The sequence below is a fragment of the Melopsittacus undulatus genome, chromosome 1 (genome assembly GCF_012275295.1).
Source record: "Melopsittacus undulatus isolate bMelUnd1 chromosome 1, bMelUnd1.mat.Z, whole genome shotgun sequence".
In the NCBI taxonomy this organism is placed as follows: domain Eukaryota; kingdom Metazoa; phylum Chordata; class Aves; order Psittaciformes; family Psittaculidae; genus Melopsittacus; species Melopsittacus undulatus.
Window position 1 is genome coordinate 24,583,648 of NC_047527.1, and position 144,179 is coordinate 24,727,826.

At 39.8% G+C, this 144,179-nt stretch overlaps 4 protein-coding genes across 9 annotated transcripts; 1 reads left to right on the plus strand and 3 right to left on the minus strand.

The window, feature by feature from the left end:
• Nucleotides 1-5,817: 5,817 nt before the first annotated feature.
• PDP1 (pyruvate dehydrogenase phosphatase catalytic subunit 1) lies at nucleotides 5,818-13,751 on the minus strand. Of its 4 annotated transcripts, none has more exons than XM_031050570.2 (2): nucleotides 13,713-13,751; nucleotides 5,818-9,718 (listed from the first exon to the last, which is right to left on the minus strand). In XM_031050570.2, the coding sequence occupies exon 2, from the start codon at nucleotides 9,672-9,674 to the stop codon at nucleotides 8,067-8,069; it is 1,608 nt and encodes a 535-aa protein (XP_030906430.1). In that variant the 5' UTR covers nucleotides 9,675-9,718; nucleotides 13,713-13,751; the 3' UTR covers nucleotides 5,818-8,066. The 4 variants fall into 4 exon arrangements, with proteins under 4 accessions (XP_030906430.1, XP_005150919.1, XP_030906431.1 ...); XM_005150862.4 differs by lacking the exon at nucleotides 13,713-13,751 and adding an exon at nucleotides 13,300-13,421; XM_031050571.2 differs by lacking the exon at nucleotides 13,713-13,751 and adding an exon at nucleotides 12,972-13,039.
• Nucleotides 13,752-37,546: 23,795 nt separating this feature from the next.
• Nucleotides 37,547-70,102, minus strand: TMEM67 (transmembrane protein 67). Of its 2 annotated transcripts, XM_005150860.3 has the most exons (28): nucleotides 69,916-70,102; nucleotides 68,624-68,712; nucleotides 67,114-67,207; nucleotides 65,561-65,660; nucleotides 65,092-65,161; nucleotides 64,922-64,996; nucleotides 63,666-63,728; nucleotides 61,203-61,357; nucleotides 60,974-61,082; nucleotides 59,717-59,803; nucleotides 57,675-57,740; nucleotides 55,962-56,118; nucleotides 55,468-55,591; nucleotides 54,224-54,329; nucleotides 53,580-53,636; nucleotides 53,386-53,484; nucleotides 52,388-52,486; nucleotides 51,948-52,034; nucleotides 51,262-51,361; nucleotides 51,021-51,160; nucleotides 47,715-47,855; nucleotides 47,077-47,157; nucleotides 45,841-45,957; nucleotides 44,614-44,730; nucleotides 44,427-44,531; nucleotides 44,000-44,102; nucleotides 41,020-41,162; nucleotides 37,547-40,579 (listed from the first exon to the last, which is right to left on the minus strand). In XM_005150860.3, exons 1-28 carry the CDS (start codon nucleotides 70,100-70,102, stop codon nucleotides 40,499-40,501), a joined length of 2,952 nt encoding a protein of 983 aa, XP_005150917.2. In that variant the 3' UTR covers nucleotides 37,547-40,498. The 2 variants fall into 2 exon arrangements, with proteins under 2 accessions (XP_005150917.2, XP_030906447.2); XM_031050587.2 differs by lacking the exon at nucleotides 44,427-44,531.
• Nucleotides 70,103-71,888: 1,786 nt separating this feature from the next.
• On the plus strand, nucleotides 71,889-78,479 carry RBM12B (RNA binding motif protein 12B). 2 transcript variants are annotated; one of them, XM_005150859.3, is made up of 3 exons: nucleotides 71,889-71,995; nucleotides 74,987-75,032; nucleotides 75,756-78,479. In XM_005150859.3, exon 3 carries the CDS (start codon nucleotides 75,784-75,786, stop codon nucleotides 77,860-77,862), a length of 2,079 nt encoding a protein of 692 aa, XP_005150916.1. In that variant the 5' UTR covers nucleotides 71,889-71,995; nucleotides 74,987-75,032; nucleotides 75,756-75,783; the 3' UTR covers nucleotides 77,863-78,479. The 2 variants fall into 2 exon arrangements, with proteins under 2 accessions (XP_005150916.1, XP_033916482.1); XM_034060591.1 differs by lacking the exon at nucleotides 71,889-71,995 and adding an exon at nucleotides 72,013-72,483 and having other exon boundaries at nucleotides 75,756-78,467.
• A 3,323-nt stretch (nucleotides 78,480-81,802) lies between these two features.
• Nucleotides 81,803-100,924, minus strand: CIBAR1 (CBY1 interacting BAR domain containing 1). The gene is made up of 10 exons (XM_005150858.3): nucleotides 100,798-100,924; nucleotides 98,565-98,799; nucleotides 96,005-96,073; nucleotides 91,919-92,020; nucleotides 90,054-90,059; nucleotides 88,295-88,399; nucleotides 86,958-87,071; nucleotides 85,266-85,385; nucleotides 82,840-82,941; nucleotides 81,803-82,244 (listed from the first exon to the last, which is right to left on the minus strand). The coding sequence occupies exons 1-10, from the start codon at nucleotides 100,827-100,829 to the stop codon at nucleotides 82,218-82,220; spliced, it is 912 nt and encodes a 303-aa protein (XP_005150915.2). The 5' UTR covers nucleotides 100,830-100,924; the 3' UTR covers nucleotides 81,803-82,217.
• Between the last annotated feature and the right edge of the window lie 43,255 nt (nucleotides 100,925-144,179).

Here is a 144,179-nt window from a genome sequence, read left to right on the forward strand (position 1 = left end):
ATTCAGAAAATGCTACTTGCTACAGTGGCTTTACACAGTAAAATCATAGAATAGTTAGGGTTGGAAAGGACCTTAAGATCATCTAGTTCCAACCCCCCTGCCATGGGCAGGGACACCTCACACTAAAGCATGACACACAAGGCTTCATCCAGCCTGGCCTTGAACACTGCCAGGGATGGAGCATTCACAACCTCCCTGGGCAATCCCTTCCAGTGCCTCAGCACCCTAAAAGTAAAGAGCTCCCTCCTTATATCTAATCTAAACCTCCCCTAAGTTTTAACCCGCTACCCCTTGTCCTGTCACTACAGTAGTACCAGCTTGAATAGCAGCTACCAACCCGGAGGGTGTTTGTTATTATCTTGTATGACTTTCTCTCCTCCTTGTACTTTTCTGTTAGATTTTCACAATAGTTCCTTACATATTTTTGACAAAGTACCAGGCATAGTCAGAAGCCTTCTGTGGTAGATTGTATAGAATACTTTCACCTCCTTGAAGGTGATTTCCTATGAAGTCATATAAATGTGACCCAAATATATTATAATAAACAAACAAAACACCACCACCAAAAAAATCCCAAACAACAACAAAAAAAATCCAAAGCCTGTCAAGTGTCTGTTAAACACCTACAGATTTTATTTTACGCTTATTTATCTTTCTGACATTGATCTAGACAGTGTCTCACTCTTCCTTGTCAGCGTTTGCTAAGCAGTGAATGGCACCTCCGTATGCATTTCTAGATCAAATTCACTGACAGTTTGGCAGAGGTCTGACTTCCAATGCCATATTACAGTGCTCCAAGCTGCCTACTAGAAAACAACTCATCCTCCCTGTTGTACTATCAATTACCAGGTAGGCTAGGGTTGATTTTTTCCCTTTATTAGTATTTCAGCCTTTTACAAGCTGGACTGTTTTGATAAAAAGGATTTGCCTCCCAATTTAGGAATTTTTTATAAAGACCTGGATCACCTTTTCTATAGACCTATTCTTACGATTGAGCTTGGCAGTTAATAAAGATCAGTTCCTCTGATTAGCTGTTTTGTGAGCTTAGGATTCCTACTCACTTAGGCTAGAAGGAATCCTGAACAGTATTGCAGGTGCAGATCTCAGAGGTTATGCCAAGGAAACCACACATTGCTCAGTTAACAACACTGGCAGGGCTCTGTAACAGGCAAAATAAAGAGAGTTTTGGGGGCATTAGCACCATTTCATAGCTCATGACAGCCATATCCTACACACTACCTGTGTAGGACAACACAAAAGACTACACTGAACTGTGAGATGCACTTCCACATACCTAAAGGGCTAAAGGGCAAGGACAGGCCCTTAGGATAAGGCTATTTACAGCTACATGTGGGGCAATGCTGAATTTAAACACCCTAGAAGTAGTAATCATGCAGAAGTGGCAGATGAGAACTGTGGGACTACTGTATCCTTGAAGACATTGGAAAGGATAGTTAGGATTTGCCTCCAGACAACACCTAAATGGAGCTGCCTGCATGTGGACAAGGTGACTAAGCTTCCGTTACACTCAGTGGAGTTTAATGTAGGTGTGGAGTAGGCTGAATAGTTATTGAGACTCCACAACATGCACTGAATACAGCTTTACCACCTGTTCTAGAAGCTTCAACACTCAGTATATGCAGGCACATTTGCAGAAATTGCCAAGTTTAGGTGTCTTTGAGATAAAGCTGGTAAGATATTTGCCCACAACAGACAATGACTATGTACAGAGAGGAAAAACTGAATTTTGCAAGGGCATTAGAACTAATTCCAGAGTAGCAGAGTGGTAGAGCTGTACTAACATAGCATGCTGTGCAGATTAATGAACCTTGGTTCTTAGCAGGAGTAATAAACCCCTACCAGGCACCCCTGAGTTATAGCTAGGTCTCTTGTACAGCAGCCAGTTTCCATTAAGAGATGAATAAAGATTTACCTTTTCCCCCTCTAAAATAGACTATTAGGGAAGCATCATTCACCACTCTCCCAGCTGCCTAGAACTGGGAACACCATTACTATTAGCCATTTTAATCAACTTACATGTAATCTGTAAAATCCTGGAGAACAGTACTCTTACATTAGCCCAGCTGTTGAGCCACCACAGTGGGCAATGAAGTATTACCAAAGGACTACAGGCAAGACCTACAAAATTATCATAGGCTTGCAACAATTCTGACAAAGTCACAGGCAGCTGACTCATTTCATTAATATACAGAGCCCTTGAATGAAACTGGGCTTAATCCATGGTTGTGTCCCAGCTCATGTGTTGCCTTCCTGTTAACATCAATGATTTCCCTGTTTCTCATTAGGCATTTTTTCTGTCTTCCAGCATCACGTGACATGACAGACCTAACTGGATTAATTTTGCAATTAAGATGCAAGTAAATACATGCTACCCTCAGGTACAGATACAGAATACTAAAACTAAACAGTTTGTTCATGATGCTCTATAAAGATAGTTTGGCATTGGTAAGGTTTTTTAAATACGATTTCCTAGCTATGAAATCTAATAAAAGCTCTATAAACCAAGGATCATTTTTCTGTTCAAAGACCCACCATGATGACAGCAAACAGCTTGCTGCATGAAACATTCCCTGCAACCTGTAAAACAGATTACTTATTCAGAGTAGGAAACCTAAGGATGGATGAACACTTGGTTGTTTTCTTCACCTTCCCCCTCCACATCAGCACAGAATGAAAGCACATAAAGAGAACCATTCCAAAATAATCTGAAATCTACCCTGCATATTTGAACTGTGTAGTCCCAATTTTTTTCAGGGGAGTAGCTTTTTATTTGTTGAAGTCCAAAAAAAAAAAAAAAAAAAAAAATTCCAACTCATTTCCCGTAAATTGCCACAAGCTAATAAAGCATCTGGCTATCATGGTTTACTGAACAGAGCCTGCCTTTTCTTTTGTTTTATGGAATCCTGGAAGGCTTCATGACTGACTAGGTAAGTCATCTGCAATTAAATGCAGTTTCAGAAGACTTGCACACTGATCAATACATGAGACAAGTTTTGAGGCATCTTTACCCTCATACCTTGCAAGACAGATGAGAACAGACCATTTCTCCACCTCAGACTGCTTTTGTTTTCACATGGTAATCCTGCCAATTTATATTCTATTTGTGATCCAATTATGAAAGTCAGGTTTTCCTTTCCAACTATGCAGCGATATATTAAAATACATATAAGCAGCAAATAAAACAGAAAACATAACCTGCCTAATAAGCCAAGAACATAATCTGACCTATTGCATTGCCAGTATGACCCTGAACTTATCACCATGTCAACGGAGTAGGCAATTTACCTCAACTGAAGCCTGTCAAGGCTGTAGAGTTCAGTTCTGGTACTTAAGTTTCTTCTGTTCAAACAACACACTACAATTGACATGAGTTATGCTTCAGCATTTGCATGATGAAATGTCAGACAGAAGGACCAAAATCCAAGTTGGTTTGCCTATTTAAAGGATTAATCACAATATTTAGCCTATTTTTCCTTTCCCTGAGAACCTACTTCCCATGGTAAGAGCAACTCAGGAACTAGTTCTAAGTTTCAGCTTTTATAAGACAGCAGTTAGAAAACAAATCAGCTATTAGTAATATTTGATATCTAAGTGGTTGTGATAGGAGAAAAGTGAAACTAAGTGCTCCTTCACTGCACAAGTATTTGAAGAAAGAACCTTTCTATGTTTAGCTTTAAACTACCAATTAAATTAACATCATATTTAAAAGGAGTAAGCCACAAAAATAGCCACCTAATCAAGGCTTGGTAAATCAGGTTAATACTAAATTTGAAGTTATTCTACCAATGAGTTTGCATATATTGTATGTGAAAATACACTTCTGACAAAGTGAAAAACAAAATGAAAAACTCACAAAAGGACAACCATTAACCTAGCATAAGAAACCATAAATGCATTCTAAAACCCACTTCATGTAAAGTACATTTATTTTAACATAGGCCCAAATACACAACAATTAATTACCTCCTTAACTTCCCCTGAAACAGGACATGCACACACAAAAAAGCATCAGCCAAACCTTTAGATTGTTTATAAAGTGTTTTACTGCTCTGCATAGGGGTATACTCCACAACCTAATGGTTTCAAGCTACAGTTTTAGCTGCAGCTTGAATCATCGCTCAGCACAGATACGGATCTCTGGAGACAGACAGTTTGAACTTTCTCATTTTCTTAAGTTAAACCGAACTTCCTTGTTGTACATCATGTTGTAGTTTGCCATTTGGCAGGCTGGAAGAAAGCTCCTTGTCCTACCCACGGGATCTGCTTTGTCCTGAGCTTTTTGAAATTAAAGACAAGGCATTTCAGCCAGATCTTCCAAGTCCACAGCTGTTGTTTCTACTTGTAACGTACTGAACAACGATCAGGAGCTACACAAGTTTCTGACATAATGATCAAACAAATCAACTAAAAGATGCCAACTTCCCTGGCATCCCAAAAAGCTTCGTGACAGCATTGTTCTCAACTGCTGTGCAGCAGCACTGACAGCATTCAATAGTGTAGGCTCACAATGGTCACTGGTGCAAATCCAATGGCACATATTTATTAGTCATGAAACCAAACGGACTGTCTGCATCAGAGAGCAGACACACCACAGATGATTAGAACTAGAAACCTGAATTATCCACCTATGCCAGGTAACCTCATTACAAACATGCCTCCCTCTTGAGAAGGAAAAGAGCAGGCAAGCCATTCTGCAGAGCACTTATCAAAATAGTTATTTAGACATCCTCTCACTCCAGAATTATTCTAAGTACAGGGACCAAAGTTTAAGAGTCTAATTACAAACAACATTTCTTGATGAGACTATGCTCCTTGCTGTCATGTCTTATGTGTCATGTTTTACCCATTTGCCATATGCAAAACTCTGCCCTGCAATGAGAAGTGAGGGGAAAGGGAAAATAATTTAAGTTCTGTACTCACCAAGCCACACACATAGAAGGCAAGCGGAGAATACAGAAGTTATCACAATAGTGGTTGTAAAATACTGTCAAAAGCAAATAGAATGCACATACCACTTGGAACACAAGGGAACAGAGTTAACAAAGCCTTAAGTTAGAAGCATAGACTAAGCTAAGATTCCTCACTCCTCTTTTACCTAGTATTACCGTTAAACAATTCTGCTGACACATTTATTCAGACCAATTTTGAAGATTTAAAGGTTGTGTTGACAGCTTGTGTTGATTCGCAGGATTCAGCCATCCTGGGTTGAGCCATGTACTTGCAGTTGTGAAATCCTTATTTGGACAAGTAATCACATGTACATGCATGTAAATCCATCCTTTCTGCAATGCAGTCTCACAGACAACACAAAAGGAACACATCCTCTACCTGCAGCACAAGAGCTGTTTCTATTTAGTTTACCATTAATTCATTCTCAGGCATTTTAATCTTCACATTTTGGATTGTTTAGCAAATGCTGCACTGCTTTACATAGGGTAGGGTTCATAGCCAAAAATGTCAAGCTATACTGTTTTATCTGCAGCACTTGCCCCTGAAGGTAATCATGAGATGATGGGACCCAAGACATGCAGGGATACTGATGAAACAATGTGAACACTGCTGCCAGGAGCAGCAGCACCAGCAGGCCTGATGCAGGGGTTCAAGCCTCACAATAGAATTTGAGAGCGCTGAAGTAAAATTCTTAGTCTGTTTTCATTTATACTTTGCTTGATTTGGCCATCTGCTCTGTTCGTAAGAGGGACTTGAAAACAATACATTCTTGAAATACAAGTAATTCATAAGCTTCAGCCCTAGCAGAACTGCTATCATACTCTAGATCAATCCAATACACATGGATTTCTGCATAATTGATCATTTTATTGAAATCTGGTAAAAGGTGTTTGTTCAGATCACCTGTTGATCAGGCAGTTATGCTGCTTCTGTTCACTGCAAAACTGAGCAAGTCTCCAAGCAGTACATAAATATTTTTTATGACTCCATACATATATGCATCTTTACCACAAAAAGCAGCTTTTCCTTAATAAAAGTTGTATCCATGGGACCAATGTTCATTTCTTCTACCAATGACTTGTACCAAATCTGTATTAACAATCATAGGTTAAATACACTAATACATGTAACAGAGCTTTAACAGTAAAAAAGTAAGAAAGTTAAATACTGCAATAGTTTAGATACATACTGCATTTGAATGATAGAACAGGGTCTATGACATAGCTAATGATACAGTCACCAAAACACAACATACAGAAGCAATGTCAACAGCCAGTACTTGTCTAGCATTTCAGAACTCCCCTTTTCCCTTCAAATAAAGAAGGGCTGTGCACATCTTGAATGTGAGCTTAGATATTAACCTTACAGCAACTTTGATACTGATGTCTGAGGCAGACTGAAGAAACAGACAAGATAAAGCTGCAGGCCACTAAGTACATATAACATTTGAGCATCTTGAGGAGCCAATGTTTACTATAACACAGGTTGATTGCTCAGAGTGTGCCCTATGTAACAGTAGTATTAATTGGCAATATCTGTATGCAGCAGAAAATGCCACATTACTCAACTAAACAGAGCAAGCTAGAGCTCAGAGGTGTCAATTAGCTGTGATGAAAGCTAGGCAGGTATTTTAACAGAAACACCTTCATGAACTGAAATAAGCTGATCTACCGTTCTCCAGACCACAGGAATTGCATTACATGTGTTCTGCCAGTCACCAAGGGCTGGTAGTTCTGCCAGCATTTTAGATTTAAACCTTAGGGCAGGTTATAATCTGTATACAATGCAACCAACCTAGAATAGATGTAATTGTAACTGATAAATTAGTTGCCAGTCCCTACTTTTTACAGTTACAAGCCCAAAAACTTTAGGCATATAAGCCATAGCCAGTCTTTTAAGTTCAAATTTAACCATTACAAGCCAGGGAGACCCATTTCAGAGACTGCTCTTGTGACAGAATTCTAGACTTAAGAACATGCATACACCAGCTGCCCAGAAACAGAGCTCCTAATAAGGAAGCTGCTAGGAGAAGCCACTAAACATGCACACATTTTTTAACCTCACTTACAAATATTAGTTCAAGTGCAAGACATTAAATCTGAGAATTTGATATAGCCAAAGGGAAAATGAATGCAAGCTACAAAGCCACAGAGTTTAGCAATGATTTCCTGATCTTTTCAGGTGAAAACTCAATTACTAGGTAAGTAACACCAGACAGCATGGAGCCCATGGAAGGACATGAACTGTAGGAAAGCCAACATAGTCTTGACCAACAACACTGACTTTCTGAGAGGCTTGAAAAATTCCTTCATACTGCAGACTGAGACTTCCACAGAATTATCTGGTATCTTACTGCATGTTGTAATGTATTATTGCCCTACAGCTTGTGCAGAAGCCCAAAGCCAACTAACTATTAATGCACAAGTTTAAAAGCTACCATGCATAAGATACAATTCAGCTCTAACAGAATCTCAGGTATTGATTATGGCTTAGACCTGCACTGAAAGTCAACACTTAGACAATTATCCTTAAGTGAATGACATTGTGAGACAACTTTGTTACACTGAAGACTTACTTGGTTAAAGTGATCTGCTTAGAAGAAACAGCAGACAGTATATTCACAAATAACCATATCTACATTGGAAGAATTAGCCCCGTAAGAATTCCCTCACATTCTCACTCATCTCTTTTTTAAGATAATGTGTAGATACTTGCAGATATTTATAACCAGACTTTTTTTCCTTGAACGGCCAGATCTTTGATAGTTAAATCTTTATCCTCCTTCCCTCCCTCATCCAAGCCTAGCAAATTCAAGACATTGTTCTAGCAGCATTCATGAAATCAATAGTGCAAAGTTACTACAAAAACTTTTTTACAAGCAGTGACATCCTCTTCAAGTTTTTTTTGGGTCAATAGCACTTCCCATGTATTTAGAGCTCTGGGGGAAAGCAGGAACAAAAGATTTGCTGAATCTAGTGAGCAACAAATTTGTCTGCTGAGGGTTTTGGGAGGGTTTTATTGTTTGGTGGTTGTTTTTATTAGCTGCTCATACTGGCCATTGTTACAACTTTGGTAACTAGTTCACTAGGTTAAACTCACAGTTCCTCATCTTGACATGCACCTGTAACATGCGAGTTGAACTGCACCACAATAATAGTAATGTCATCTCTATACATTCGAGCCAGCTCTTCTGGCAGACTCAGCATCTTGGACAGTCGCTCATGATCCACAGTGCCAAACTCATTGTGACCCACTGCATGACGTATCAGGTGAGTCGCTGCATTCTGATCTTCAAACTCTGAAGAGATTCTCGCTCTCCTTTCTGTTAAGAGACCATGCATTTGTCCCAAAGTTACCTTGTAGCCACCAACAGCTATTGGCTGTTGATGGTGAACACCAGTGAGGTACTCCCCAACAATTCTTGCCACATCTTGCCTGTGCATTGTCTCCCACAGGCCATCTGTGGCCAAAACCAGGAACTTATCCTGGGGCCGTAATCTGTGATATATGACTTCTGGCTCAGCCGTAAGGTATGGGGGTGTGTGAAAGTTTGGAGGAATAAATTTTGTATATTCATTTTCATTCAGCTGATCTGGGCCCGATTCTATTACTCTCTTCTGTAGTTCAATACTCCATTTAAACTTCACGTCACCAAAAGCTCTGAAAGGCATCAGGAGACCTAAGAGACGATCTTGTTTCACAAGATTTTTCTCTTCAGACTTTGGATGCTCGGTTTTCACACGCTCTACTTCATTTTTGTTTTGTGCATTGTGGTCATAGGACAAATTAACTGCAGACCAAGATCCATCTTCTTCCTGAACCCCAAGCATTGCTCTGCTGTCACCTGTGTTTGCAATATGCAAGTCAACACCATCCACATGGGCCACGCAGGCAGTTGCACCAGAAAATGCTACTCGCAGTACTAGGTAGTTGAGAAAAGAATTTGAATCTCCTACTTGAGCTTCCAAAGAAATATCATTATCAAGCCTCTTAAAAGCATTAATTAAAGCTTCTTTCACATCAGTAGTCTCTCCACTGTTGAGATCAATCAGCTCCTGCCAGTAAGTTCTTAGACTATTGAAGTAAAGTTTGGAAGCTTCTTTGCTAAAGTAATCGTTGGGATGCTTGTGCCACTGTAAAATGGGCAACAGAGCTCTGCCACTTTCCACAGCATCTTCTATTTCAAGTAAAGTCTCATGAGGTAACAAAGAGACCGCAATGTAATAAAACAGTCTTTCACTGACAGCTTGAGCACAGGCACACCCTGCATGGCCATCAAATACGCCCAGAAGCATCCCTCTTGTCTGTAAGCAAGTGGCAGCACTCCTCCTGTCTTCTATTGGAGCATTAGCAGGCAACTGGTTGCTATCAAAGCCAAGAACAGAACTTACATTTTTACCATCAAATTCTGGGACTTTGAAACTGTACTCATTTGCCTTTAGAATGCTGTTGACCTGTGGAGGAGTGAGGTAAAATCTCTGTGGCGTGGAAGCATAATCCCTTGCGTGAATAAAGTGATTAAAGTTCTCCTTTGGCCTATAAAGTGCTGCAAATTTCTTCTGAGGTGCATATCTGAAGTGACTGTGAGCAAAATGAGATGATAAGCAACACAGATGTTTATGGTGGCAGTAACACACAGTACTGCCTATTCTGCTCATCTCACAGTTACGGATCAATGGAAACAGATGAGCTGGTGCTGGCATGGCATCAGACAACAATGGTAGCCTGGAGCTTCGGACTGGAATTGCTGAAAGACAAAAGAACAGCTAAGCTTAGGGGGACAGCCAACAATTTTTTTCCCAAAGTCCTGTGTTAAAAGACATTTACAGTCTTTAATAAAGTTGCTTATTATATGGAGTTCAGTTTCATGGGTCTTGAGAATGAGAAGGTATTAAGAGGTGTTTGTTTATAGACACTGCATTGCGCTGTAACAAAAACACTATACCATACATAGAAGCATACATACTTTAATGCTTATACCCACTCAGCTGGCAGGAAGTGAAAACATCATCCAGACAGACAAAGCGGCTTCAAACAGAACTTAAGACACCAGTTAGCATGGAACACTCCACAGTTTTGCCACCTTTTACAAGAATTTTATGGAGATTTGTTTTCTGGTGATTTCCCAGCTGACAGAGTCAGACCTGGAACATAGGGAGGAAAACTCTATACGGCTGAAGAGATAAAGTATCTAACAGCAAGATTCAAGAAAGAAATTTGAGATGACATACAACTGTTTAAGACGACTGTTTAGACTACAAAAAGCAAGCAGTAGGGTGATAGACAGCAGATATTCTTTAAGCAACCACAAGTCAGTAGCAGGTTTTGTTTCCTTCTCCCCTTTCCACATGTAAAACTTCAAGTTTGTGTGGCACCATGGTGTACGTATACCCAACAGCCACAGCAGTCTATGCAGCAATTTTGTTCTCAGATAAAACCACAGGAAGTAGATTCATCTATCCTACCAATAGCTCATCTACTCAGTAAATTTTAGGATTATAAACTGCTTTAAAAAGTTATTCAAGTGCAGGACTATGTGCAAGCTGTGCTTGCTTCCATGACTAGAATAGAGCCCTGCACAATAAAGCTAGTTCACCCTTAAATTATTAAATTTACTATCCAAGAAAAGGAGTCTGCTACTTTTTTTTTTGCCACATCTGAAACTCTTCCTTATAGTTTTTCATTCCTCTGAATAAAGATTATTCTAGCATACTCTTTCTTGTCCCCCTTTACATACCCAATCACACCATTAGTGTGAGTGCCTCTGAAATCTTTTATTCACTATACATCATCTCAGCAAGCCTTTTATAGTGTTTACTTAAGAAATCCACAGCAGAAAAAGTTGAACTGTGCCTCGTGTGAAGTACACACAGTTAAGGAAATTCAATTTTCTTCCTATCTTTTTGTTACACCATAAAAGCTTCTCAGAAAAGATCATTACAAATTATCTTATACAAGGCTTGCTGCTGTCATAAGTATTTATCTACCAGAAGCACTGTATGTCAGATTTAATTGTTCAGCTAAAAAAAAAAATAGATATTCCTGTGTTGTGCCAGGTGCTTCAGTCACTAAATTGATTTTTTTTTTGCCAAGCAAACATAGGAGTATTTCATGAGGCACAAGTCTGATAAAATATGCAGTAATCCCCAATACTCAATCTGAAGGAGGAACTGCAGTCTGTAAACTACCCATAGCTTCCAATACAGGATTCTGATTATCTGGACCAGCTGAGAAATATCTGGAAAGATATGAAGCTTTAATCCATTCTCTGTGTTGCAAGAAAAAGAGGCAAGTCACAATCCTTCCTTCCAAGCTTGCTTGCTCTCCTTAGATAATCAACAGTGGAGTCTATTTCCCTGTTACAATATGCAAGTGCTGAAAGTAGAGAGGAATTCATGCCTCTACCCCATCTACTGGGTTCCTAGTATTAAAGACAGCCTGTCAATTTTTAGTTAGCATTTAAATTATTAGGCATTGACCTCTACCAGGTCTTGCACTGACAGCTATGAAGAATGAACTAACCAGTTTTCTGCTCTTCAGCCACCAGGAAGAGCTCTGGTTGTAGTCCTGTGGACCACAGCCAATGCCCAGACACTCTGCAGCAGTGTATTGGCTTGAACCTCCAGATACATACTGAATTTGCTAGCCATTTGGTTCCCAGGAAGTCTGTTTCTGCAGCCCAGGCTTCATACACATACTCAGTAACAGAAAAAAAACCCTGCAACTCCAAATACAGATTTTTTTTAATTTACCCCACTGCTTTTCAGTTATAAAGGGAGCTATTTTGGTAGCTGTTCTGTGTATTTCTTCTCAGGACTTCCAAGAGCAGCAATTTTGCTTATGGAACCTCAAAGTTCTATGGATGTGCCCACACTTCAGATTCAGCATTAGTCTCCTATTAGTCTCCAACTGAATCGATACATGGTGCCACAACAACTGTTCTGACAGTTATGTTGTTGATCCATGATGAAGCAAAAATACAAATGCACTGCTCTGAAACTGGCTCTGCAGTGCCACCTGAGGATGTTTTGCTGATTTTTAACCATTAGTTTATCAATTTCATGAAATCGAACAAGCAGCAAGAAGTTGGCCTCAAATTTTCCACAGCCTGTATCATTTACAGTAGGTCCATGTCATCTTAAGGTATCAGCCTGTCTCATGTATCAGATTTAATAAATCCTAGTTGATGAGGAAGTTCAAAATTCGGCAGCCTGAAATTATTGAAGTCTCTCCCACTTACACAACATAGATATTTCAAATATAACTAAGACACTCCAGATAGCTCTTAAATTATTACATTAATATCCCCAATTTCTTACTAAAAGAGATTAAGCAGATAATTTTACAATCAAACCATCATTTAAAGAATTTGAAACCAAGCCAGCATTAGAATACTTCTCCAAGACCGGAACAGGGTACAAATACTACTTTTCAGGCTACAAATTTAATATGGCCAATACTGAGTCAATGGTCAATTTATGGGGTTTGTAGTATTTATTACCCTTTTTTCTAATAAAGGCTTGTTATAAATGTACTATTAAGGCCAGCCAATGCTGCGCTAAAAGGTATTCCCAAACACCAGCCTAACTGTGCCAGAAGACACCCACGGCTCCAGGTCAAAACACTTATCCCGGGTGCCTTTCACACACTTGACAGACCTGAGTGAACTAAACTGTGGGGGAGAAGCAAGAAACATTCAACACAAGCAGAACCGTTAAACCCTCCCTCCAGCGAGCTCTAAACCCTCGGACACAGCCCGGCCGGGTAGTCCCTTCCCCAGGTCCCATCCGACCCCAGCGCTCCTGCGAGTACCGGTGGAGATACATACCGATCCGCCTGGGCCCAGGACACACACACATTCTCCTGTCACAACAAGAAGCCGCCAACATCCACAAAGCAGAAGCCCGGGGGGGGGCGGGGAAGAAGCAAGGCAGAGAGTTTGTTAGAGGAGACGAAGAGCTCCGACACGGAGGGAGAACGACAAGAGAGGAGACACGCACACAACGCAAGCCGCCCTTCTGCGGGCCACCGGAGCTGCCGCTGCACGATAGGAGCGACCCAGCTTCGCAGCTGCACGCCCGGAACAGCGCACGCAGAGCCCCGCAGGCAGCGCCCGCTCCCGCAGCTCCACGGATCACCAAGCCCCCAGCCCTTCTGGCAGGAGCCTGGGGCCGCTCCCGCTGCCGGGGCCCGGAGTCGCCGCGATGGGCACCGCTACTGCCTCAGGCGCCGCGCGTCCCCGACATGGCCGCCCCTTCCCAGCCGCCTGCCCGCCTCCGGCACGACCCCCTCCTCCCTTCCTCCGCCCCAGGCCGCGCAGGCACAGACCTGGCCCCTTCCCGGATGGCTTAGCCCGGGAACCCGGGCGGAATAGGGAAGCGTCTCGAGGGACCGAGCAGCCTCCAGACTCCCTTACGCAACCGCCTTCCCCCCACTACCGCCACAACCACCTCACGCCCACAGCTGCCAGGCTGCGCGGAGCCTTATAAAGGCCCTGCGGCCCGCGGAGCACCGCCCATTGGCTGCCAGGGAGAGCAAGGAGAGCACGTGACAGGGAGGCTCGGCGGCGGTTGAGGGATGTGGGGGGGAGGGGGGGCGCAGGGGACAGAAGAGGGTGTTGCGTGCGCGAGCATTGCGCAGGGGTGGGAAGGCGCGAGGGTGGCGGTGGTGCCGCAAGCGGTGTCTGTGAGGGGGATGGCCGCCGCCCGTCAGGCCCCGGGAGCAGGCAGAAGCCAACCCACCGTGAGGAAACCGCCTCCAGGAGAGTGGGCGAGGCGCGGCGGGCAAGGCTTCCCTGCGGCAGCCGCCTGCCTCACGGAGCGCTGCGGGAATGGGACAGGTGGCGATGCGCAAATAAAAACCGGAGGAGCGCAGTCCCTCTGGCGCCGAGCCGAGGAACCGAAGGGGAAGCCCATCCCGTGTGGGAAGGCTCGAAGGGGGGGGGCACATCCCGTGGTGCTGCATAGCCAGCCTGGCAGCAGCCTGTCCCCCGCTCCTCTGACCGCAGTAGGAGTCATTTAACTTGTACCTGTTGCTAAGACTAAAAATGGAAACGTGTCTGAAAACTTATGTAGGATGTATTATCGACTTGGAATTCATTTTAAAGAACGGGAAACGTGTTGGGTTTTTTCCCCTTTAAATGCTCAGAAGTGCCTTTAACAGCCACGAAGCACGTCAACTGTGCAAGACAGCTCTGAAGCCTGTCCTGCAGCATTTAGTTTGTTCTAGATTTGCTCCCCGGTGTTTAGTCCACCAAGATCCGTGGCGGCGAACAGGCTGCATGGAGTGCAGGCAGACAGGGACCTCTGTGCCTTGTGCTGCTGAGAAAACTGCATTTGCTGCCGCCGCTGCCAGGCAGAAATGGTTTGAGGGAAGTGGTTACCAAGAAGGGACAGTCCTTCCCCAGAAGAGCAGCACCTGTCGTTCTGCCAGTGCTTCAGGAACAGCAGCCTCCTCTCCCTCCTTTCTGTTACAAATCCTGTCCTTGTTACACATCTCTAGGGCAACATTGATTTTGCATACACTTTTGAGATACTTTGATTCAACCTTATTCTTCATGTATTTTTTTAATATGGACAGTATTTAAATTTGACAACGTTTCGACTTCCTTCTTTCTCTATTTGTAGATGCATGTACTCTCATGCCTTTATATTTTCAGGGTGGCTGAGATGCCCATTTTGCTGTGTGCTGTTGACAGCAGATGTTCTGCTGGCCTGTGAAGTGTTGCAATTAGCATTCCTTTAGAAGCTGTAACAAATCATAGATAATTTATTATACTTGCATCTTTATCCAGTTGGTAGGATGTTTATAGCTGTATACTGAAACCAGTATTGTAAACAAAGGAGAAACTGCACTTAAGTGTCCGAAAGACTCAAGAGGTCTACTTGGGATATCATAGAATCATGTAATAGTTTGCTGTTGGAAGTGACCTTCAAAGCTTATCTAGTCCAAGCCCCCTGCAATGAGCAGGGATATCTTCAACTAGATCAGCTTGCCCAGAACCACATCCAGCCTGATCTTAAGAGAGTAGAACATATTGCACTGTGACCCCATCTGTGAAAACCAGCTAGAAAGATAAAACTATGTTAACCTTAAAAGTGCAAGTCTTCCACAGTAGTAGTTGAAAGCACAGAGTATTAAAATGATCATTTACTGGTGTTCTGGGTGACTTTTGTGACATTTATTTGTTTATCCAGAACAGGACACCATCATCTTCTCTTTGAGGTTTATTTTAGAATTAAAAAGGGAAAAAGAAGGCATCTGACAGACACTGTTGTACATTAAAGACTTCATTAAACAGCACAGAAGGTGAATAATTTACATTCACTTTTAACAGTAGCACATGGTTAGAAATGGATTGGCAGAGAGTGCTGTAACAAAAACCATTTACATAATTTTCTACTAGCAGGAAGAGTGTAAAGCACCCAAGTTTAGAAATGTTTTTAAAAACTATGTAAGATGGCACAATTAAGACATCCATCTTACCATCAGAAGGTAAAGGGCTGTGGGAAGCCAGACCTGTGCCTGGGTGTACTTGAGTGGTAGCTGGATGAATAGATACACAGAAATGTATTGGGATGAAGTCACTGCCAATCATATTTCCTATTGGAAGTAAGGGTTGACTATCCAGAGAGAATGTTGCTGTCTAGAGTTGCCTATGGAGAAAAAAAAAATCAACAAAATAATTAGCATTTAGCCCTTTTGATCTTCGAAACACCCTGTGACCATTAGTTCTATTCCCCATAATGTGCTGTGAATTTGAAAAGTTATTGTTATACCTCCCAGTTTATTTCTTCTATTCAGCCCTTTCTCTTCCTGATTTAAGGGCAGGAGAGGAGTTACTTCCAGAGCTGATATTAGAAGCTGCACCTCTAGTCTCTAGTCTGTAGTCTCACAGTGTCCTGTTGATGCCACCTATCTCTGAACAAAAGACAGACTTTGAATTTTAAAAGCCTGGGTGAGAAAAGAATTTGGCCTCAGCAGCCACATATAAATCCCACAAATGCAAGACAAAGTACTAAAAATTGGCTGACATTTTGCTCTTCAAGCTGGTGTGAGTTTGCTGGTGTGCCAGAGGTTGAATGTTGCAATCAAACTGGAAAGTTAGGTTTTCCTTTTCTTCGTCTTGCTGCTTCCAAGACTTTTCTGTGCACTTTGAGCAGCAGTCCAGTGTTGCTGATTGTAAAGAGTAAGAATTCTTCTAGTGAATAAAAACATGAGGTTCCATGTTTAACATCTTACAACAAGGACTGATGGAAAAGCAATTACTTGTAACCTCTTCAAGGAATGGGAAGTCTCTCTGCTTGCCTGGACAGCAGCATTACCATCTGAGTGTAACAGAAGACATCAATTCTTGACTGCTGTGCCTGTTGCTGACTGTGGGTGATTCTGCACTGCAGAACTGATAGGCAGCTGTGTATTACCACTGCAGCGAAAGTGCTGCCATAGTTACCCTGAAGCTGGCTACACACATTTCCATTACAGGTCATTAAAATCCATTTTTATTTTAAATCAAGTGTTTGTAATAACCTTCTCAATTAAATAAGATCTTGTGTCTAAGATATAAATATGTTACTGATTCAGTTTTACTGAAAGCAGGTTCAGGATCACAGGGTAATACTTCAAATTATGTTTGTTGTGGTTTAAACCCAGCCATGCAGCTCATTCACTCACTCCCTCCCTTCCTCCCCTAAGTCCTGGAGAGTTGGGGAGGAGAATCAAAAGAATGTAGCTCCCATGGGTTGAGATAAGAACAGTTTAATAACTAAGGTATAGCACAAATCACTACTGCTACTACCAATAATAATGATGATAAAGGAAGTAACAAGTGAAGAGAATACAACACCTCACCACCCACTGACCAATAACTCACCCCATCCTGCCCAACCGAGCACCGACCAATACCTCATCCAACCCCATGATCCCTAGCCCTTCCGGGTAACTCTCCGTTACATCCTGGGCATGATGTGCTGTGGTATGGAATACCTCTTTGGCTAGTTTGGGTCATGTGTCATGTCTCTGCTTCCTCCTGGCTTCCCCTCCTCCCTGGCAGAGCATGAGACTCACAAAGTCCTTGTTCAGTCTAAACATTTGAGCAGTAACTAAAAACATTGGTGTAATCAGTGCTGTTCCCAGGCCGAAAGTCAAAAAGACAGCACTGCACCAGCTACTAAGAAAAGAAAAAATGACTGCTACTGCTGAACCCAAGACAATGTTATATCCCCCTGACTCCTTAGCATTCTTTACAGTGCCTTTGCATACAGTGTTTGAGAAATGCCATTTTGCTCAGTCACTCATAAAACCTGTCTCAGAACTGTGTGCACAGATCAAACACTTCCACCTGGCATGCTGCCATACTAACCTGGAGCAGGAAGAAAAGAAACAGAAGAGTCCTAAAAGTTTTGAAAGAGGAAAGAAAAGCCTAACAAAGGGGAAAATAAGGGGGCAAACCATGCCATGTACTGAATAAACAGGAGGAACAAGACAAGATTAAGCTATCTTTCCTCTCCCAAAAGCATTACAGGAGCAGTGACAGCAATGTAAAAAGCAGTAATTTATTTTTAGCAGAAGTCAGGAACATCTCATGGTGAAAATAAACGTGTCAGCAGAGCTCAAAGCAGACAGCACCTGCAAAAAGGAATGGCCTGTGATCTTCAGTCTGCTTCAAAAGAAGGTTTTGGTTGTATGTTCAGGCATTCTGCTGCCCTCTCGGGGAGTGCTTGCTGTGGGTGATGTGTATGTCCTCCTCTAACACAGCCAGGTTGCCAGGCACACTGAATGTTTCTGAGGCTTCACAATGAGCCCTGCAAAAGGTGATTTTTTTTAAAACATCTCTTAAGAGTATCAACCTTAAAGTAAACCAGCAGTACTGAGGCACATGGCTCGGCTCTCCCCTGCCCTTTCTAAATGGGAGGCTAGCAGGGAATCACAGAGACAATTGCTTTCAGTGGGTATTTTGCTGACACTGTGGGATCTAGGGATAGTTGGATTTATTTTGACCCCCCTGGAGGCCCATTGTATTGTCACTCTCAGTTCCCTTCTGAAGTGCAGCAGTGAGTGGGTCTGGCTTCATCCACCAGCTGGGATCCAGCTTCCTAGAATCGTAGAGTACTTAAGTTTGGATGGGACCTCTGAAGGTCAAGTAGCCCCACTCCTTGCCTAAAGCAGGGCTAGCTTCAAAGGTATGTGAGGCTGTTCAGGAACTCGGCCAGCCTGTTCTGGCCAGCTCTGAGGACTGAGTGCCCCAACCTGCATGGGCCCCAGTTCCAGTGCTTCAACACTTTCTTTGTGAAGATTTTTTGTTTGTAGTTAATCAGAATTTTCTTTGCTCAGCTTCTACCTATTGCATCTTGTCCCTCAGGACCATCCTATTATATTCCTCAATCTCATTAGCAGAGAACTAAATGATTTTTTTTTGCATTTGGTAGAATTGTGCACTAACTTGCATCCTTCACCTGGGTTGGTCTTTCAGGGTTTGGTACCTAGTTTGAGGAACACAGCATTCAGACAACTTGAAGAAAAAATGGGAATTCTGTAGGAAAATGTTACTGGAAAATAATTTTTTTGCAAGCCTCAAGAATGCTACTTTATGCTGTCATCAGTGTCTGTGCTATGAGGAGGCTGTTTTAGGATATCGGGAGGTTGGCTCCAACACTTATCTTGGCTCTGAAGGGGTTGATCCCTTTTCCAGCCCTAGTTCATAGTGTGCATTTTTCAGCTTTATTTGTTACAGTCATTTAAAAAAGCAACTACATTTGCAGTCACAGTGGCTGTTGTACAAACAGTTCAAGAGATTCCAGGGGAGCTAGAGGAGATTAAAGCTGGGAGGGAAGGGGAATCTGCCTGTATTTTTCCAGACAGAGAATAGCTTACAACAGACAGTGTATTATTTACCTAACATTGCTGAAACAATGATATCGGTTTCATTTTATGGTATATGATACTTCTGAAATGAAGGATTGTTCAGAGACTGGTGACTGGATACAGCCTTTTGTCTTTACTTGAGATCACCAGAGTCAGGAGATGGAAAGTCAGTGAATGGTCTGTACACGCTGCTGGCTGGTGTGACCAGTGATCTTGCTAGGCAAATGGCAGTGTCAAAGAATAATGATTTCTTCAGCAGTGAGGAAAAGCAACCAGCGCCAGTGAGTAGAAGTACTGGTGTTATCTTCCTAGCATGAGGGTGTACTTTGGAGTGGAAAGTAGTTAGAGAAGATAAAATCAGAAATTTAGATTTAGAACCAAGAGCAGACTCTGAACCAGTCAATTGAACATCTTGAGGCCAGGGGTTAGATCAGGTCCCATTTCCTTGTAACAATGAAGTTAAGAAAGAATACCGGAGGTGACCTCCTTCTCACTCCTGTTTACTTTCCTGCAGTTCACTAATGCCTAAATTCTGGGAAAATAAGACCTGGATGGTTTGAAATTTGTATTTGATGAAAAAATATAAGCATTAGTTATTTTGTTGTGTAGAAGACAGATGAATTAAGTCACTGTTTTCCTTGGTTAATAAATAGAGTTATTAGCCCAAGTGAACCCACCTACATAAATATTTACTATTTCCTTTATACTGTATCTTTAGTTTATATTTTTAAAAAACTAAACAAAAATGTATTTGTTTTCTCTCACCTTCAGTCTGGTTTGTCTGCCTATCCCTAGACAGTGTGCTTCTCAAAACAAGGAAAATACTTTCTCAGTGGCTTGGAAAGGAGATAGCTTGGGTTTAGCCACAAATAGGTGAGAGTGTCATCTAGCTAATAAGTAACTAATAAACTTAAGAAGATCTGAAGTCTTTGGGCTAAATTATTCTGTTCTTGCAGGTAGGCACCCCGAGCAGAAGGTTAGAGTGCCAGTTGCTGTCTCTAAGAGAAGGAGCAGTGGTTTACTGCATGAGTCAGGGACCAGCCTTCACTGCAGGGCAGCAGGTTGCCCTCACCTCAGCTGACTTGCAGCTTGACACTGACCATACTTGCCTGGAAAAACAGACAGTGGGGGCTGAAGGTGAAAATTACAATTACAGGGACTAAGTTTTACCCACTAGGCTATTACACAGTAAGGTAGGAACCAGCAGAAGAAGCAACACTATGTCTTACAAGAGAAGTTGGATCTTTGTTTATGGCATTGAAGAACCAGAAATAGACACTTCCTTGTGAGAGATCCTGTTGTCTCAGCAGAACAAAGCTGTGCTCCTGTGCCAGACGTTCAATCAAAAGAGAAGGCCAGACTATGACCATTTCCAGCAGGCCTGCCTTAAGGGTGCCCTTCTTGCCCCATGGAGTTTTTTAAAAGGTCGCTTAGGGATCCCCAGTCTAATTTTGCCCTGGACTGGCCCCTAGCTGCCTTCACTGGCTCTGGATCCCATCCCAGGGCTGGATATAGCTTGCAGTTCTGAATAACACATATATTCAGTTGCACAGATCAATGATATCCTGATGGACAGGCCAGGGAGGGGGTAGAATTTCACAGGTTTCTCCACAGATGGGCTGTGCATCTGAAGAATCTCCAGAAAGACCTGGGATCATCAGGAAGCCATTCAGTAAGTGTAAGGAGACTGCTTCTCTGCTTGTTGTAGGGAGCTCACAGCATGTATTTCCTGTGGATGATTTTGGGTTTGCAGGTTAGCAGTCCAGGCACCTTACACCTTCCTCACAATCATTTTATTCAGCATATTTCAAATATCCTGGACTACATCCGCACTGCAAGCTCAGCGTTTTAGAGCAGTATTTTGAGAGAAAGGATTATTTTTTTCTATGGGCATTAATGCTAAACACTGGGATGAAACACCAGCCATATCAGGCTGTTTCTTTAAAACTTTTTTGAACTTCAGATGTGTCTCTGCAGCCCACAGTTTTGTATAACTGTAGAGGTTTGATCAATTTGGCTGGGTGTTATATAATCAGTCTTTTTATTTTCCTTTTGCTAGTGATCATGTTATGTAGGCTGCTTTCTTCAATTTCACCAACCCCAAGGCAGCCTGAGTCATGTGTATGAGGCTCTTTTTTGCACTGTTGTGTAAGGTAGTGAATTGCAAAGGTCATGGGAATGAGTTATTTAAAAACTGAAACATGCTGGGCTCTATCCAACTTAGAATAGATAAGCTCAGAAAGACATTTACGTTTTAAATTACAGCTTTGGTTATTAAAGACTGGTTGACTTCCAAGTCACTATTTCAGTTTCCTTTGCAAACGGCAGTAGCACACAATATTCCTGTTTCATTTGTGTATGACGCTGATATAATTATGCATTCACATGAGACAATGAATAAATTATTTATTTTCAGTCCTCAAAAAAACAAATGTATTCACAAATACTGTCATCAAAAGTGCAATCTTCATGCTCATTTCTTTTCAGTGCTCACAGCAATTAATCTCCCTTACCATTTGTTCCCAATGGAAAACATTAGATTCACAGTTGAAGTGCATACTTGAGTGCTTTGATCCACCCAGTGGACAACCCAGTTGTAATGTGTCATTACACTCTTGTGTAATCAGGCTCAATCATACAATGCCATTCAGGTAAAAGGCACAAGAACAGATAACTGTGGTGGTCCCTAGGGCAGGTCCATATGTTTCTGTTCACTTCGTTGCCTGTCTGGTTTAAGCCATCCAGCTGTACCCTCATTTACAGGAAGTTCTTTCTTGCTTCTTTTTTCCTTTCTTCAGTTGAGGGCATGGCTCTACACAGCACCCAGAGCCATTTGCAAAATCCTGCATGTGTGGTTGTAATTCACTTCCATTTCCACGCAGCAAAATGTGATCAGCCTGTGATCCCATCAACGCTGTCTGGAAATAGTAAGAGAAAGTTACAGGATGAGAAAAAAAACCACATAAAATTGGTTCGGCATGAGGAAGCCGCTAAATGGCCGATTACTGAAAACCAAACCAGCACAATCCACCTCCCAGAATATTGCACCAGAATCACAAAATAAAGTAATAGCATGTCCAGGTATTACAGGCTGGTAATACAGTGTATTAGTAAGTAATATAGACAGAAAGTGGTTAAACACCAAGTTTTGGATTCACACAAGTGCATGTAAGAGAAGAAAAAAATCCATAAAAAATTAAGAGTAGGAATGCAAAGGGCACAGCAAAATGATTTCAGGGACATGACACTGAAGGGAAGGAGAACACTGCGGCAAAGAGCTTCATAGAGAAGGCTTGAACGTGAGTACAGGTGGGCTCTTGCTGTTTGCCTGCCTGCTTTTTGCTCTGTTCAGAAAAAGCAAGAACTTTGTACATGTCTTTTTAAACAAAGGAATTGTGTTAGGAATAATGCTCACATCTACTGCAGTAAACCAAGTACCAGCATCACAACTTGAGCTGATTGTTGGGGTCAAAAAGGAATGGCTATAAAAAAGAGCTGGAATAAGGAGAGTGGGGCCTATGAAGCTGTAAGGGTTTAAAGATGTGAGATTTGTGGTTTTGTATTTGTGGATAAAATATATAAGATTCAACAGTTTATGTGTTTCTTGCATGCTAATAATGAAAGGATGCTTTACCCAGAGTCAAAAAGCAGTGTCTTGGGTTAATCTGGAAACCACCAATTGAATCTGCCATCACCTGGAACTGGCAAGCTTCCTTTGCTCCAGAGGATTGCTGTAAAGCCAGGCAAGAGGAATCTGCAAGGAGAAAGTCTGGTTGCTTCTGTAGCACTGCTCTCATCCTCATGAGCTACCTCAGGTCAAGCAACTGGAAGACAGCGTGTTCTGTAGGCAAATGTCTCCTGGCAGGCAGTCAGTACAGCTGCAAATACTACGCTCTGTGCCAAATATGAGTCTGTAATTTCTACTACTCTCCAGTTGTCAAGTTTTTGGGGACACCATTTAGTCGTTTCCTGGGAAAGCAAAAGGTGCCCACTGGAACTAATGATGCTTTACTTGCACACATTTCCATGTGGGAAGTGGCTATAACACACACTTGGAAAATGAGCAGGACTTATTCAAAATGCCAGTGATGGTGGTGATGCAGGAATGTGCTGCCAGGCAGTTCTCTGAGTCCCTTTGTCAAAGAGGAACTTTCTTCTGACTTGCTTTTCTCAGACATCCAAATGAGAGAGCAAATGTGCCTCAGGAGAAATGAGAAGTGTGTTAGTTTTCATTAACTTTTAATTTGAGGCCTGCATAACTGAATGAAACCACTGTAGTAATCTGGAAAGTGTATCTGAAAGATCTGTTGAATCAGAGATAATTCCTCCCCTCTCTCAGAAAAGCACATATAAAAAAGGTGCTTTGTTCAGAGGCACGGTATCCCCACCGCCAGTGGTGGCAAAGAGTCTTCTCCTGCCTGAGCAGGGAGAGCAGCTCTGCAAAGTCATTTTAGGCTGCTAGAGCATTCCCAGGGCTGTAGTAAAGGTCATTGTGTTGTGTCCTTCACTTCATCTGTGAGAAGTTCTGATTAGCAAATCCGCATCATTGACGACTCTGAACTGCTTCCAGACTGTGATATATTAAGGCTCCCATGTGCACAAGAAGTGCATGCCCCGTGCCCAGCTTGTGCTCAAAGGCACAGGACCTGCTGCGCAGTGCCTAGGCTGTAATGCTAACTGCAGCAAGGCTCCCTCCCAAACATGCCAGTCGTGTCAGGAAAGTTTAAAATATTGCTTTGCTGCCGGGTCTTCCTCAAAAGAAAAAAAAGTGGGGGCTGGTTTCAAATACAGATGACCTATGAGAACAGACAGACCTCTGGGTCTCAAATGCCCCTCTGCATGCCTGCAACCAGTAATGTTCCCTCTTGTGGACAGGGACTGTGTATGTGAAACAAGGAATATTTAACTAAGGGAAAAGGGACTACAGTGTGACTGAGTCTCTTCCATGCTGTACCATTTACAGGATCATTCCTTCAGGCAATCTTTAGAGCACTCACATGCCAGATCCTCATGTTTTCAGGGTTTTAGTATGCCTGCCAGGCACCTAGCCACCTCTACCTGCTGTTTTGTAAGCATGTCCAAGCCTGTTCAGCCCTACAAGCAAGGCCAAACTGTCAGGTGTGGTATGGTGTTGTGAAGCCATATGCCCCTGACCCCATTACAGCTTCAGTGGTAAGAGTCCTGACAGAAATCTGCCCATCCCTGTGAACTACAAATTCCTTCATTCTTGTGTCCAAGCCACTAACCGGTCTTGTGTGGCTGAGGATTAGGTTAAAAGCTTGTCAAGTGTGGTTGCTTCCATATAGTGCATTGGTATAGTGAATGTTGAAATAAATACAGTAGCTGGAGTATTCTACTTCTTTTGGTCAGTAATAAAAGCTCATTCACTACCTGCCTCACATCAGGCAGCTACATCAAATATATAAAGAGGAAAGGTTTGGTGTTGGTGCTTAAATTATTTTTCTCTTCCTTTTGCTTTATCCTTTGTCAGCTACAGTCTACAGCACCAGAAGAACAGACAAAATGCTGTATGAAGCAGAATGGAATGACAGGCTTGTGCCACATGCCAGGGAGCAGCCAGTGACTGAAGCACCTCCCTGACAGCCCAGAATATCAGAGGAGCTGGATGTGGAGAGGAAATGTCACTATACTGATCCATTCCTTCTGTTTTGTGTTCTGTTAATACCACAGTACTCCTTATTCGAGCTTACGTATGGGGAGCACTGGGGACTGTGACAACGCAACTGAGGCTGCTGACGCCAGCGAAGGTGGGAGGGAAGAACATACATTGAAGTGAGAGAAGAATCTGTGGCAGTGCCACCTTCTGATTTTGTGCAATCAAGGAAAACTAAGATACTCTTGCTGACGGTGACAGCTTTTAGCAGTTAACTGCACAATTACAGAACACTGTATTAGAATTTATGTTAAAACTTATTTTTGGATTTCACCTCTTACTTTTTCCTTTGCCTGTTATCTTGAAATTATTTATTTCCCTTAACACCAGAGCACTCTGGAAAAACTTGTCCCTGTCGTCCACATGACCAGGGAATGCAGAGGTAATGTCAAATGATTCCTGCAAACAGGAAATTCTTAACAAGTCTAATTTTTGAAAAAGTCTTTGAAACATTTGTGAGCCAGTGACATAGGTAATGTTTTCAGGCTTGCTGAGTGCACTCTTTTCCTATAGTCTCAGTTAAATACTGTGAATGAAGGTTGCCATAGTTACAGCTGAGTTCAGAATTTAGCTCTATTGTATTGTAATTCTGGTTTCTTATCTCACTGTTCTTGCTCTGGCACAATGAAAGACACGTTACCGTCTCTGTAATTAACCATGATGCAAAAGATTTTGCTCATTCATTTAAAAATGCTTGAGCAAATGTGGGAGAAGAGTAGTTTTCCATTCTCTCATTTTCACCCAAAGCAGTGAGCAATATGTCACTTCCTGCACCCACTGAGCATACCTTCTGTGCATAACTTCAGCTTAGTCCTTGAAATCTAGTTTGATATTTTAATTAATTGCAAAAATGTACACCACAAAGTAAACAGGTACACCCATGTCTTTGTTTTATAAAGGATATATTACATGTAAAGACCTGCATTAAATTGGTGTTTATAAAAGGTCCCAGTATGCCTGGAGTCAGCAGGTCTCAACACTGACATCTAGGTGGTTTGGATCAGATCTCAAGATGGTGGGAGATAAGCAGGAATTGTCAGAGACTACATGTAATATCTCCTGAAAAGTGAATGCTTTCTCCTCCAGATGAGGAATGACAAGGTATCTGTCTGACTGTCAGAACAACTTGTCTCCATGAGCTGCTCGCTACCACATCAGAAATGACACATGAATAATCGGTGATGATTCAGAAATGTTTTCAGGGTCCTGGGTCACTACAAAGTAGATTGGGAGCCAAGTCATGTTGCCCCACAGCTAGGACTTGGCACATCTAGATCTGTTCCATACTCACTGGTGAGAGCAATGCCCACTCTGGGCTGCTGCTGCTTATGTATGGATCTGAGTGGGGAACAGAGCAGTAACTTAGCAATGGAGCTGCAGTGATATATCCTCACCATGCTCCTGCCTTCTGCCACTGCATCTGTCACCCACAGCCACTCCTTCATTGAGCAGACTGTTATGCTCCGTGGAGCCTTTGCCAGGACAGTGTGACTCCCACAGCTGGAAACAGAACTGTTCAGATTTTTTTCTCATTGACTTCAGTAGTGCTGGTTCAGTGAGTTGAATCTGCCCGGAGAGGAGGCAAAGGGCTGCTGGGTTGGCATGAAGGGAGCCATTGACTCCTGGGGAGAAGCAAGGGGAAGTAAGGGAAGCAGGTCTGCCTCTACTCTTGGCTCCATTTTATAATCAAGCTGTGCCTTTTGAGCTTAAAGGTGTGTATTGCCATGGGATTTGTTAAGTAATCAGCATCTCTTCCTTAACACAGTAGGGAGAATAAATACACTTTATTCTCTTGAGATGGTGGGTGGGAGAGCACATCCACAGCGTGAGAGGAAGCAGAGCCTCCTGTGAACATTTTCCTGGGATTTTTTTCCAGACAGGAAAAAGGCACTTGCGTACCTTACAGAAGGGGTCTGCTGGACATTTGGCACAAGCCACCATAAACTGACATGAAGAGGGCTTTGTTTTGGACATGCTAGTTGATGCAATGCTAGTAGAACATTAAGGAAAACCAGCATTTACCATGCTTTAATATGAAAATCAATCTCTCTCAGATTTTATGCACATCACATCCCCATAGTGGACATAATGAAATATGCATTTCATGCCTATAGTGAAGTACATCTTCAGTTCACTTGCAGCCCGTGAACTGTGATGGCATATGCTTGGCTGAGCATTGCTGCTGACGGGTTGCTGTGCAAGGATGCCTTATGCTGGGGGCTGAGCCGCCTGGTGACTCACTGGAGTAGAATGCACACTAGAAAAGCTCATTTCCCCAGTTACTCAGAGGTAAAGTATTTTTGGATCCCCGCCTGGTTTGTGCTAGGAATACTGAGGATGTTTCTGTTTTTCTGATAAAGTTCCCTTAAGGCAGAGTGAGAGAGATCATTGCTGCAGTTAATACAGAATTCTCTCAGCTGAGTTTTCCTTTCCAAATCAGTATGCATGGCTCTGTCTGAAATGTGCCTTGAAACAGTATGGTTGGCTTCTGTATCAAACACAGAGGACTGCATTTATTCTTTTATCTTTGCTTTATATTTAACCCCCTATAGCAAACTGGAACTGAGCCCTCATCTGAAACATGGACCTTAGGAAATCTAATTTTTCAAGCCTTGATGAGTAATTAGAAGATAAAAAGTCATATGATTAAAAAAATATTTTAAAGGAATAAATACACATTTAGCTCTGTTAAAGGTATCCAAAATAAGGAGTGGAGTTAAAACTATGTTTTTAATTAAAACCAAAGCAGTGAAGGGAGTGCCCAGACCTTCCCCTACTGAAAATCTGATGAGGCTAAGAATGAAGTAGTGCTGGAGATGGAAGTCAGCTAATAAAGTAGGACATGCTCTGCACTGAGGTGTCTGTGCACGGTGCTGATCTGCTCTCATGACATCTGGATGTGAGTGGCTGAGTGGAGAACAGAACTTGCTCTGACAGCAGCAAACATGGCAAAAGCAGATAACCAAAGAGAAAGAGGTGAGAGGCTGATCAGCCATGGTTCTGATGGACCAAAAAAGACACCATGCTGAACATTGTGAGGATTTCTGCCTGTTTCTGTGTGTCTGCTGGAGGCACAGCACTGCAGCCTTGTTGGCAGATGCTTTTAATGCACTAAAGCTACAAGGTGGTCTGGTAATCAAGTAATGGTAGGGGAAATAGAGTGATACATCATGCCAGGATATATTTGACATAAGAAGGCATCTCATAACCCCCTGCTATAGGCACCAAGCCTCAGTGGTGACAATGAAAGCTTTTCTTCCCCCAAGCCCCTCATCTTTCCTTATGTTGTCTTCTCTTCTGTTCCCCATATCATTCACTCCTTTAACTTACTGCATGCAAAAGAAATTAGATGTATTTAGTGCCTTTCCTCAAGTACTCTGGGGCTATAGGACACCTCTGCTTTCAGCTTGGGGTCTGCCACCCTTCACAGCTGGTGCTCCTTTGCTCACACCTCCACCATGTCTGATGCTAAACCAGAGTTCCAGAGGAACCTGTGGGTATCTGATATGGTTGTTAATGAGGATTGAAGCTGGTGTTTATAACTAAGCAGACTCTTAACCATGGGTAATCAACCAGAAACAGAAATGAAAGCACTTCAGAAGAAGCTTGTAAGCATGTGCTTGTCCCTCTGGGGGCTGGGTAGTGTGTCTGTCTGAAACAGGTATCTTCAGCTCTTCACAGAGCCCCTCAATGTCACACCCTGAACGTGAACCCTGGAAACTGGGTTTCTTTGAGCTGCAGTGCTCAGTGCTGATGAGGCATCCAAACAGCTCAGAATGGGTAAGGAGGTGAGGGCTGCAGGCTTGTCACCATGTACAAAAAGCACTTGGAATATGCAGAATAGCTTTCACTCCCTCAGCAGAGTTAAATGACCTGCCCAGTTGGATGTGCAGTCTTGCCCTGGGTGCTGGAAGGAAAGATCTACCCAGAAGAAGAGAGTACAATAGCTACAGCTGAGTAGAATGTCTCTTGCTCTGCCCTATCTCTGGACCTCATACAGGCAATTTCAGCCTGGCATATATTAAGAGAATCAACACCTGTTATTATGTCACCTTGGAAATCATCAGCAAATAGCTCTGATAAACATAAAACAGAGGAGAGATAAGGACCTGGATAAAAGGATGAATTCTGTGCCCTCAGTACGATGAAGCCAGCATTGAGGGAATATGTTTTCCCATAAGAAATCTCAGGAAAATCTTCAGTTCCTGCAAATGAGAGGAAATGATGGAGAGTTACAAAGCCCAAGCACTCTCCTTTCCCAGGAGTGGGAGGACCAGTGGTGAGTTTCACACCTCACACACCACAAAGCAGATGTCCAGTTTCAAAATGAAGTTTGGATTGTATGAGACCTGAATGGAAATTCTGGGGTTTAGGTTTGCTTAGGGTTTGTTGCTCCTGTAAACCTCCTTTTTATTTCCAAGGAATGTACTTTTTTATGTTATCCAAGTCCTCTTCAATGCATCCAGGCTCCTCGTGACATGGGCATGGAAACCCTGACGTCCTTGGTGTGAGATGGTATCCTTCTGTGCTGCAGGGAGCTATAAGTTCTGTTCCTGTGAGGCATTACCAGGCTTCCCAGCTCCAGGAAATAAAAAGTCTGAATTACTAGGAGCCCCCAGAGGTGCAGACATGGGAGTCCCATGCAACTGTGCAGCTCAAGAAACCAGCAAGGAGTGCGGCAAGTGCTGAGAAAATACCTGTTTCTTGTTTCTGAGTTCATTGGAAACAGCTCTGTTGGTTCACAGCCTGCTGACTGTTTCATCGTTTCATCATTTCATTGGTGGGAGAGGAGCAGCATTACAGGCAGGCAGGTCCTTCTTCAAATCTCCTGCAGCTGGCTGCTGGAAGGGCCTGGCACTCCCCTTCTTTGCTTGTTGATGCAAAAGGGCTACTGGGGCTCGTGTTATCTCCAGAGCAGTTTCTTATTCATTTATTGACAATGACAAAAGCCCATTTTTACTTGTCAGCAGAGGCTGTGTGGCTGTGAATGAGCAGGCTGCTCTGCCTCCTGCATTATCAGCAAAATTATCAGCTAAGCACTGACTCCTGGACCCTTTCCTTGCTGGTGCTTGGCAATGATATATGGAGCAGAGCAGCAAAACAAGTTGCCTATTTACTTTTCACTATGCTGGGGGTGAGAAAAATGTGATTTTAACCACTAAATTTGTTAAAATCACATTCCCTGTATCTATAGGTGTGTATATGCCCCAGCATATGATTTCATGGAAGTATTTCTGATCATAATAGATCTAAAATAAGTGGGGATTTGGTAACAGCTACCTACTTTGCTCAATTCACACCTCCCAGTGGATGTTGTAAGACGTAGATAGCAATAATCAGAATCTGATGCCCCTGGAGTGATTTGCATGTTGTTCCATATAGCAATACATGCCTATAAAACATATACATACAATAGTATGATATAACAGCTTTAACTCACAATGTTGTAAGCATAACATTAAAAAAAAAAGCAAACAAAAACTTGAGATAATTACAGAGAGATTTGGTTTAATTAAGACCACACTATTGGAAATATCAGTTCAGCTATCTTGTCCCTTTGACTTAATTTGGCAGGAGAGCAGACAGCCCAGAGTGAAGTTACAGGCGGCACAGAGGACAAAAGACAGACAGAAGAATAAGGCACACCAAAGGCACAGCATGTTGCAGGCTGAAGTAAATAAACATGAGTAAATTCATGGTAACAAATAAAATAGTGAATATTTAAGGTCACTTCCTGGCAGGAGGAAGTTTTATAAGCTGTTATATTACAGGTTTTTAATCTGTTGTTCTCTGGCCACACAGATACATATCCATGTAATCTTTCACGTTTACCTCTCTCCCTCCATGAGATCATATTCCATGTGTGTTGTTTTGGAGTCCCTTTAAGACACACTTTCTGCTTTTGTAGGACACTTTAAACCCAACTGGATTTCGAGGCAGAGGTTGTCACAAGCAGAAGTTGAAGGCTCTTCCTTTGGCTTCTGCCTCAAAATCACCCCCTCAGCAGGCAGCAGTGGCAGGTTCTGATACGTGGCCAATGGACAGGGGGTTGCTCAATGTCTTGCAGTACAGCAGTAGGTAAGGATGTAATGTATGCTTGACTGAGGAGCCACTGGTGTGAGGCTATGACCTGCGGGCTTATGACTGAACACTGCCAAGTCAGAATCCCACCTAGACATAGAGATACTGCAGTGACACCGGAGCCTTGGTGGTCTCGTGATAGCGGTCCCTGGAGACTGACCCAGGGAATTACAGTCTTGCTCAGAATGTAGGAGAAGGAAAACTCCTATCTTCAAACCCGGGCTGATGGAGCTTGTCTACCCTTGTATGGTCTGCCATCTAAGAGAAGGACACTTACAAAACCTACGACCTGAGGACTTTGTTGTCACCGTCCTAGCTCGCTAGGCCTGGCAGATAAACCTCAGGTGTAAAGGGTGGGGCCAGTTCTGCGCAAGCTGCGCCTCACTTCAAACATGCCCTTCACAGGCTGGAAGGGCTTGGCTCTCACTTGTTGGTATGGACAGGTGAGGGTCAAATCGGTAGGTGACAAGGTAGCAGCAGATCCAACCTTGCATGCGGGCAGACCAGTGCATGGGTAGCTCGAGATTACTCAGGAGATGTCAGTCGTGGTCAGACACTCCCTGATTGCCTAAGCACCTTTTTCAAATCAGATTTGCTTACCCCGCTTGCCCTTGGTCATCGTGCTTGAAGTAAGCGTGGTTAAAGCCCTTCCCAAAATCTTAGCTCACAAAGCCAAGCCATCAATGTTTGGGATAGGCAGGTGCATGAGGTGGGGACATGTCCTTGGAGAGGATGGAACAGTGAACCTGTGGGCTTAGGAGGGAAGAGGGGTTTGGGGTGGTGGCCAAGCACCCCCAGCAACATGCCCAAGAGCGGTGTGACTGCTGCTCCTTGTCCCTTGGGCACAGGGCCGGCAGCACAGAGCCCCTCCAGCTCATCTTCCTGTGGTGGCAAGGAGTTTCCTGCTGAGCAGTGCTCGGCCTGACAGCAGAGCTGCTGCTGCACTGTGTGTTTGGCCTAATGCGCCGCCTTGCTGCCAAAAGGGCTGGTTGGGTGACACAGAGCACTGGGAGCAGCCGCTGGAGAGAGAGGAAGGGTGCCAGGAAACACCCTTCCTCCCTCTGTGCCTGCAGTTTACAGAGGTGTGTCTTCTGGCCTGCTTTTCTATACTCCCCCAAAGATGCCGCCCTCAGTGAAATCTGGCATGGTCTTCCCAAATCACTGCTCTGAAGCTGTATCTCTTTGAAATGTGCATGCTTAGGTGCAGGCAGAAGGGCACTGTCAGCTGCGATGCTCTGTGCTTTTCTAGGCCTGTTCCGCCTAGGACACGCAGGACAGCCTTCCAGCAGAACTCATGGCACAGCTGGCTGCCTGGGGAGCCACAGGCTGCTGCTGCTGCTGCTGCTGCCAGGGAAGGACTGCACTGAGGCCCCTTTTCTCCTCACGTTACAGGAAATTTAAACTTCTCTAACAGGTCACCAGCAAGACAATATTCTTAAGTCAATACTGCTGCGGGACTGAGCAAACAAGGGGAGGTTCTTTAAATCATTTCTGTTCCAGGTTTGGCTTCATTATGCGTGTGTAAACCCAGAGAAAAACTGTGTTTGATTAACAGCGTAGTTCGTTGGGAGCATGAGTGCTTTCCCCTGCTCAGAAATTAACACTAAAAGTAAGTACTTGGGGAATAAACTGTGCAAGAGCCTGTGCTGTGAGGCAGCAAGAGGCCAGCCATGGGGTTTCAGCATGTGCTTGGTGGGGTTTTCTGAGAAAAGTATTTACAGACACAAGTGTCACCAGCCAAAACAAACAGGACAATTTCCCCTTTCCTTTAGATAAAATCAGTCCTTGGCAACAGGAGAGAGCTGCAGTATCACTGGATTTTGGATGGGATGTGAGCTTTGATCAGTTTTACAGCTGTTTACAGCCTTCCTTTAAACTCTTCAGCAATGCCTTGGGGCTGGGAGCGTAACTGGACCCTACCGGCTTGGGCTGACAGTTACAAACACCTGGGGGCCAGGGGAGCTGACCTTTAAGCTGCCAGCATACCCCCCCACTGACAACCACCAGGTTTGTTTGGAGAGGTGGTCTGGGGAGAGAAGTGCACTTTGGGGATACCCAGCCCCGTGTCGGGAATCCTGTAGGAAGGTGCTTGCTGCTCCCAACCTTGCTGGTGGTGTAGGCCTCCACAGAGAGTTTGATTTACAATGCCTGGGCAGCATTGTGTTATTTAGATGCAGATACCCTCTGCTGGCTTCAGTTCTTAAATTAAAATGGCATCTTCTCTCAGTAAATACATGTTTCCTGAAACTGCTTCAAAGTGCTTTTTGGCCTGTTAAGATGTCCCATGGAGAGGCAGATGAGTTTCCCTGTTTCTTAGCAGGAGCTCCAGATGGTTTTGCTGTTTATCAGGAGGAACCATAGACACACCACCCTCCCCTCAACCCACCATGTGCACAACCTTTCTCTTGCCGTTTACCACATCATGGGAGGCTTCTCACTTCGTGCATGCAGTTTCTGCTGGTTTCACCCTGAGTGACAAATGCAACCTCAATGGCTCTTAGAGCAGATGCTCTCCAGCATAAACTGGCATTTAGCAAAGAGGAACTTGAGAGGAGCTACTTGCTCACAAAAGCAGTTTTTCTCATGCAGGAGTAAAACCGGTTGCAGAGTCACGAGTCAGAGCATAAGACACTGGCACAGGGTGCCCAGAGAAGTTGTGTCTGCCCCATCCCTGGCAGTGTTCAAGGCCAGGCTGGATGGAGCTTGGAGCAACCTGCTCTAGTGAAGGTGTCCATGGTTAGAACTAGACAATCTTTGAAGGTCCCCTCCAATCAACGCCATTCTATGGAAGCACATCAGGCTGCCTTGGCTGGGCACACACAGGCAGCCAAACACATGGCCTCACACCCAGGAGGGAGCCCAGGGATCGAACAGGAGTATCAGTGTGTCTAGGCTCCAGAAACCACACCTGCAGGCCGCAGTCACATATGTACCGTGGGTGTCCTGAGCCTTTGTCACAGCTTGCAGATGGCAAATCCAGGGCTGTAGGCACCTTTCTCAAGACATGCTGTATTTGCTGGGACAAAGGAACCTCTCTTGTAATACTTGGGTCAGATCTGAATACAAAACTGTGTGAGAAGGTGTCAGAACAGGGTGAGTGCCTCTGCTGCATGGGCTTGGGTTTCCCTGCTCTTGTCCCAGCTCAGTGCACAGCAGGCAGGCTGGTTGCAGAGAGCCAGAGATCACGGTGGTACCAAATGATCAGCACTTACATTTACTGCAAGCTCCTCTAATGAATGACAAAGGGGCTGCAGGGAAGGAGCATGCTGGAACTGCTTTGTATTCCCTTCATGATGCAAAACAACAGCCAGAAGAGCTGGTGGACCTGAGCTGACACTGAGCCTTGCTCTGATGCATCTGGGCCAGGCTGGGCCCCCTGCCCTGGGCACCTCTTCCCAGACCTGGCTCCTCTACTTGTTCCTCCTCTCAGCTGGTGCCACCAGCATTGTCCTGGCCCTGCAGGGCAGCAAACCCTGCCAGGACTCCTTGCCTGCTGACAGCCCGCTGAGCTGCTTACCCATTTGGATCCATCTCAGCGCTGCCGTAGCACAGACAATGTGAAGGGCCAGGGCTGGTTCCCAGCAGTGGCCTTGTCTTTAGGGGTGTTTGTCAGTGAGCACACGCACCCGCAGCACTGGCTTGCTCTCCTGCAGACTCTATTATACCATCCTCTGCGGAGACACCAACAAGGGGCATGAAAAGCAGCTAGGATTTTGCACTCCAGCATATACACAAGCAAGGATGTTTCCACCTCCTCTAATTACACACTGCTGTTTCCAGTACAGCTTTTATAGCTACCAGTGCTATGACAATGACTGAGGGGGGTTAACCTTCCTAAACTCTGCAGTCATTTCAAGCTCTCCCAGTCAAAGCAGCAGCAACTGAGAATTGCTGGAAATAAAGGGAAGCTGAGGACGCTGAAAGCCTCAGGAAACAAAAACTATTCCCCAGAGGGTATCAACTCCTTTCTGCTCCTCCATCTAGATACATTTAAATGTGTCTGCTGCTTAACTGCATCTTAGAGCATCCCCGCCCTTCCCTGGTAATGGTTGCTGAGGCTGCAGCATTGCCCCTGATGACAATGGTGGGGAATTCAGGGCTGGGTCAGTGGAGCTGGGAGCACCCAGTGGCACCATGAAAGAGGCTCCATTACCTCATATGCTCTTCTGGCTTGACATCTGGTGGGTGTGGGCAATGAATATTGTTATTTCCAAGAAGCGTGTCACTGAGCCATCACTCTGCATTTATTAATGCTGTCAGGAATATGCCACTGGGGAGCAGGGCTGGCTCTAAACAGCAATAGAGGTTGAGGAAATTGCTTTTTGCTTGCATTGTTTGGGTAAGGAAGCAAAGCTTTCCCACTGACAGCAGGTGATCCTCCCTTACAGCAACCTGTGTAACTGGGGCGGGGGGGGGGGGTGTCACAGATGCATATTTGCAGCTCCAAAACAGCATCACTGCAGAGCCCTGCTTCTTCTGTTGCCAGGCCAGATGGCTCTGATCCACAGGTCTCAGATCCAGCTCTTTCACATTACCATGCTCTCAGATCCCTGAGACCCATCACAGTGTCTCCAGCCTCCAAATGAATTAGTGTAGTGCATATTGCTGGGCTCTCTGAAAATGCAAAAGCAGGACATCATCTAAGAGAGATAACATGCAGTATGATCAGTGTTAGCCAGGAATGAAGGTGCCAGATGCCCATGCAAACCGGGCAGACATGCTCTATTTTTTGTTTTGGAACTGTGATCATGTCTACACAGAGGAATTTGCCAGGTTTTGTCTCGTCCCTATGGAGAGGAATGCCTTGCTGTCCCTGCGGTTTTGGGGTGATGCAGGCAGAACTCAGAGTCTCAGCAAGTTCTGCACTAAGCTCGAGTGCCCCATGATACAACTGAGCTCTCTACACAACAAGCTGGGCACAAAACACTGTCTGTATGCCCTGATGTGTGTCTGACCAGGTGCTAATTCTGTCCAGAAGGGTAGGGAATATTGAGAGTGGGAAATGCAGCCTTTGCTTCCCATGAAAAAGTGCACTGTGTATCAGACTGTGAAACAGGTGGAAACCCATTTCCGACCATACACTTTTAAGAGAAACAAACACCTATGAGGTAACTCTCCCTGCATCATCTCTGCTCCTGTCTTCCAAGACAATGCTGTAAATACTGAGCTTCCAGCAAAGTTGTTATTAAACATACAGATATCAGCATAACTTCTGCATCCCCTTGCCAAGATTCCCGGGGTTCAGCTCTCTGTGGGCCCAGGTGAACCTGGAAGTAAAGAGGTGAGGGGAAGGGCTGGTGCAGGAGCAGTGGCAGCTGGGGATGTGCCCCAAAGCCAGTGCCCAGATCCATCCTCCCTGGGGCTATGAAGGGAGGTGCTCCCCCCCCCCCCTGACCATGTCCCAGCAGCTCCATGGTGCTGGAGAGGATTCAGGGGAAACCACTGCGCATGAAAGAGCAAAATCCATTCATCCCAGCTCACTGGCCCCAGTGGGGCATGGGTGGGAAGGGGCATCAGGCCAGGCTCCTGGAGATACTGAGCTGTTTGCTCAGGAAGGGGATCAGTGCAACTGTTCTTGTCCCAGGGATCAGGCAAAGCCCAAAGCAAATATCTCCAGCCAGCATTTGCAGGCAGAACTGGAGACCTATTTTGTGCCATGATTTCAAGGGGATTATTTTTCTGCAGTTGTAAACCAGGGTGGGAAGGTCATGGAGGCAACAGGGTTAGAGGTTGTTTTTTTCATTCCAGTTTCTTCCATACTGTGTGAGCCTTCCTGCCACACAGAGCTGTAAAATGGCAATTCTGTAAGTGCTGTAATAGCACTTATGCAAAACCTCCTCCCAACCAAACCACAGAAAAAACCCATCTAGATCTGTCTCTTGTGTGCTTTCTAGGCTTTTCTAGTAACTGCTTTAGAGCTGTGACTCTAGAACTATGCTTTAGAGCTTCTCCCTGCTTAGATGTAGCCTCTGCTTTTGATACCATGACCACCACAGGTTGTGAGGAGACTGCCTGGTGTGGGCTTAGCTGTCACAGATCAAAAAGAGAACAGTTCTGAATGCAGAAAGAGAATTCTCAGTGTCAGCTAACCTGGTGCTGCTCCTGATCTTGCAGAGCTGTTCCACAGGTGAGCTTTGAGCATCCAGTGTTTCCGAATTAATACCAGCTGCCAGACTTAAAGCTATTCCTGCTGTGATGGACATCACTTGGGAAAACAAAGGGGGTGGCAGGGCTTGTGCAGCACCAGTATGTAGGCAAAGCAGTCTGGATCAGAGAGGGATACAGGTGGTCAGGGCTCCGGACCATCAAGGCTTACTGAAGCACTACCAAGGTAAGATAGAAGAGTTCATCTTAGAGCGGATTTTTTAGGAGCGTTATCATAGTGTCACCCTCCCCTAGTCACTCACTGCCCATACACCCTCTTCAGACTGAACACAGCCAGCCAACCCCCTGAGCCTGGCGTGGCTGGCATTGCTGCACTGGTCAAGCTGCAGCAAGCTGATGGCCACGGAGGAATGCTGACTGTCATGCCAGTTGCCCTTCTCACCTCTGGTACCATTTACCTCAATCACACACTTGCCACTAAATGAATGCTGTAGTGAAATATGAATTACACAAGTCCTCACTAGTCAATGAAACCTGTGAATTTTAAACATAGTACTGAAATTTCTGTACAAGTTATAATTATTTGTGGGATTAACTGTTTTGGTGTCTAACCCTTAAGACGCTTGTCAAAAAGCAACCATCTCATTCTATCAGTTGTGGCTATTCAAAACCATACCCTCTGTTGCCTCACTGACTGGACAGTCCTCTTTTTACATGTGTCCTAACAGAGCTTGTCTGCACTGCAGAGCCAGTAGCAGCCTCCTGCCCCACTCTGAAACCTCCATGCTCATGGGAGGAAGAGCACATTATGGGCTTGGGTCAACGGATTTTACAAATGCAAAACAACTCCAATCCTTGAAAATATTTTATTGCTCAGAGGGAGAGATGTGAGGGTTTTAGATGCCATGTGATTAAATAAAACATTTAGAAACTTGGAAGACACTCGTTACATGAACAGCACAGTGTAGCTGCATGTTAATTTTAAAAAAGGAAAAACAGTAAGTTGGAAATACAGTCTCAAGAGACATTCCTTGAACAAACACCAAGCAACAGGAGAACAAAGCACAGTCAATCCATTTCAAGTGTTCACTGCACAGCAAGGATGAAGAAAAGCATCTATGAAAGCATCTATGAATGCTATGAATGCCTGGAGCTTTTGACTCCTGTAATTATTTCCTAAATCATGTAAAGTGCCTATGTTAGCTGTATTAACAGCTTAGATAAATGACCTGGAAAAATAAAACACAACAGAGTAGTGTGCACACCGAGGAGAAAAGGGCACCAAGCAACTGAACTGTTTTGACGTTTTCAGATTAATTTATCATTTATCTGTAACAAGAGTTGCCTGTAGCAGTAGTTCTTGCAAAGTGCAAGGTCATCAAAGCTTTCACATGCCCTTCTGAGCAGCACATAATTAAAGGCCTACCTAAAGCAAACTCAAAGCAGGACTTTTGCACAGAAAGGTGTCACTGGTTAAGCAAAAGCATTGACAACAGGGTACAGAGGGAAAGCTGAAATGTCCCCATTTCTGCTGGTACTGGGCTAATTAAAGTACAAGTCTGTGTCTACAGATGGCATTTGCTTGCAAGCATTCCCTGGTTTATCCTGGTCTAGTTACTACGTTTTAGCTATTCTGGCTGAAGTTGGTCCTAAGTCAGACCATTCTGGTACATTTGAAGCATGGCTTTGTTCCCTAGAATACCTTCATGACTATGAACACATCATCAGAATTCACACAGACAAAAAGCCTGAGCCTGTTACCATTGCCAGTGATGTACAGTACTATTGGTGGAAAGTGACAATAAGAAAAGATCTCTATTAGGATAATTCATTAGGGTCACACTTGATCACTTATGGACCACAGCAACTTTCTACACCCCTTTAGTCACATCAGTTACCTTAAATAAATATAGTCACATAAGAAAGAGTATATTTCCTCTTGTACACTGACATTTCAATAGGACTTGTAAGAACTGAAAAATTAAGCTTAGCTAAGCTATGCAAGGGTATGGACCAAAGAAATACATGGGCATCACGTGAGCTTAACTTTGGCTTGCTAATGCCCTGCTGTAGACCCTTCTTCAGATGGCTCCTGAGCTTAGTTTACAGTTTTGGCACTCAGTAGATCACAGACATGAAGTATGACAGAAACCTCACAACTAATAAATCATACAATCATGGTACTCAGTAGAAATACAATTTTTTGTCTACTTTAATGGATGCAGCACCTAATGGACACTTCCAGTTCTACATTCACTATAAAGGCAGCAACAATAATTTTATTTAGAGTGCACACTTCACTGTTGGAAGTTTTGTATTTGCGCCTTTTTTTCGCAGCACAGTGGGCACCAACAAACTAAGCATTGTGCATGTAAGCAGACAGAAGTAAGGAAAGCAGGACATGGAAATGTCCATGCTAAACTGCATACTGATAAATGGATGTCCTGCTGCAAATCCAGTAGGTTTAAGATCATGATAATATGATGTAGTATCAAAATGAGAACACTTTCCTTTTTATAAAGCCAAGAAACACCTGAAATAGTGATGTTTCAACTCAGATGAGCACACTGGTACTGGAAATCTGCTAGGTCCAGCTAATCATGTCCTCAGTCTCTGTTCTGGAATAAGCACACTACCTTGGCTTACATTTTTATGGTGTTTTTGCTGGTGAAAGTCCCTTGTGGAATCATCTAAAGACAGGTAACAGCCATAAAAACAGCAAACACTATTCATGTTTAACCATTTACTGAAAAACATACGTTAAAAAAGACAGAGAGACTTTTCAGAGGTACAAATGGGAGGTAGACACCTCGCTTTAAGGTGTTTTGAAGGCCATTCATAATCTCCCTTAATACTTAATAAGTGGCACTTGAATAATTATTAACTTGTTTAAATTCCAAAAACATGGTGATGGTAAAATGATTATGGTCCCTGGGTTATACCTAAAGATAATAAAGCCAGAAAGTTCAGAGAGAGAGAGAGACAGAGATACATGAGCATAGATAGGCACCTGTGAAAACACTTCTACGATAAGAACGATTCCTGCTGTTTCACTTCTGTGGAAACAGCACAGAAGCATTACTGTGACTTCCTCATGCATTTTGCATCAGATGACAGAAGATCAGGGACAAACCCCCAGTACCTATAAGTATCTCTGCTGCTCTATCATAACTAACCTGTTTTTCTGTATCACTGAAACACTACTGAATTTCAAACACAAGGAAACTTTGTCATGTCTAGTCCACACCCAAGAAAAGACTCCAAGAGAAGAGACAAAAGCACACGATATTATCACACAGTAAAGAACAGCTCAAATTTCAAGTTGGAGTTGCTATAAGTGATTTTTAAAAAGTCCTCCTGAAATAGTAGCTTACTTGAGAACAAATCCTGTGCTGTGTAAAACTGGAATTGTGTTTGATAAACATTACACCTCAAAATAAATTAAAAATAATAAAAAAGATGTAAGGGATTGTCAGAAAAAAAAAGTGAGCAGTCTCTATCTTACCAAAACCATCAAATAATATTTACCTTATTTTACTAATAACAACAGTTTACTTCTGTCTTATGTTCATGTGCCTTTCCTTTTAATAGCCTATGGCTTAGTGTTCATAAATTCAAAAAATATTTGTAAATACACAAAAATAGAGCTTAATAGCACACAATATAAAAATGTATCCTTTTCAGAAACATTACACTATTATTATTATCAAAAAGTGCACTAGAATTAATCTGCAGTCAGAGATGCTTTGGTCAGGGACATAACATCCACCATGAACTCCTCAACAAAGTTTTCCATCTTCTTAATTAAATGAGAAATCTTTCATCCACCAGGGTTTTGGATGCCAAATTCTTCTGCCCAAGCGTACTACGAATAAACCTGAATATCTAAGAACAGTTTAGAAAAAATGTATTAATGAAGAAATCCTTAGAACAGAATGTTTCAGTAACTAACATGAAGTAGTAACTTTGTATTATCATTGTAATTAGGTGCTTAACTCCCTTCAGTGTTTTCGAAACATTTCTGAATCTCTTTCCACCCTGAAATATGATATAATTATGTGTGATTAATCCCAACAGATATTTGTGTTTTCTATTGAAGGTTATTTGTAGACTCTTTATTCATGACAGGCATATGAATAAAAGTAATTTCTCACAAGCCTTTCTAACAAAAAAAATCACATCAAAACCCTATTTTATAAGCTCTCAGTATAGTCCTCTGTCACCACATATTGCTGACTTACCGCTTTAATTATGTAGTTAACTGCATATACTTCCACGCTAACCCAGCTTTTAAAATATGACTGTATTCTTAAATTGAAATTTACCTCTTGTTGCAAATAGGTTAGAATAGCTGCTAAAACAAAACTTTGGGAAGCCAGATCCACCACGGAGAAAAACAGGATATCAAAGATGAGCAGCGTTGTCTCATTGCCGTAATAGAGAACATCACTGAAAGACTGTCCTTCATCTACAGAAAGAAAATAATTGTCAAGACTGTATTATTTCTTTGAAGTGCAAGTTCGTGGAGTTCATCAGTGCACACTGAGAAAGCTGATAAGAAAACAGAAAAGCTTGACATTATCTTTGTTCACTGATTAGCGGTTTCACAAAAAAATGGGTCTTTTAAGCTTAAAATACGTTTTTCATAGCAGAAGTAGTCTAGAACCCTTACACACTCCTCTATCAAAAAGCACCACTCTCGAAAGACAAAGCAACACTTCTTCCCTTTTTCAGAAAAAAATGTCTAGTGCAAGTTTTATTGGAAACAGCATGTTTTTATTATAAATTGTATATGTACTGCCATGAAATCCTGATTTGTATTTCAAACACTGGGAACTGTGGCAGTCTAAACCATCAAACGATACATTTATATTAATACTTGGGATTATGAATTTTCAAACCATGGCAGTCAAAAGACCAAAGCTTTGTTGACTAATGCACAATTTGGAGACATCACATCATGTTTATACACTTAATTCTAACTCAGCCATTGCATACTTGACAATATTTATGGCCAAGTAGATCTGGAATTTAGAATAGGGTTTTGGAATGACTGATAAAGCCAATCATATCCTCAGCTGCATCCAAAGAAGCGTGACCAGCAGGTCAAAGGAGGTGATCCTGTCCCTCTGCTCTGGTGAGACCCCATCTGGAGTAACTGCATGCAGCTCGGGGGCCCTCAGCACAGGGAAGACACAGAGCTGTTGGAGCAGGTCCAGAAGAGGGCCACAAAAATAATCAGAGGGATGGAGCACCTCTCCTATGAGGAAAGGCTGAGGGAGTTGGGCTTGTTCAGCCTGGAGAAGAGAAGGCTCCAGAGAGACCTCAGAGCAGCTTCCCAGTACCTACAGGGAGCTTATACAAAAGGTGGGTACAAACTTTTTTTAAGAGAGCCTGTAAGTGATAGGACAGGGAGAGAGGGTTTTAAACTGAAAGAGGGGAGATTCAGACCAGATATAAGGAAGAAATTTTTTTTACAGTGAGGGTGGTGAAATCCTGGCACAGTTTGCCCAGAGAGGTGGTAGAGATGCCCCATCTCTAGAAACACTCAAGGTCTGGGGCTCTGAGCAACCTGATCCAGTTGAAGATGTCCCTGCTCACTGCAGGGTCCTCTATTTGATGACCTTAGAGGTCTCTTCCAACCCAAACTATTTTATGATTTTGCAAGATGTGGAATCACAGACTGAGGCTGAAGCAAGTCCTAGTTATAAGACAGATACTGGCTATCTGGGAACATTTATTACTAAAGATAGTGCTTCACCATGACAGGGGAGGAGAGCCCAAGCCTTTAGTGAATTAGGTGTAGCTCAGACATCTAAACTAACCAAAAATACCAGACTACAACCATGGCTTGTTGGAAAGCATGTGCTGCATTACTGGTTACACAGCAAGGTTTGAAATTCAAATTAGGCTTCAGCTTTTGCAGCCCCAGTGTCATAAAAGCAGGAAAAGCTCTGCACAGCTCAGTCATATAACCTGCAGTTGTTGTTATGTAACAATAACAACATACTTAGGATGTGTAATAGTTATCTGGTAATAGCTATGGATTGGATTACAGTTCTGATAAGGTTTAGAATTTATAAATTTTAAGTAATGGCCAGGCAGGAGAGCCAAGTACTTGAGGGTCTCAAAATAAGGGCTTGCATCATCTTAGATCACTAGCTAATGTTTAGTTTTCATGCAGGTGATGGCCTTGTTTATGGTTAGGGGTAGAATCAGGGTCTGAACTGAGGTTTTCACAGATAATTTCTGATGGCTTCTGTACAGCTCAGGAACTGAAGAAGCTGACTGGTATCAGGCCTGAGTTTATAGCTCATATTTCACCGTAGTGTGGATACTGGTCCTCAGACCACATCTGTTAATAGGAGGAAAACAGGATTCTGGGTTTCAGAACCTGGAGGAAGTTGAGGATGTGGAGGAACTAACACTGAATGAAGATTCCAGTGATGCAGGTATTGGTCACCTGGCAGTAATTATTAATAGGGTAAGGTTTTTAGAGCCTTGGTGTTCCACAGCATCAATCTTCCAGAGGTTCTGATTTAGGAACCTAGGTTTAAGGTTGAGATATGGTCAAGAACTTTAACTAAATCTATTTCTAACACATGTACTGGTCACTTGGAAACCCTTTTGGCTAGGTTTAGCATAGGGCTGGGATTCAGAATGTTGCACTGGAGAACCTAAGTCTGACTGACCTTGCATAGCTCCAGGGACCAGAATCAGAACTGGTGTCACCCCTATTTCTGCTGGAATACTAATGTTTTGCTGTAAGCATTAGCAATACTTAAAAAGCACCAAAATAAAATATTCAAGAACCCAAATTACTTAGTGGAGTCTGCAAAGATGTGTGGTGCATTAACACCAAGTATTCCACTAAAACATCCTCACTGGGATCAATATCCTCGATAGAGAAACTGTTTTTCTGTACTTTTAGTTGTTTCGTAAGAAATTTGGTAGTATATATTAAAAAATAGCATGAAGCTATTTAAATATTGTGGGTCTTCTTGCCATTTCCAAGGTGCATATTATATCCAGACAGCAAGTCAAAAGGAGCACTTCATAAACACATGCCCATCTTTACAGAGTATATTTTCAGTTGCCTAAGACAAAAATCATTTCAGTTGAGTGACAAAATATAAATAGGGTTTCTGTAAACTGGAGAGCTTCTCTTGAGTCCCTCCCTCACAAGCGACCATTTAATGACGCCTCCTCTAAAGTCCAGTTCAGACTGTAAATTCTGGGAAAGAGCTCTACAGAGAAACCTATATACTTATAACAGTACAAATACCGAGTTGCAAATGTTTTTACCACTGTAAAAAAGACTTTTCTCTATTGGTTCCATGAACTCCATGCCAAGAATCCGTTCAAACAGCAACTTATCTTTAACAATATAATCCATTTCTTTATGAGCCTATAAGAAAAGGAAAAACAATACTTGTTGGTTTATGACTTCAAAGAAAAAGTACTTGTTACAAAGTGAAGTATAGCTTCATTTTGTGAATGAAAAAAAGCACTGGTCTATTCAAAGACAAAAATAAGTACATAATAAAAAAGGATTTGTAATTTTTAACAACAGGCTGTACTGTCAGACAGTACTCCAGTTATTTTTCTTGAATGAAGCACTGTTCCAGTCTTTAACAACAAATCTTTTAAGCACATATGCTTTAAAAGAAATTACAGTCTGATTTACAATATTTAGTCTTTTTCCTTAATATAGCAATGTCAAAATACATACATGATTAATAAAAGAACTGAGAAATTTGTTCATGATGTTATATGCCTTTGTGCTTTGTTCAAAAGTATTTGCAGATGAGTCCAAAAGTCTAGCCGGACCACGTCTCTGAAATACAACATAGCCAAGACTTCAGTGGAAAAATTACATATTTTAAATAACATTAACAAAATACAAGTATCTCACTTACTCTTGTCAGGGTTTCATGAATCCTGTCATAGTGCAGTCGCATTTTTCTTGAAATGGACATCTGAAATGTCTGGCCATCTGTGTTTGGTAACAAACCTCTCTGACTACACAGATTTTCCTATACAATTAAAGCAAATGTAAATTATTAAAACATTATTTGTGTCATTCATAAACCTCCCAAAATCAAAAGCTTTTTATTTCCCCTCTTTCATGTACACATAGTACTAAATATTTGAATCGACTGCACTCTTGGTTCTATAATAGCCAGCTTTTCATAGGACATGAAATCCTGACCCCTGCTGTCCCAAAGTTATATTCCTCTTTTCACCTGTGTTCAGTTCATTACCTTCTAATACATTGTTATCCACTTTTAAGCCCTTTCCTTTATATTTATCATTTATTCTATATTTGTTCTGCTTTTTTTGTGCTTTGGATCCTGACTTTTCCCATGTTTTTCAAGCCACATTTAATAAATTTTAACCCCCCCAAGAAAACAGAATATTAGGTACCTCCATAGGGAAAAACCTGCTTTTCAAAAATCATATTGAACTAAGCAATTAGGAAAAAAATACAGGAAAACACCTATACATATCAATAAAGAGATTCCTATATATTTCAGTGTTTGAGGTTTAATATTCACATGGTTATGTTTGGGTTCTTTTCTGACCATTTATCACTGAAATAGCAATATACTTTGTCTAACTTGTCCCTACAAAGCCAGAAGATGTCATGAAATTTAATGCAAATTGCTCCAATCTTCTGTGAGACATTTCACATTTACCTGACCTCACAGCAAAGGTACAACATACAAAAAACTAGAAAAAATACTTACTGAAATTAATTTTAGTAAAGAATAAGTGGTATAACCACAGGAGAAGAGATGGAAAAAAAGAATTTGTTGCTAGAGTAAATGTTTTGCTATTAGGAAAGCCATGCGCTTATGGAAAGCTTAAATATCAAAAAGAAGGTTCTTAAATACATGAAAAGGCTTTTTAGATAAACAGAAATTATCTATCTATGGAATATGAAGAAGTACCAGAAGAAGAGATAGTAAAGAGCTAGTTAAAAGAACTCTTGACTCATATATACATAGCAATAGGTGGTATCTTTTAAATATCACAGCTTGGTGCAATGCAATGTGCAAGTGCAGACCCATAATGGAAAGATATAGGGGATTTTTATAAAAGAAATAACTAGAGCAGGTGTAAACTTTAGTACTTTTACTTACTGCTTCTCTCTTTAGGTTCCTATTCATTTCTTCCATATTGGTATCTGCATGTCCATGCACAGAGCGACCATGAATATAATAACCAAAGCAGGTGTGTGACAAGAGAAACACTGAAATCTGAAAGAGATGGGGGAAAAGAAGTATAGTTAATTAAAAATTATAACTTTATTATTAATGCTTGACTTCCCAGTGGAAACCAGCAAGACCTTCTACATATACAAAGTAGGCAGTACAAAAATAAATATGGCAGAAAAAGATTTAGTAACTTTTCTACTGGTAAGTTTCATCTATGTTTAACTAGAAACACACGCCAGCTTCTAGTTCATCAACAAGGATCACTACTTAATTCCAGAGCCTAAAAAATTAAAGCAAAGTTATTAACTTTTATTTTGATTCAAAAATTATGTCTGTGATACATAACACATATGCATGATTCCAGCTGAGCTCCTAGGAAACTGTATTTAATAGAATTTCATTCAGTATGATAGAATGTTTATATATATCACATAAACTCCCAAATCAAATCTCTTGACAACCCGTGCACTATATGTGTGTTTCACAGAAGAGGAATCACCAAGGTTGGAAAGGCTGATAAAAGGGGTTAATCTCTGTATTTTAAAAAGTTCTGTACAAATGAGCCAATCCAACCTATTCCGACTGCACTCTTCTTTGGTTAAAAAGGAATTCCTGAAGTGCAAAGCTTCAAGACTCATATTAAAACTAGAGAAAGCAAAGTAGTTTAGATGTGTTCAAGTGAAAATGCATGAAAAAACTGGTAACTGTCCAGAAGGGAACCATGAGGTTCAGCTGTTGAGGGACAACCATATGATAGGAGCAGAAACTGGTATAAAATAATACCAAGACAGCTGTGGCTATAAGACAAAAGTACTAAAATGCAAACCAGTGGACAGAAGGGCAGCAAATTCTGTCATGATTTGTTACTTTTAAATTCTGTATGTGCAAATGTAACCAACTTAACTTCATAAACAACTCAAAAATCACACATCTAGAAGAACATGCTGATACCTATAGTTCCTGAATCTTTTCCCATTTAAAGTTAAACTGAATTTTTCTTGTAGATTGCACCAATAAAGTTAGCTGAAAGAAACATTTACTTTGGCTATTAGCTTGCAATCTCGAATTAAATTAATAAATATTATTTAATATTCTTAAAACTATCTTATCTATTATTCTATTAAAAATGCCACTGTACAAATGAGACAAAGAGATACTTACATTGCTCACGCAACACAAATCAACAAATTGGCTTATCTTATCTTCAACAAATCTTTCATAACACACAGAAAAAAATATAATCTGAAATAAAATCAACCAATTTTTCTTTTGTTAGTTCATCAGATTTGACTTTTTTAAGCAGTTAACTTCACAGTTTAACACCCACAAATTACAGACTTCCATAATGGCCACTATTGCAAATACAGTCTATGAAATGGGATTGACATCTTTCCTCTAAGTGAAGTTGTAGCAATAACCTGCTTTCCATTCTGAACTTGGAGATCATAGAATCATAGAATAGTTAGGGTTGGAAAGGACCTTAAGATCATCTAGTTCCAAACCCCTTGCCATAGACAGGATGCTCCAAAGGTGTTTAAAACAAGTCAAAGTAATTGCATAAATTCACATCATTAAGAGGATTAAAATTATGGCTACAAACTATGATGTCTCATGGCTCACAAGATGCATTTTGAGTTCTAGGGGTGTAACATGCTAAAGCAGCTAAAAGTCTAAACAAAGCAAAACAGTTCAGAATATACTCAATACTGTGATACTTAGTATGGATGGCCTAGTGATATTTTCTAGCTTCCAAGAACCAACCTGGAAATGACAATTCAGTATGTATGTGTTTCCCATACCTGTAAGCCAGCAATGGCTAACCAGACCGCAGCAGAAACACCAAATCTCAAAATGCGGCTCCAAGGAGCTATGTAACTCTCACTGCTTCTTTCAAGACTGGAAGAAGAATCCATTAAAGCCAGGTTTGAAAATCCCACCACCTGAAGTGATTAAGAAGGCCAATGTAACAACATGAGGCAATGAACAGTATTAATTATGACACTTGTTTCCATTGTAACAGGAAATACCAATTACAAATTAGGAAAAATGGCCCTGGGAATAGTAGCATGTTCATTATGTTATAGCCTAATTGTGTGATCCAGTGTTATTACTGAGAAACATGATTAAAAACATAAACTGTATGTATACGTGTTGATACAGAAATTCAAAAAGATATGCACCTAAATCTCCTGAAAAGTCAACACTGATTTTCACTGAAAAACTCCAAATGATTCTCCTGTTGGACCACATAGGGATATTATTTCTGCCAAATTTCAGCTTTTTGGTCCTATATATTCCAATTGTTTTGTTGAACAGAAATACATTTCCCTCCACTGCCTTTATGGCTGAATCTATTTTAAATAAAGAATCTAGAAAAAGTTCCCAAATAAAAGGGGGAAGAGAAACACCATATCTTGAAACACTGCAGAGGTAAGAATATGTGTAAATTATTCAGAACCACAGCTGCATGGAAACATATTTGTGGTGGGTTTACCCCCAACAGTGGGACTCGGAACAGGAAAAACAAAAACAAGAAAACTTGTGGGTCAAGATAAAGAAGTTTAAGAAGCAAGAAAAAGAGAATAAGGTGAAAAAAACCTCCACAACAAGTAGTGCAAAGGTGTGAGACTGATGTGAAATCAGACTCCACCGTCCATTGTCTTAAAAGACTGGTCTGAGAAGCTGCTCAGAGATGGGTGGGAGGAGCTGAGGTAAGACTCCAGTGCCTGGGAGAAGGGTGTGAGGAACCTAAGTGGGATTCCACCATCCATTGCCTGAGAAATGACTGGGAAAAAGCTGAGATAAGACTGCATTACCTCAAGGACTGGTGTGAAGAACTGCTGCCCATTATCCCAAGAATTGCTGCAGACAAGCCTGTGTGTGTGTGTCTCCAGACAAGAGCTGGCTGAAAGACCAGGGAAACTGGTCCACCAGGAACATGCAACACATGACATGAAGAACAGACATGCTTCCCCCAGCTTGTAATAGAAGGGGGAAAAGGTAATCACCAAGAGACACATCGCCAATGAGGATGAATCCAAAAGGACACCTCTGCGAGGACACTCTCTGCCGATGACTACTGTGGACCCTGAGGGACACCCTCCATGAGATACGGCCATGAGGGCAACTCCACGAGACACACTCCACTGGGTACCTTCAGACTCTGTCTCTAGCACTCTCTCTCCACCTTGAATCCTTGCTTCATTTTCTCCCTTTATTCCAATCTGTGCTATCACTGTCCCTTTTATTAGAATAACTCCCCCTTTTTATAATACTTGTCCTTTTGTAATAAACGTACTAATTGATTATGGTACTTGTCCTTGTTTGTGTCTTAATTTCACTCTTGGGATCATGAATTGAAACAGGGTCTGACACTGGGGGTTTTCTCCAATTGGACTCTGATAAAAGGCAATCACTAACGATCTCCGACAAGTAGACCAGTGCACAGCCAGTTCCCAGAAAATCCCTCTCTTCCATTTTTACTGCTGAGCATAATGATATAGCATATGGAATACCCCTTAGATCAGCTGGGGGCCTAGTTGTACTCCCAGCCTCTTGCACAGCCCCAACCTGTTCGCTGGGGACCTTGGTGCCGCGCAAGCACTGCTCAGCAATAGTCAGTACATTGGTGTGTTACCCTGTTTTAGCCACAACATCCTATGGGCTGCTGTGAAGAAAATAACCTCCACCCCAGCCAGACCCAGTACAGTATTGAAAAGCTTCATTTTGCTGCCAGACTGTACCTGCACCAACCACGTGGTCAGCACTGCCATAGTGACTGTGCCAACCAGTGACTACTTTGCTGCCAGACACAAGGCTTGTGGGGAGGGAGATTCCTTCCTCTATGCTTTTCAGCTTGCTCCAATTATTACTTTTCGTGGCTTGTTTTCTACTACTGTACAGCTTGTCACAATGATGAATGAGAATGGAACAGTCACTTTATTAAAACTGCTAACCCAAGAAGATAGGCTTTGGGCATTACAGAAGTTCCCTCTTGTAGTAAGCAGCTGATTGCCATATCTGCCCCTGTGTATTATACTTCTAGGGAAACTAAGCTCCAATCTTCAGCTTAGCAATGAAAGTTATAAAGATTATCTGAGGTTCCCACAAACACTGATTTAGCCTATTTAGTTAACTTTCATGACCTTCTCCACTATCAGTGGCAAGAAAGAGGTTCTTCAGAGCAAAATTCATAGAGGTAGTTACAGAGCAAGATGATAATCTGTCTGTACTGAGAGTAGCCTCTCCCTTGCGGTAATATCAGCAACTTACACAGAGTAACATGAGATTAGCTTGGGGAATACATGCTCTCTTTTTTCCCCTTTTTTCCTTGTAACATGGCACCTAAGTTGGTCCTGGCCTGTGTTTACCAACAGCAAAACAACTGATGTAGTTAATGAGGAAAGCCTAGGTGTATTTACTGTATTTAATTATAAAGAAAAATAGGAAATTTAAAAAAATATAAAAATGTATTAGAAATATGTAAGAACCTCACATAAACAGCTATATGCTACATGCTATAAGAACACTTCTGAAATTAATAATACTTACTAAACTGCAGAGTAAACAAAACAGCATGTTTTTTAAAAGCTAAAGCACAATTTCTCATGTAACCTTAAGCTGTATCTGAAGGCATACCGCCTTGTGTTATGCCATCAGGAACAGAACTGGCACATTTCATTTCCTGCTTTATGAAAGGTCACTACGGTTCAGATAAATATGAAACTTGAAATAAATCTGTTGACTGATGCATGAGAGAGCCAGTAGGCAAATAAGTAATTGAGTGTGTACACAGATTTATCAATCTCTCAAGCCATTTAGGGTAAGTCATTACCTTAAAAAAACCCAAACAAAACTAACAGAGGTCTCTAAGCTAATTAATGGTTGGGTTGTTTGGTTTCCCCTGAATCTTCCTTAATAAATTATTGTCATGACCTACACATATAAATTTTAAAATGTATTAAAGTAATTATTTTACAAAGTTATATGTTTTCAGGAGAACTTGAAGGTTACCCAGAGAATGCAAGAGTTAAAAACCAGACCCTTATGTTACACTCTTGTTGTGAATCATAAAAACTTAATAACAACAATAATAGTAACAGTACCTCCAGAAAAAAAAGAACTGCAAATACTTGAAACAGAGGGTTTATCTTCCTCACTGTCTGAATTTCATTCCATTCATTTGCTACGAAATAGGTCCTCCATATGCTCACAGGTGCAGCAGCACTTTTAATAACACCTTCACCTAAAAAAGAATACATACAATAAAACTCTGAAATGTAATACTTGATAGTGTATCTGAACTTAACCAAAGCTGGCTATCCAAACAAGCAAAGTTTGAGTTACCTTCAACTCCTTTAACAACTCTGCTCTTAGGTCTTTCCCAGTCAATAAAGAAAATATCTATAGTAAGCTGTGAAACCAGCAGTTGTAAGAATTGCAGAGCCTAAGAAAGAAGAAGAGAAATGTAACAAGTAAGGAGAGCAAAAGCATATAGACAAAAGCTGAAGAAACAGTCCTTGCACAAGTCATTCATTAAACATAAAAAAAAAGCACTAAGTATTTTCCCATAACCCATTAACATGTATTATGAATTCCAATGCAATATAATACCCATAATTACTAAAATACTTGTGTATCCCATGAAGACAGAATATTGATGCTGGAATTCTACAAGTATGTTTGAACATAATTATTCTAATGTCTTCCTTTTAATATGGAATTGGCAGCACGTACGTTCTGCTTTAAAAGAAAGCACTGGCTTGCTTGATATGGTATTATTTGGTTTCTTTACACCTTTATCCTTGAAAGAATAATTTTCCATAGATGATCTTCCTTAGACATTTGCTTCCATATAAAGACTCCACAAAACAAATTTCCATGGGAAAATTACTTAATTCTTAAAGTAAAATAATTGTTTCCATCTATACACCAACAAAATGAACTCTACAAGATGTTTAAAAACAAGCCTACTGAAAATATACAGAAGCGTATATTGAAACATCTTTAATGCCTGAGCAAAAAATACTTACCTTTAAACTAAATGCACATGCTACGTATGTAACAAAATCTTCTTCTTGAGAAGGAAGTGGTAAAAGGACAGAGACAAACTGCTGACCCTATAATTGAGAAGTTATATTGAAATAGTATGGATGGCATGAATAACAAAGTACTAAGTGCTTAAGAGCAAATAACATTTTGCAGAAACAGAACAATATTTAATGCACAATCATTTGGAATTTGTAAAATATTTGAAGTGACTATTAAGCAGACTGCAAGTACAATGAATCCTAAGGAAAAGAAACACGTCAACACAGAAATTTCAGCACACAGAACAGGATTTGATATAGAACTTGCCTCAACAGTCTGACCGGAAAAAAAAAAAAGAAAAAAGAAAGAAAATTAATTATTGTGTAAAAATATATGTAATATTAATAGGTTTTCATAACCCCCAAATCTGGAAAACACTTACTTTGAAGAACACAAGCCAATAAATCCCTGTGCCCACTGTGATGATAAAGAAAACGTTGGCAAGGTCTCCAGCATAAAACAGTAAGAACTTCAAAACTGTCTGCAATTATAAAAACACACTGTAGAGATCTGTAAAACTAATCGAGTAATGCATATGCACATTCATATAAAATGTCATCACACTACAGGAAACTCTAGTATTGAAAAGAAGCCTTGAACAAACTTCTACTTTGGTCGTATATTTATGGTACATTCAGTATCTGCAAATCCTACATGCTGGTCATTGTTCAAAGACGAACTAATCTGAACAGTAAGTTCACTCAACTGATCAGAATAATTCTGTAACTACCTTGATTTTTAGCAAAAGTGTTTCTTAAATGACAAAATCAGAACACCCCCCTGTTGATGCAGGACTCACGGACAACGCGGAGATGATCAATGTGATCAAGCGATTGCCAAACTTTATTAGATACAGTGCTCTTATACCCTTACACCCTTATGTAACAGCCTTGGATACTGAGCTCTAATTGGTTAGTCTAGAGGTTACTATCGTTTACAGAGCTAATGTTTATAACTTGTTATAATTGCGACTAAATACCTTACTCTAAAAATACAGTGGGAAACTACAACCTTGGCAGAGATCATTCTCTGCACGTTTTCAGTGGAAAATTACACAGAGGCCTAACAAGACAACTGACCTTGCTTATGCCTGCTAAGAATCTTCTTACTTTACAGTAATAAGGCTCAGGGTATCGGGATCGCTCACTATATGGCCTTGGCTCTTTAAGAATTCCAACAACCCCCTCCCCCCCCAAAAAAAAAGGCAAAAACCCTACTTCCTCAAGTAAGCCTAACTCCAGGTCACATTTCGGTGCAGCTAGGCTAGAAATTATTTCAGTTACCTTAAGAAACAGAATGGTTATATCACTGGGAATGATAGCAAAGGTCTTCTTGAAAAGAGGAAGATGTCTCCCTTTTTAGGTTGTCAGCTGTTCATACCTGCAAGTCAATTATAGAGCTTCCTGTGCGTCTCTTCCAGCCTGCAGTCTTGAGAAGGGACCATAACACTGCGAGCCCACCCAACACACCCAGCGTGATCTGAAGAGAATGAAAAGTTATGGGCAGATGTTTTTAAAAAACACACAACATAAGTAAATCATTATATTGATGAATTAAAGGGAAACACAACTTACATCAGTCTGAACCTGAGCCTCTGACTGATTCATCTCATAACTGACTGAGAAGGAAACCTGAATATTAAGATGCAAAAAGTAAATATGCATGGAAATTCTGAAATGCTACAACCATTATAGACAATGGGAGTTTCCACACTTTAGTTAGCGGGAATTCCCATCTAGAGTTATTACATAAGTACAACATATACCTTCTTTTACTGTGTACATACAACCTATTGTGCTACAATGCCAAACTTAGTATTGGCATGTGCTCTGCTATGCTTAGTGCAGATTTTACCAACAGTAATGCTGGGGATGGATGCCTGCTACCTGTAAGTTACTAGCTGTACCTAATCAGAATCCTTCCAAATGTGCATATTTTTTTCCTTCTGAAAGGAGACACCAAAGATTTGACACTTGCCCTTTCACTGGTGTTGATTAAAAGTACCTTCAATGTAATTACATGGAATATGCAAAATCATAAAGTGAGCTCTACATAGCTCAGACACCATTTCGTTTCCAGCTTGACCGAAATAAAAATTGCCATGTAGCACCAAAATTGCTCCCTTTAGCTTAAGTATCTAACCTAAGACGTCTTTTGACTTTAGTTTGAAAAGTATGATTAACAAATCAGTTCAATTAAGATAGCATGAAGATCTCACCATCACACTCTGGGTTTCAGGGTTTTCAACAAGCACATCTGTGTAAGCAATAGTGAGCAGAGGAGGGTAGATAGTTCCTCTCTGATTATGGGATGCCAGACGAATGCTGCAGCAATATAAACAGAGTATTATTTTTAATACAGAAAATGAATGAGTTGCTTGGAAAGTATTAACTGAAATTGTACTAGTAAGAAAATACTAAATGGACAGAGCAACCTGATCAATAAAATGTGAGTTACAAGCTCAATGACATGGCAATTCACATTTTAAAGGCAACAGGAGTGTACAAAGGCATGGACTTATATACATAAAAAGAAAAAAACTGGGGAACTTTATTTGTAAGAGAATACCTGAATCAGTCTTTACTACTGCTCACATTACAACAGCCACAACTGAAATCAATTCCAAGGTAACTTTTCTCAAAACACTACAGAATGACCTATATGTCTGTTGACTTTTTCAAAGGGGTGACATGGGAGGGTGTTCTCCTAAGATACATAAGCAATCCTTATTTTTTTTTTAATAATGTAGTATGTAATTCTTAGCAAATGGAGTTGGTACATTAAATTAATCTTCAAGATGGTTACTTGTATGTAACAATACTCTGTGCTACTCAGCCATCTTATTAGTTAAAAAGTTGTAAAGAGCTGAATAAAAATGGAGATCTCAAGTTTTAAAATTGCCATCTTAGAGAAAGACATTACATAAAGAAGGTGAAAAAAAGATTCTTCCAAAACACATTCCAGCAGAGATTAACCATCAGTAACGACCCTAGCAGGTAGCCTCACAATTTCAGTTGAACGACTACTCTGAAGCCTATTCTGGATTGTATATGAGAATATGCAACAGTTTGTAAAAATACTACAAAAAACTAAAATAGAGTATGAAGCAGCAACCTTGTAGAATCAGCAACATATACATTGAAAAAGAATTAACAGGAGTTTTTAGGTCTTTCTAGATGAATGAATGACTGCTAACTTGCATTATGCATACATACAGTGATCCACCATACCTGGAAAGTAATCACAGTAATATTAATCCTCACAAGTCAATGCTGTTTGCTAACTCATTGATCAGAACAACCTATGGAAACTCTTGCTATTTCCAAATATACAATGGAAAAAGCAACACAGGACATATTAGAAACAACATAATAAAACAACTTTCTTTTATGACAGTAAAATGCAGACTGCACAAAATCTACTGTATTTTCTATGTACTATGTATTATATGCAACTAATCACCTTATTGCTATTTTGCTAGCAATACGAAGTACTCTTGGTAGTTTTTCCAAATCATTCTCTTTTCCACTTAGCGCATCCACCAAAAAAAATCGACGAGTCAGAAGCCAGCTGTTCATATTAGTGCCTTTAAAAAAACACGACAGTCCCATTATATGTAAGAAATTAATTCAACACACAAAGAGAATGAAATCTACTAGAAAGGATACATATAACTGTATAATACACCTAACTGTATCCAGGTTGTAAAATTACTCACTTCCAACTTAAACAAGTACATAATTAAATCAATCGACTGGGCTGGTGTATGTAAGCAAAGTTTGCACTTAACACCATGAGAACATGCCCACAAAATATTAAGTTCTTAAAGCAGAAACAAGTTATGATGTGTTGTGGTATCTTTAAAACTACTCACTAACAGTAATTAATACAAATTCTTTCTATTTGAAGTTAGTCAAAAGTTATTTGAATTCACAAAATGTTACTATGAGTCTTACCTTGATTAACAAATATTTCACTGTACTGAAGATTCAAATTTAAAACAGGCACGTCCCAAAGATATTGTTGTCCATCGTCACCATTATATTCAAGGAATAGGTCATAAAAAATTGGATTAGCAAAATCCAGTAAAATCTTGGACACTGAAATTTTGCACTGTAAGAACAAAATATTAAAATAATAATACCACTTTAGCCATTTAAAGATTTTCTCAAGTTGTGGATTCTTCTCCTTCGAGATCATTGCAGAATCTGTCCCACTTCTTCACAAAAGATAAGGCATTTTTCCTGGTTTGAGCAGTAGCAGTCATTTTTCTCTTTCTTGGTATCTGGTGCAGTGCTGTGTTTTGACTTTCGGGCCGAGAACGGCTGCTGATAGCAAGTATGTTTTGAGTTACTGCTCAAATGTTTGGTTTGTCCAAAGCCTTTTCTGAGCTCATGCTCTGCCAGGGAGGAGGGGAGGCTGGGAGGAAGGAGAGACAGGACACCTGACCCAGGCTAGCTGAAGAGGTATTCCATACCATAGCACGTCATTCCCAGGATGTAACCGGGAGAGACCCAGAAAGGCTGGAGCTCTGGGGGGATGGAGGAGGTATCGGTCAGTGTTCTGTCGGGCAGCGTGAGGTGAGTTATGGGTCGGTGGCTGGTGAGGTGTTGTATTCTCTTCACTTGTTATTTGCTTTATCATAATTATTTGTGGTAGTAGTAGCAGTAGTGATTTGTGTTATACCTTAGCTATTAAACCGTTCTTATCTCAACCCGTGGGGGCTACATTCTTTGGATTCTCCTTCCTAACTCTCTGGAAGTCGGGGGAGCAAGGGGGGGGAGTGAGTGAACGAGCTGTGTGTGGACTTGGTTTAAACTACGACAGCATTCCAGCAAGCAATTACAAAATCCTAATAATTTTATACAAACCCTTAGAAATTATCACAATGACCAGAATGACTGATGCTGAGAAGGAAGCTCTGCTAACATTTCTCAACAGATTAGAAAAGAATTCCTAGAAAATTTCATAGACATAAAATTTGAAACAGCATAAACACCAAAGGCAAGAAGCATGAACAGTGGAGTTGCACAGTACAGTGTCTGGTTTTGGGCTCACCACTACAAGAGAGAAATGGAGCTACTTGATACAGTCCAGTACAGGCCACTAAGATGATAAGGGACTGGAGCATCAACCCTATGAAGAAAGGCAGAGAGAACTGGGATGGTTCAGCCTGGAGATGAGAAGGCTCAGGGCGGAACTTATCAATGTTTACATATACCAGAAGGGAGGAGCCCAGTGACCGGACCAGAGGCAGCAGGCACAAACTGAAACAGAAGGTTTCTTCTAAGCATCAGGAAACACTTTTTCACTGTTAGGGTTATCAAGCAGTGGTGCAGGTTGCCCAGACAGGTTGTCAGAACCACGTCTATGGCTGACTGAATTTAGCATCTAAGTGTACACAAGATCACGAATGCAAATACCAGTTCAATTAATTTTGATTATCTTATGCAGTAGACAAGTTTTGTGATGTACACTTAAATAAATTTTTAAAACTACATTTATTTCAGTCAATAATAAATTAAAATAAGCAACAGTTTCACGACAAAGAAATCCATGTTGCAGCTTATGGCTAAGCTCCAGAGGTCCTTTAATAGGCACTGAATTACTGATGATGCATAAAAAAAACTTAATTCAAAATTCAGAATAGCATTTTATCTCTTACTTACACTTTGTTGGTAAGTTGTTCCAAATGCATAAGCTGCATTCAATTTAGTTTGGGTATCAGGACAAAGCTGCACAAAACATAGTTATGATTAGGTTAAATCAAAGGTATTTTCTTGCATGAAAAGTATTTACAGGTAGCCCAATCAGTTAATGTATTCACAGTTCTCACTGTGAAAAAAGATATTTTGTTCTACTTTTTTTAAGAAGAGAGGGATTAATCTTGAAGAGTAAATGCAATTCTTTATTGTACTAATACTGGTGTTCTTAAAATGCTGCTTTAGCTTATAAATACTTGCAGAGTGTTTTTCACTTCTATCACTGAAGCTGAGATCTGTGGAGAGAAGCATCCAACCCAGCAAGAATAATCTTCCTGGGGACTGAATGCACTGTGCTGCCTCAAGCTTTATCAGTGACTTCTGCTAAAGCTAAGAATCACACGAAAACAGAACTCCACCTACATATTGTCCCCTTTCTCTTGAGCTGACATTCTCAGAGAACCAAAGTTATCATGACAACTAGTAGTTTGCTTTTTTTTTCCCCTTTTTCAACATAACTTTTACATTTTCTGCAAAGAACAAGTCATTCTAAGCAGAACCCAGAAAAATGGGCCAAATTTTAACTAAATGGGCATGGCACTTAGTGGAGGGCATAGCCAGTTTCCCCAAATGAAAATCAAGTCAAAATTTACATAAACCACAATTCTGTTAGTGTGCAACTGAAATTCTGGGAATTGCTACAATTATGCAGATTGCTTTAGCACTGTGATGCCTTATCATCACACATAATCTGTTATATCACAAGATGCCTCAAATGGAAAAGCTATTAATTTCCCATTGATTTTTGATAGCTACTAAATGGTCTGCTTTTAGGAAATTAATGTTTCCCAAGAAACCTTAAAATCTATGTCAGAATATGTACTTTTCTACACACAGTAAATGGCTTAGTAATCTTTTTGCTCAGGCACTATCTTCCCTTATAATTTGAGAGGCAGATGCAGGAGAGTTCATCCTGGGACAATCACAAAAGAAACAGCAGTCATTATCTAAATCCCGAATGTCAGCTGCTCATCTGTAGATACTGGAGCACTTGAAGTGACATGCTCAAAGAGTGACATGAAGAGTGTAGAAAAGAGGACAGACAATTTTCAGTTGTTCTTGCTAGTGTTCCTATTGTTGCCTGCTTAGGGAATTACTGACAGTGCCTAGATTGCCACTGGATTGCTAAACAAATTTGTCTCTGTAACATGTTTGCAGCTGCCAATTTCTGCTAAGTATTAGTCTACTGCTCCTTCTACTTGCTTACTTGCATTTTTCACACACTATCTATAGCATGATACTGCTGAAGTACAATGTACGTATGCCACTGAAATGAGAGCAGTGTCCAAAGATACTTTGAATTTTTTAGCCAGTGTTCACCACTCTACATAAAGCATCCCAGTAAGCTTTTATAACTTTTTGTTATGAAAAAGCCAGGCAGATGCTGCCCAAAGTGTTCATTTTATATAAAAACCCAAAAGAAATTAGCAAACAAAATTTTCCAAGAGAACTGAAAGAAAACGGGGTGGTAGACCAGTTTTCCTACCTCTCTTGACAGTGACATAACCATTGATTTGCTTGGCATGCCCATAATGTGTGAAAACAGCTGGCAGCATCTAATAGGGACATACTCATAGTATCATCTACAAACACCTGTGGACTGGGAACTAAAGTACACTTTTTTCCACAAGAAAAAGAGGAGTAATAATACATGGGTAACTGTAAGCTGAATGGGAGAAAGAGATTTTTAGTTCTAAAGAGCTAGTGATGTTTTTCAGAGCTTTTCAATCTGCCAAATTTATATTGGTCCAATAGATGAAGGAAATGTTGCTGAATTTATACTTTTGATTTTATAAAGATCATTGTGAGCAAGAGTCAAGGACTATTCCAGCTCTATAGTTATGAACTGTCCCTGCTGTAGTAACCAAAATCTTGGCTTTTGCCTCAGTTTGACTAAAGGCAATCAGAATGTTATGGTATCAACAAAAGATAATTTAAATCAAACATACCTGTAAGAGGCCTCCTTCCAAACTCTGCCACTTAAGAAAGTTTCCTGCAGCATCAAATGAGGCTGCAATAAATTGCAGCTTTACATCCTGATGATGAAAAACGATAAATAATGAAACTGCCATAATGTAGACATAAATATGTTAGGGACTGTTGCCTCATCATTTGATGCTTCCCTAAAACTTTCAGCAAAATGCTGCATTTTTTTCCTCCTTTGATTTTATGTTTTTAAACTTGGTTTTGGTGGTCTACTTTTTAAAAAAACCCACACTTTACCATTCTTCTACAGTTTCACTGGTGACATGGAAAAAGTCCCAAAGGAACGTCTACACAGATTGACATGCCCTAAACTAATCAGAAATCTATGTAGACTTCTAATGCATACCAGGCTGGGATCTTGAGGGCTTCCAGGAATTTCAGTGTTAGGAAGAACAATAAGTATTTTAGTTGCTAAAATAACAGCTGCATTGCAATACTGTTTAATTTAAAACACAACCTTTTAAGGATGTGTCTAAAAAAAACCTTATTTTATTTTTGAGAAAGAAAACTTAAGATAAATTTGGAGGTGTAACTGGCAAACTGGTTATCACTACACTACTTACTTTCTGTGTTTAGTTTAACTTGAATAAACCATCCCAGTTATTCTATTTTTACAACAAATCTGGAAAATAAAACACGTACCTATTTGATTTACTGTTTTATTTCTTCTTAAAACTGTGCCAGTTAACAAGCTATTTAAGTAGGCTCATCCCCTGGAGGGGGATACTGACTTTGTTAACACTGAAATGATTGCATTTCCTCATCTCTTTTTCCTTTTTTTCTTTCTTCTTTTCTTTTTTTCCACCTAACTCACTGCAGGAGGAGGAAAAGGCTGGAGTAATAGACTGAATCCATCTCTGATACAATTTAGCTTGTAGAGATTTGTAACAGTAATATTTTTATTAATTTGTATTTATTATTTTTAACCATAATATATTTTAATTGAAATGTACATCTTGACATTATGCGAATGTGGGTATGAGCACATGAGCAAAGCAAATGTGTGAGTGAATGAGTGCAAGTCAGTAAAATCACCTTACCTAGAGTTTTTTCACATAAATATTGCCTTCCTCTTCCATAATATCTCGCACTGAGTTCTGTTACACTGCCTAAATATTACCTTTTGTAGATCCACACCTGTACAAATCTAAACCTCTTTATGTGATTATATCCTCTTCTTCCTAATGTCACCTTCCCCATGTATACTACCTAACACCTACCTTATCTGTTCCTTTAAAACTGAAGATTGTAGGGAAATTGTTTGCCTCAAGCACTTGGGATGCTAATCCTGGTCGATCACCATAATATAGCCATGGAAGATTATGCCTCCTGAAAAGAATGACAATGTTTTCTCTGAAGAAACATAATGTTTTGCATCAAAGAACATTTAGAATAACCATTTCCATAAAATACTATCAAAAACCAAAATTTATGGCAAAAGCAACTTACCAGAAGGCTATTGAATGGGCAACACCCAGTCTTGCTGTATTGACATAAATATACTGAAATAAACCACAGGCATCAGTACTTGAATAACCCAGTGAGTTCATGTTCATCACACACATATTTCCAAGAGCTTGGCATGCTGTTAGGTTAGAGTACAACTGCAGTGGAAGAACACAACACAGAAAAGTATTTATTTAACCCTTCTTTCAGTGATGCAGTCATAAAATTGATGTTACTTTTAATAAACCATTCGTAAACCTTCATTTTTACTTGAAAGTAATTTCTTTTTGTCAACACCTAATATTTTCTCCCAGCTATTCAGGTTCCGTATTTTATAGGTCTGCAAATGATGGCATGAAATCAGTGCATTTAGAAAACAAAGTATGAATCAAAATGTTTAATACCACTTAGGCTTTATGACAAAGATGACTCCATCAAAGACCGACAACTGTAGCTGCACGTATTGTAAGTATTTTATTTCCAGTTTAAGTACTTTTTCCAGTCTGGTCTTCCTAAACTATGTTGTACTTATTCCACTCTTCAGTTCTGGTAAACAAACACTGCTGTGTGATAGGCAGAAGTGAGGCCTGGCATCTGGGTGCAGTGATCACTACACTAGTATTAACCTGCCACCACCTACTGCCTTGTGTGGGTATGATCAGCAGTTGCACATTACTTCCAGCCAGCAATCCTGAAGACCTCAGCAGGCTGAGGCAGACAAAGAATATAAACTAATGTAAGTGATGAGGATAGTCTCAGTTTGTAAAAGACAATGAGCTAATCAGGAAAAAACCTCAGAGCTGTGTTTACATGATGGTGATGGGAGCAGCCACAAAAGTGATTGGGGAAAATACTGAACAGAAGTCTGCTGTAATACTAACAGGGAGGATGCCTGCCAATATGGGAACTGCTAACCTTTGGAAATAGGCCTGGGAATCAGAAACATCCTTGGGAAGTGCAGCTGTGTACTTAAACACCAGAGACATCCTGAGATACCACTGATAAGCACAAAAATAATTAACTGTAATAGCAACTTATCAGCTGGAAAGGTGAAAAACAGCCTGGAAAAGGGAAGACATTCTAAGAAAGTACAAAATGGCAATTACTACTGGCTGTTACAAACAGTCTGGAAAAATAAAAACTGGTCTGAGAGTATAAAACATCAGCTGCCCAGGTAGTGCTATCCTACACCACCTTATGGCTTGGCAATATAAAAATCACTTACTTTTTACCCAAAATGGAGTGAATCTGTCCCTGTCTCACTCACACAAACACACATATACAAAGAATGCTGCCTGCACAAACTGTTCTATGATGAGGTTTATCACTGCCTGATAAACTCTAGGCAGTTTATCAGACTATTGTTGAGGATGCTTGGCTGACTGCAGACTCTGCAACACAAATCATCTTTGAAGTAAGACTTCATCTGTCATTGATTTTAAGGCCCCCCTCCTGGGAGGGGATTGGTAAGCAATGTACTGGTACTATTTTGAATAACGTATATGTGTAGGCACACATATAGCTAATTGATCATAAGTGTATTTGCTGCTTTACTAACAATACATCTGTAGTAACTTGTAATACTGAAATATATGCTTCCTGCTACTATTGATTGCTGCTCCCATTGGAATACATACATATCTGCTTATTAATCGTAAGTATACTCACTTTACTACTAATAATTTATAGTAATCTATAATAAGGAAATGTAGGAAATAAGGACTGTGTCTGCCTGTGTATTATGGAATTCTGCAAATCCAATGTTGTGATCCTTATACACCTGTAGGACACATAACCCTTTGAGTCATGATGTACTGGGAGGAAAAGTAAGGCCTGAGAATTTAAACTCTGATTTTGAAGAGAGGAATACAGATGAAAAAAAGGCGTGTGGTAACAGTTCGTAAAAAGGAGGCAGAGTGAGGCATATCTCCTTCACAAGTGGGCATGAATATGTTGCTGCAACCACTCTTCTAACCCCTGCTTACCACCACCCAGAGCAACATAATGATAAGTAACATTCGCATACAAAAAGCAAAGAAAACTAGAAAGGATGGTTGTATGGTTATCCTTCTCCATCACAAACCAAAATAACTAACTGAAAAGCAAGAAAGAGGTAAAGACCAGCTGTCAATCAATAGTGAGTATGTAAGAAGTCAGTTTTCTGAGTGATCCCTTACTGGATAGACCCAATGACAGTTCACATACCTACTGACTATTGCAGGATTTCTTCTTCAGCACCATTCACCTTATGAAGATTCCAACCCTGAAAATCTGCATTAACATTGACTAGCACTCAATATGCATTCTAAACATTCTGTATATATACTTCTTTCTCATTTACTGTCATCTCAAAATAAAAGTGTTTAAAAATAGGCAAGTTAAGTTCCAAAAATTAAAGTGTCATGCTTTCATACAGAGTATGACTTCTGTATAAAAAAGCAAACTGCAAACATTGACAAAACTCACCCAACAGGCAGAGGCTGAGGACTGCAGGTTTTTCAGAAACCACGCTGATGTCAGTGTTATACCCTGTAAATAAGGAATTGCTTCACTATCTGTGTTCAGAACAAAATATCCATAACGTAACAGTCTGGAAAACTGTGCCAGCTAGAAGATGCTATTTATTTTTCCAATGAGCTTTCTATTGTTTGTAAATATCTCAATCAAATCAGCTCTGCTCAAAACAGCCATAATGCAGTAACTTCTTTCATGTCACTGAATCAGGCAAAATATATAGAAAAAGAGCAGAAATATTTAAGATTTGAAGGAGCTTTCTTTACCGCACAAGGGAAGTACCGACGATTTCAAGGGTAAGGTGTTGACTTGGTGGTAAATTTAACTCAGGGCCAAATTTGACAAATTAATTATTTCACAGCCTGTTTGTTGTAACTACTCATATTTGAACTAAACATAGCTTTTGCACATACAGTGAGCAACTGAAAAGACATTTTTTCAATAAAATATAATTTTAGAAGATGTCGTTTTCAGAAAGTCAGACCAGCGTTTGCTATCAGGAAAGTGCAAGACTTCTTTTTGCTTTGTTTAAAGAGTACTCTTTAACATTAATTCAGTTAAGAACAAACTACATTTATTAGCCACATAGCATTTCCCACTTCAGAACTACTTGGAAAACAGTCCTGTGAGCAGATCTGATAACTAATAGTTCATTAGCTAAAACAAAGAAAACACCTTCATGCTTCTCAACAGAACATATTTCCACTGATTAGCCAATTCAAGGTGGTCAAAAATTTCAAACACAGTCGCAAACTGCACGTGTTAATTTTCTTCTATCAGCTCTATCTGTCTGAAAACTAAAAATGTCCTTTCAGTTCCTGTATCTTCTTCTACAGATTTTACACGAATACCCATTTTACATAAGAAAAAAAGGAGAAAGAAAAAAACCTCCTGTTTTTCTGATACAAGAGTACATTTTAAATACATATCATACAATAGACCATATGATACTGTTTTTTGATATTAAATTAATGTAAATGACTTCATCTTTTCAATTTTCCAGAGGGCGAGAATTTTCTTAAACATATTTCATTAGAATAATACTTGCCTGGTCTACAAGTCTACACTGTATCTGGATGCAAGCTACCTTGAAATCACCATGATCAGACAACAAATCACCACCTTTGTTTTTCAAGAACTGAATGTAGAAGGCTTACTGAAAGGAAATAATGGGATAGCTTGAAAATATTTAGAATAAACACACTTACCAGCTGTGCAAAACGAACAGTTGCAACTCCCTTTGGGGGTAAGTTTTCACCAGCACTGAAACACAGCCCACCAGTCTAAAAAAAAAGGAAAAAAATAATGGAAATCTAGATTCTTGTCAACATAACTTTTCTTTTTCTGAGCTTTATACAATAAGCATTCTTCCACTTACTAAAATGTTTGGGCTGCTGCAGTCACAAGACTTGCTTGCATTGATGAATGTTTGTTCACATCTTACACACCTATAGATCACAAACATGAAGCATGCACTTAAAATGTAGTTAAATATGAGATTTACTATATAGTGATAGCTGATTACATAGTATGCCTGAAAACACCATAAGCATCTTCACTAGTTCAAACTGAAATCCAGAAGACATAACTGATTTATTTCTTTTGTCAGTGAAATAGAAATGAAATAGTTAATTACCAAAATAAGAATTCTGTTTCTGCTGTTTCAATCCAAATCTTTTTAGTTCCACTAAAGCAAAACCAACTAACCAAACCGCTGGTCATCAGTGAACACAAAGCATACTGTTTGAGGCTTGAGGACTTCAAATATAGGCTGTTCCTCAAGAATACCCATTTAAAAAGAACAAAATCGTTCTAATTTATCATCAGAAAAGGCAAAAGATACTCACTTGTTTCCTGATGCATCTGAAGCAGAGAAGGATTGCTCACTTCCGTTACAATGTAAGCACAATGCTTCATCAAGCAAAACGCCATCGATACTTCTTTCCACTAGGTGGAAAATAAACTCAACTGTGATAAAACTGCATGACACACAGTATGCCACAGACATTAAGAAGAGTGTGAAAATGTGTCTATGCAGATCTAAAATAAATGCTAAGAGTGTATTAAAAAAAAAAAACAAGTTGCAAATAACATCTACTATAAATGCACATTCATGTATACATAGGTGCATTGTTTATAGCTATGCATATGCAACTTAGTTTCAATGAGAAAAGCAGTATTTCATGCCCAGTTATGCTGTTCTTTTTTATTTCTTCTTAGCCAAATATCAAACCAAGGCTTCACTGCAAAGCTAAAACTCAAATGTTAATTTTATAAATTACTGGAAATAAAAACCTAATTTTAATATTAATCTGAAATTATTCATACAAATGTCACAAATTCAAAGTTTCAAAATGGCATCTTCCAGCAATTAAATAATTTGGCAAGAGATTTCCAGTCTAATTATTAAAAAAAAACCTACCAAAAACCCAACATAACCACAAAATAATTACAATACTAATGTTCTTTCTGCATGTTAAATTACAGAATCAGCTCTCATTATTTTACTATGTCTTGAAAGCTTAAGGGAAATTATTGGTATTCAATCAATTATTGGTATTCAATTGGTATTCAATTTAAGGACCTGGAAAACAGTGATTCTCCAGTACACTCTGTTAGGAATGTAACCAAAGTGGACATTAGTAATACTTACTGAAAAACTTACAGGCACACAGAAAGCCTTTTCCATATTGTGTCTTTGAAAATAAGGAAAACTAGATCTTCCAAGAGCTTATTTGCTTCATACTCTTGATGAAAATTATACTTTGCTGTTAGGTTTTTATTGTGCTAGATAAGCAAAAATTTAGTTAATGTAGACACTAAAGTTAATATTAAAATTGATTTTCTGTGTCTACTAAATTCACCTGCTACTATTAGAGATCAAAAAGTAAGAGGCACAGATACAGGGAAGCAGATTGCAGGAAATCAGAAATACATGCCTGTATCTCAGGGAGGCATGAAATCTGCTGATATTATTGCACAATAGTTTGCTTGACTTGTTCTGGCTATTCTGTTTCACCTACTCTTATATGTATAATTCCTGTACAGCAACATACCTATGTATTAAATACTTCAAAATATTTCAATGTTTTTTCTTAGTCTGTATTGACATTGGTTTTATTCCAATTTTAATGCCTCCACCTAGTGCCAACAAGCTTAAAAGAAGTAATATATTAGTATTTATTTTATGAATGTTTGCAGAACAGTTTTTATTGCAATGAGAACTGGTACAGATTTATCTGCTGTCTTTTAGGAATGATGTTTAAGATCAAAAATAATATTGAATCTTTACATTAGATATGTAAACATATGTTAAATTTCCTTCTTTATTAGAAGAGCATGCCTTCATAAGCTCAAATATCTAAAACAAGCACTAATATATCTTGCATATATTTCTTACCTACTATTTCATTATTGGAGCATTTACATGTTCCTTCTGAAGTTAGACCTTTAGGGCAAGTAATACAATTCCAACCATCTTGAGTAACTCCAGTCTAAAATAAAATGTAAATCTATTATACTTTTCAAAAATACACACATCACCCAATACCTGTGAAGAATGGCTGGTCCAGCTGTTATTAACTAGAAAATGTGTTCAGATACAACAGCATCAGTAACATTCATGAAGCTTTTAAAGACTAAAAAAAGGCAGAACAACCTGGCAAAAGTCATTCCTATGCAGACATAGGCTAAAATAAAAAGTGTCAAGATTCTCTGAACACATGAGCTAACACCTTTGAGTCAAGATAAGAGCTGATTAAAAGTAGAAGTTTAAAAAAAACAGATACAGAGGTTCTACACTGGGAAAAAAAATATCAATAAACATAATGTATAAATAGACTACCTGCATATAAATATACAGAAGTAACGGAAATTGAGGGGTTTTAAGAGAAGCAGGTTAAATAACTGCATGGAATTTTGCATGTACCCAAATATCCACACTTTACACTATGATGTAGCTGCACTACAGATTAAAACCAATGAGGAAAATGGAGATAACTGCTCATCTTCAGGTATTATTGATGTTATTCCCTTCTCCACTAATATAATTTTATCTTTGTATAATGTTTCCCATAGGATCAATGACAAATGCCACCATTATAAGAAAGAAACAGCAGAATGATCAAAAAGCCAATTTTTTTGTCAATGTCTTTGTCCAACATAGCAGGAAGATGGAAAGAAGTGAGAAATTAACTTCAATTACACACTAAACACCTAACTTACACAACTAAGATGGTCTCTTCAGATTTCTTCTATAGTTACTGGAGAGAAAGAAGTTATCAGGAAGACTTTCACATTGAAAAGTCATTTACTGCTGGAGAAAAAATATTCCTCTATTTACTATAGTGGGAAAAAGCTGGTTAAGCCTGGTGCCACTGTCTCAATACTGTGAATATAATCCAAAATTACAGCCTGATTTGCCAAGAAAAGTAGAAAGAACTGGCCAATCTACAAAGGTAGATTTAATGAATGTAACATAATAGTAGCAGCTCATTTTGAAGTAAAAAGATAAAGTATCGGGGTCTATAAGTATTATGATAATAGGATTTATAAAAATAATCAAGATGCCTAGGAGCTGAAAAGCATCTTTGGCTTTTTATAAAACAGTGTTCTCTGGGCAAAAATAACATAACATGAGGCAGAAAAGCAGTGAAGTGAAATTAAACATTTAAAATACTCTTACCTTGTCTGTGGGGGCCAAATTTATATGAAAAAATTTGCATTATAATAGCAATAAACACTTCTAAATAAGTAAAAAAATCTGCCTAAAAGCATGGTCTTTAAAACTCCCAAGCAAAGACTAATGTGCAAAGTAATTTTAAATCATAAAAACAACTTGCAGTCAGGAGGAAATTTAAAATTATAAAAGCATTATCTTTATGGCAGAGTATTAAAAGTTTAATACTTACCATATTTTCTGGGCATTTTTCACAAACAACAGAGGACCCCCCATTACTAGAAACCATCCTGTATCCTGGCTGGCATACACATGAGCTACCTGAAAAAAAAACCAAAACAACAAACACACTTTTAATCTATATAAAACTTCTTTTTTTTTTTCCCCCAGAGAATACTAAGAACAACTTCTATTGTCCTCAAGAGATCAATACAAATTATCAGATGGACGAATAAAACATGTGAGATGTGTATGAAAACCATCTTGCTTTAAAAAAAAATGTTCCTGTTACAGTATGTACAGAGAAGTTTTAGGAAAGTGATACTAGGTTGACTTGTAAACCAGGGTGGAAAAGAGCTTATTTTTTTTGTGGGTTTTTTAAAACCAAACTCTATCAGTTGCTCTAATAGGAGATATAACCTGTCCCTTTAAATCCTGTCACAGTGTCATTCTTAGACCATCCTCTCTAGTTATATTCAAGTCTAAAAGGGAGTTCTGGATCTTGTCATATTATCAGCAGGTGTGAAAACTACTACAGTCCATTTTTTCTGCAAAGGGCTATTCTTCTAAGATGCCACAATGGTAGTGTAAGAGGTGACCAGCTTTTACACTGCATCGGTTAACACAGCCATCCAGATCAGCGCATCTGACTGACCTATCAGTTCTGAAGAGAGATGCTGTTGGTTCTTTGTCTCAAATTTGTTTCTGTACATACAACACTGAACTCCCTATTCCTCCGGGCTGTGAATTTATAAAAGACAGACACTATCATATCATTTTACCTCTTACAGACAGTGAACTATCACCTGTACTTTTCATTTACTACTGTCAAGGTGTGTTGTATAATGCTCTAAAAATGGGCCTTGGATTAGTTTGTGCAGAGCCTGAAAATCTCAGACACTTAACATCTCAGACATTCAAGCTTTGTCAAAGAGTTTAAAGTCATGGAAACTCCCTATGGAATTTTGCTCATAAAAATGTGAATACCTATAACTATACAAACGCCTGAGGAACGAGACGTTACTGAAAATACATTTCTCTGGGATGTATCTCTACAAAAGACAGAGGTTTCTCTAGGATCTATCTCGGACACAGGGACCGAAGTTGTGCTGCGGACACTCATGTCTTGGCGGGCTCCTGGCCCTTTCGCTGCCTTTCCAGCCTTGCCCCGCGGACTGCTGTTTTACCGCTAAACCCTGAGCCCCGATTCGACACCTCCCGCTGCCGGAAGGTGGATTTCGGAGCAGGGCCTCTCGCAGCCCCCAGGCCCGGACAACATCCCCCCCCCCCCCCCGGGTGGCTCACCGCCGTCGCTCGGTCGCTGGTGGGCTCCGCAGGGAGCGCAGGCCAGGCGGGAGATGTCGAAGTAGCGATCTCCGCCACAGTCCGTGGGTCGCTGCAGCGGGACGGAGAAGCCGCGGACGGGCGGTAGCGTGGCCGACACGGCCAGGAGCAGCACGGCGGCGGCGGCCCAGCGCCACGGCGTCGCCATAGCTACCACGGCGCGCTGCGGCCAGCCGCCGCTAGTCTGACGGGTGGCGGGAGGGCGGCGCGGCCGTGAGCGGCGGGGAGCGGGCGGGGCGAGGAGGACACAGGGTCCGGGGGGGACGTGGGGTGTCGGTTAGAAACACTCCAACAGCTCAGAGCAGGGAAGCGTGGTGCAGAGCAGCGTGTCTGCCTGGTGGAGGCGGACGAGATCGGAGGGAAGAAGTCTGGGGAAGACAGAGGTCTGGTTTGTGCTTTCTGGTGCCTCATCTCTAAGCCTGCTAGACGGTGCTCTATGCAAATGTAACGTGTGTGTGTTATTTTCTCCTACCGAGAGGAAACTGGTAGCAGGACAAACACACAGAATACCTTGAAGAAGGGATGCGCAGCCGAAATGATTCCATTGCCTTTCTTACCTGCCAGGATGCTCGTGTTGGCGTTTCCTCAAGTATTAACAAAACCTCGCAGGGCACTTAACGTCCTTACAGCCACTCTCCTGTGCGTGAACCGCCTATTACGATTTCCTCTACTAGCATTGCTTGGAAGCCGCTATGCAGCATGCCAAATGTGTTATTCCTCACTGGATTTTTTCTGCTGAGTTCAATGAATTTTTAAAGGCTGAGTTACTAGGTGTATGTTACTGCAAAAGATGGTCTAAGAAAGTCTTTTAAGACTCAATCTGGAATTTTACAAAGCAGGCATTCTTTATTGCAGCGCTGGGCGCACATGAGAATCATTTTGCAAAGGTGACCACACCTGGAATCTACAAGCAGCATCCATCTATCCAACAAACTCATGCGTATTTACAACCTTTACGGGAAATGTATTACATTGGATTTCGTGGAACTAACTGTAGTATTTGCATTTTAATTACACATGCACTTTTCTTGTTAAGTGGTGGTCTCAGGGGGACTCTGATGGTCTTAGATAGTCTTGCCCTGATTGAGCTCTGTGCTTGCGCGTGTGAAAAGACTTGTGAATTACTTCACAATTATGTCTGTGTTTTAGGTTAGTTCTGATTTGCGCCTCATCTGGAGGAACAGGCCCATCTGCCTGGGTCATTCCTTTCTTATCTTCACAGCCTACCCTGGTTTTATACGTACCCCAAGGCTACCCCGGCTCATCCTACTGCCAACAAAGCAGCCCCGATTTACAACTTATCGCCTTGCTCTCAACACAGCGGTTCCAAATTACTATTTAGCGTTTTAACTTAGAAACCTACCATAAATAACACAGGCTTTTGTCTGTCTGAAACAGAATAAACATAGAAATACAGGGAAAACTACCTAAAAGAGAAAAGCGAGTGGGGTAAGCACCAGGATAAAGTAACTACCTCAGCTGCAGCTGCGCAACCAAAGTAATTCTCCTTCTCTGAACATGGCCTTACGCCATTCGTTCTCCTTCTTTAATGGAAAAGCCGAAGACACCGCTACACACGCCAAAGCGGCGGTGATGAAGGTGATGCCGTCCCCTAGATAAATCCGTGTTTCAGACGATCACCATAGAAACCGCCACTGAGGTGAACACGCATGCCTACAAAATACCAAACCCATCCACACGCCGCAAGGGCGCACACACGTATTAAAATGCCCCGGCCCTGCGGCTGCGCATGCGCAGAGGCAGACGCGAGAGTCAAGAGGGATGTGTTTTCCGCTCCGTCTCCCGGCGGTGTTTGGTAATGCTGCGTGCTCGGAGCATGCGCGCGCAGGGTTCCGAGAGAGGGTCCGGAAGCGCTCGTGCGGGTCCAACCGTAGGGGGAGGAGGCGGGCCCGGCGCAGGCGCGGGTCAGCCTCGTCTCAGAGCGCTGTGGGGGGCGGTGGAGGACGCCATCTTGGTGGTGCTGTGCCGGGGACTGCGGGCAGCGGGGCTCGGCGCGGAGCCTGTCCTGGTGGCGTGTCCGGTGGGTGGATGGCATGAGGGAGAGCGCCCGGTTTCCTGGGACGCTGTGTGTAACCAGGGGCGTGGGGGTCGCGCCCTGAGCCTGTTCTGTGCAGCCTAATCCTCGTGGAACCGCTGCGCGATCGTTCCCGGGGCCGCGGCCTCTTCTGTCGCCTGGCTGCCCACCACCTTTCCTCCCTGAAGCCCTTTCCCGGGACCGTGGCGAGGCCGGGCTTCTCAGCGGGGTAGGACTACAGGTGGCTACTGGCAGGCCAGAGCACGCGTGGCGGCCCCCCCCCCCCTCTTCCCCTCATTGCCTGTTCCCCATTCGCTGCCCGCGGCCCTGTGCTTCGGCCAGCTCGGCCCTTCCGGGCTTGTGCGACGCCGTGTGTGGCTAGAGCGGTATAGGGGCGCTGCGGGCGTCTCACTGGCTTTCTGTAGCTCGCAACGCTCGGAGCGGGCCCCGCGGCGGAGCTCACACGCATCTTCCTTCAGCAATGTAAAAACTCGGTAACAATAGCTTACTTCGACTATTAAGGCTTATTTGAAGAGGTTTAAGATAATAATTCGTTCTCTGATCCCCCAGTTATTATATTGGTTCAGGTGTACGCTTGGGGTAGTTCTGTGAGTGTTACAGTTTGCATACTGACTGCATGCAGGCTATGTAATCTCTCTAAGTAACGTAAAAACACTAGTCTAGTTCAGGCTTAGGTTCCTTCAGTGATTACAAGCTGCAGGTTTTTTTCTAGCGAAGGTTTAGTTTGGAATTTGCTGAGGATGTAGAGGTATAGGCATAGTACTGTTTTCTAGTTAATTCGGTTAAAATGCAAGATTTCTTAGAACTGCACACTTTGTGCTTTTAAATTGGTGGCATGAAGTTGTCAATTACTTATAATTTAAATTCTTGGTCTTTGAGGCCCTTTCAGAGGTTAATGAATTGGGCTTAGTTTTGTGTGACACTTTCAACCCAAAAGTTACTCTTCTTTATTTTTTAAATTAACTTTAAATTCTTGGATGGCTTGTCTGTACCTTCTACCAATGCTTGATTGTTAGTATACAGTCAGTAAAAGCTGCTTATTTGAACTGGCATTCCTCTTTGTGGATATCTTGAGTGTTGCATCATGATCTGGAATCGCTGTGTCTAGTTTTCACCACTGAAGGTTGTATGTTGCATCCTTGGTACATCGTGGAGAACTTGCTGTTTATCATGGAAGAAATACTAAGATCTGTTCTGAATGCTGCTTAAAAATTGGGATAAGAATGCAGAGTTATGAAATTCAGAAATACTACAGATTAAATACATCATGAAGTAGCAGGTCAGCGGATTTGATTTTTCAAGACACGAAAGTCCTGTAAGAAAATTCGGCCCCTGAATTCTCCTTGCTTTTTGGTATTGTCGTCACATCTGTTGAGAAGATAACATTATAATGTGTACTGGGTCTGGCCTGGATGGAGTTAACGTTCTTCATAGTGGCCCGTATGGTTCTGTGGTTTGGATTTGTGGCTAAGTGTTGGCTACACATCGTTGCTTTTGCTATGGCTGAACAGTGCATCCACAGTGTCAATGAGGCTTTCTTTTTTCCCTTACTCTGCCACCCTGGCAAGTATGCTGGGAGGGGACACAGGCAGGACAGCTGACCCAAACTGACCACAGGGATATTCCGGACCATGTAATGTGCTTAGTAACAAAAACTGAGGTAGAGGAAGAAGGTTTTTGTTTGATCATTTTGCGTTTTCCTGTGGGAGACTTTTTTATTGACTTCCAAGGTGCTTGTTATTTGAGGCAGGGTGGACATCACTCAGCCTGTGAGAGGCAATGAGTAATTTCCTTTGCTTTACTTTTTTTTCATCTTCACTGATTATAAAGTGTCTTCATCGTGACCCACAAGTTTTCTTGACTTTGTTCTTCAGTTTTCTTCCCCATCCCACTGGTGGGGATAAGGAGTGAACAGCTGGCTGTGTGGGTGCTCGGTTGTTGGCTGGGATCAACCAGCCACAGAAATATAGAGAACAGATGATCTTTAGTGAAGTTGAAGCTACTAAGTGGGCAGGTTTTTTTCAGTTCGTTGTGTTTACAAAGTGCTGGTGTAGAAGTGATGTAGAATTCATTAGTTACTGAAGTTGGGGTTTGCTCTTGTTTTGCAAAACAAAGGTGGAGTGATAGTTACTGTTATCAGTAGATCAGGATCTAGTGCTTTACATTTGTTATTGAGCAGGGAGTTTGTACACTGGATAGTGACAGTTGTTAGAGCGCTGGAATCTTGGGTGTTTTGGTGGTTGTTTTTCTTTAAGGGATGTAATCATTTGGCACAGAAGCTTGTGTTTGAGAGTGCAGTGCTATGTGTTGTGTGGTGTTAGATAATGGTGAAAATCAAGATAGGCTTAAGTTGGTGTTATCAAAGTGATTCTTGTTCTTATGTTTGAAGGGCAGTAAACATACAGAGAAAACACTGAAATTTGCTTTGCAGTTGAAGTGCTCCCTGAAGTTTCTTCTTGTTGGATATTTTCAGTTTTTTCATTTGATTGTCTCTGCTGTGTCCATTAAGTGCAGTGCTGGGCTGGCGAGTAGCATACTCTTGTTGTGAACTTTGAAAGCGGATGGATTTCAGAAGAATGGACACTTCCTGTAACCTTGAAATGGACTTTATGCATTTTTGAAGGACCGGAAAGAATTGAATTGACAGTTTTTCCCTCGATATATTGTCAGTCTGTTCCATTTCAACAGTTCAGTGTCGCACAGTGATGACCAAGGAATCTCATCGTGCTCTCATCATTTCCAGAAGTCAACTAAAATTGTGATCTTTTTTTTCTTCTAAACTGGAAACACAAAGATGCAGTGCATAGCATCCTGGGACATGGAAGGAGTTCTTCGTAGTATCCCAGATTGTGGGTTCATTACAATGCTTGGCTTTAATATTAGCCACTGTTAAGGATGAGCTGCAGCAGTGTAGCACAGTGTATGAAGCAAAGTACAGATATCAGCCATTAATTATGTTTCATTTTCTTTCCACAGTTAAGTTGATTTTACAGAATTTATCAGGTCTTCAAAGCAGAAACAGGTAAGCTGCCAAAAGCTTAACACTTCTCACTGAGTATTGTGACAAGATCCTACTCAGCCTTTTTTTCTTGCACTTGTGGCTGGGAGCTAGGATATGCTCTCCTGAGTACATGTGGCTGCTGCAGTTAATACTCTGACTACATGAAAGAGGCAACATTTTTGAATGCAGAGAAAACATACGTTATTGAACAGAACTGATCACTGGGTAGAGCAGTTTGTCAAAGCAGTAAAGTCATCACTGTTGGTGAATTACTTCATTGTCCAGTGATACAGTTACTCTTTTTTCTTTCTCCTTTTATCATCTAGTATTTTCTGTGTTACAATCACAAGCATCCTGTTTAAAAATAAACAGGATTTTTTTTTTTGTTTCTTAGGACTGGGCAGACACTTCTGGCATACAGTAATTATGCCATGAAAGACTTTAGTTGTTCTTTAGGTATTGCGGACGGTGAGGAGTGACTTAGGTGGATTTTGTTGCCCCTAGGATAGGGAATATCGATAGACTTGTGCACATGGGCTGGTGGATCAGCTAATTGTTCTGACTAATGAACTTTCAGTGAATCTTGTTTTAATCTTGGTTTTGTGAACTTGTGGGTTTTTTGATACCTTCTCTCTCGATTGAGATAAGGACATTCATTAAAAAGGCTCTAGCTTCTTAAGTGTTAAGATACTGTAATAGCTGAGTACTAAAGACGTGCTATCATGTGTACCTTTTTGTCTGCAGGTGATTTTTGCTGTGGGTTGAGCTCAGCATGGCTGTAGTCATCCGTTTACAGGGGCTTCCTGTTGTTGCGGGTCCTGCAGATATTCGTCGTTTCTTCTTGGGATTGAATATTCCTGATGGAGGTGTGCATATTATTGGAGGAGAGATTGGGGAGGCTTTTATTATATTTGCAACAGATGAAGATGCACGGCGTGCCATGAGCTGTTCAGGAGGGTTTATCAAGGACTCGCGCATAGAGCTGTTTCTCAGCAGCAAGGCAGAGATGCAGAATACCATAGAAATGAGCCGGAAACGATTTGACCGTGGGGGACGAGAAAATATGGCTGGCTCTAGAAGAACAGGTACTAACGGTTCTGGTGCTGGAGACATGCCACATTTAGTCACGCCTTTTCCTAAAGGAATGAATAAACCTGGTTATGGTCCTCCAAATCATCCGGAGGCTGGTTTCCATGCCAATGGTGCAAGGCATGGTAATATAGGTATGCCTAAATCAAACTATCAGTCAAGAAAGGCATGTCATCCATTTAACCCAGATGATCTTTACTTATTTCTGCGTGGTATACCTTACTCTGCAACAGAAGATGAAGTACGTGCTTTCCTTTCTGGGCTACATGTGGATGGAGTAATTATGATAAAGCATCGCAATGGTTTAAATAATGGCGATTGCTTGGTAAGATTCGCTACGCCGGGTGATGCCTTAGAAGGACTTAAACGTCACAGACAGTACATGGGTCAGAGGTTCATAGAAATTAGCCCATCTACAGAGGAACGGTGGATTGAATATGGCGGGAGGGTGGATATGCCAGATGAAATTGATGACTTTTTCTGTGAAGACCATTCTCCAAGAAGTTCAGGCTACATGCATTCAAGGAAGCATTCTCGTTCACGATCACCAAGGAGACAAAGAACACGTTCTCGTTCATCTCCCAGCCAGGAATATTACATACACTTAAGAAATCTATCTACTAATCTGGAGAAAAGAGATTTGAGAGATTTTTTTCCTGACCTGGATATATGCAGCCAACAGATCAAGCTTCTAACAGATAAGCATCAGAGGAGGACTAGGGATGCCTTTGTGATGTTAAGGAGTGAGAGAGATTATCAGGCTGCTTTGGAATGTCACAGAAAGATTCTTCTCAATCGTCCTGTTTACATTTTTCCAATTTCAAGAAAGTCAATGTTGAAAATAATTGACTCTTGTGAGAGGAAAAGATCACAGGACAGAGATCATCTTGGACAGGCCACACCAGAAAAAAGTTACCGGGAAGGTCATTCCGGCCCTAAGACATGTGTTTATGTAAGGAATTTTCCATTTGATGTGTCAAAAATTGAAGTACAAAAGTTCTTTGAGAGATTTGATATTGATGAAGATGATATTTACTTGCTCTATGATGACAAAGGAGTTGGGCTGGGAGAAGCATTAGTGAAGTTTAAATCTGAAGAACAAGCCATGAAAGCAGAAAACTTAAATCGTCGGAGATTCTTGGGAACAGAGGTATTAATAAGACTTATATCTGAAGACCAGATGCAGAAGTTTGGTGTAAGTGTACCATTGTCTGCACCAAATGAAATGCAGGGTAATTCACGTCCGTATGACAGAGGTCCAGTTGGCTCACCATCTGGGCCACCACAAGGGCCACCTATGCATTCATTTGGTCCCCCTGGAAACTTCAGGCATCCTTCTGAATTTAGGCACCCCCCTGAGGAGTTCATGTGCCCTCCTAAGGATTTTAGAGGTCCGCCACCCCTCATGGATTTTGGTGGTGACAGTGAACCTTTTGGCAGAATGGAGTTTGGGAATAATAAAATGGGAGGTTTTCCTGAAGGAAGATTTATGCCAGATCCAAATTTCAGTGGTGGTTCTGAGCATGTTGTTCCTATTCGGTTGAAAAATTTACCTTTTAAAGCTACTCCTAATGAGATTCTGGATTTTTTCTATGGCTACAGAGTGATCCCGGAGTCAGTTTCTGTACAGTACAACGAACAAGGATTACCTTCGGGTGATGCCATTGTTGCTATGACAAATTATGAGGAAGCTATGGCTGCTATTAATGAACTAAATGATAGGCCGATTGGTCAACGGAAAGTTAAGTTGAGCTTGCTGTAAAGGAGGAAAAGATGCTCTAGAGTAAGACATTCTAGATTTGACAGTATTGAGTTATTTTAATTTTTTTTTAATTACTGGAAGATGCAGAAAACGGTTTTTATCAACAGTTGTAAATATCTAGCTCAGTTGTTCAGCTCTTGGTTGAAATATTTGTATGGTTAAGATACAAGAACTGTATTGTGCCTACTTCTTGTAGCAGAGAGCTCAGAAATTCAGGACGTTGAATGTTTTACATCAAGGTTTAAAGGCATGAAGTTGTAATGTTTTGGGTTTGGTTTTTTTTTGTTTTGTTTTGTTTCCCGGTTTGCTTTAATTCCATGTCCCATTACATTGCATCAAATAAAAATGTAAGTACTGGTTCATTGACCACACAAACAGTTCAAACAACTCCAGTGCTACCTGCATTAGTAACTAACACGTCTTACTGAGGTTAAATTTATGGAATTAAAAAAAATTACTTATTTTTTTATTTTTTTTTGTGTAAACTGGTGAGGTTTTGTTCAGTTTCATGTGTTTGCAGGCATTCCTGTTAAAAGAAGACAAAAGAGCTTCCTGTTCACATTAGCTGGCTTTGAAACTCTTTTTTTTTTTTAATAAAACCAGAAATTGCCATTAAATGTGTGTCTTATATTTAAAAGTTGTGTAGGTAATGATCTTAACTATTATGCTCAGCGTACGTGAGCCTTCGTGAGATTGATGCTGGCTCTCTTGTCTGGAAAGTGTGAACTATTACAGTTTGTCAACACACTGGTGAGCAAGTAGTTTGATTACAAAACCTGTAGTAATCAGTTGGATAGTGTTTCTTGTTCTCTTCACTCACTGGAGTTCCTTGAGGCAGAAAATTAACGTTGGAATTGGATCAAGAATTCTGACTTCAGTGGTCTCTGTTTTATCTCCATACATTCATAATATTAACTTGCTGATGATTTCTAGGTGCATTCCAGGTCAATCTCTTACTAGTTTTAACTAACATCTGTCACTGGCAACCATGCTGACAGCCAACTACCTTATTTTCTTACATAAAAAAATACTTACTTATGTCAGTACTTAGAATGCTCCTACTACTTTGGTAACAGCATATTTAAATTTTAGGAAGAAATAAAAGCCTGTGTGAGGAGAAACTGCATCTTCAAAATTCAAGTTTAGTAGGAAGCTGGTTTTGTGGATGAGGATATAGTTGACAAACCATGTAAGATGGTACTTGGAGTACTAAAGAATATGAGAAAGTTTTAGTCCCTTCTGAAACTAAGACAATGAAGTTGCAACTTGATGAAAAGTTGTTTTAACCTTTTCTCAGGCAATACTGAAACAATTTGTAGAGCAGTTGAGGTTGGGACCTGGAGATCCCTAGTCCAACCCCCTTCTCAAAGCAGTGGCAACTAGAACAGGTTATTCATGGCCTTGTCAGATTTTTATTAGCTTTTAGGACAGAGACTGGGCAGCCTATTCCACTAACTACCAATCAGAAACTGATCACCTTAATTACTTTGTTTATGTAAAATCATCATTATTACTAAGTTTCCACTTAAACTACTTGACGTAGAAGTAAATAAAATCAAGAAAAAGCATTTTGAATGAGAATGATAATGCCAGGTCTATGTATCTCTGAGCAAAGAAACTTAAATGTGGCCAAATTGTAAAATTCTGAACATCCGCATACCTTTTGTTGCTGTCTGGTAGGAATTAGCTTCAGAAGCCTACTGTTCTGAATCCTCCTCTGAATTTAAATGGATTAAAATAAACCCCAGCAAATTGGTGCTTTTATTTCATAGCTGCTATAAAAGAGATCAAAGAGCCAGAAGACATTGCAGGAAAATAAAGGTGTTTTACAAGAATACTCAAAAACCTTGTCTGAGCTAAGCATGCTGTTGAAAACTTCATCTTGGTTATCTTTGTAGGGTAATAGAATCTTCACTACTAGTTCTTGCCTATTATCAGCCATGTTGTAAATGCGAATGAAACTAACTTTTGCAGTCAATCAGTGTTAGATGATTTGTTGGTTTTAAAGTTCTAGCTACTAAACAGATTTCACACACTGAAAATAATTAGGTAAACTTTTTCCATGCTTCTAGAGTTGTACACAACTGTAGAAGGATTTAGATACTGGAAAGATACAGGAGTTCAGTGGGGTTTTTCCCAGTTAAGTACAAGGTAATATTTTAGAAAAAGCATTATCTATCATCAAGAAAGAATAATTGCTGATAAGATACCATTAATCTTGGGCATGGTAAACTTCTACCCTTAGTGAATACATAGTCATAAAGCTTATAATGGCAGAGATTACAATGAAGGTATTTTAAAATTCTTTTTTTGTCCTGTAGATTATTTGTCTTCAATTTAAAGCCAGATGAGGCCAAAGAAGTAGTTTTTAAAAAAAAGTCTCTTAAGACAAAAGCTGTGCTACAAAGTATGCACTGATTGTCTAAAGCATAGGGAAATGGGGAACGGATGCCTGCACATCAGCTAAATAATAAGGTTAATAGGACAGTTGTTGCTCAGTTTATAGGTGTTAATCTTGCTAGTTCTGGGCTGTTCCAGTCCTGTTCCCACTCTTCCCCCCTCCACATCTTCCCTGCCATGTGTATATGTGGCATCATATTGTGATTCTGTCTAAGCAGGTGGTACAGGTGGATGGTGTGGTGACAGCATTTCATTGCCTGGTAATAGGGTTTTATACCTTTAGATGTTTAATGGCTTGGAGGCACTGTACTTTTAAGTATAAAGCACAAATAAGAGTCTGCAGTGACATGGCTTGAATTACTCCTTTTCATTTTTAAGTACCATCCATTACAGTAAAGAATAACAAATGCAATGCTGCAGTTTGTGGTGCTGATGTAAAGTACAGCTAGTTTCCTTAGTAACGCTTACTCTGAAGTTGTTTTTGCTACCATTGTCTGTCCAAAAAGTACGATTTAAAGGAGGATAATCTCCACTGTCAAACACTACTAATAGTGATCATGTACAGAAGCAGCTTCGAGGCCTTCAGGAAAGCTGTAACGTAGGATAATCTGATGAGTACAAGTATATAATCCTAGTCCCAAAGGGATGGACCAGAATGGCAAAATATTCTTAACAAGAATGGATACAAACCTACATCATGTAGATGTCAGTAGTCAAAAATACATACGAGCAAATGGTTTACTGTCAGTCTTGCAATAAGCACTCAGGCCATGAGAAAAATCTTTGCAAAAGTATTTTAGGTAATACTTGATAATGTAATTACATTCTAAATTCTTCTGGCTGTAAAATACTTAAATCAGTGGCTTTTTAATCTATAGTTTGGAAGTCACACAATTTCTGTCCAGCATGTAAACTTACAACCTTATATATGCAGGACAAAGTTGCCCAACCTGTATTTCTTCCTTGCTGTAAGTTCTATAATTCCTAAATTTTTTTGTGAGGTAGGGGAGGAGGAGGAACGTGAAGCTGCTGAGGAAAGAAAAACAACTTTCTGTACCCCACCTGCTAATCTTTTAGTAGAATAATTAAACTAAACACTGCTTCCTTCCCCCCCTCCCCCCGAATTCCTTTTTCATTACATAGTACAAAAATAATTGCTATTTGCATATATATATATATGATATGAAAACTTGGTATAATCATGGAATTAACCATCTGTTTTGGAGATCGACTACATCACTGAAGTGGTAAAGTGATGATCATCATAATTTTGATGTTGTGATACAAATTTTTACTGAAGTGCCCTACTTGCAGAAATAGAGGGGAATTAGTTACCTGGTTTAAAGTTCCTGGTCATCAGTGGTCTACTTATCAACAGTATGTAATTTTGGTGTAAAACTGTTTTCTGACTTTAAAACAATCCTATATTGTGAAATCTTTACTTGTATTTTCATCACATTTTTTGGCAAAACCTGTTTTTTGACCTGTCAGAACAAGTATGCATTGCATACTTTGCATAAGTGGACAAAGGCAGCATCAATATTTAAAATGCTCTCATTTATTTCTGTAACTGTTAAGAGTATTTGGTTATAGCTTAAAGATTGTTTTCCCAGTTACAGGTTTAAATTCCAGATTTATACATGTGTTCTTTCCTCAGTGGATGCTAAAACCAGAGATAAATAATGTAGTAGTAGCTTTCTGGCAGACAGTTGTATGCTGTTCAGAAATGAACATGCACAACCACTATCTCCAAAAAGGGTAAGAAATTACACTCAAAATGTGTAATTTCTTGTATGTTTAATGGAATCAGTAACTGAATCTACCAGTTAAACACATGAAACTTGAACTATATATAGCATGTCAACTGATAAAATCAACTATATAAAATATCAATTAGTTTTATTATAAAGGCACTTTTATTTAAAAGCAAAGCAGCATTCAACGTAGATACTGGGCTAGGTCCTTCTTGGTGAACGTTCATTCTGTATGTGTAAAAGAATCAAAAGTCATCTTAGTCAAGCCTGAAGAAAGTGAGAATGATAAAACAGTAGACCTCACCCTGTCTTCTGCTGTCCAGAAATTTCATTTGGCTACCAACTAACAAGATTATTGCTGTTATGAGTTTAGTGAGTAGTACAGTTGCTTCAGGACACATAAACTAATTCTGATAGGTATAGCTAGAAGACTTATTAAATCCAAGAGGTGTGTAGCTAGAGAGTAAGGTAATATATTGGCAAAGTAATGAGCAAACCCTTATGTTCAGAACTGCTTGTCAGCTTAGTGCAGGTTTTGCACAATGTTCATCATGTAAGTCTTAGTAAATATGACTGCAGTATAATACAGGATTCTACTTACATATTTCATTTTCTAGCTACTGAAATTGTTGATTTTAAGCAGATTTTGTTCAGTTATTTGAAACTGGAACTCTACTGTTAGTGCCAATTCTTGCTTCTGCTGGAATTTTAAAAATGCAGCCTCAGTGAAGTTTTTGATTAATACACAAAGACTTTACATAAAGGGAAATACTTTTTTTCCCAATCAAAACAAGAGACTTTTAGAACAGTTTTGTTATCTCACTTCTTTTGGAGCATCTAATTCGTCCTCTTCATCATCTTCCTCCTCTTCATCTTCATCTTCCTCTTCCTCCTCTTCTTCCTCTTTTCTCAGCATACTGGAAATCTGCCAAAACAAAAATCCAACAAAAGTAAATCAACTCTTCGTTCTCCTAAAAGAAAAAAAATTCTGTTGGCATTTCCAGTCTAAGTACTTGCAGGTTGTTCCTTTGGGTGTGTGTGGGGGGGAAGTAGTTTAATCCTTCAGCTTCTAGTAATATGCACAATGCCAACAGAAAGATACATGGCACAGAATGTAAGTACAGTAATGAGTTTTTAAAGCTAAGAAAATCCCCATAATCCTGAGCACTGTTATAGGATAGGGGAAACTTATGTGTTGATCAAATTAATGTTAAAAATGAACAAGCTGTAAGTCAGTTTTTTTCTGAGTTGCCTGGTGAGGCAGCAGGTTGAAGATGACTATTAAGGTGTAATTTTATCTTGAAGACATCAAACCTCTTCAGTGAAGTGAAAAAATCAGCACTATGCTCTTCTGAGGTGGTTTTGAGAATAAATTATTCAAAGTTTACTAGAAGAGTCTTGATTCATGTATGAACTTTCCCTGCCCATCAGTGCTTGCCCTTCAGAATGATCCTTTTTTGGTTCATCAAATGTTAAAAACAAGTGCCAGCTGCCAAGCTCTCATCTCATCTGACAGATTCTGCAATCTATACTTTTTTCTAATGATGGCTCAATCTAATTCCTATTGAAAATAGATTCTTCACAGAAGATGCAACATTTACAATTTAAAGTAGAATACATTTTTTTTTTCTATCCCCACGAGAAAAGAAGTATAAAATTCAAAGATAGTTATCCAAGTCATCTGGAAAGCTTTTGAAAAATGATTTTAGGTTCAGCAGTTCTCTAAGGGCATCTGCAGCTCTAATTTTGGTTATATTTTCTGAGTTCTTATACACAGTGATATAATAAAGCTTCAGTATTGAAGACAAAACTTCCTTTTTTTTTTTTAACCAACCCCCTATTTTAAAAGCCCTTAAATGCTGGTTATTAAATTGACTTCTGAGATCTCATAATTCATACAGCTATGTATGTAACAAAAGTTTTTTGTGCGTGCATAAAGCAAACTGCAATCATTGAACTAATGAAAGCAGAAAAATCGTTAGTCTTGTTGATGCTCACAAAGTACATAATTTAGCTTGAAGCAAATGCTTGCTTACAAATCTCTGAATATAACAGAAAATGGAGTTAATAATTGGATGAAGCTGGGTTAACTTGAGTCTAAATGCCTAAAACAGCACTGTTTCACTCTGTGAAAGGAGAAAAAGACAATGACACTGATTTGTAATTGGAGACCAAGGAGTGCTGCAGATTGAGCCTGTTAAAGGTAGCTTCATTGCACTGGAAAGACTAATTTTCCAAGTTTTTACTAGTTAAGAGAATCTAAAATGCTTAAGAAGAACTTCAGTTCTATTTCTGAAATATGAAGTGCTATGTTGGCTTTAAGGTTTTTTTTCTGCTTCCTACCCAAGTACCTCTGACTATGCTGTAATTAACTAAATAGTAAATTAAATGTTAACATTGGTGGCAGTCAGATACCTAACTTAAGAGCCAAAAAAGATCAGGGTGAGGAAAGTGAGAAAGGAAATTAATTAATGATATTTTGCCATAATGCTAGAACATATAGGTACATGAAAATTCAATTTTTGATTACTTAGTGCCGAAAAAAATAATTAAACAATGTAATGGAATCTGACAATTTGTTGCTCAAAATGTTATGTGAAAATGAATTCTCTAAGTTTGCACATAGGTAGTAACTGTCCTTGCTTAAGTTAAGCTGCATGCTTCACTGTGTGCTACTACAGAAAGCATGCCAGTTCCCTCCTCATGTCTTACGAACAATGTTGGGGCACTGGATATAGACATTTTCAACCATGGTTAAAATGATACTTTGCTGTCTTAGAGGGCAGGTGCAAAACAACTGGCTATATTAAATGCATTCAGATAAAACTTGTATAGTTAAGTTTAATTTAAAATATCTGGAAAAGGTCATTCGCTCCTGCTGTAGTTCTGCCTAAATTACAGCATACCACCCTGCACCAATGAAATGAAATGCTGAAGTTAAAATTGCCAAGTAAACAAAGGGATTTTCAAAAGATTATAATGAGTACTTAAACAACCTTTTCAGAAATCGTGTAAAATTATCTGAAATAGTCATGTTTAGAAAAAGACTATAACCCCTAAAGAGGTTTTCTCATCGTGGGGAGCCATCCTATGAAAAACAGCTTTCCTGGTGCACAATAGTTTTTTTTTTATCTTTGAAACTGTCCTGAACTGAGTAAAGGTAGTTTATCCATGTACACGTCCATGGAGCTAAGGCTCTACCTTAAGACATTCTTTTAATACAGTGATCTAGCGTTTAATTTTTCTTACCTGTACTGTTCTCAATGAAGATTTTAAGGAGCCAGTTCTTTGTATGGGGGACTTCGAATTTGCACGAACTATGTCTAAGCGAGATTGATAGTCTGGTGGATGAAGTGAGCTCCGAAAAATCTGTTCAGATGAAGAAAGCTGTGACTTGGATGCCGTGATACATTCACCAAGACTGAAGCTAACAAAAATGCAGCACTGGACAATTAAACCTGCTTTAGAGATCTGCATCAACAGTAGTTGATCAAAACTTCTAGTTGAAACGTCCCTGCTCAGCCTGAGATCTGTCATTTACTTTAGTCAAAGAGATCTGAGGGGATTTACCAGGTGTAAAACTGCAGTTGTGCCCCACTGACACACACAGCTGTTTCAGGGTAACCTATAGGTACAAGCCCCAGCAACAGCCTTCAGGTCTCCTTTTCTTGGAGATGAAATCTTAGCCCCTTCACCTGCAAATCCTTGCTGCCAGTCACAGCTGCATCACAAAAAACTCAGCTGATATATTCCGCTGTGCAGCTCAAGGAAAATTTGGGAAACCCTTAAGAGTACAGGAGAGATTATAATATACATTGTATCTACAAGTTCTTTCCAACAGAAAGAATAAAGTTTAAGACTTAACAGCCTGATGCTGTTTGTGCAACACCTGTTAAAAAAGTCAAAGAAGATAGTAGAATTATAGTCAGTATTTTTATGGAGAGTAAATATTGTCCAATTAACAGGCAATTTAAAAGGAGATTACAAATTTGGTTGTGAAAGATAAAGTATTGACTTGAAGGATATTTTTGAATTTGTGCCACATGACATTTTCATTGTAAAACTGGAACAGTACAAAACTGCCATGGTGTAGTTTAAATAAAGTAAAAATACCAAGCAGTCTCAAATGTGACTGTCACTAAAGAACATGATTCTGTATGTCTTACACTAAATGAATACTGCCATCCTTGGTCCTGGGCTGTGTCATGGAAAAAAAAATATAAATAAATAAGGACTGATAAGATTTACCAAAAAAAAAAAATCCAAACAAAAAGACCAAAAACGATCCAACTTTCTTGACAAGCTGAACACACATATACAAGTTTAAAGGTCCAACATCCAGAAGAACTGCAAGAATGAATAAAGGACTGAAAAACATGTCTTGGGAAAGGGAGACTAACTCAGAAGACAGAAAGGCTGACTTGAAAGGGAGGTGTAACTGCCATAAGGTAAAAGCAAATTGATTACAAATATCTCCTAATTCTAGAACAGTTTAATAAAAAATGACTGAAAGACAAAAATAAGCAAATAAAACTCAGAATAGAGAGATTTTTAATTAAGTAATTAGTCTTTAGAACATCTCACAGCAGTGTAAGATTGTCTCTACTGTGCATCTTTACAGTGAGATCACTGCAGAGGTGTTCTTTAAGAACTATGATGAGCTGAGCTGGGAGTGGCAGTTAATTTAGGAAAGTCTCTTATCTGTGTTTTGTGAGAAAGATTAGATTGCCACTGCAGTTCTCTGTTTTTAACACCTCTCAGTTTGTAAACCTGCATGCTCTTGCTGCAGAAGAGCAAAAAAAGGCTCAGTATATGTAGAAGCGTGCTTTGGGAACCAGAAACATACATTATATTTTCTGCCTGCGACATGGATAGTCCCTAAGTGTGGAAACTTTTTTTATGTAGTATGTAAACTGAAAAGCAAATCTTAATCACTCTTACCTCTAAATCTTCTTCTTCATCAATATTTTGGATATTTTGGTAGGCAGCAGTATATATCTCTAAAGCTTTCCCATGGAATAACATTTCAATGGTTATAAATTCAGAAAATATGTTCTAAAAGCAAACAAAACCAAAGGTTTTCTTAATGCAGTAAAGTACATTTTCACTTCAAGAAATTTCTGAATTCTCTACTTGGTAGTTACTTGATAGAATTAACTGCACAATACTGAGCAGTTTGAAGTAGTTGAACCTGAATTTTAGGAATCAAATATAAATGCTGGCTGGGCTGTCACTTGCACAATTGTCATTTCATACTGAATTCTAAGTAAACACTCGAAAAGCAAGTATGGACTCATTAGGAATGAATAAAATGTCATGCTGACAAGTCCCTTAATGTTCCCCAGTACATATTTGCAAGATGTAGTCAGTGGATTTTTTGCTTTACTGTATCTTTTTTTTTACTTTAATTTTATCTTTTTTAACAGGCTGGGGATAAATTATCTCTAAATTATATAAATATATAAAAATTTGTATCTATAATTTATCCATATATAAATATAATTTTCATAAATATATATAACATATATTTATATATATGATTTACAGATGACATATAATGAAATATACTTTATATATAAACCCCTTAATGATGACATCTTCAGATCTCATGCAGTCTTTTTGATATTACTGTAACATCAAGTTACATTGTTCGTTTGGCTGGTTTTTTTCAACCTTCTTTCGTTCTTCCATACTTAATCTCCCTCCCCTCCAACAAAAAAGTATCTTACGTTGTCAATTTTATAATTAAAACTGAGATCACACAATGCAAGTGGTTTCAGTCACTATAGTCTGCAACTTATGCCACTTAATGTTTTACATTAAGAGAGAAATGAAGGCTTTGATTACTTGCAGTTACTAAACATTTTGTGCTTTTGGCATCAGTAAAATTTTTACCTGGAGTAACCCCCACAAATCTCAGCATGGATAGATACATTATTTACTTATCACTGTTTCTGATAATTTTGCTGATACTAATCCACATACATCATTCCACTACCAAATGCAGCTACCAGTAAAGTAGAACACAGCAAATGTTGGAAGGTGTAGGCACTAAACAAGTAGATACAGCAAATTCTGAATTCAATAAACTAAGGATAATGAATTGATTTTTTAAATTCAAAACTTTAAAATATTTGGATTATGAAATATTCACGAATATCACAAGATTTGCATTTATGTAGGCTTAATACTAAACATTGCTAATCTTGCCAAAGAGTACAGGAATTATATTATGCAAGATGAAATGGGATGTCACACTGAAATGTGAGCACACGTACTTTTATGTCTCTTATTTTCTGTTTCTCAAAGTTATCAATGGTTTCCTTTAATTGCTGAGTTGTTCGAGTAGCATCCAGTGAAGCTCTTTGCAATTCACTTTCAGCCTGGTAAAGGTAACATAAAGGTGAAATTAGTGTTTGATACAAAGATATTTGCTGTAATTGCCATGAAAACATTTAAGTCTGGGTTTTCAAAATACTACACATCTAAGCTAGTGTATTTGTAAATTTGTTTGCTTCTTAATAAACAAATAAGGGTGCCTTCCACCCCATTGAGACTTTTCAAATGTGAGAAAAGACTAGCTGCAGCCAGTCAGGAAAAGTCCCACTGGCCTAATCTATGTTCTGCTAATAGTCATCTAATTCCACTGAGCCTGACACTCCACTGATGACAGTGACTGAGTTCAGGGAATAAACCCCAGCACACAGGTTTACCTTTTAGAAAATTTAAGGAGTAAGGAGAGGGCCTTTACCCCTTTTAGAAGGTGTAAAGGAGAGGGCAGGAGTGCACAGGCCAGAGTGGTGGATGAGCAGAAAAGATCACCCTTTATTTTCAAGCGCAAACCAGCCTGCTGGGTTTAGGGTTAATCTTTTCCATGTGCTGAGCCTCATCTTCCTAAGTTTTTATAAATTATTTAAATATACAATAGAGCAGCAGCTGGAATTAATGCACTTTTCATGTAAGTATTTCAGTCAACAGACTAGGGTTAATATTTTTAGATCTAAAAGCATTTCAGGTATTTTGTATTTTTATATTACTAGCATATTTTATAAAAAACATCTGCAGTAGGGCACTGGGAAGTGGACACACCAGTCAGTCCCTGATGCATAATACACAGTTTTTCTTATTTGGTTGCTTCAAAAAGCATTTCAGATATGTATTTTAATTAGATATAACTACAAACTGTATAGAAATGTGTACTAGCATTTAAATAAACGTATTGAAGGTATTTTGGTTAAGTGAAGTCTGAGAGCTGTGTACTATTTGTACTATTACAAAGTAACAATGTAAGGATGTAAGAGGTCGATCTCCAAGACTGTAAAATTTGGGTCTAAACTTATTTTCCATAGATTACTGGTAAAACAAAACTAGTGAAGACAATATTTACTTACAGTCTCTGTGAGTATCATCATAATATATTTTGTCCTGAGATTTGGGAGTAGTATATGGATCAAGTAATCGAAGCCCACAATCAAGATGTAGGATTTTTCCCAGATCTAGTTTTTAGTGTTACAGGTATATGGAAACCTAAGGCATAAAGTGTGCTCTGTCTCTTCTTTTTCTCTGATTAAAATCTGTTAACCTTATATTATACAATTATGAATTTGAAACAATCTTACAAAAATGGCTTAAAGTCATAGGCACAATTCTGCCATTACCAGGCAAACAAACTTGACAATCATCTTCAGTAATACATAAGGTCCCGTGTTCATATCCCTTTCTTAATTTTGCCCAACGCAGGAGGGAAGAAGAGTAAGGAAAGACATTTTGTGAATTCTCAATTATTACTATCAGTCACTCTCTATAAATGAAGGCAGCTGTTACGCATAAGCAGCCCTTACACATGCAAATACAGCATGTTATTTCTAGGATAAATAAATGTATCTTCTCAATCCATCTTAAACAGACTGGCCAGATTTTGTGCACAGATGCTTTGGGAAAGGAATTTTGTTTGTTGCAGAGTGAAGTGTCTAAACTTGCAGAACCTGCATAGTTTGCACAACAGCAGTTTGGTATTTTCTCTTCTGGAGCACTCACCTGTGACTGGAAACGCTAGTAAAGGAAAACAATGGCAAAACAATATTCATAGAAGTATCTGTTTTCACATTGTGAAGTATCTACCTCAGATATTTCATAACTTCCATGTATGTGGAGGGTGCTGTTATGATGTCTGAAGTTTCCTGCTGTAAGACATTACATAGTTTGTTCCAGCTTTGCTAGAATTCAAGTATCCAGGCCAGAGTATTTCAGGACAGCTGTTTGTCTTGGACTGGGGGTTTGCTTATTTACTTATTTAAATACTGATAATAAAATAATAAAAATAACCAGACAACCTTGGTGGATCATTTCAGGATAAAAAATAATTGTGATTCAGAGCTGTACCACCCCCATCTTTTATAAGCTAGACATAAATATGGGAGTGAGTACAGAGCCTTTGTTATCTGTGGCCAAAACTGTTACCTGCTGAAACATCACAGTTGCTTAAGAATAAGAGAACCACTGCTAGAGCTGTGCTAACAAACATGGTGTAAGCCTCTCTGAAACGTAAAAGCGGACCTGCATACATATTCAGGATCAAATGAACACATTCCCGCTCCCAGTACTTTTTATGCATTTTGTGTTGATCACTTTAAAATGCCAATATGCAGCGTTTGATCCCTTTGGCCATATGCAAAACCAGACTGTACTGATGTTTAATAACTCTTAAGGCAGAGACTTAAGTACAGAAAACACAGGTGTTACAAGAAGCTCAGCCACAGGAGAATATTTGGGAGTAGCTTAGCAAAGAGAAAAGAAAGAAACTAGGTGCCAGCCACGTATCCATAAAAACAACTGGGAATTAGCACAAGAGGGAGAAAAATGCACCCAGTCTCCCTTTAGGGAGAACAGCTTACTGTTAGCATTTACTTCCAGTGGAAGAAAACTGCATCACAGCTCAAGTTCTAACCCTGCAGCTGACATCTGCGTGTCTTTATTACATGAGGAATTGTAATTAGTAATCACTTAATTTAACTGCTTTAATTAATATTACATGGAAATTCTTTGGCAGAGACAAAAACAAAACGTAATTCCCCTGGGTGGTATCTGACCACCAGTCATTTCTGCTCTTTCTGCAGTCCCATGCCCCAAACACTAGAAAGATCCTAATTTCTGAAATAAAGTTGATGAAATCCAATGAAGACTAAGACTGCCTCGCTCCTGAGTCCAATACTAGAGTGTAATAAAATATAAACAGCACATTATTACGAACTTAAATGCTGCACCAAAATTCATACAGGGACTGAAGTGGGATTGCCTTCATCCCCTTTATTTTGTCATTCTTAGATTCGGATTGCTTCGGAATTTGAAACTTCAGTGAGATTTTAATGGAAATTCTGTGTAAGCTATTTTCCCCTCTTTGATACCTAACAGCATACTGTGGAGGGTCACTGGTCTTTTGAAAGGAAGAGTAGTCTGGCTGAGTATTCTACTAACAGAATTAACAACTTTTCATGCTTCTTCTCAGTTGGAGTAAAGTCAGACCCCATACAGAGCATCACATAGGTACAAGGAAGCACAAAACCTACCAAAGTGACAAGAAAAAAAAAAACAACCAAAACCCCCACATGAGTAAAAAAGGAGTTGTCTGATTACACTTTCAAAAACATCCAAATCCCCAGATGTGATCTGTGCATAAACATATCAAATGCTTTGTAGGTTTTTTTAATAAAAAAGGGACTAACAAAGCAGCTCTTGTAAGCTGTAACTTACAGTAACGTCATAAGGCTTACGGAAAGATTGAACATAATATAGAAAACAGTCCCTCTAAAGAGTATTCTTCTCATATTACTTTCTAAACATACTAGTTTAATTCCTGAGAATTTAAAAAAATATTTCTTATAACCACTAGAAATAGAGGATACAATAATGTGTCGATCTGATGGATTCCGCTGACGTGTCTTTTCCAGCTGAGACAATTGCTTGGCTTCTCGGTTCTTTGCTGTTAAAGTTGCTTTAAGATCATTCTGGAAATAAAATGGTTTAGACATGTATGAAATAGATCTAGGAAAATACAATAATGCACTTTTCTTCACATATACATTGCTTAGAAAACATAAATGAAACTTCTGCTTTAAATAAAACCACATTTTACTGATCTTTATTCTATTAAATGATCCCCTAAAAGAGAAGTCAGTGGAAATCAAGAGTGTTTAGCACTTTGCACCACTCTCTGTAGCACACACTACAATTTAAAATGTGGGGGAAAAGACAAAAAAATATTTACAGCTTTTTGTGAAGAGCACAGTAGATGGTCAAAAGCTGAGATTGCCAAAGCACAAAGACAGGCCCATTGCACACTTAGCAGTGGAATAAAGACACCACTTAGAAATACAAAGTGGCATTTAACAGATCAGTAAGAAAAAAACCAAAACAGGCAGCAGGCAATACCAGTCAGAAGTCATTAAGAACACAAAACTGCTACACAGAGCTTAAGGGGGCATAGAAAATCCCTGACTGAAAGGGTTAAACTGCATATTTATAAATGCAGTTAGTAAAGTGCCTAAATACAGTTGGAACAGAATACATCCTAGTAATGATGTAGCTAGAAAAGATGAAACTTGATGATCTAGAAAAGGCAGAAACTGTTGCTAAATATTTATGTTTCTCACTTCTAAAGGAGGATGTACTTCAGGAAGACATGTGACAGCTTTAAGAATGGTTACATACCACTCTCAGATTCTTGTTCATGCTATAAAACTGTGTTTTGCAAGTAGTCTGGCATACATGGAATATAAAATTGCCAGTCAGATGTTTATCACTCCATTGACCTTGGTATTAATTTTGATGGCTCTAATTTAAAGGAACAATGCCTTAGAACAAGTGGGAATACAGCCCAAAGGAATTAAGTCTCACAAAATCTGAGAGGAGTTGGGCATGCATTTCAAACCATCATTTCTTCTAAAAAGGCCAGAACAGAGTGGATTAAAGACTATCATCTTGGGAAGCTGCTTGTGCTCCTTCCTTGGATTTCAGGATTTTAACATAGTTGTAGGTCTCCTTCACATGTAAAGACAAACAACCAAGAATACACCTCTTTTACAAGTTTTGTGATCCTGTAACCTGTGGTCCAGATCACTAGTCAGTGATAAGCACAAAGATACGAAGTTTCCACATGCTGTGTTTCTTCAATAGTGAGTCTGTACATGAGGTCAGGGTCAAAACATGGCAGCTTCTTCATTGTTTCTATCCTTACTGTCTGTTTGCATGTCCTTGTGTGTATGACTGTCATTTTGCTTCATTTTTAGGGACATAGAGATAGTTTCTTATAATAAAAGCAACTTCATCTTTAGTCCTTCAAAACTAATTTTGCTGCTGTTCTTTCAAAAGGGAGTTTACACCACCTTTAAGGCCATCTGAAAGACTGTTGGAGTGGGCTTTCCTTCCTCCTTTACGAAAACCATGCAAGAAGAGCAATAATAGAAAAAAAAGGCATTACATTTTAAAATTTAAAGGTAGAAAACAGGAAGACCTTTATTTTTACCACTGAACAAAATAGGTTTGTATTTAATGCATGTTTAGTGTTACTTAATGACGGCTTTGTTAACAGTACTGACGTCCCAGCCAATCAGATTTAAAGTTGTAGCTGAAAGTTCTGACTTCCATGCAGTATACTGTTGAGAATGCTAAGGAAGCCACTATGGTTCTAGAGTTACCATTACTAAATTCATCATTTTCTTTCTAGCACATAGTGACTTTGGAAGTACCTACAGGGACAGCACTGTTCCCTTCTCTACCTCTGTTCTCTGTAGCAACAGCCTCTATCAAACATACTTCTTTGCTAGCCAAAGCCTGAGAAAGATTTGGTGCTACTGTTGCTATAGTGGTGGAGCTAATTCAAGTCTTGGATGTACAAATGTAGGGCACAGTTACATATATATTTTGTCTAGGATGCTGAAAAATCAAGGTGCAGAAAAATACCCTGAAGAAAATATTCAGAAGCTGGGGAAAATGCCATTATGGTGAAGGAACTAAGGCCTAAATTATTAGCTAGCTGAAAAGAATGAATAATTGTTTTTACTAGCATCTAAATACCTTAATCCAGAAAAAAAACAGACCATCACAGAGCTCTTTAATCTCAGTGGAACATACAACACGACCAAAGATTGGTGAACTCCTTCATTTAAAATAACATCACAAACATCAACTAATCACTAACTAAAACTACACTACAGACTCTCCTACATTCCTCTTCAGTATCTTCAGACAAAGATTTGATACATTTTTGGAAAAAATAAAGAGAAATTGGACGGAATAGCCAGTGAGATAAAGGACAAGTACAGAGTATACAAAATTATTCATAGTCCCTCTGGCTTTGAATTATGAATTCAAGCCACACATAATAACTCTGGTCACCCACCTAATTTCAAACCATACAGAAGTAACAGCTACAGTCCATCCACCAAACAAGGAGCTGGAAGATCCTCATCACTGTACTGTTACCTGCTTTAGTCACTGAAGTTATTAAAGCAAACCAGTTGTTTCTTCTACAGGTGGATCACCTTCGTTTTATGATGTTCTGTTTTTACACGAAGGAAAGCATCCAGGAACAGAGTTGCCCAAAAGCAGAAAAGTGAAGACTGATATATAGAATAATGAAACAGAAATCCTAGAATCCTGCAATTAAGCTGCATTACAGGACAAGAATATTATACTAGTTTCCACTGAAGCTGCCAAATAGCTACTTAGCATAGTAAACCTGGAGATGTGAATGAAACAATTTTATTGTGATGGCAGTTAAAGGCCAACACTATTCTGATTGACCTGGGCCTCTTTAATGTATTTGATACCACAGGACATTCTTGTCTTAACGCAACAGAAGCAGCAACAGCTCCTTTTAGATAGATCACAGAAATAGTTTGTAGACACCCTGGAACAGATCCAACAAGTATCAGTGAGAACATCCCCTTTTTATAATGTGCTATAATGACATATTCTGCCTAGCTTTACTTAATCGGCTCATGTAGTTACAGGTGAAGCAGTCCTGCAGCTAGCACTCTGTGCTAGCTTTACATAAGTGACAAAACTTCCTTTTTCACTAAAAATACCTCAGTGGTTAGAGATGATAACTGAAGACCAGACAGTTGAATTTTAAGCTGAGGTTTATGGTAACTGCCGAGTAACTGGGGGCAGGGAATAAAACCATTTAATAGCCTACATCTTTAGTGACGTCTCTCTTAGTTCAAAGGTATGTTGATAAAATAGTTAATCCCAACTACAGTTTAAGAATGCTCTTGTACTCACTAGCTAAGATAAACATTAAGTAATGCTGGCATTTATTTCTGGCATTGTGATAGGCAAAGACAACAGGAAATGCCAGTTACTGTCACAAAGGATGACCAGGCTTCAGTTGCCTGTGTCCTTGACATTTACTGGCTATTGGTGGTGATGCATTTCAAGACAGTATCTTCAATGCTCTGGAAGACCAAAGCACTGCAGTAGTGCTCTGTGTCTCCTCAGCAGTGTTGTCATAAACACATTAAACTTGTCTTCCAATCCCAACATTTATATCCTATAGAATACTCAACCAGTTCTAGGTCTCACAAACTGGTTTCACAGTGATTATTAAGATACCAAATTCTAGGATACAGGCTCTGTAGGCTACAACTCTGCTAAGAACTACCACATGCAGTAGCACTCAAGTGCAGGATGCATTTCCTTCCTAACTGTTTAACAACTGAGACAGCCGTGCAGTGAGTTCCAAACACCCTACTCTGTTCTTCACAGTAAAGATAAAAGAACAAAACCGTGAAAAATGCTAGTTTGAGATGTGATGCCACAATGTACTCAAATTAACCATGATGAACACATTAAGATTTTTGTACGTAAAATACCATCAAATAATGATCATTTTACCTTTTGATGTATATATATTATGATACAGTAGAAGTTTGCAACCGAGTGTCCAAACACCAAAATGTACCTTGTGAGAAAACAGACGTTTAACCTACCCTTTTAAGCTTCACTATGGTGCCATAACTTTTCAGAGGTTCAACAACCTTGGCTTCAAGCCTGTCAACCTACAAAAGAAATCACAAGGTCACTAAAATAATCCACATCTATAGTGTACGGATACAGGAAATGGTTTTACTACTGATTCATCTTATTAGGAATTTAGTCCATTTATGGTTAAAATACAGTGGGGTGAAGGTTTTAAAAATATTGCAAAAAACCAGAATCAAATATATTAACCAGTAAATAATTTGTATTTTGAGGAGCTCAAGCTGATTTCTAGTGGACTTCCTTTTTCTTCATTGGCAGTACATCAGGATAAATGGAACATGGAGATTCTAATAACTGAGCAGCACTAAATATATCAAACATTGCATCTTGGAGATCTGTAGCTTTCTGTCTAAAGTTAAATATCAGTGTATTTGCTCTACACTTGTTGATAGCAAAGATGGCTTAGTCCATAAGCTGTCAATCATACTGTATGAAATGCAATACTTCTGTTCTTAAAAATAATGAAAATAGCATCGTAGATACAAAAATCTTAAAAATATCAACAACAGGTTGTGTAAAATGCATGAATGCTCTCAGAGATGAGTGCATCTGAATTTTTGTTTTCAGTTCTCGTAGTTAGAAAAACAGCTACATATGGTCAGACAGGCAATAGGATAAGACCTGCCTGCTTGTCAAAATTGAATACACTGCCCAAATAGCCCTAGCATAAGCTGCTGATGACTTTGCACCATCTGGCCCTTGCTATTACATCCAAATTAGGACAAGGTGCATACTTCTACTAGAGATTGACAGACATCACACTCCCCTCTTAAAGTGGCAGTCACTAGTCAGCCAAAATCTCTGCTGAGCAAATTCTGCTTTACTACTCTCTACCAGTGCACTGTTAAACTGTTAATTTTACTTAAATTGCCAATAGAATACAATAGGGAAGTAAGGTTCTAAATGAAGCATGTGACACAGACATACCAAATAACCTCCTCATCTTGCTTACTTATCCTTTCACACGTTGTGGAAGTACCTCATACCTCAGAATTTATACATCTAGCACTGCTGCTGAAGACCAGAAATCAGTAACCCTTATAAGCTAATTTTCTCTTGCCCACATTGCCAGTGTATATGAAAACTGGTTATTAATGTGATGCCCAAAAGAAATAAAGCTGAGGTTATTTGATTTTCACAAGCAAAGGAAAATAAAAGCTTCTCTTTTATTTTTCTGCTTTTACCTTTTCTCCTTCAAAAGAGGCTTTGGACAGGCAAAGCAGGAGGATACAGACTAGATGTTTTTAAAACACACAAACTGAAAACAGCAAAACCCAAGCTGCTACATAGGTACCGTGAAATTACAGATTCATCATTTAAAGGTGAAAGTTGACACAGAGGTCATGCAGTCTGGCTTCACATACACCTTTGGACATAATATAAATTTAATCCATTAACAGAGTGATAAATTGCCATTGCATCAAATGAAGTATAATGACCTATGTGTGCCATAGCAGGAGCCAGTGCTTATGGGAAATAAAAATCCCACTGTCCACAGCCTTGGATTTCTTCTTAAAAATCTGTTCCTAAATACACTGTTAAAGATCTGTGGGTTTTTCTTGTTTTTCAAACTATCTACTTAATTTTTGAGGTATCCAGTCTACTAACTTGTTTTTAAAGGTTTTCTTTTTCTACTTTGTTAATACAGAAAGACTTGCTATGCTTCCTTAAAAATAAAACAGTTCTGTATGAAAACATCAAGAATGTTAGTTATTTTAGTTGGGTTTTTTTTCAATTATAATTCTTCTTAGCTTTTCAAAACTGTAACTAGGAATTTTCTATGCACTACTGAAAGAAAAGATATGTACTTTAAAACCCAGTTCGAGTACATATGAATTTAATTTTTCCTAAATCTTTGGAATTCTGGATCATAAATTACAGTTTGAGTGGCCCTGCATACAGATGTGTTAAGTGGCATAAGCACCTTTTGTTACACTCGCGCTTATTGGACAGAAACATGACTATGTTGTCACATGCAGTCCAAATCAAGTTTGTATTTCTAGTGTTGAACTACAGGTTTATGAAATCTGCAGTGGTCCCCAATAGCACCTCAGAGAGTCTGTCAGGTCCCGGTGATGGATTCCAGGTAGCATTCTCTTCCGTATTGCTTCTGATAACAGACTCAACAGAAGGAAAATGACTGATTTTACCTCAGCAGCTGCTGGACAACTCAGAAAGTCACAAAACGAAAAGAACACTTTATTAACAATAAATCATAATCCAAAGCCTAAGACAAATAAAAGACTTTGTCTTCTATGTATGAGTGCTCATATGGATAGTTTCACTGACTTCAGCAGGAGTAACCACAGGCAGTTTTCACTAAAGTTATTAGCAGAATAAATGATGAATGCTTTGGCAGCCTGTCCTGCTCTGTCATTAATACATTTTAAAGTGTCTTCCCCTGTATTACTCTTGTGGTACCAGAGTATATATTTCCCTTTTTAATCACACATAAGTGACTGAAAAGTTCAGATGGCAAACACAACATGTACAGTTTTAATTTTGTACCTCTGCCTGGCGATAGTCCTGAAGTCTGGAAAATTCATCTGCAAAGTTTTTCAGTCCAACTTTTAAGTTTGGTGTCTCTGTGGCTGCATATGCATATATTTCATTTACTAGAAGATCTGCTTTGTCTCGTAGTCTGGCAGTTTTACGTACATATCCAGCAAATATTTGGCACAATTCACCAAAATGTTTTTCCACATTTGAAACAGCATCTTGTATTTGTCTAGTCTGATTGTCCCTGGATATCAAAGAAAAATATGTGAGAAATAAGAAGGGGACAAATGTTTACAACACATACAGAAGAAAAGCTACATAATTATACTATTAGTAATTTATACATGAGTTGGGTATCTCTTTTCAATGTAAAACAAAGCTACTCTTAAAAAGATAAGTTTATAGCAGTTTGATGTACTATGTGTATTATGAATTAGTAACAAACAAAAAAGTGCAAGATTTGTACTTAAAAATAAAGATCCAATGGAGGAAACCCCTAATTACAAATACCAGCTTGGAAGTTTTCCTCCTGTGGTTAATCAGAAGTTCACTATTACTGATGGCATTAATTACTAACATAGTGGTAAGAGAGACCTGCAGATCTCAAAGGAGAGTGGGCCACACAACCTCCTGTAAGAGTCTGCAACGTAAACAGACAAGTCAATGGTTGGAGAAATCAGGCAGCGGAGGCAAATATGTAAAGTTATTAATTGTTTACATTGTGAACAGGTACCAAACTGCTCCTGGTCAGCACTACAGAGGGTAAACGTACCTAAGAATTACAGAAGAGAACGGAAACAAGTACAGAACATTCATCTTTTCTTATTTGAACCAAATGCCTGTCTATTTCAAGCCCCTGACTGATTCAGGTTGGATGGGGCTTTTGATCTAGTGGAGTGTCCCTGCCCATGGCAGGGGGGCTTGGAACTAGCTGATTTTTAAGGTTCCTTCTCACCCAAACCATTCTATGATTATTAATGATCTAAATAAGCAACTCTGAGTTTTTAATTCACTTATTTCGCTTGGTATTTTGCTTTCCTATTCTTGAATCACTTGATGGTCTTGTTCTAGTTATGTTTCAGTGTTCCTATTAAACCAAGTCACTGTTAGTGAATTCGTGCCAGTTGTTGGTCTTACTGAGTCAACTACAGGACAATTTGGACATCAGTAACTGCCAGATACTGGGTCCTCAGAAGCTTCTATGGTCTACATGAGGCAATTCATGTCAAGTGTTGGAATGCTCAGCAACAGAATTCACTGGTATCACTGTCATGGTGAGGGACAGAAACAAAAGCTTCTTTCACATCTGTAAGCTAACCCAGCTCCAAATGCTGGCCAACATTTAAATATTGACTTAGTATCAGAAAAAAAGCCCCCAAATTTTAATACTTTTAAGACGAAGCAACAATGCAGTCAATTCAAATGAAGAATTCCTTTCTTCAGGAACTCTTTAGAAAAAAATCCTGCATGCCAAAGTTCTACAGGGAAACCCTAGTTGTGTTACTTCACCGCAAGCAGCCTAGAGGACTGGTCAAAGAAAACAAAAAATGCAAGCTGTTCAGTCCTCCAGGGAATGCTTGAGCACAGAATAGGAAAGGTTTCACCCAGTGTGTGGGAAGGTAAGACTCTCGTTAAGTATTAATAAAGCTGTATTTCAAAGTTAATATCGTCTAATAAAATCTTCAGTAAAAGGTACATCCTTCCTACTTTACTGGAAGGTCTTCATGTCAGAAAGTGTTTCTCTTCCAGGGGGAAGCCTTAAACATTTTCCTCACCCACTTTGCAATTTTGATCTCACATTACTCCCATGCAAATAATACTTAACTCTGGGACATGAAACCCTAAATTTCCTTATGTGGGGGTGTGAAAAGGGCTTTTTCCCTCCTCATTTTTGACCGCTGAGAGGCAGCCACATTATCAGAGAGGCCCGATTAAACCTGTACCTCTGCAGAGCACACTAAGCCCAGAGAAGTTTTGCGGCCTTCCCCTGTGGCAAACAGAGGCGGTTCCCCCTCTCAGGGAGGTGGCTGCACTAACGGAGACCGGGTCCGCATCGGTTCCGACCCCCGCGGCACCGCGGGTACCCTGACTGCGCCCGGGCCTCCTCCCCGGCCCGAGAGGGCCAAGCGGCGCAGCCGGCCGCCGCCACGCGAACCCCCAGGGCAGCTCTCCGGGGCACTGGCAGAGACCCGCAATAACGACGGCATCCCCAAGCCTCCTCCGCTCCTTGCCACCCCGTTACCTGGCGTCCAACCCGCGGCCCAGCAGCATCATGATGGCGGCCGCAAGGACCCGGCGAGGAGAAGGGCGGTGCTCCGTGTGCGCTTGGTTTCCATGGACACCAACGGCCGCACGCCCGCCCTCGGCCATCCCCCGGCTCCGCCTCTGGCGCGGGGCCGTGCTGCCTGCGGGGGGCAGCGGTGCGGTTCCGGGTGGGCTTCGCAGACCGGTTTTTGGCCGCCGACACCCCCGTCCCTCCGGCGGACGGAGCGCGGCCGCTCCCTGGGCCCGCCGGAGGTCAGGAGATGAGTCGAGGCCTCCCATTTTCGATCTGGCTTACCCCCGGAGAAGTGTAGCTCAAGGCCCGGACCGGCGTAGGAGCAGACAGCTGGGAGGCTGGAGTCTGTCTCATTTTAAAAATAGTAATATTAAATCCATAAAACTAATTTTTTTTTGGTAAATCTTCTTTCCAGGTTTGGCAAGTGAGAAGTGGTACCAGGGGAAGCAGCCCATGGAGAGCGGCTGAGGCTGGGCAGCCGTGGGGAAAAATCCCTGCGAGCACCAGCAAAGGTCTTTACAAAAATCGGGGAAAAAAGCCCAAACAAAACTCCAGATCCCCTCTCTGTAAAGGCAACGTACTGGGAATGTTGCTTAGGGGCTGTGTGACATCCTCTTCAGTGCTGGCACTGGAGAAAGGCTGCTGGCAAAGTCCCAGCAGGTGGTGTGCAAGACAGACAAGGCCGTTAAAGGAGGAAAGGGAGGAACTCTGCTTTGTCCAACACAAACCCACTCGAACGTCCAGCAGTGCATGAGAGCTGAGGGCTTAGACAAGTGGTAGCATGCAGGAGAAAACCTGACATGCTTGCCTGAGCATGTGAGGAGAAACTGATTTAATTAAGGTTTTTTAACTTTTCATCGATTTTTTTTTTTCTGTTAAAAGTAGATAATTTAGATTACTTATATTGAAACTTTAATTCACTGACTAATCTTCAAATAATGAGGATCTATTTAGTGGTTTGCACCAACCAAGCTAAAACGAAATGGAGCCTTTTTTCTTCAGGGAAAGTTTATGAAATCAGTGGTAAAACTCACCCCAGAGGTCTACAGTCCTTGAGGACTTGGCAGACTAATGCCAAAATATCCTTCAGAGTATGCAGAGGTGAGAGGTTAGCTGTTACCTGATGGTCTTAACTTTTGACTGCAGGCCTGAGATGAAAAGTTTTAATGCTGATTCAACAACCAAACCACTATTTATAATCTAATAAATCAGTTTAATGATCTAGGTAATAATGACATCACTATTATTAATGTGCAATTCTGTAATTCCTCACACTGTAGCAGTATCTGAATTTACCACTCTTAAATCTTACTCATTACACACAACCACCACTGTGGGTGCTCTTGTCACCTGTCTCTCTACCATGTCACACTGCATGTTATTGGGGTGCAGTATCTTATAGTTCATGCTACTTATTTTTTACCTTGTACACTTTCTGAGACACACATTTCAGTCGTGGTTCCTATACTTAGACCCAGTTAAGTCTAAGCACTTTGTCCTTTATGCAAACAATTGACATACCAGAGCAAAGTTTACCCTGTTAAATTTATTTCCTCCCCCCATACACTGTTTTTTGTACTGACATAGCATCCTGGTCTTAAGTGCTAAATTACAAATCATCGCCCTTGATCTGTTTTTTGTAGAATCTCCAGGTGTCCCTCAGTGGTCTTGTCTCTTTACAAGAACCTGTAGTCCAGCAGGACCTCTAGCTCACAAATTGTAACCCATTTCTGTAGTTTTAAGAGCTCTGAAAATGAAAACATCTATGGTGCTACTTAGAGCATGTTTACACTTGGTCACTTAGGAAAGCTCAAGCAAAGCAAGTACCTGAATACCCAGAAATTCTTAACAAACAGCAGAATGGTGTATGAATGAGGTGCTATCTAAACACTCTTAGTACAGAGTTATTTTCTTCAAATGAGAAACATGAGAAATGATAGATTAATGAGAAACTAATGAGAAACAGAGACTGATGCAAGGTTTTGACACTTGAGCAAACCACTTTGATTTTGATCACAAGTAACTTTTCCTTATTTTCAAAGTAGTTGTCACTGGAGCAAGACACAAAAGAAGAATGACAGCTCATCTTCAGCTACTGCAAACTGATTCTGTTTCAGTCCTGCAGTACAGGACTTGGCATAGATGTTAAAAAACTAAATCTGTATATGCTGATTCTGCACATAACTGAACTTAATAGTTCTTAATATGATGCTGCAGAGAGATAGTCCTGGAATGTGTGGTCCACCAGCTCCAGCTGCACATAGAAAGTTAAGAGTAATGTCATAAGGGCCTGTTGAAATTTTGAGTCATCAGAAAGTGCAGAAGAGCACAAGCTGCATAAATCACAGAGTGGGAAAATATTTTTGTACTGTGATTTAGAAATAATTGTGGAGAATGATGTTGAAAGTAATGCCAAATTTCCTGCTCATTACCTCTAAGTAAGTTTCCAGAATAACACAGTAAAGATGATGACATCTTATGAATGACAAATTCTAAAGATACGAAAGCTCTGAAATATTCAATTGACAATGTTTCCCAATATTCCCTCAGAGCATAAGCAACAGTCCTCCTGATTTAAATGAACTTAAGTAAATTCTCTGTACTCTTGTATTGAGCAACACTATACAACTCTAGCAGTTTTCAGCAGTGGTGAAGAATTGCCTGTCATTGCTGGGTAGAAAAAACAGGATATGCATGAGTCTGTGGAAACTTCCAGAACATGAAGTGGGATAGAATTTATGCTGTAATATTTAGGGAACACTTTAGCCATTGGTAAGGTAGAGCCATTTTTCTGGGTGGGAATTTCCATTTTGTCAAGGAGTTTGTCCTGGATATATGTGTAAAATATTAATAGAATATTCAGTCACTTTCATGTAAGTTAACTGACGTTAATCTGTATGGTATAGTACTCACAAACTGATCCCTGCGGGTCCAGAGGTTCATCTGTGCACTGCAGTTTGTGTGATTCTCCGTATGTAAATGATGAGCAGCCTATATGTTCATGTGACTACTTCTTTTCTCCTAGTGAGTTTTGTAACTTTAGAATATTTTTCACAATCTTTAAACTTAAAAAAAAAAAGATTTTCCATTTTCACATCCACTTATGCTATCAGGTCCTATTATATGTATAGAAAGACAATCACCTGGATGTCAAACAGTATTAATTTTTGCATATGAGTTTAGCTCATAGTGGGGGATTGGGGATTGTTCAGGGGATTGGGGATTGTTCAAGTGTTTCCTTCTGCTGCAACAGTTCCCTTCTTCCTGCTGTTTCACTACTTTGGGTGGGCAGTCCTCTTACCTAATGCAGGAACTAGACCACCTTTTATTCCTACCTCTGTGTTTTCTCAAGAACACAAGGCAGCTTATGGGAACCATGCTTCCCTGATGCACAAGTTCTGGATATCTTAATTAAAAATCAGTTAGTTTGTTAGAGAAAAAAATGACAGCATAATTAGAAAAGCAGTAAAACATTGTTTCCTCAGGCTAATACCCGTAGGCTGGCATAACCTTCTGTCATCCATTTTGTCAGTATTGGTTAGAGTGTAGAAGCTTCTTGATTTGTGCATTTGACTGTTGTGTTCTTAGTTCTTTAAAAGAGGTTTGGCCACTGTCAGAGGTAGGATGCAGGTCTAGAGGGATCTTTAATCTTGTTCAGTACAGACATGCAGGCTTTGTGGTGTTTTGTTTTTTATGAACTAAAAGTTCTTCTGTTTGCTTCCTTGCTTACCTTTGGGTAAATATATATACTCCTGTGTTTGTACTTATGCAAACCGAGTTCAAAGGTGAAATGCAAATTATCTGGAACATGCTGCTATACAAGTTATTTTTGATGTCTCCTGTTTTCAGTGATGTCAGAAAGTTTTTGTCTTAGTCTTGCTGCCACTTTTCATATACACTTTCAGATTTGTTTTTCCCAGATTCTCATTTATGTAGTAGGACCCTACTCCTTGAATTGCTTCTCCAGTCTACCTAATCCACAATATTTCTGATTTATCAGTAAGACGTACAGCTCATATAGTGACAGATGAAGATGTTCTGCGTTGACACTGTTTTATGATGTTTAATACTCTATTGAAAGCAATCACACTTGTGATGCAGACCATGATCTCAGTTACGTGTAGTGAGTACTGATTCATATGCCAGGGAAGGCTTTGGAAAACATCTGTTTCCTGGATTTGTGGTCTAGATGGTTCTGAATATTCTTATTCATTAGTGTCAATAAATGGTGATCCAGTTGTTATTGGTAGCACTGTAGAAATCCTAGACTAGGTTGTCACAGTGCTTTACCAAAGCTGCTCAAGGTTCTGAGCCATCTAGGCACATTATGAACATTGTTGAAGAACCCATGCCTATATACTTGTGTTGCTAGAAAGACAGGGAGGAGGGGTCTCTTGCAAGGAGACTATTATTGCACTTCTTCATGGGAATCTTTAGTAAGAAGGAAAAGATTTATTTGAAATTAGTGTAAAATGAGGAAAGTGAGGAAAGGCAGCTTTGGAGAGTGGGCCTGCTATCCATTCTTCAGCACCATCCTTCACTCCCTCAGTGGCAGTAGCACTGAAGCAGCTCACTCGGCTTTCCAGGGCTCTGATTGATGAAGGTAGGCAGTGAAGCCAGGCTGTCTTGCCATTCCCCTCAGGCTAGTGCCAGAAGCAATCTAATCTGCCTTTTGCTTTCAGATAACTGTGATAATACACACATTAATTAAATAGACACTTGCATTATTAACATAGTACATGATTTTAATTAGTAAATAGTTATTTTCCAGACATATTTTATTATTGAAATGAGTTCTAGTCAACAGGAACAAGCAAGTCAGAATTTTTCTTTTTCAGTTCCATGTTTATTAAAATAAATACAAAACTGATGTCAATTAATTTTGCTGCCTGAGAAGTAGCTTGGAGAGTAAAGAATTCTTTCTTTTGCCATTTAGCAGGTAGGGAATTTCTCCTAGATCCTTTACAACTGAAGGGAGGTTGCAATAGTGGTGAGATGGATGGAGCTCATGTGTTTGGACCAGGCACCTACAACATGTACCAGGTGCAATACCTCTGATGGACGTTTCTTCATGTCTTCTATGCTAGACTCATACTGTCAATTGTGGCAGGATTCTTGAAGTATGTCTAGAATACTCTTCAAGAATGAGACTGTAGACAAGGCATGTTTCTATATTGCTTCTCATAGGTAATGGTCTCAAGCTGTGCCAGGGGAGGTTTAGACTTCATAGTAGGGAAAACCTCTTCACTAAAAGGGTGGTCAGGCATTGGAACAGCCTGCCCAAGGAAGTGGTGGAATCACTGTCCCCTGAAGTGTTCAGAAACAGTGTAGATGGGGCCCTTAGTGACATGTTTAGTGATGGACTTGGCAGTGCTGGGGTAACGGTTGGACTTGATGATCTTAAAGGTCTTTTCCAACCTAGGTGATTCTATGATTCCATATAAGCCACTGATTCCCAGAGATCTCAACGGTAAGTGGCAGGGGTCATCTTATGCTCTCACTGTAATTACTAGCTCAGTACTGGTAGCAGAGCAGGCTGGCTGCATCTGTACTCTATGCCTGGATGTCTCCTCTGGGTCTCTTGCGGCGCCACTGTGGCTGAAATAATGCAAAGGCATGAAATAGCCCTCCTGAGTGTTTTTATAGCATGGAACTGAGGCTATATATGTGCTGGGATGTGGTTTATGAGATATTTGAGGGGCAAAATTTTCTGCAATAATATTGAAGGATGGTAGGGAATGGAGAGAGTCAATTGCGGAGCGGACACAGAAAACCTGGTGCAGTTTCAACCAACTGACTGCTGTGATTGTTCCCTGGAGTCAGTTTTTCCCAGCACTGTGCCTGTACTTTGTCTGAAAGAGAACCATTTGGAACTGCCCAGAGTAGAGGAGTGATAAAACAATTAAGCAATACTTGGTTTTGTCTCATGACCTTGTAATGTTTAGCAGCATAGCTAAATATATAAATGTACCCAAATATATAAATATACTCAAATAATCAGTTATAGTCAGAGGGTCTCTTCTAGGTGCACCTAAGGTCCCTCTTGCATGTTTGTTGTCTGTACAGATTTGGGCTTTCAGGCAACCTTGGATTTACACTGAGAAGAATATCAGTGTTTTATAAGGCTTCAAAAGGAAGCTGATTCTGGTGTCATTTAAATCCATGGCAGTTCTTTCATTAGCAGGAGGAGCTGAATTTTATCGTTAGTGAATTGTTTTCCCCTTTTTATAGTAGTAGAATTCTGTTCCCAATGAACTACTGTACCAGGAATATTTTCTGCAGTTGAAGTGGCAGCCTAAAGCTTGGTCATGCTGAAGATGTTGGTGTGCGATAACAGCTACCACTTGGTGGCATCCACTCCATGCTTTATTTAGCTGAAAACTCCACAGCCAGCAAGCTGAGATTTTCTGAGTACCTGCCTTGACATTCTTTAAGGGTATGTAAAACAGATAAGCTTATGCTGGTCTAGATTGGTATGCTTAGGGCTTGACATGTGCATGACTCACCCTCTGCTTGTATTTTAGTGTGGGAGTATACACATTTGCTGACCTTGCAGTTGACTCAAATAAAATGATTACACTCTTATCTTTGTTTTCTTCTTTGGAGACTGTACAACTATTTTTTATTCATGGAAAACTTGTTTAAACCCTTGCATCCTTGGTCTTGACCTTGCCATGTACCTCAGTTTAAAACAAGCTTTGATTTTAGATAAGTCAATTAGAAGCAAAAATAGCATAGATGTAGTTAGGAGGAGAATGTACTTGAAATAAATTCTCAAATCTTTGATTTGCACTTTTCAAAGGAAAAACATTCAGACTCATTCTGGAAAGTGTGCAACATTAGCATTGCTGATAAATTAATGTGTATTACAAGATGCAAACAGCTACAGATTCATGTTACCTAAGTTTTGACATTTAAATGAGACATCAGAAATATATTTCACCAACCAGAATATAAGTTTGGAGAATTTGGAGTCTCTAAAATGATATATGGCACAGCAATCTCATTCAGTTTGATTCTCATTAGTACCTAAATTCAGATTTAGGGTTGCAAGTCCATCTTTCTTGTATTTGTTGTCAAAATATTGTAAAAAGAAGCAAGATTAAAAAAAATGGCTGGTAAATATGAATACATCAGATTTTTGTAGCTTAGTGCAAAAATTCTTAAGTGAGCAGTTTTTCTGATAGTATTAGTCTGATCTAAAGTAAGTCAAAAACCTTTCAGCTGTTCAAGACTTGGTCTGCAAGTTCCTTTTGGGGAATATAATGTAGTAATGTGCATGGTGTGAGATCTACATAAATGGCACTTGGCAGTTTGTGGGATTGTACTAGAAAAATATTTCTACTTTCAAGTATTTCACCCATAAAATCCACTGGTGGTGGTAGTGAAAAAACCAAAATGTATACTCATGATCTAATTGCATTATGAGATGATAATTGAATGGTGGATGACATTTGAATCTTACTCATTGCTTTTACACCTAGACTCTTTGAGTTCTGCTGGGAACTGAGGTTGGAAGGTTTGAGGGTTGTTCCTTTTTTTTTTTTTTTTAATTTGAAGGAGATTTCAGCAGCCATTTCTAGGTCATTCGAGAGTTGGGGGAAACAAGACACTTCCCAGCACTATTTAGACTTTTTTATTCCATATTAATAAAACCAAAGTAGAATCAAACAAAAATTTCTAAAAATTTGATGAGAAAATAGTCATTATTAATAAACGAGATTGCTACTACTTTTGGGGACAATAAAAATGTTAACTGTTAAAACATTATGTATAATTGAAACTTGCTGACTTATTTTGTGATTTTTTTAGCATGACCTGATGAATCTCTGATCCTCTCTGTGAACTGTATCGGTGTGGTGCGGGTTGTACTTCAGAAGATGCAGTCATGACCCTCTTTTGCTAGTTTGCAGTTTTATTAAGCAGGGTAATGGAATGATCTCAGTTAATTTCTTCTTGGAAGTTAACTTTGATAATCCCAGGAGAAATACATGACCCCATTCCATTTATCCACCAGAATGACCAATCATGTTATCGAATGTCTGTGTATTTAGAGAATCTCATAGATCATTACATCACTATAGTTTTTCAAGATTGCTCTGCACTGTTGTTACATATATTTAAAAAAATAGAACTGGGAACAGGCTTGTATTGAAGAAAACCAAAGTATGTGCCATAGTCTGCTTCTAGAGGGCAGCAAATGACTGTGGTTTAGCCACAAAAGAAGATGCAAAGTACACGTACAGTTCTGCCAGCAAACCAAAGGCACAATCCAGCCTCTTGTAGTTAATAGCAAACTTCCCATTTTCTTTGATGGGAACAGAATCAGGCCCTTCTTGCTTTCCTTGCTGTTTTTAACTCCCCCTCCCCCTTTTTAAGTGGATAAGTAGTATGAGTAAAATACTTTGGACTCATGTTACGAGGTGTCATTGTTTTAAACAGTGAACTATGGATGAAGACATTATGGTTTTTATTAACATTCTGAGGCTACAATTCATCTGATACAAAAAGTGTGTGACATAATTGTAATAGTATTTATCTAAATATTAGCTCATTTTGGTTTTTAATCTGTTTTGTTCTGTGGTATTTAAAGGAATGTGAATTATTTTTTTCTCTGCCCACACATGGTAAAAAATAGAGTGGGGTGCTTCCTTTGGAAAGAGCCCTACTGATAAATTCACTGGTAAATGTTGCTTAATGTAATCTACAGGAAGAAAGATGGTAGGTGAAAGTTTTTTTTTAAATGTAATTTACTTTTATTTATGCATCAGTTTTTCTGTAGCTCCCCTTACCATAGCACTGGTATATTCACATATAAACTTATACCAGTAGTGCAATATAAAAGGTGATAAGTTGCCTAAACATCTCATAACCATTATATTTTTCCATGGTCAGAGGTCTCTCTTTGTAGAAGTTCTTCCAGCTTTGTAGCCCCTATTATCACTTCAGCTAGACCTGCTCTTCTCTGAGGAAAAAAACCCCACAATTTCTTCTCAAAATTACATTAGTTGAATTCTTGCAGAGCTAAAGGAATGGAAACTGGTCAAATAGCAATTTCTTTTTAGAGTGTGTCTTGATTCATTATCTCTTTGGTTCTTTGCTTAGGAAGAACTTAAGTTTTGTGTTCCACATACCTGGAGAACAGTCTGGCTGTCAAGCTAATGCTTCTTCAAGGTAATGCTTCTCTAATATATGATTTATTCCTCGTGGCTACCTATGAATGTAGAAGACTGAAAAGAGCCACAGTTTGGTACATACTGATAATGCAATATATGTATTACTGGCTGGGAACATGGCTCCTATATGCTGTACTACTGGGCATTTTTACAGAGTGTGAGAAAGAACAGTCAGAATCAGGCAGAATCTGAAACAGAATCAGGCTCTGTCAGAATTTCAATGCTATGTAGGTCAATAAATGGGATTGTTTCAGTACAGACTGGAAAACGGTTTTAGCTGAGAAACATCCCGGAGCATCAGATCAGATGCCTCTGGTTGAGAGAGAGCCACTGTGGATCATGTTCACAGCACCTTTGCCAGTGGTGGCCTTTCCTGGGGGAGTTCATTCCTTTGAATGGTGGTCAGAGTCCAGATCTGCTGGGAAGAGGATGAGTATCATAAACTGTGGCTCTTCTGGAGTCCATTTCCTTTGTTCTCAGAGTAGCCCTCTCCTCTTTCACCAGTGAACAATTCCAGTGGTAACCCTGGTGCAAATCAGATCTCATTTCAGTCTCATTTTTTAAACTGTACTGGAACTGCCTTTTCCAGGTCTGCATTAGTTCTTGCTCTGTTTTCAGTGCTGGTCCCGGGTGCCTATGTCTGAAACTATTTCCAGTTCTGATTCAGTTTTCTAATAGAGACAAGTCTAAAGAGTGGCTCTCACCACAGTTTCAATTTTTCTTTTCAATGGTTATGAATAAAACATAATGTAAGGGAAAAAAAAAGCTTTTGTTGTCTACTTCTGAAGTGTACAAAGGGAACATAGAATATTCTGTGTGACTTTAGTGCCTGAAAAAGTCACAGCAAGTCTTCTAGAAAAGTCAAAAGGTGAAACACTTTAGCTAGATATGATATCTTTGAGATACCTCAAACATGGAAATACTGTAGAATTTTGCACTCGTAAAAAGAATTTTTGTTCTTCTTCAAGGCTTATGTTTCGTTTTTGGCAGTCTGCATATCTAGAAATGATGATGTTTGCAGTGATGTAGTTGTTTCTCGTAATACTTATTCATTACTCATTTCTGGAACATTTGCACAGATACTGGCCCACAACATGCTTTAGTTTAGGCTACTATATGTATTACTTGGCTGCTGGCATCTTCAGCATATGGTACTTTATTGTGCTGGCCACAGAAATGTTCTATAGTCTTGCAGTAGCATTGAGCGTGGTTCTGTGGCTTTCAACTTTAATTATACTTAATAACATAATGCATATACAGCAAATAACATTCCCCATATTTAAAGTGTGGTTCTAGTCTGAAATGTGATGATTTTAAGATAATTCAACAAATGAGTTCCTTGTGCTAGTCAAATCATAACTTACTACTAAGAAAAATAAATTTCCCTATCTGCCTTTCTCTTAGCAGGGCAGAACCAGTAGAGTCAGTGCCTGTGCCAGTACTTTTCAAATGCATTTGTTGTATTCTAGGGTCAATATAATGCTCTCTGTCAGTTCTGTGAACTCTTTCCTTATTGAGAAATACCTTTTAGAAAATCTTCCTCCACGCAGCTGAGTTTTTTATACAGTTAGTATTTGTTAAGCTATCACTAAAGTTTCGAATAGATCTCAATAAGCAAACTCAATCTTGTATTCACATTTCAGCAATGACATTAACATGAATCAATAAAGAGAATTCAAAAATCTGAGAATCGCTGTCAAAAAGTGACATCTTTCTCATGCTATAGAGACAATTATGCTGAGGCAGGGGTTTTTGTTTGTTTGCTTTGCTTTCTTTCATTCAGTTTACAGGATTTTGTGTCAGCCCTTTTAAACTAGCCATGCTTTTATTTTGATACAGGAGAAGATGAGTAAGCCAGCTTGACAGCCACAAGCTCAAAAGCAAAGCAATAGGGAAATTAAGCACAAAGATGTACAATGAAAATTTGAGACTGAGTTTAGAGCTGTCAATATCTTCCCAATTTATAGCTACATCAAGACATAACTGATATCAAAGCACAAGAGACAGCTTTGCTATTTGCTGCCTTTGTAACTGGAAGTGCAGCAAGGGCTGTGGCGGATGGGGCTGCTTTGGAGAGCCGGCCCAGTGAGTAGTGTGCTGGCTGTGGTCACTGATGAATGTGACCTGGTGTCTCTGCATAGCAGCATGTTGTGCATGGGGCAGCTCACCTGGAGGTCCCTGCAATAGACTCTTTTCTTTGGACAGGAGATAACTTAATCTTCCTACAGATAAATGGTTACGATTGGTTCCCCGTTATGGCACAAAACTAAAGGAAGTCAGTTCTATTTTAATAAAACTGGACATCTTTACAAGCCAGTAACACCCCCCAACCCTCCCCCAGCTAACCTTCCTCAGATTGACAGAAGTGAAATAAGTAAAATTCCTTTGTTGCTGCTTTGAATTTCCTGAAAAATCCACCCCATATCTCACTTGGAGCACATGTGGAGGCAGTCTTGCTGTATTATAACATGAATTCATTCCGGTTTGTCCATGATGTATAAACTATCCATGTGTATGTGCTGGAGTTTCATGCACACATGCACAAATATAATATATCCCCCCCTCCCCCTTCTAATTCAAGTAGAAACTTATTAAAAATAGATTTTTTTTCTTAACTACCTTGAAAATAACTTTGTTTTATATGGACTGCACATTTTCATTTTAAATTCTAGAGAGGCAGCTATCAGATGAAGAAGTCATGGTACACTATCTTTTTCTACAGGTTCCTTACTTTAACCAACTCTGATTGGTTACATGAGTAAGGTAAAATTTGACTCAGGTAAGCAAACCTTTAAAAAGCAGCTTTAAGCACTGGAATTGTTGCTTAAACCTTGTTTTTAGTGATTAAGGCAGCCCAAAGAAATTAAATCTTTCGACAGAAACTAAAATCAAAGCTAAGAAGAAAATTACATACCCTAACAATCTGGTAATGAAAGATTTCTTGCATGTCTCCAGCTAAGATTGTGATACAGTTCACACAAAGAAAGATAAATTGTTGTTCAGTTTTGCCCTTTAAAAGATCTTACTAACCCTGTCCTCTCTGCTTTTTTAAACTCAGGTAGGGAATTGACACTGTAAAAAAATAGCCCTGGAAAGATGTGCTACTGGTTGTGAGAACAGGGACAAGATACTTTTACTGCAGAGGTTCAGCAAGTGCTTGCCACAAGGCTTGGAAATGTACTGCTAAGGTTGTTTTGGCTGGGCTTGGCCACCTTGAGGTCATGCTCTTCCCAGAGAGTTTGTCATGCCGCCTGCACAGCCACCAGCTAGGGAGCACGTGGTTGTGTCACCTTCTTGCCGTAATACAAAATGCCCATCACTTATACTTTCTAGACAGAGAGGAGAAATGAGCTGCTTGGCTTGGTGAAGATAGTAGTGGAGAGTGTGACTTGCTGTAGCTTCTGCAGAAGTTTCTCAGTAAATCGTAATGGACTGCCGGATGTGAGGCAAAAGCAAGTTTGATCATGGCTTCAGATAAAACACACAGACCTATTTCTTTAGGGCTATAAAAATAAAATTGCAAGGTTGCTGCTTAAGAGTCAAGAAAAAATGCACAATAGTACTTAGAGTCACCTGCAGAGCTTTTGTGATAATGATGACAGATTAGTGTTGTTTTCTAAGATTATCTTAGCTAAAATTATAAATCTTGGTACAGCCGGTAGTATATTAACAATACATTAGATCATTTTTTTCAACTGAGAAAACAAAGACTTTTGAAATGGTCATGTTTTTTGTTTTGGACTCAAATCACAGAAGTATCAAAATGTTTCCCGTAATTGTTTTTAACTGCACAGTTAAAGCAGAACCATCTACCACACACATGATTATTTTCAAGACATTAATAATACCCCATTAGTAGTGTCTCCAGTTCCAAGAGATATACTCCAGCTTTGAACTTTGATAATGCATCATTATGATAGTGTATCATTTGTAACAGATAATGCTGAAGTAAAGTGTATACACACTAATGGAAAATTGGAAAGTTATTTGTTTTCAGCTAATTGTTTAGTTCCTGTATTACATAATACATGTGATAGCTGCATTATTATTTAGTCTTGAGATTTGTGTGAGCTTTCGTATACTGCACTGAGTCTGTCAAGACTTTTAGAATTACAAGGGAGATTTAATTTTGTCAGCTTTGAAGATGAGAAAGTAATGAAGCATGTCCCCACAAGGTGGTTAATTCTTTATTGTGTAGCTGAAAGAAACTTAAAATGTTTTTTATCTCATATAAATTACTGTTAGGTATGAACTGCACAATTGCAATTTCATATTCTTCCAGGAAAATGAAAATAAGGAAATCACAGTTATTTCCAGTGACAGTTTTTTAATTATATTTCTCTCAATATGTGCTAAAAGGTTTCTATGGATACACTTTTAAAATTGAAATAGTTTGGTTTTATGTGCGCTGAAGCTTAAGTCATAATTTGTTAATTGAACAAGGAATTAGAACAAAAGCTTATGACAAATTTTGATCATAGACATTCATACATAAAGACACTGCATGGAAAAAATGGCAACTGATGGTGAAAAAAAGATTATATTTTAGTAAATTATAAGCATGGTTGGAAAAATAGTGGGTTCAGAGAGATTCAGTTGAGTGTTTCTGCTTGTTTGGGAGTCTGAAAGTCCCTTCTTATCTCTAGTGTGGCAGCAGGAGGATACATTCCTAGTGCAAATATACTTGGACCGTTTACAGAAATCTGCTAAAGACTGATTCTGCTGAAGCTGAGATTCAATTAAGTTAATTTTGGTTGTCAACGTAAGAACTTCTAAGAATTTATTAGAAAACCAAAAGAAAGTGAACTATATTACAGCTGTTAAGTATCATTTAAATAGGAAATTGATGCTTGTGTTAATTTATCATTATATTTGATAATATATATATAATATAACAGGAATGTGTACTTAACAGGAAAGTGCATGATATGCTAAAAATAAATCATAAATTCAATAAATGGCCTTTAAAATAAAACATTGATTTTCTTTTTTTAAATGAGATAATGCTGTTTCTTTTTTTGACCATCTCAGCTCACAAGTTCTTGATTTTCCTGTTTTAAAAAAATCATTATGTTTTATTGGGAAAAGAAAAAAAACAAACCCAAACCAATTAATGTGGAGAGCACACTTTCCTGAAAATTAAATTTTAGTAAATGGCTCTTGATGCCCTGGGTCTCCTCTTCTGCTAGACAACACGCAAATGGAACTTGACAGGATTTTTTCTCCTGTCAACTGTGTGCTCTCTGAGTAGGAGTTTGATATTTTCACTCAGGTTTTGAATTAAACTAACTGCCTGTTTCATCAATACATTTAGTTTCTTTGTTGTATTTTATTGTCAAATTACACCTAAATGACCATTTACTGATACTTAATTTTGCAGGTGGAAGGCAACTTCAGTGACCACAGAGAAGGGTAATGAGGTGCTAGTGAGTTTGGCTGTAAAGTAGCAAAGGGCTTGGATGGGGAAGAGAGGTTAAAAAGTCACGGGTGGATGTAGAGGGCTGGAGGCATTGGAGAGCTCAAAGGAGGCAGCTTATTCGTTGGTGAGCCATGTTCTGTGCAAGGCTGGGAAATGCCTGATGGCAGCCCACCAGACTCTTCTTCCAAGAAGTCTCGTGATGCTCCTTTTTCTTCTGCTCCAGACCCAGTCAGTCATCAGATTTCTGAGAAGAATCTTTGAGGAGCCTCCTCCGGGCTGATAGGTGTGAGGTTACAACCGCAGCTGGCCAGGGAGTGCAGCAGGAGAGCTGTCTCCAGCAGGTTACAGGGACTTCTCTTGGTTCCTTCGAGATCCCTCGCTAACCCTGAGAGTTTTACTCCTGCTGAGAGTTGGCTCTGTACATACATGTCTTTTCAGAGGAGAAGCATGCTTGTGAATATTAACCTTGATAGTTATGATTTGTCTGGCCTGGCACAAATTGAAGGCAAGACCTATTGGGCAGCTGGCCAGCTTTGCATCAGCTGAGTGCAGTACAGGGAAGGCATGCTGCGTAGCAAAAGAAAGCTGGTGGTTTCAATTACAGCTGAAAGCAGTCAGGGAAATACATCCAACTCCCAAAAATTCTTTTGAAGGCAAAAGAGCAAAGGATAACTTTGAAATTGAAAGTTGAGGTTTTGCTTTTTGTTGAGTTTCTGGTGCATGACTAGTGTCGGTCAGAGTTTTGCCACAGTGGGAAGGTATGACTAGAGACCCCACACCTGAGCTTGGCTCCCTGATAGATCAGAGATCCTAAGACACCCAGATCCTGTGAGATTCAGCCTCTGCAGTAGACTTCTAAGTTTGCAGGAAAATCCCCATGGCTTTTATGAGATACAGGAGGAACAGCAAGACTGGTTGCTGCTACTGGCAGAATCAGGACTTTATGTGGTTAATAATATGCTATGCACAGCTTCAGTAATCAACTGAGAGAGATTTTGGCTTCTTTTGAAAAATCAAAGTGATCATTAATTTACACTGACCTGGTACCAGAAATGAGTCAGAAGGGATCTTAATCCGAAAGCTTTCCTGTAGGGTATGTACATGTGTTCTCAAGCTTTTCTCTTCTTTCCCTGGGAGGGCTTGCCCTCATCCAGTTCATCACACTTTGACTTTCTGACTGATGCTGGTAACTTCTGAAAAGTTGCCAAGAGGCAGAACTATCTGATCGATGGGAACCTCTGCATGTTCTCAGAAAAAAGCTGTATTTCTCAATAGAAGGAGTTTTGCAAAATTTCTTGGTAGAGTGATCATCATTTCCTGCTCAGACCATGGAGAAAGACACAATTCAAGCACTTGAGTGATCTATAATCATAGTTTGTTGTACTATCTGGAATCTTTTTTTGAAGTGGATGAATACAGCATCTACAGAATAAAGAAAAAAATGAAGATGGGGCTTTCCAAAATGGATTGATCTTGTTATGTTTCCACTTCGTAGTCTTTAACTGATAGGCTAGGTCAGTAGTTGCCTCCCCAGTTTTTCCTTAGGACTGCTGTATGGACAAAAAACCCAGGCGGAGATATTAAAAAATTATGAAGCAGTTTTGCAGTAAACACAATTGTTGCAATGGCTTCTAACAAGAAGGAGAGGCACCAAAGTAGGAGAGCAAAATGGATGAAATAAGAAGTAACACTGGAGCTTCTGCAAGAAATCGTTCTTGTAGCATTATCATGAGGTGTCAGAAACAAAATTTACCTTTAAAGGCCCTCCATGGTTTGCAGAATAAGCACAGAGGCATGAGGAGAGAGGTAGTGCAAACTTTATGCTCCATTCCATGTTTGAACTATGAAATAATTGATTGAAAAATGAACTTTTCAGACAATATGAAAACAATTAAAGGGAAAGGAGAACTTTAGCATTATTTTTGGCATATATGGAGTCTCTGATAACTGCTAGAACCAGATCCTTGATTTTTCCTCTGTAAACAGCTTTTCATCTTCCTGAGAAATCATATTCATCAGTTCACCATCTCATTTTCCACTTGGAAGGAAGAACTTAAGTTATCTCACTGCATAAAAGCCTTTCTCTTCATGACATCCTGGTTGTTCAGTATCTGCAAGCAGATGTCAGATTCTCTCCCCAGGGTGGGCAGGCTTACTGCTCCTCTCCTTTCACAAGAGGATACTTTCCAAAACTGGTTTTCTGCATGTATGTGTGTGTGCCTTCTCCCTGAACTCTCCCAACAGTTATTTGAAAACAGTTAAACAAAGTTCTCTAGCTGAGACCAAACAGGTCTGTTGCTGAACGGAATTCCTCTACCAGAGCATCACCTTGAGAGAGAGAGGAGTAAATTCAGGGCAGATACATACAGCAGCAGTCTGGCAGATTGACAAAATCCATCGTTCTTAAGCTAAAAATCTCCATCTTGTTTTGAATCCTTTGTACCTTCTTGTAATCTTTCTTGGGAGATTTATTTTTTTCCTCACTATTGAGTTTCTGGAATTTTAGAGGTTTAATTTTTGCTGAGGCCTCTTTATAAAACCAGTACTCCCAGCGGAAACTTCTGTTTGGTTGTTAAACTTGTTAATGACAGAGAAGTGGCTCAAGGTGCTAGGCTGTCCCCAGCTGTGGAAGGTGGTTTCTGTCAGGAACTGTTCAAGTAAATCTGCATGATAGTGAAGAAAGGGGGCAATTTTTAATAAGCGACTGCACATTAAAAGCCTCTGTATCAATCTGTTACCCCCATTCTTCTAGTTCTGGTCTTCAGTTTCTGATATAAATTTATTCATGGCCATTGGTGTCGGTGTTTTGCTTTGAATTATATAGCTCTTTCCAGCCCTAATTTTGGCCTTTTTATATTCCTAGAGAGGAATCATATCTCAAGCTGAGGCTTTGTTTTGCGAGGTTAATAATTGAGCTCTCTGACTCTTCTTATTTTCTTTCCTAATTGTTCTTTTAGACCATCCCAGCATCTTTTTCAATTTGCGTGAAAATGGATACCAAGCATAGCATTCCAAGTTAGGATTTACCATTGGCAGTTGTACTAATGGCAGTTGTGCCAATCCTCTTTTTGCATTATCCAATTAATCCTAAATTACATGATTTGTCATAACCAAAATCACCCCCAGGCTTGACACCTTTGATTAGGATCAACAATATAATCAGTTAAAAAACCCTCTTTTTTTTTTCTCTTCTTCTGGTATTAGTAAACTAATTGGCAACACAAATCCTTGTTATTAGCCCCAAAGCACAGTAATTTACACTTAATACTATACTTGCTATTCTCATTCTTGCTATATCAGTCCTGAAGGATACTCAAGATTATCATGGACACTTTGTAATAAAAAAGAAGACATGTTAATTGCCATGAGGAGCTTGTAAACATATTCAAAACACAACAGTATTTGATATCAAGACTGAAAGAAGGTAGATTCAGATTAGATATGGATGGGCCTTGGAGCAACCTGATCTAGTGGAAGATGTCCCTGCCCATGGCAGGGGATTGGAACTGAATGATCTTAAGGTCCTTTCCAACCCAAACCATTCTATGATTAGGAAAAAATTCTTCCCTGTGAGGGTGGTGAGGTCCTGGCACAGATTGCCCAGAGAAAACATGGCTGCCCCATCTCTGGAAGTGTTCAAGGACGAGCTGGATGAGCCTTTGAGCAGCCTGGTCTAGTGGAAGGTGTCCCTGCCCATGGCCATTCTATGGTTTTATGGTTCTATGATTCTATGACTGAGTCTGAGGTAAATCACTAAGTTTGCAGTTTAGTTCAGAAAGATTAATACATATCATGATAATATCATGATGATTTTAATAATATTTTGTTTAATGACTAAACCAAGTAATTTTTTTTATTTATTGGATTGATGTGCAACAGCAAAAATAGCTGACAAAATGTTGGAAAACAGAAGAAAGGGTATTAAGAATAAGATAGGGAAAGTTATTTTATCACTATATAATACCTTGCAGCATCCACACCTTGGGTTCTTGGGTTCTGAATGACATTCTTGTCTCTGCGTATCAAGAACAGGATGGAGAAAGTACAAAGAAGACAGCTAAGATAATTCAGAGGGGAAAGTAGCTGCCTTATGAGGAAAAACTTTAAAGGCTGAGACATTTCAAACAAGAGACAAGAAAGCTGTGGGGGTAAGATTAGGCTCTAGGAAACTGTGGAGATGTTGGCCAAGATGAATGCAGGACTGGGTTTTTTTTTTGCAAATTCCTCAGTATTAGGAGTACTTGGTGAAGTATTCTCCAAACTAGAAAGTGTGGTGAAGCCAATAGGAGGCTGGTTTAAGATGAAACAACACTATTCTTACTTCAAAGACTGCTGGATTTTCTTGTTACAAAAGTCTGTGGAGACAGTATTAGAAGGTTAAAAATAGATTAGACAAATTTATGGACATCAGATCCAATTAGATCATATTAATCAGAGCCACATCCAGTCAAATTTCAAACAATTCCAAAGATGGAGGACTCATAACCCCTCAGGGAAACCTGGTCTAGTATTTGACTGCCCTTGTAGTGTAAGAGGTTTTCCCAGTATTTAATAGGAATTTTGCAGGTCCCATGTTCTCTCTGTCGCTTTTGGTTGCATCTCTATTCACCTCTGAGAAGAGCAGCTTTATCTTCTCTGTTTTCTTCCATCAAGTAGCTGAAGACAGAAGTAAGATGCTCCACTGAGCCTTCTTTTCTCTAGGTAGAATAAAGCCAAGTTTCTCATCCTTTCCTTGTACATCTGGTTCTTCAGCCACAGTCATACTGATGGCCCTTAACTGGCCTTGCTGCAGTATTCCCATGTTTTTCCATTGTTTAGTCCAATGAAATATATTAACCTGAAGCCATAGCATTTTGAACTGATAGTTTCCTTTTCATATTTGTCATCTCAATGAGGTTTTAAATCTGGAGAGACAATAATATCATACTTATCCCAGCACTGAATTATATGACATCTGGTCACTGATATTGCTGATTCTACAATTTGGGTTTTCAACTTGAGAGTGCTATAACTCCCCAAATATTCAAAATGACAACTGCAAAAATATCTTCTTCCACCTTCTAGAAATAATGGCATAAACATTGTCAAAATTAATTAAGTTTAAGGGGCAGCAAGGTCTAATCTCTGCATAAGGGACAGGATGAAAGCCACATGTTCCAGAATTTTAATGAGAATTCCACAGTTGACTTAAGTTGGATGTTCCAGCAATGGAAAAGTTCCAGGTATTATCTGCATCCCCTGTACAGACTTTCCTCTTTTTACCTCACAGGCAGAAATCCATTATGTAGCTTGAGCAATGAAGCTTCTGGTACTACTGGGAGTAAGGCTGTCATAATGATGGTCCAGGTAGTCCACTGAAGTCAGCTGAGAAAAAACATTTAATTGTCCCATGAAATGTAAGAGCAAAATGTAGCTCCTAAGGTACATATCCGTACAGTGCATAACTAAAAGAATGTAGCAACTTGCAGGTTTTCCTCCCCCAAAACCATCAAAAAAAGTCAGATATCTGCTACGTATTGATTTGCTCCACTGCTCCTAGACTGAATTGGGTAATAGCTTGCCATTACCTTGCAGTTCATCATCTGGTGGCATCTAATCAATAGATCAAGTGGTAGTTGTAGTTAATCTTATTTCTATATATCAGTGTACAGATCAGCATGGAGTTTTGTTTGTTTCTCTCAAGCCTTTTCAAGACTGATCCAAGAATTCCAATTCTTGATGACAAGGTGTATCCAAAACCACTCTACATACCCTCCCTCCCCTTCTGCAATTTTTCCATAACCACATCCAGTTCAAATTTAACCTTAATCCAAACTTGTTCTTCTCTTTCTTCCTTCCCTTACTTCTTTTCAGATTTCAGATATACCATCAGCTCTGGCAGGATGATAGGAACTAGGTGATTTCTAAGGTCTGTTCCAACCCAAACCATTCTATGATTCTATGACTAGGGAATTTCTGCTTCTCACCAGGTATCACCTGGATTCCTCTGGTCAGCTCTTTTATGGAGCCCCCTTTCCACTCTGACAACATTTTCCCACAAAACTCTCTCAACTTTAGCAGCTTTTTGTTCTTCCTGTCATAAACACAACAGGCTTTCTAAGCATTTTTGTTCTTGGCTGCTGTTTGGCATTCCTGACTTTCTCAATGACCTACCTATACAAGACTTAATCCATCTCATACGGTTCAATAATTTGGCTTATTTTCCTAATGCTATTATAAACAAATTGGTGCGTGTGGTACAGCAGCACCTCTGCAGTGATAGTCCCTGAAGGTTCAGGTCACGGGTAGTTCTGACACAGGATGCCAGGATGAAGGAGCTGCTGTGTGTGCCTCCTCTTTGGCCAAGTCCAAATTTCCAGAGAAAGACCAGAACACCAAGGGATTTTGTGATTTTTTTGTTACTTATTTGTATTTGGACCCAAGTCAGGCAAAATAGAAGGAAAACACAAGGTTACACTTGTGTTACCTGCTCTGCAAGTCACTGCTTTTAGTAACAATATATTCAGATCCATTGCACAAAGAAATAATGATCCTGGAAGTAACTGTACCAATGGAAATAGAAACAAATAAAAATTAAACCAAAGACATACCTGATCTAAGTTTGTCATTTACAAATCACAGACTTCAGATTTGTGTTTGACAGGTCTGTATTGATTGAGCAGAAATGAAAAAATTTCACTGTGGAGGAACTGAGATAAAAAGTATTAGAAGAAAACATGTGAGTCACAGAAAATGACATTTGGACCCATAAATGAGGAGTGTGGGCAAATTAACTGAAGACATGTGGCACAAGTTCTGAAATGAGAGCAACAAAAAAAGAAAGATGAGATGAGAGGGATGCAGTGAAAAGAAGGAACTGAACAACAATGACTGTGCTAGCTTTGGAATGGGCTGCTAGCTAGTGGGAAAATAGTGGATGCAGCTGGATAAATTACTGCATTTTGGATGGATTTTGCAGCTGGGATGGAGACATAAGGCACTTGTCACCAGGACTCTTTCCCTTGATTTATAACCTGGTCACCCATCTATCTCTGAATATCGCTTTCTCTGTAGTGTACACTTCTGAAATTGTGCCCCTCAAAACAGGGAAAGTCATTGGGACAATAAAGAAAAATATAGAGTTCTTTCAAGAACTAATAGTTTTGTTATCTTGTGTGAGTCAGCTTGTGTGGGAGTTGAAGAGCTTTGTAGCACATTTGTTAGCTCTCTGCAGCTAGTAAAGTTTGGTGTTTAAATGAATGCCTGTGAAAGTTGTCTCATCCAACTAAATCAATTTATTTTAAGTCTTTGCAACAAATCTGTTCTTACAATCTCTCTGGTATTGGGTTAGATTCCTCAGTGTAAAATGAATTGCATATCAGATTTTGCACATTATGAAAGCTGTACCCACAATGTTTCCAGGCTTGAGTCTATTAATTGGTGGAATTTAAAGATGAATACAGATGGTAAGCCTATTAATAAATAATGGGTTGGGAAGTACACACCGATTCTTGGAAAAATATTATATGTGGAGTGTACTGTGCAGTTTAAGATAAGACTGATTTTCATCCCCAAGGAATTTTTATATATACTTGCAAATTAGACTTAATATATGAATGTAAAAGAAAAGGACAACTCTGCAGCAGGATGAAATTGCTCACTTTTAATGAAAAATAGAAATAGTCTCATTAAGACAGAATGTTAAACAAAAGAGAATGTGAGCATCTCTTGGCTGAGGATAAGGAAAAAAACATTTAAATTAAACACAGCATGTCTCTATTGAGTGAAGCACACTGTGAAGGGGCAGTCCTGTAACATCCAAACGTGTACTTTCAGAGCTTGGTCTAGATGTGCATGTGCTTTGTAGATGTTTGTAAGGGCTGTGACAGAGACAGTGCCAGGACCACTGACTGACCTTGTCCTACCTGCCACAGTCCTACCTGATTGTGACCTTGGTCCCAGCTGGTGTGCATGTGGGTGAGCAGGGCTTTCAGAATCTGATGCCAAAATGGCACTTAAAGAAGCTTGCTTTGGAGTAGGATAGGTACATGTAGCCCGGGGAAAGTAAGGAGCTGCTGTGTTACGGATGTGGTACAGAGATGATGTCACATGCTGACTTTGAACTCTTTTTGAAGTCTGTGTTACAAAGAAAGAAGGATAAGCTCAGATCAGTTTGTTTTCAGCTAATGCGGATGTAGGAGTGTGAAGGTCTTGTGAGACAGTCCTACAAGAGTTCAAACAGAAGGCTTAATCACCCAATTCTCACCTTATTTCAGCAATCTTGCTTCTAGTATGTGCAGAGCCTTCTGGCTTCTACACCACAGTCTCAAGGGAAGAGTACCTTGAGAATGATAACCTGGGGTAGGATCCAACCTGTAGTGCTCAGTACTGGGGAATCTAAGAGGTATACAGTGACTTTTACTTCTGTGATGCAGACAACAATAAGGACTTGAGTTTAGCTACTTGAAGCCTTTCTGTAAAGACGTCCTGCAGAAATTAATCTGTGAGATTAAATGAATAAATTCAAGCTGGTCAAACAGAAGTTTTAGAAAAGTGGTTGCTAAACCCACAAAATGTAACAGGCAGTAATATTGCCAGTGAAAAAATCTACAGGATTCGCTAAACTGTCTATGGAACATGCTCTATGTAACTGCACTGCTGTTACTCTAGTAGGTAAAAACTGCAGATGAAAATAAGCAGTAATCTGTTATGAATAATAAATGGATGTATCTTAGCCCACCCCAACTATCTTTCTAGCATTTCATTTAGCCTGGGAAATTATATCTGCTCCTTTATTTTCAGTCCCTCTTCTGGAGAGGGAACTGCTGTTGTCTGAACTAACTTCAGCAAGCTTTGTCTTAGCCTGATGGTTGAAGATGTTTTCAGCACAGCATATTGTGAAGTTACAGCTTTGTAAACAGCGTAACTGATGACTGTACTTACTTCAGCTGGCTAGCAGGCAGTGTTACGTTGTGAATCAGTCAAATCAATTTCTGAGAAACTAATGGAAATTGCTATTTTAATTATTAATCCTTTTACTCATTAAGCACCCTGCTAACTTCTCAGACTTACACTGTGGCCCACAGGTGATAAGGATTTAAGATAAGGTGTCCAGGTATGTCTGTACAATATAATCATATTTTTATAAGCATTCAGAATATGGTAGGCACCTTACAAAACAAGAATGCGTACTTGTCCTAAGAGCTGCATTAATGATGGCACAGTTGTCCATCAAGTGCTAGAAAGCTGGATAACAGGGAATGCATGAGAAGAAAGAGAAGGATGATAGCATGGCAACATGGGTATGCACTAAAGTACAAAAAGCAGTGCAGCTTCTTTTCATTATCTCTTTTGCCCTAAACTTCTCAAAGGAAAAAAAAAATGGAATTGAACTTTTGGTGCTGACTTGAGTAGGAGGGAACTGATGGATTGAGGGAAGGTTGGGGGAAGAACACCCTACATGCTCTGAAATTACAGAAAAACAGATAAATATAAGTTAAGGTTGCATATGTACTGCTTTCATTCTGAATGCCAATGTGCAAATTTTACTGTGTATTATAAACGTAGAACAAAGTTCTTAAAACACTTCAGTCACTGAGCTCCCATTGGCATAACCACTGCTTAATTTTTTACTCATTTTCTTGCCTGGTTTAAAATCTCTTGATCAAATCCAAATCACCTTTTTAAGACTCTGGGATAATCCTTCAGGAATACCTTCAGTAGTTCAGGGTTTTAGTTTGTGCTGCTTTATGATCAGTCTTTTGTATTTCCTGTACCTAATTATGCATTTTAATGAATCTTGCCTCCATAACTTTCATCTCCCAAAGAGATGATAATTTTCACTTAGAATAATTTTAGAATTCTTTTAGATGATTAGTATTCTTTAGAATATATAATTTTTCCACTCTGGCAGTTGGAAAGATCATGCTAACAATTTATGCCTGTTCTAGCCTCAAAACCTATATGAGTTTAACCAAGCCAATTCTAAGTCACATGGTTAGATAATCTGTGTAAATCTACCTGTGAATATCCTTTTTTTACTGATTAAACTTTGGTTTGAATTGATAGATATTTGTACAAAAAAAGAAGGTGCAAGTTAAGTTTAAGTGGATCTGTCAGCATTCACAATACACATTTGCAGTGATTCCCCAGTATCAGTTGTTACATCAGTTTAAGTTTACTGCTGAAACGTGCTTCAAGACCTTCATCTTTTGTCATTTTGCACACAGAAGTTAACCTTTCAGCCCTATGCCAGCAGTAGATCTGGTTCGTATGGATGTCACTACCCATGGCCTCCATTGACCGGAGATGGATGGTCCCAAGGTACCAGCAGCAAAAATGTCAGGACAGCAAGCAGGTGGTGGGGAAGATGTGGTGGTGGCTGGGTGTAATGGTCTCCTTATTTTCACAGGCACAGAAAAGATTGGAAATTACTGAGTGAAAACGCAGCTGAGCAAACCTAAAGAGCCTCCCATGAAGTTTTGACTTGGAGCTGTCAGCATTGCCAACTATTTTTAATGCTTGCCTTGCGGGCACAGTTAGAAGTATAAGTTTGATAGCAGGCACAGGTGGTGCTGTGGCCTATCCCAGATTGTCCTAGGTCATGGGGGCAGAGGAGGCTATTATTGCCCGGAGTCCTCTCCACCTAGGTGGGGAGCTGGAAGTGGGAGTCATTGCAATGAACATTGAGTAATTGAGAGCACAAGCTGAGTGTGTTTGTTGGAGAGGGCTGGAGCAGCTGGAAGTGCTGACGCAGACCCTTTGTAATCCTGCTGGGATCATCATCCCTTAAATGGATTTTCATAATTGGAAGAGTATGAATGACATAAATAAAAGGTGGTGATTTACCTTGATTTTCTTCTTGTTTCCTGGAGTTTTATAGCATAGGTGTGTGCTGCCTCTATTAGTGTGCAGTTTGCTCATATGAAATATTAATAATTGATCCTAAATTATTGTTTTGTTGAAAATAACCTTTTTTAATGAAAGCATTGGGGGTGGGTGTTATTCATTGGACTTTTTTGTGTGCGTTTCTGTGAAGGTATTTTTATTTTGCTTGCTTAAGGAAATGAATCTTATTAACTGGCGTATACATGTGTGTGTATTACATTTACGAAGACATATGAATGCATGTTCCTTAGTGCCTTAATACTTGTCTTCCCTATTATTTTTTCAATCTAGTGACTGATTTCTACCAAATTTAATAAAGAGATAGAAACCTTACAGTCATTGGGTTCTTACCGCTTCAGTAAACAAACCAGAAAATCTTGTAGAGTAAAGAAGCCCTATTAGGAACCTCATCAAAGGCAAGCATACTGTCCTTAGAAGATATCAAAGAATCATAGAATGGTTTGGGTTGGAAGGGACCTTAAAGGTCATCTGGTTCCAACCCCCCTGCCACGGGCCAGGACACCTTCTACTAGACCAGGTTGCTCTGGACAACCTGTGCCAGTGCCTTACTGCCCTCACAATAAAGAACTTTTTCCTAATATCTGTCAGCTTAATGCCATTCCCCCTTGTCCTGTCAGCTTAATGCCATTCCCCCTTGTCCTGTCACTACGTGCCCCTGTAAAAAGTCCCTCTCCAGATATTTTGTAGGCCCCCTTTAGGTATTGGAAGGTTTCCCACCTGAGATGTAAATCAGTAGGGGGTCATTAGCTTCACTGCAGAAAACTCCTTGTTACTCTATTTGGAAAACTGATCACAACCCTTTGAGCCTGGCAGTCCAAACAATTTTCTGTCCATCATTCACTTATCCAGCCAATATCTCACCAACTTGACTATAGAAGATCATTACAAAGGTCTTGCTAAAGTCAACAAATCCTACTGTATTCTCCTTGCCCACAGTGCCAGTCATTTCAGCATACAACCCTATCTCATTGCTTAGGTGGAATTTGCCTGTGGTAAATCCATGCTAGCTGTTCCTACTCATGTTCTTGTTCTCCATGTTTTTGAACATGCGTTTATATATGTGAATTGTTTCCTTGTATTGTCTGGAGTACATACTAATTAAAGACTCATTTTATTTTCATGATTAAATGGGATATGGTGAATCACTTTACAAAGGCATTAATACAAACATCAAGAAACCTTAAAGTATACTAGGAACAGCAAACCTATAAAGGAAGTGATGGCTTCTACCAGCTTTTGATAAATTAAACAAATGGTTATGCCAGATGAACAGGCTGCCGAAAACCTGAATATTTTCTTTGTATAGGTCCTCCCTTCAGCAGATGTCAAGGAGTTCACTATATTGATCTTTCTTGTGTCAAATAAAGATGGAATATTGTCAAGGAACAATTTTTCAAAGTAAGAGGTATAAACCTCCAGGACTGTGTGAAAACACCCAGGAATTGCAAAGACACACTGTTAACAAGGATATTGGTTAAAGTCTCCAGCACTGCCACATGACTCAGATTGAAACTGCCACTAATTAAAAGCACACAAGGAAGAGAATGGTAGCAAATGGGGGGTGATGTTAGAAAAGTTGATAAAACTTATATTAGATGAACTGGATAAAATGCTGGCTAGAAATAACATATCCAGATGACATGATATGACAGAACATGAATGACGCTTATGTAAGGGAAAATTTTGCATCTGTAGAGCAGGAATCCTTTCAATACTTCAACAGAAAAACAGATAACTAGAATTCATAGGCACATTTTGCTTGATTTTTAAGAGCTATTGATACCTATTGAAGTATTGATGCAGTAAAGAATTATTAGTGATGAACCTGTGTGACCAGATTAAAACAATTAAAAAGTTAATTTAAATTAGTTTATAATTTATTTTAAGTCAATAGGCTGTAGGCCAAGTAGCCTGTAGCTGGCAAAAGTAACAGCTAACATAATATATGGTTGAGCTTTCCTCCCCTTCTCCTAATGAAGAAGAGTAGTTGTTGCCATTGCATTATCTAAGACTTCCTAAACAAAACAGGAGATAAGAAAAGCCAAAAAGAACCCCCTTGGAATGATAAAGAAAGGAATGCAACATTTGAGGAGGAAAAGTGACTGCTGAAGTAAGCAGAGGCATTACCAGATTCACACAAAGAACTGGAAGAAAATCATGAAAGGTGACCAGAGCACAGAACTTGTGAATTCTTTGAACTTGTGAATGCTTTGAACTCAAAGGAGTTGAATCTGCATGTTCTCTGCGTAGACCATCTCCAGATTCTCAAGGCTCACAGGACATCTGGCCAACAGACTGGTGAGATTTTTTTAATAGAGGCTACATATCACGGCTTTGCTCTGCATAGTTTTGTATATCCCAGTAAAGCTTGTCTGTTAGAGGATGGACTTCTTTATCTCAGCTGTTGACTATCCACTACTCACATTTATCACTCTGGCAATGGATTTGGCATTTCTGGGTGGGCTTGAAGCTTAAGTGAACTGAGAGAGATAAGCTTTCAGGACTGAGGGATCACAGTTTCCATCTGAATGTAAGGAAGGTGTGAGTTCGAAGATAACTTTGTTTTGAAATAGGAGCAGTTATCTCCTCTTACATTATTATAAAAGAGACTGAAAATAAATGGAAGTTAGCGATTCATGCTTTAAAGATATATCCTTTCCATCTGGTCACCTATGGCTTGTCAGAAGGCATACTTGTGGCATACCTGCTGATGCATCTGTTGTCAGGAGAGGCTGATAATGGTCATGCATCAAACCTTGGGCTAGCCAAGTGTTCGCTGCCTCAGCTGAACAAAGGGGTTGCAGTAGGAGGTCAGGATCTGTCTCTGTCACTGGCAACAGATGAAGAAAAAGCAATGGGAGACCATGAAGGCTTCTTACCCACACCAAAACTGAAACCCAGACTCTTTTTGGATAGTACTGTTGAAGTGACAGAGCCAAAAAAGAAGAGCCGTGTTGGTTGATTTGTAGGTGGGCCAGATTGCTATGGAGGGGGAATATCTCACATGGGGTATGTGATGGTGAGTGCAAATACTAGCAAAATGATCCAGGGAAAGTTGCTGTCACTTTATGCTCAGGCTGACAAGGTGGCAGCATTGAAAGTCCCACTGTGGATCAGCCACTGCCAGGATCCTGTTTCAGATTGTGTATTGAGAAACTGGCTCTTGATCTGGAGGGAAAGGACATGAAGTCAGCAGAAAGTACACTTCCTTTAGCTTCAACATGCAAGGCCTGAGTCTTTAAGACATGACTTAATCCATCTTCTCAAGTAAGGATGACAGAGAGCTAGCAAGACAGCATTGCAAGCACAAGATCTAACCCTGTCTGATTCAGTGGAAGAAGGGGAAGGTTTGAGATGGAGAGTGGTAGATTGTCACAAGTGTATAAACTTTTATAAAAGCTGGATAGAATCTGAGTATGCACAAATCAGGTTGATAGCATGAGCTTATCCTCGGGGAAATTCAGGAATAAGAAAAGCCTTGACAAGATTACAGTGGTGCATCATGGTTTAAGATAAGAGAAGATGTAGAGATGTGTGTTAGGAAGAGTATAATTTACAGGACCAGCAGTCCACGTAAAGAGTAATAAACTCACTAGGGGTTTTCTAGATTATGGAGCAGGTTGTGATATGGACACTTCTTATCCCCAGCTTGTGATAGTTTCACCAAATGAGAGGAGTATTTCCAACTTACAGCAAGAGAGCCAACACAGCTGCTGGGGTGCCGACAGGACAGATGTTTCTCTGACAGAAACTGGCTATGACTTGGGCCTGTATGTCACAGCAAAAATTATGAATGATTGCGTCTGGCAGTAGGGTTTGCACAAAGGCTTTGCATTGCTGGACATCCCCAGGGAGCACTGCTGAATTCTGAAGATGGCTCTGAAAGGAGTTGTAAAACAGCAAGGCAAAGCTTGAGAAATGAATTTTCCAATAATCCTAATGCTGGAAGGAGCAACTGCTGCATCTCCTGGAATAGAAGAGACTCGAGGATGCTCCATTTGTGATTAGGAGAATGGCTGCCAAATAAATTACAACCATATGGTCCAACAGACAGATGGATTCAAGGCATGTTAAAGACAGTGTCAGCTACACACCACCAGGTAGCCAGCCATACATTAGAAGCAAATGTTCAAAAGATGGATAAAGTAGCATGCTTGTTGCACCTGGTAGAATGAAATATTGGAGACTGAATAATAAAAAGTCAAAGGAAAAAAAATACATACTGAGACTTCAGAGGATGAGGCCTCTGAGAAACACCAAGTGGGCCATCCCCACCAGCTAAAACTGAGATGGGGAAGAAAGCTCAGAGAAAAATATTCATTTTGAAAAAACACTAATGCAGCTGGGGATCTGACTTCTATTTTGCAGCCTGACTGGGACTGAGAAAATTATAAACCTCACAGGATCTTCAGCCTTGTTTGAGTACAAGTACTCTCAAATTTGTGGTTTCCTTTGTTTGCTGGTGGATGTATAGCACTGAATATAGGATGCACCTGACTAAACTTACACACCTGTGAGAAGTTTAGTGGGAAAGATAATAGTTCCCAGTTGGAAAGGCACTTTGGCAAAGGAGTCAGAGTCCAGTTCATATTTAAATAAAAGACTGGTAGAGTGGCAGAGATTGGCCAAATGTATGAAACTCACATGAAAAGATATTGGAAATAAAATCTGTAAAAAACTTAACCTTGTCCAATGTTCAACAGTCAGGCTACATGCATATCTTTTCTTTCTAGCCTAGACTGCATCATATGTGAAGTCTGGATGATCTTACTTGCTGATTGTAACATTGAGAGAAGCATGACCTGGGGAGCTCAGGTAAGACAGTAGCATGAATGCTGGAGACCTCACAATTAGCTGGAGGCTGTAGTGGTGTACAAGATCTCTGAGTTCTCCTAACTGAACAATAGCCAAGCTATAGTACTGGAACAGTGATTGGTAGGAGATATGTTGTCTGTCTGGAAAATAACAAATGAAAAGACCATGTGTTACTGAAAATATTAGCATGTAAAGAAAAAAATTCCTTGTTCTTGGTTGCATACGGCACTTGCAGCAGATGCACTGAGATGGAAACAGTCCTCCCCATTGAGATGAGAAAGACTGTGTTGGATTCAGCTAGGGAGAAAGAGTGGCAAGTACAGACTTCATAGAAACTGTTCACTTTGTTCTAAGACCAAGTGCCCAGTTAAGCGATTGCCTTAAGATCATTCATTTTAAGATCATTTTACAGAAGTGTAAGAAAACAGCATTAGATTATGTATGAAAAGGATATGTGTTTCAGAACAATGTGTGAATATGATTTAGTTAATGACATTTCCAATCGAACCATGTTTACTGACTCCAATGGAGCTGTTATTAGATGATGCTTTTTTTTTTGTATAAACCACCTGTGTTTTCTACCTGATTACTTGTTAAATAGTGTACCCAGTATCAAATATAACCCTAAATGCAACTGATACGAAATTGTCTCATGTAAAAGAAATGTTAGAACATGCAAATTTTCAATAACTACTAGAAATGCTATGGAAGCAGGCAATAAGGCCTTGATAATTGTATATCACAGTGGCATATACTGGAATGAATTGAAAGAAGGAAGCATATCACTGGTGACGTTTTCTTTCGGTGGTCACTCACAGCTGCTGGAATCTTAAATGCATCATTGTAGGATATTATTGTGGTCCTGCTAACAGTGCTAATAATGTGTCCACTGATGTAAAAAAGGGTCCTTACCAACAGAGCAAGTAAAACACCAACAGCTAGTAAGACTTAAATGGCATAGACATGTGCAATGCCAGACTTCAGTGTTGATAATTGTCTTGTTCATTACAAGAGGGCCTTCAAGGAAGGTGGACAAATAGGTGGTACCTGACATGGGTTACAATAAGCATAATAAATTTTTCTGGAACAGGTTGCCCAGGGGGATTGTGGAGTCTCCTACGTTGGAGATATCCAAGGCCCACCTGGACAAGTTCCTGTGTGATGTACTCTAGGTTACCCTGCTCTTGCAGGGGGGTTGGACTAGATGATCTTTCGAGGTCCCTTCCAATCCTTGAGATTCTGTGATTCTGTAATTTTTCTCTTGCAAAGTCGAACGCAGATGCTGGCATGTGCTGTTTTGTGACACAGGGAACAGGAAATACGGGGTAAATGTCCTTAGAAAAATAAAGTGATGTAACAGCTGAGTAAAAGCAATAGCTAAAGTGAGCCTGAAAAAATGAAATGGGAAGAAAGTTAAAAAGTGTCCAGAAGAAAGAAGCTGTGAACACTTTGGACTTAAAGGAGCTGAATCCATGTGGGTCCCTGCAGGTGAGCACTTCTAGGCCCCTAGGACTTGCAGATGTTTGTGTAAGAGATTGGTGAGATCTGCTATGAAGCAGTGCTTGGCTCTGTAGAGTTGTGGATACATCCTGTGAAATTAATCTGTCTCTATCTCAGGTGTGAATCCACTATGTGTATTTACTACTTTAGCAACAAAGGCTGATTTTGCTCTTAAACCCACTTGAGCCTGTGGGAAAATACAAAGCCAAAACAGTAAGTTACATCAGAACATGTGCTTCATCAGCTGTACTAACTTTTGTGATGTGAAGAGGATATTGAAAGTGGCATGAGTTTTCAGCACGGAATGCATTAATTTCAATTGCCATACAGGGAATGGACAGTTTATACCAGCAAAGTACTTGTTACCTCATTGGATGTACAAATTAATTATTGCACTTTCTTGTATTTAGTTGCTTTCTGTCTGCTATCAGTTTTACAGTCTCTGATTTGCTGAAGAGCAAATGCCTCTTCATAAATACGTTTGTTATTATATCCATTACTATGTTGTTTTCTCTTTCTTTAACTCATTAACTTTCTCTTCTGCCTTTTGGACCAGTTCCTTCTTGGGATTGTTCCAGCGTGAGTTTTCTGTAAGGTTTTCTCTGAAAGGTAATTTAGGGCTTTCACAGTGGAGGTTCAGTGTCATTGCTTAAAGGCCTTGTTATATAATAACAAAAAATGAATGATATGCTAACCTTTTTGTTTTTTTTTTTTTTTCTCCTACTTGGGTTATTAAACAAGTCTTCTGGGGGTTATGTAAGTTCAGAGATTCTTGAACTTCTGCCAGAACTGTGGTACACTCCCAGTGGGTATATATAACTCTTTAATGCCTAGGATGCAGCTGGATATGTTGAGTTTACACATATCCAGAGTGTATTACACATTGTCTGCTCTAAAACTGATTTGCTCTTTTGCCATAATTTTTACTAGATTGTTGCATAATAAAGAGCCTGGTGCCAACAATCTTAGCAATGATGCCCCAGCTAGATCTGCTTTAGATGAAAATGCACCTGCTAGAAGTATTTCCCAGGATATGCAATCGTTTAGTCTACAAATTCAAATAATGGTTATTCTCTTGGTTAAATTACACATAGTTGTTGAGTCAGGTGCGTAAAGAAAACTTGGTAGATATGCCAAAAAATGAATAAATTGGAGTCTCTCATCACTGATACAGATTTTACAGCCCTGGAGCTCCATGAATTCCAGTGGAGTTACTTCAAATTTATACCACTTAAGCATGAAAAGGCTTGGAATTACGTGTGAGAATTTTCTATTATTCTGTGGCAAAATATTTACAAAGGTGAATTCTTCCCAATTTTATTGAACCATGAGCAGTAGTAATAAGTATGTGGTTTCTGTGCCTGCCCTGAACCCTACTTTTACGGTTTTGGGGCTGGATGACCCTGGACTGTTTCAAAGCTCACCAAGTGAAAGGCTGTCTGCACTTCAGGGGGATTTTATTGTCTTTAATGGATGTAGAATTTCCCCACTGACTTCACTGACTAACAACACAAGGTACCAAGTCACCAAATCTAGTCTACCTTTTGTAAGAGCTTTTGCTGAGTAGTAACTTAGGCCTTGAATGTAGCATTCAAAGCCTAAATGCTTCTTTCTGTAAACTGGTGTAAATCAAGTATTATTCCTCAGAAATCACCCTCTTGTAGAGCCTGTTTACTTCCATTGAATATAATAGGTGTTAACTCGAACTTAGGTGGTGAAAGTACACACCATGTTAAAATTGACTGGGGGAGAATTAAGGAGTACAGGGAACTTTGCAGATCTGTTCAAATCCAGATTTTGGATGACTGAAAGTTACTATTGTCACATAGCCATGAAACATTAGATCATCTTATATAATTGTTTGCACAGGCTTATGCCTATCCAGACTTGTCTAATTAGGACTCCTGCTAGGATGGCCAGGAGAAAGGAAGGGCTGGATGGCAGAATGACTAGTTTAACTTCTCAAGCCTTTTAGCCATCATGATGTCCATGACTAAAACTATATTTATAGACTACTATGGGTAACACTTCTCTGCCTTTGCCCACACTGTAGAGGAAGGCTGTGCCCCTCTCACAGGGCAGTCCTTTTCTGTCTGAATTTGATAGTTTTGCTTTCCAGCTGAAAGCCACTTTTATGCTGTGGGCACAGTAGGTGATAATAGGTCTTAAGTTATCTAATAGCCTAATTAGGAATTCTAAATTCAGAGATTATCCCAATTCAAACTTCAGATAATTTTAGCATTTAATTTTTCAAACCATTACAGAGTCTCCAAAAGTTTCTGCCTGCTTTTTTACATTATGAGTAAAACTTCTGTGTGAGGATGAAGTAACAACGTGTTTTCAGAAGTTCTGAACATGGTTTTTTAATAAAAAAGAATATAATAGTATTTTTGGTGAGTTTGTTCCTGGAGTTTTCTCCTAATCAATTGATGATAAAGAACTAATTAAAATGAATGAATTAATGGTTTTACTCACTAATTCTAGCTAAGTTTAGTGCCTTAGTGTGATACCCAGCAGTGGCTCTGCTCTAGAGACAGGCAGCCTCTGCTGTTGAGGTATTAGAGCAGTCATGCTTCTAATTAGTCTTACTCTGGGCTCTTCCTTGCTCCTAATGCCTAAGTAAAACACAACTGTTAATTTTTTTCTTCAAGCAAACATAATGAAGAAAAGTTAGTCCAGTGGTTCCTACTGCATGGCTCAGGTACCCCAGATCATGTTTTGCTATCTCTGGTATGAGGAACTGAGTTGAACAATAAAAACTATGGACACTGTCACAGTCTGTGAAAAGGTTTGAGATGTGGCTGTGCTCTGTAGATCCCAGCCTTGGTGAGTGATTTCTCCTTTCAGCTATCCTCTATGGCCCATTTGATGGACTACCTGTGCTGCCAAAGGAGAGCTTGGGGTGGTTTCCCTCACCAGTGTCTGGGCACCTTGCTTTGTCCCAGCAGCACAGAAAGTGGCCGTTGCCTGAGGTAATGTTAGTGTCAGATGTTAGTGAAGTGTAGGATCAGCACACCCGATTTCAGGCAAACCTCCCTCTTCTCCCAGAGGCAGGATGGGGTGGGGGGCTGTGGCTGAGGACGATCTGCTATTCTGGGGTTGCCCTTAAAAAGCAGATATTCTTAGGTCTGGTTTTAGACCGGCAAATTGAAAATCAGAGTAGCCCTAAGTGTCTTTGACAGAACTTTAACTGAGAGTAGGGAAGAAGTAGAACTAAAGCTGGGGGGTCAAAACAGATTTCTGCTCAGCAGCTTTTCCTTAGCTGTGCCTAGCAGATCCTGGGCACAGCTGAGAGTATGAAAAGCTATAAACATGTTAATACTGGTAATATTGCCTGTTCTTTTGGCACTTAGCTTCACTCTTGGAGGAAAGCCAGCTCCTCTCTTGATTTTTTGTGTGTTGTAGATTCTCCTGAGATGCTACATACACAGGTCAGGCTTTGTGATTTGTGTTAAAGTGGTGTGAGTAAATCTATTAACTTATTTCAACATAGGAAGTAAGAATCTGAACCCTTACTGCTCTTGCTGAGTCAGTAAACAGACGATAATAAATGGTGCCAGTCTCTAGAGTGCATACAGGAACCCAGGAAATGCTTAAAGGTACTCTCATGACATTAAGTACGAGTGAATTCAATATAATTTTAAACGTGCAGTCTTTCAGGTTACAGTGTGGAAGAAAACAGATGTTATAAGGTTTTTGATTGTAATTCTGAAGCTGGGGATTTGGAATGGGACTTAGTCACCGTTTTTGGGTGACTAAGTTTTGCTGTGAAAACGGAGATATCAATTGCAGATTGATTTTTGAAAAACAAGTGTAGCAACTGCCCAAAGGTTGTATACCTGCAAAAGTTATAAAGAATACATCATCTATAGGAGGCCAGAAGTGAAGCATTACAAAGGTGTAAAAGAAAATGAGTAAATCAGGGATAAAAATTTTATAGTTTGATTGGAAAATAAGTGTCGAGCAGTCTAGGCCTCTGCACAGTGCAGAGGGGACTGATGTATTGTAAGCTATTGTACATATTGTGAAATATTTGAGATTACAAAGGTTGCTGCTATATATTTTTTTTCTGTGAGTACTGTTAGCAGAATTCACAGCTGGATTGGAAAAAGAAGTAGGTGAGCTCAGAGAGACAGATATATGATGATGACAGGCTGAAAATTACCTTTGTAGGGAAAAAACTGCAGAGAGACAGCTCACTGAGTGGCATGGTGTTGCAGGAGACACTAATAACTGGAAAGATGCCAGTGACCAAAGTTGAGAGAATGAAGCAAAACACAGTATAACTTTTTGGCAAAAAATGCAGTGTCATCAATCCAGATCTAACCATGGGAGATTTCAGCATTGTAGGTGAGAACAAGTGCTTATTAACATATCCTGCCTTCCATTGGTGGGAGCAATGTAGAATTCACCCAGTTCTTGTCACCTGACCCCAAACACCATAGAGGTGACTGCAGTGAAATTTGTTATTTGCTGTTACAGTTGGTATGGGAGTTAGATGGTGGCTATGGTGCACATGATGAGTCCTGGTAACGGTCAAATGTAAAAGAGAGATGATGAGAGCAAGCAACATGGTACTATTATATGAACAACTATTTTCCCTCTTAAAATAAAGCTGATATGAGTATGATCTATTTGACTGGTCACGTTATCTGAGTATTCTTGTATGATTTCACTTAAAGAGCAGAAAAGGAAACAGAAACCGGACAGAAAGAGTTAAAAATAAAGGGTAGGAAGCATGAAAGATTCAATACATGGGTCTAGCATTTTACTGAAAAATGAAGCAAATTAAATGTCAATCTGGCTTTCTGAAAGGCTTCAGAGACTTCCAGTTACAGAAAGGTCAGGTTTTGATTGGGGTAATGGGATTCATTATGGTGTGGTTGTTGGGAAGCATTGCTGGCTTTGCTTAAGTGCAGAATGGGTAGAGAGGATGTATATAAGAGCTTAAAAAGATCAGTATTCAAGTAGTGACACAGGAAGGGTATTTGACTATCAAAATTTGTTAGGATTGTCCAGCTTTTCCAAATGCTACCTGTGACTAAAAGGAAAACAAGTAGGAAAGATGTTTTGCAGCCAGTTTTATACAGATGCCATTCTCTTATTAGCTGAAGCTAGAAGCCTCTGCTTGCAATGTGAAATATGTTTGGAATGACAGAGTTGTGTTTTATTAAGGCATTATAGAGAAGGTGGAGTTACTGTGGCTGAGGGTCAGAAGAAGAAAAACAAAACAAAGAGGAGGAAGGGTGGCAATTCTATGCCCATGTGGTTGAATGATATTGCAGTAGGGTGCTATTTAAATAAGACAAATCCTCCTCCCCCCACAGCTCACATTCTAGTCTTTGCTTATTTCAGAATTCTGTTCCCAAAACCAGGATTTGCTTTCCTGTTTGAGCTACCATTTTTCATTCTAGCACATACATAAGCAGACAAAAGAATTCGACTTCGTGACTCACTTGTTCAAAGCAGAATGCAACTGCAGCAACCAACTTAAATGCAATAAAAAAGGGAACTTTGTTATGCAGGAACATCATTTATATTTATTTAGTTGTTACAAATAGCTTAAGTTTATGACCAGGTGTCATTATCAAAAACCATTAAGGGAATTGGGAGGTTTTGGATCTGTTTCTGTACACAATTCTTTCTCTTTGGCTATCAACGTGCTTTAGGATAGTCTAGACACCACAGAATTGACTCCCAAAGTGTTACATGAGACAGTATGAAACACGGAGACAGAAAAGGCAAATGCTTTTACACCCTATTATTCTTTAGCAGATGCAGGTGAAAATTTATTGGTGCTTGAACAGTGTTTACTACCAGAACCTCCTTCCCTGTCTATTCTAGGAAAGATGCAGCATGTTGGATGGAAAACATCTATGAACTGGACCTGTGTCACAGGCTGCTAGCTGGACTTTGGGTACTGGATTATTGAGAATGGCAAGTGATGTGAAGAATGTAGATAAATTCAGGAGAATTCTCAGTGGGACAGAGGTAAGTTAAATCTCGTGCATGATGGTGTAATGATGGTGAACAGATATGCAGCATGATATATTGTGAAGATACCTGGCATTCTTGTGACTAGAAAGGCAATATCTCCTGAAACATTCTCACTTAGATTAGCTGTTTATTAGGTGTGGTGTGTGCAGCTTGAGAAATACACCAGATGAATTACTTTTCTACTTCATAAGCTCATTCCCTTGTTGTTCAATAACTTGTAGTCATCACTACAGGCTCCAGCCCAGACCTCTCATTAATCACAGCTGGAGAGCTTTGTAGTTCTCACACCAGAGGAGGAAGCCAGGTTTTTAGTTCCCAGTGATCTTCTCTGGTTTGTAAATATTTTTGTTCATTTTGTGGGGAAAAACAAAATTATTTTTCTGCTTCCCTTGGGTCCTTGACCAAACATTTTTGGTGGAGTGCAGGTAACATCGGTGATGATGCTTGCATCTAAATGGGAAAAGAAGCTTCAAAAATTGTGTTATTCAAATTCCTTTTGTAAACAAAAGGTGAAAAATGTACGTTTGCAAAACAAACAAGTATTTCAGGGATGAGAAAAGATAACACATAGAACTGGGTACATTCTGTTCTCAGCTGCTCTGGAAGTCCTGGATGATGAAACTCACTTCAGGTTGCTCTAAATTTTCACTATTGTAAGGAAGAACAAAATCTAACATGATCTTAAAATCACTTGCCTTCCTTATGGTATCAAAATTTGAAGAGAAGTCTTAGAAAAACCTGAATGTGCAGAATTCTGCATGCTGAGCTGCTGTTTAGAGCACAGGTATAGATTTATGCATCTAATAATATTGGGATCTTAGATTTAGATCTTGCTGTTGATTGAACTAAATGCTATTAAAAGATTGTTATCAAATTATCTTGCACTGCTGAGCTTAGATGTACTTAGCATTTCAAAGCTACAGTATTATTGCAAGACCCTTTTTAAATAAAACTGGGATATGAACAGAAAATATCTCTCTTTCTTGAACAATCTGCATTTTTAAGCTCAGATCTGTAACTTTCTTAAAATATATTTTGAAAGCCAATGGTAAGGTGAGGATATTCTCTGTCATAAGAGATCAGATCTTTCAGCTGCATGGCCGTTCTTCCAAAAACTTTGGAAAAAAAAGTTCCACAGTGAAAGTTTCACATTAAACTCAATCAAGAGGCTTTTCTATTGAAATCTAATGCTTTCTGTCACATCTTTTGCCTGAAGACTGAGAACTTGGCTAACCATACCCAGAGGCAGGGCAGCAGAAGACGCATACAGTGACTTTAAGTGGAAGTGAATGACTGGTGATTTCCCCACACGGGACGGGAAGGCAGGCTCAGCTCGCAGGGCTCTTGTTATTCCCTGAAGATGTCCTTTGTGACCCCTCTCTTTTTATCTCCCTTTTCCCTGGGCAAAAGGCCCCAGCAGGCAGGAGCAAGGGCAGGGGAAGATGGCAGAACCAGAGGCACAGGCTGAAACAGGGCTGACTGGGGACAGAGCAAAAGCCTTGTCTTGAATCTGCTCTTGAAGTGGGGCTGCTTTTGGATGCACCCTTGTGCATGCTGAAGAGGAAAGAAATGCCCTCACATGAGGACAATGATGCCAGCGAGCAGTTCTGGGATCTCTGAATTTTTTGGCGCAAAAAATGACAGTTTATCTGCTCTCCAGTTATTTATTTACTGAGTGGAGAAGAGGGATGAGCACTTGCAAGACATCAAAGTAAAGAAATTAATAGGATGCTCAGAGAATATTAATGTCATGTGGAACTATTCCTTATTTAGTTACCAGATGAAAAGTGGCTCAATCAATTAAACAGCCATCAAAGTGTCCAGTGCCTGGCTGTCCTCAGTGGAAGTAGTTTGTATGAAATCCAGTTTTGAGTGTATCTCCCATTAAGATAATTTACCCAGTTTGGGCAGGCTCCTGTTGTCCCTCTCAAGAATCAGACTAATAATGAAGTAGCACCAAAGACATCTATACCCAGGCCTCATCTCACTAGTTCAGTTTTTGGACTTTCTAATAATTCTGGGAGATACCTATATCTTAATGCTACCCATTTATTCCAGAAAGGTGAGATTGGGATTTGCAGGTGAACATCAAGTGCATCTGTTAGTGAGGGAGATGGGTGGGTCATTGCATAGGTGTCCATGTGATGCAGCAAACCTCTCAAGTTGGTGGAATCCAATGGCGTCTAGCATTGTAAGGTGCAGACGGGCATTTCCCCCTGTACATAGTTATTTAAATGGGTTTTTTTTTAAGTCAAACCACTAGGCTGTGTGAGTGCAGGCTGAACAGGGGCTCTGCAAGGCAGGCGGCAGCTGCAGCTGTACTGCTGCCTTTGCTCAGCCTTTCACCTTCCACGTGCTTACTGTAATTGTAAGGTAAACTAAACAATAGCAATTTCTTCCCTCTTTCTTTCCCTGTAAAACACTGAGTGGCAAAGCAGTGTCTGAAGAACAGACATTTTTGTGGTTGAGGCAGAAGAAAAGAAAGTGAGATGGGACAGTGCTGGTGAAGGGGCATTATCCTTATTCACCTTGGTGTTAACAAAAGCCTTAACAAGGCTGGAGTCTGTATGCATAAAATATGCCAGCAAGTATGTGGCTGTCCCATGCACACCTGCTGCTGCAGCTGGGCAGGAAGGCAGGAGCCAATGGAGCTGTGGATGTAACCCCTGCATCAGTTTCCATTGCCATGGCTTGCGCTGTTGTCCTCAGCAGCATCAGAGTGTGACTGGAGGAGAAAGCCATGGGAATGGCTGTGTGGTTTAATAGCAGTAGACAGCAATGCACTACACAGCTGCTTACTCACTTGTCTACCTATTGTGATTCGGGGGAGAACGGGGAGGGTAAAAGTGAGAAAACTTGTGGATTGAGATAAACAGTTTAGTAATTAAAAAAAAGAATAAAAGAAGAAAGAAAAGAAAGAAAAGAAAGGAGAAAAGAGAAAAAAGAGAAAAGGAAATGGAAATGGGAAAGGGGAAGAAAGGAAAGGAAAGAAGGCAAAAGGAAAAGAGAGGAGGGGAAAGGGAAGGAGAGGAGGAGGAAGGAGAGGAAAGGAGAGAGAAGGAAAGGAAAGGGAAGGAAAGAAGACAAAATTAAAAGAGAGGAGGGCAAAGGGAAGGAGTGGAGGGGGAAGGAGAGGAAAGAGAAGGGAAGGAAAGAAAAGGAAAGGACAGGAAAGGAAAAGAGGGGAAAGGAGAGGAAAGGAAAAGAAAGGAAGAAGGAAAAGAAAAAGGAAGAAGGGAAAGGAAAGGAAAGGAAAGGAAAGGAAAGGAAAGGAAAGGAAAGGAAAGGAAAGGAAAGGAAAGGAAAGGAAAGGAAAGGAAAGGAAAGGAAAGGAAAGGAAAGGAAAGGAAAGGAGGGGAAAGGAGGGGAAAAGAGGGGAAAAGAGGGGAAAAGAGGGGAAAAGAGGAAAGGAAAGGAAAGGAAAAGAAAAGAAAAGAAAAGAAAAGAAAAGAAAAGAAAAGAAAAGAAAAGAAAAGAAAAGAAAAGAAAAAAGAAAAGAAAAGAAAAGAAAAGAAAAGAAAAGAAAAGAAAAGAAAAGAAAAGAAAAGAAAAGAAAAGAAAAGAAAAGAAAAGAAAAGAAAAGAAAAGAAAAGAAAAGAAAAGAAAAGAAAAGAAAAGAAAAGAAAAGAAGAAGGGAAAGGTAAGGAAATGAAAGGAAAAGAGGGGAAAAGAGGAAAGGAAAAGAAAAGAAGAAGGGAAAGGAAAGGTAAGGAAAGGAAAAAGAAATGAAAAGGAAAACCAAGAAAAATAAAAGAAAAAAGAAAAGAAAATGAAAAAACAAGAGAGGGAAAAAAACTCAAGAAAAATAAGTGATGCAAAGGAAAACAATTTCTCACCACCAACAGAGTGGTTCCCTGAGTAACAGCAGGCCCTGCCAACCTCCACCCGCTCAGGTTTATTACTGAGCATGATGTGATGGGATATCCCGACGGTTGGTTAGGATCAGGTGTACTGGCTGTATCCACTCCTAGGTTCTTATACACCCCCAGTTTGCTCACTGTAGGGGTGAGAAGCAGAAAAGCCCTTGGTGCTGTGTAAGCACTGTGTGGCAATGGCAAATACACCCTTGTGCTACCAACACTATTTTCTTCTCAAATCCAGAACACAGCCCCATACCAACCACAATGAAGAAAATTAACTCTTCCCCAGCCAAAACCAGTTCAAATGTTTAGGGATGCTGAACCACTGCATAGGCTCCAGTCAGTGTTCCAGTGTTTGAGGAACAGGCTTCAATCACTTGTGCTCCTATTGTGTAGGAGAAGGAATGACTCAGTGCTTGCTCTGACACTGATCCTGATCCTTCAGCCGGGGCTTGTGTGACTCTTCCCCCCAAGCTGGTGAAATTTGTTGATGTATAGAGGCAGGGGGAGGGGAGCCAATGTAATTACGGGAGAAGAAAAAAAGCTGAAGGAGAACTAATTACTGCAGTCATTTTTTTCTGGCTTTGTTAATGAGGAAATGGAATTGGGAAGCAGAGATACTGTATATGAAACACTTTGACAGTTTAAAAACGGTTAGCTGCATCTAGTGAGACTGCTTAATTTTCAGTACTAATAGCAGAGCCATTCCCAGAGCAACAGTTCTCTGAGCTGCAGTGGTGCTCTGGGGATGACACTGCTGTTTGTAACAATATTACTCCTTTTTTTTTTTCTTTTTTTTTTCCTTTTTTTTTCCTTTTTTTTTTGTTTATAGCCTCATCATTCCCCGTTTACTGTGGTACTGTGGCATGTGATGAGAACAAGGGAGGTTTGCACATTTGGAGTGGCTCCTGTGTGTCTCAATACATCTCAGGCTCTCCCGAGGATCAGAGGAACAAGCACTGCCTTCTTCATCCCCCCTTGTGTGGGTACTTCAGCAGCTGCTAGTGTCCACCCAGTTTCAAAGGCAGGTGAGGGGCAGATTGCTGATGACTCTTCATACGATGAAAAGCACCTAAAAAAGAAAGTGTGTAAATGACTGTACTTTGCTAGGGTGCTACACAGTCAGTACAGTATTTGATAACATCACGTGAAAATAATGCACTTGAAAAGGGAAACACACCGTGTTGTAGCACTGACCTTTTTGCTGTAAGGTTTATGCAGCAACTTGGTTAAAGAAAACAATGTATCTGGTTCTTACCCTGAAACAAACGAAAAATTAAAAGTCAGGACAGTTGTTACATTTTTCTTTTATCTTTATACTTTGTTATCAAAATATTGTCTTGTAATTTGGTATTCACTTATATTTTTTTGATGCAGGCATCTTGGCATGGATCCATTTGTAAACATTGCATGGAAATACCAAGCTCACGTTGAAGGTAATTGAGGTTTGAGATGTGTGGGATCAAGCCCACTCAGCTGTTGTGTAGATTTGCTTATTTACATGACACATGCATTTGTTCCTGTGTTCAACTGCTCCCTTTTTTGTATGAAAATGAATTATTTCTTAAGCACATATTTTATCTTCCCTCATAAATCTGCAGCTGCTGAAATCCAGGCTGCATCCTAATGCATTTCCTCATTTTTTCCTCTGGAATAGAGGTTGTGTTATATATACTAATATGTATAGAAGCA

Coding starts and splice junctions, on each gene's coding strand:
- PDP1 (XM_005150861.4), bottom strand. CDS start 12,860: ATGTTGGCGGCTTCTTGTTGTGACAGGAGAATGTGTGTGTGTCCTGGG. Junction 9,719..12,799: donor TCCTGGGCCCAGGCGGATCG/GTATGTATCTCC, acceptor TTTGTCTTTCAG/CAATTCCAGTCCGAAGCTCC.
- RBM12B (XM_005150859.3), top strand. CDS start 75,784: ATGGCTGTAGTCATCCGTTTACAGGGGCTTCCTGTTGTTGCGGGTCCT.
- TMEM67 (XM_005150860.3), bottom strand. CDS start 70,102: ATGGCGACGCCGTGGCGCTGGGCCGCCGCCGCCGTGCTGCTCCTGGCC. Junction 64,997..65,091: donor GCAGCAGCCCAAACATTTTA/GTAAGTGGAAGA, acceptor CTTTTTTTTTAG/ACTGGTGGGCTGTGTTTCAG. Junction 57,741..59,716: donor TGGAAGGAGGCCTCTTACAG/GTATGTTTGATT, acceptor TGTTTTGTGCAG/CTTTGTCCTGATACCCAAAC.
- CIBAR1 (XM_005150858.3), bottom strand. CDS start 100,829: ATGATGCTGCTGGGCCGCGGGTTGGACGCCAG. Junction 87,072..88,294: donor AGAAAATAAGAGACATAAAA/GTACGTGTGCTC, acceptor GTTTGCTTTTAG/AACATATTTTCTGAATTTAT. Junction 82,245..82,839: donor AATTAGATGCTCCAAAAGAA/GTGAGATAACAA, acceptor TTACACATACAG/AATGAACGTTCACCAAGAAG.